At 39.5% G+C, this 144,179-nt stretch overlaps 2 long non-coding RNA genes across 3 annotated transcripts; both read left to right on the forward strand.

The window, feature by feature from the left end:
* Positions 1–36,344: 36,344 nt before the first annotated feature.
* On the forward strand, positions 36,345–104,022 carry LOC121142467. 2 transcript variants are annotated; one of them, XR_005879519.1, is made up of 8 exons: positions 36,345–38,673; positions 38,856–39,014; positions 87,582–87,822; positions 89,057–89,174; positions 92,208–92,395; positions 95,204–95,254; positions 97,244–97,356; positions 101,448–104,022. It is a non-coding gene; the product is annotated as an uncharacterized LOC121142467 (long non-coding RNA). The 2 variants fall into 2 exon arrangements; XR_005879518.1 differs by having other exon boundaries at positions 38,886–39,014.
* LOC121142468 lies at positions 61,066–62,631 on the forward strand. The gene is made up of 2 exons (XR_005879520.1): positions 61,066–61,339; positions 61,816–62,631. It is a non-coding gene; the product is annotated as an uncharacterized LOC121142468 (long non-coding RNA).
* Positions 104,023–144,179: the final 40,157 nt, after the last annotated feature.

Raw genomic sequence — 144,179 nt, forward strand, 5'->3', positions numbered from 1 at the left:
GGTGTTAAAGGCCAAGTGAGGGTTTTCTTCTTTCTACCTGTTTGCTCTTAATCATTCTGAGCCTAAGTGTAAAGGTGCAAATCTGTGGAAGGAGGTTGTGACCCAAAGGAACAAGCACGCTGTGCAGTCTTTAAAGGTAGCCTACGGCCGAGTTTCATGACACAAGCTTATGAGGCGCGCTAACAAACACTAGAGAGTTGCCTACGCCTGTATTTAAGCAATAAGACTATTTGTAAAGCATTTTTACGAGAGTGTAATCAAAGTTCCAGAGTGGTGAGCACGAGTTCCCTGTTATAGCTGTATCCTCAGGTGAACAAGCAAGATGGGGAATCTTTTCTTCCTCAGAGATAAACTCATGCGTAGAGGCACATTGAGAACTCTTACCTGAAATGTTGTTAATCACACCAACAGTTTAACCTTCAAAATTCTTGTTCTGCTATTCTACCTGTAGTGATACTTACATTCTGTCTCTGGACCAGTTTCTTTCTTTCCTTCTTTTCCAACATAACATTTTTTTATTGGTTGTTTGGGAATTTCACATAATGCACCCAACCACATTCATTTCCCAGTCTTCCCAGATCCCCTCCCACTTATGAATTCCCCACAAAAAAAAAGAGAAGGAAAAAAAAATACCAAGCCCAATTTGTGTTGCTCACATACTCACTGGAGCATTCCATGTAGGTATTTGTGGTCCTGCTGCAGCAGAGGGCTATGCTGATGTGTGTGGTCCATGCTGCCACCAGAGGATGCCTGTGTTACTGCTAGAGGCCATGTTGATGTTCCTGGGCTGCATTATCACCAAAGTCCCTGTGCATGGTCTGTGCTCCTGCAGGAGGTCATGTTGATGTCTGTGGTTTGTACTGCTGTCAGAGACCATGCTGAGGTAGTGGTCCATGTTGACACCTAAGTCAAAGTAACTGTTCATGGTCTGTGCCGTGACCAGAAACTGTGTGGAAGTCCATGATCCCTGCTGCCACTGGCGCGAAGGACAAGGAAGCTTCTTTCGCAGTGGTACTGATGACTGCAGACCCACAGTCAAGAATGAGAGACATAGAAGGTTTCTTTGACAACCCTATCCCCACCCCCAAAGAAACAGTCTAGATAGGAAGCTATCGAAGAGAACTCTTAAAATTTGAGACAAGGGGCTAGGTGGTGGTGGCACACACCTTTAATCCTAGCACTTGGGAGGCAGAGGCAGGTGGATCTTAGTGAGTTTGGGGCCAACCTGATCTACAAAGTTAGTTCCAGGATGGCCAGGACTGTTAAGCAGAGAAAACAAAAACAAACACAAACAAACAAATTTGTGATGGGGAACCTGAAGTATAGCACTTCTGCCCTGGTTTCTTGAGAGAGAGAGAGAGAGAGAGAGAGAGAGAGAGACAGAGACAGAGACAGAGACAGAGACAGAGACAGAGAGACAGAGAGAGACAGAGAGAGACGCAGAGAGAGAGACAGAGCAGTTTTTTCTTAATACCTGTTTCTACATGCTGAAAATCAAATTGTATCTATGTCTTATCATTCCAGATTCAAGGTTCTGTTGTTTTCTTGTAGTGGGTCAGGACTCAAGTGGCTTATGCCTCCTCAAAATCAGAGACAGGTTCTGGGTTTGTCCTTCTCTGGTCTTAGTGTCGCTTTTTGTTGGTCTCTACCTCTGCAGTGTGTGGGTCACTGTCTGGATGTAGTTTGGTACTGGGTTCTGTGATGGTTCATAAAAGTCCACATTGCTGGGGACTTCACCACCCGTTGTGGACTGTGTCTAATGATGGCTTCTCTTATCTCTCTCCAGCAGAAGGTACAGACTGATCCCTCCACCCCCAGCTCAGAAAAGGTATATCCCTTGTATGGTGTCCAGGCTGCCTGGGGTGTCAAGGCAGTAGACTAAACTCAGATCCAGACACTTGATTGATTGTTCCATTTTCTCTCAAGGGACAAACAGCATTTTCTCCTTTACAGCTCCCTTTTCTGTGAGGACTCCCCAGTTTGTCAAACCCCGTTCTACACATCCATAATCTGCATTTAATTCTCACCATCTGCCCTCTTCCACTTGGCCTGTCTAAATGAGGGTTACTTCACACTCTGGCTCAGCCACTCCCCCAAATAATGTGATATTTAAATGTGTTCTGCAGAATTGTGCAAAGGAGCTCTAGGGACCTTTGTTTTCTTCTAAATTCAGAGGCTGCCTGGTCTCTGGTATTGTCAAGATAACCTGATACATCAATGTAAATACATTTACTTAAGAATTAAATTCACATGCTGCCAATCAACGTGGCTCAAAATACACAGGTAATCCTTTCAAGCAATTAGATTACCACTGTGCATGGAATAAAGGTTGGAATTCCACTCCCACCTCAAGTCATATACCTAAGTCCTAGTGGTTAATGTGATGGTATTTGGAAGTAGAATTTTCTGTAGGCTCATTTAGCTTAGGTGAGGTTATAAGGTTGTGTCTCCTGGACATTGGCTCATTTTTTTTTTAAAGAAGAGGCAAGGTGTCCTAGTTAGGTTTCTGTTGCCTTGAAAAAACACCATGACTAAAATTAATTTCATAGAGGAAAGTGTTTATTCTAGCTTATAGTTTATGGTCCATTATGAAGAGAAGTCAGGGCATTAGCTTCAGCCAGAAACTGGGATGAAGGCCCTGAGGCAGAGACCATGGAGGAGTGCTGCTTACTGGCTTGCTCTCTGTAGCTTGCATAGCCTGCTTTCTTACACAACTGAGAACCACTTGCCCAGGGAGGCACCACCAGCATCAATTATTTGTCAAGACAATGCCCCATAGATTGACCCAAAGGCTCTAAGGTCAATCTGATGGAGGCATTTTCATAATTTACATTCCTCTTACAGGATGACTTAGCTTATATCAAGCTGATAAACAAAACAAAATAAAACAACAATCCCCCCCCCAAAACCCTAACTACCGCAGAAGGAGACCAGTTCTTGATGTTTTCCTGGTGTGTGTGTGTGTGTGTGTGTGTGTGTGTGTGTGTGTGTGTGTAGGGGTAATCTCTGAAAGCCTGGAAGAACCCCCTCTCTAGGAAAAGAATTTTCTCCACCTTAATCTAGAGCTTTATGACCTCCAGACTAACAAGAATCTAATTTTCATTTAAGCCTATATTCAAGCCTATGAGTTTCAATACGGCAACCCATGTTGACTGATGCATGCTGGGTAATTAGATCACTGAATAGTCTTTTATTCTTCAGAAATTTCTAGTCATGGAGGTATAAAGGCTTATCCAAATAGTCACAGAGCTTTAGAACTGAGAAAGGAGCATGCAGAAATTAATGGGATGCAGGCGATGAAGGAAAAGTATAGCAATTATGCACCTGAAACTTTTGGCTCAGGGCCATATCCAAAATGAGCTCTCAGTGATTGTGGATGATGATGATACCAGGGATGCCCAGGATGGTCCTAGGCTTTACTTCTCCCAACATGACTAGACTTCAAACAGGCTTCTTTCTCAGCTTGGTTTCCCTAGCTTCCTTTTCTATTCTTTAGAAAGTAAATTATTTCTTTGCCCATTTGAAATGTCAATATTTACAAAAACCTCCTGCCAGGTACACAACTCACTCACATTTTCTCCAGTGTTCTTTGGAATGTGATTATCATCAGAAGTAACGCCCTCCCTCCTACTCTCTGTGGGAAGACAGTTCCTTGTCCAGCTCTTATAATGGCATCCTGCCACAGATACAGGGTTTACTTTTTCTTCTGCTAGCTTATATCACAAGCACAGATGGCCTATTATTTTACCCATCATCCTACACTACTTTTCTAATTGTTTCCACCAGTGTATAAAGCCTTGCCCAACTGTTGTTTCAGATGACTTGCATTCACACTTATCCTGCCTCCTCTTTCCTAGTGTTGTAGTCTTTACTTAAAGTCTTGCTTTCCTGTTTAATTTTGTCTAATATAATTCTTCTTTGAAGAGGGCATTTTCACAGTATGGTGGTTTGAGTAAAATGACCCTCAGTGACACTGTTAGCATGTATGGTCTTGTCGGAGTAGGCGTGTCACTGGGGGTGGGCTTTGAGGTCTCAGAAGCTCAAGCCAGGCTTAGTGTCAGTCTCTTCCTGCTGCCTGCAGAGCTAGATGTAGAACTCCCAGCTACCCCTCTAGCATCATGTCTGTCTGCATGCTGCCATGCTTCCCACAATGATGATAATGGACTGAACCTCTGAACTGTAAGCCAGCCCCTATTATATGTTTTCCTTTGTAAGCATTGCCATGTCCATGATGTCTCTTTAATCAATAGAAACCCTAAGACATACAGGTTTCAAGACTTGGAGGTCAAATGTAAATGAGAACAATGAAGATATATTCTTATAACAGTAGAACCTGTTGAGGTAGTGATTGACATTTAAGCAGAGAAGTGGCCCTGGGACTTTGATAGGGTGAGGACCTAAACATTCACCAGCACTATACAATATTTAAAGCTCTGGATTCGATGTTATTCTTATGAAAAAGATGACAAAGATGACCAGAGTGTGGGATGGCAGGTATGCTAAGTATTGAGGAAGGAAAACTGTCAAGCGGGAAGGTGGAGGGACACTAGTAAGTGTGGAATCAGAACAAGGAATAGAACCTACTTTTTATTATGTTTTAGCTAAAATCCAATTGGCAAACTCCAAAGAGAGCATTAAAGCAAGAAAGTGTTGACAGGGAAATCTAAAAGGGAGAATTCAAAGTTACTTGGGAGCTCATTCCACATGGAGGGATGCTCTCTCAGCCTGGACACATGGGGAAAGGCCTAGGTTCTATCCTGGATGAAGTGACAGACTCTGGAGATCCCCCCAAGGAGGACCTCACCCTCCCTGGGGAAGGGTGGGGGGCTGGGGTGGCTGGTGGAGGGACAAGGGAGGAGGGGTAGGAGAGGGAGCTGGGATTGACATGTGAAGCATGCATGTTTATAATTTAAATAAAAACATATATTGAGGAAAAAAACTAAAAAAAAGATCAGAAATTTATTGCAGGTCATTTGAGACTTTGGACAGGAAGAGGAGGAGGAGGAGCAGTAAGGGAGTTCATCTGCAGCATAGAGTTAGACTAAATAGACATATACAGAATGTCCTAACGGCTAGGGAATTCACATTCTCAGCAGCTCACACATGCAGTTTCCTCTAAAATAGATCATATTTTAGGCTAGAAAATAAATCTTTAACTGGTTCAAAGGAGTCAACATAATTTCTTGTAGCTTATAAAATCAGAGTAATAAAATTAGAAATGAATAGCAAGAGTAGCTACAGAAGCTATAACATACATGGAAACTAAACAATATACTGTTGTATAATTGGATTTTGAGGCAATATTGGCGTGAACTTAAAAATTCCTTTAATCAAAAGAAATTGAAAGAACAACTGTTCAGAGCCACAGGGATATAGCAAAAGCTGTGTGAAGTTGAGTTTTTCAGCTATGAGTGAATACATTAAAATTTTAGATCTCAAGTAAGTGATTTAATGAAACAACCAAAGTCTTAACAAAAGAACAGGCCAGACTCAAAAGGAGTAGACAGAAAGAACTAATAATATCAGAGTAGTTTTTTTAAACATCATAATGAAAGTTATATTCTTCAGGCTGTAAGTATCTATAGACAGGAGTCTAAATGGTCTTCTTATTATATTATCTCATTTTCTTAATTCAACAGCTTTGTGAAGGTGACTTATAATTCTGCTTTTTTGTGCAATAAGCAGTTGAACAACTCTCTTTAAAATTTTTTACTGATTATTTGGGAATTTCACACCATGACCCCCAATCACACTCACCTGCCCGTCTTTCCAGATTTACCCCCACCCTTGTGACCTCCTCATCTGCAAAGAAAGAAGCAGAAGCAGGAGAAGGATCAGGAGAAGGAGGAGGGGAAGAGGAAGAAGAAGCCAAGTTAAATTTGTGTTACCGTATGTTCACTGGAGCGTAGTCAAAACCCCATGGACATTCCCTTAAAGAAAACTGAGTCCTCCCTCTACCTATACCTCTGCCGGAACCATACACCGTGGAAAGCTACACTTCAGCATCCTTACCACAGTGGTAAAGAATTCTCTACAGTCAATGTTTTTTTTTTCAAGACTGTTACTTTTATTTTTGGGGTGGGGTGGGGACAGGGGTTGTCGCAGCAGCTGTCTGTGACCCTCTTCTCGGTGTGAGCCTGCAGTCGTCAGTGCCACTGCAAAAGTGGCTTCCTTGCCCTTTACAGTTAGTGTGAACACGATTTATGCACTTACACATGATTTTTGGCCACAGCCCAACCTGCTGCTGCTGGGGGCCATGCTGATGTGAGTTACCTGTGCTGCCACCTGAGGTCCTGTTGATATCCATGGTCCTACTGCAGCTGGTAGCGGTGTTGGTGTCTGTGGCCCGTGTTACCACCAAAGGCCATGTGGATATCTGTGGTCTGTGCCGCCACCTACATCCATGTTGATGTTCCCTGTATTTGCAGACACTGGAGACTATGTGGAAAACACTTATTTTTTTTTTTTTAATCAACACTTCAGTTTTCTAGCAGGACACCACTTGTCTTGCACACACAGTAGATGAATCCAACATATTAACATACAAGTATGAAGATTTCTACAGATGTGTGATTCTTTTTTTTCTCCTGTTTTTATTTTTAATGAACATAGCTATGGTTTCCCCTTCTCCAACTCTGCCTGGATATTTTCCACTTCTTTTCCCATCTGAATCCCCATTCTTTATCTCTCTCCTTAGAAAACAATCAGACATCTAAAGAATAATAGTAATGTTTTCTAGGTCTGGAAGACTCTGGAAGAAAAGTTTCACCCTATGTCTCTAGACCCAGGGCAGGAAGAATTTCACCCATGAGTCCACCCGGTGCCTCTGGTGCCAGGTAGTTGGACACCATTATGATGAGTGATTACAGGGTGGTGAGATGGGAGAGAGAGAGAGAGAGAGAGAGAGAGAGAGAGAGAGAGAGAGAGAGAGAGAGAGAGAGAGAGAGGAGAATGATTTATAGAGACAGATCTAAAGAGGCAAGGGTGGTGAGGAATGGAATGTCTGGGCCTGGGCTGCTACATGCTCATCTAGGATATGTGTGCTAATGCGGCTGTGGGGTGCTGATGTTCATGGCTCCTGTTACTACTGAAGGCTCTGTGCATACCTGGAGTCTGGCTAGTACCTGTGACCAAGTTGATGCCCAGTAGGTGTGTCCCACAGGGACCACACCAGTTTAGGATTCCTTTGTCACTACCCAGGACCATGGTGATATCTTGCCCAGACTACTACTGAGGCCCATGTGCTGGTCTGTGGCATTTCTGTGACTGGGCTCTGAGTTCATGTCCATGACACTTTTTGTCACTTAGAACCAGGTAGAGGCTTGTGGTCTGGGCCAACTCCTGAGGCTATGTGGGTCATAAAGGGTCAAACTGCCACCAGGGCCATACAGGCCAGGTTCATGCTGCCACCTGGGGCCATGGTGTTGTCTTGTCCCAAACTGTGGCTGTAGGCCACTGGGTCTGTGCCAATGTCCATGTCTCCTGTTACCATCAAAGGCTGACTGGATACCCAGAGTCTGGGCTGCCACATGGGGACATGCTGGCATTTGGGAGCCATGCAACCACTTGAGCCATGCCTATCTGGAAAATCTGCAATGCCACCTAGCTGGGATGAGTCACTTCAAGGAAAGCCAGGACAGGAGAAGAGCAACATGTAGCATCTGTAGTACCACAAAGAGGAAAAACTGAAGCTCAAGGAGTGGGGTGGGTCTGGAGGGGGAAGATGGACCAACCGTAGCTTTGCTGTGTCTGCTGCCTAGACTTACCATTGCTTTGGGATCTCCACTATGCTGATTAAACAATACTTGCTAATATAAGTGACACCTCCATGCATTTATATACAAAAATGAACTTAATGCTGGCAGCCAAACTTTGTAATGTAAAATCACCTAGATAGTACTGTTTTTTGGTGTACATTTTATTTTAATTAGAAACAATCTTATTTTACATATCAATCCAAGTTCCCTCTCCCTTCCATCCTCCCATGCCCCCATCCAATACCCATCCATTCCCCAGTGGGAGTGAGGCCTTCCATGAAGGATCATCAAAATCTGTCAAGTCATTTGAAGCAGGGCCTAGGCCCTTCCCTGTGTATCTAGGCGAAGAGAGTATTCCCTCTATGTGGAATGGGCTCACTAAGTCTGTTTGTGCACTAGGGATATATCCTGGTTTCACTGCTAGAGGCCCCATACACTTCCCAGTGATCCTATCTGACACCCACATTCACGGGGCCTGGTTTGGTCCTAAGTTGGTTCCTCAGCTGTCAGACTGGGTGCAGTTCTTGAGTTCCCACTTGCTCAGGTCAGCTGTTTCTGTGGGTTTGCCCAGCGTTATCTTGACCCCTTTGTTGGTCACTCCACCCTCTCTGAAACTGGATTACAGGAGTTTGACTCAGTGTTTAGCTGTGGATCTCTGCTTCTGCTTCTATTAGCTACTAGATGAAGGCTCTATGATGGCATTTAAGGTAGTCATCATTCTCATTATAGGGGTAGGGCATTTAAGGCAGCCTCTCCAATACTGCTTAGGTTCCTAGCTGGGATCATCATTGTGGATCTCCGTACAATTCCCTAGTTTAGTGTCTCTTTTCTTTCTCTCCTGTATTCCTCTGCCGACTCAATCTTCCTGGCCCCTTGTGTTCTCCTCACCATCCTCTTCTCCCCTCCTCTTTCTCCAACCTCTCTTCCCCCTCCTCGCATGATCCCAATTTGTTCAGGAGTTCTTGTCCCTTTCTGCCTCACTAGGGGACCCTGTGTGTCTCTCTTACGGTCCTCCTTGTTTCCTAGCTTCTCTTGAGGTGTGGAATGTAGATTGATCCTTTTCTCTATGCCTAATATTCATATATGAGTGTGTACCATGCTTGTTTTTCTGTGACTTGGTTACCTCACTTAGGATGGTTTGTTCTAGTTCCAGCCATTTGCCTGCAAATTTCAAGATTGCATTGCTTTTTTTTCCACTGAGTAGTGCTCGATTGTATGAATGTACCACATTTTCTCTATCCACTATTCAGTTTAGGGGCATCTAGGTTACTTCCAGGTTCTGGCTATTACGAATAATGCTGCTATGAACATAGTGGAACAGACGACCTTGTTGTATGAATGTGCATCCTTTGGGTATGAGCTTAAGAGTGGAATTGCTGGATCTTGAGGTAGACTGGTTCCCATTTTCCAAAGAAACCGCCATATTGATTTCCATAGTGACTGTACATGTTTGCTCTCCCACCAGCAATGGACAATTATTCCTCTTTCTCCATATCATCTCCAGTGTAAACTGTTGTTGGTGTTTTTGATTTTAGCCATTCTAAGGGGTGTAAGATGATATCTCAGAATTGTTTTGATTTGCATTTCCCTGATAACTAAGGATGTTGAGAAATTTTCTGAAGTGTTTTTCAGCCATTTTTGATTCTGCTACTGAGCATTCTCTGTTTAGTTCTGTACCTCACTTTTTAATTGAATTGTTTGGTGTTTTGATGACTAGTTTCTTGAGTTCTTTGTATATTTTGGAGATCAGCCCTCTGTCTGATGTGGGGTTGGGGAAGACCTTTTCACATTGTGTGGGCTGCCATTTTGTCTTGTTGACTGTACCTTTTGCCTTACAGAAGCTTCTCAGTTTCAGGAGGTCCCATTTGTTAATTGTTGATCTCAGTATCTCTGCTACCGGTGTTATGTACAGGGATAGGTCTCCTATGACAATTTGTTCAAGGGTACCTACCACTTTATCTTCTAAGCAATTCAATGTGGTTGGATTTATGTTGAGATCTTTGATTGATTTGGACTTAAGTTTTGTGCATGGTGATAGATATGGATCTATCTGCAGTCTTCTACATGTCATCATTCAGTTATGCCAACACCTTTTGTTGAAGATGCTTTCTTTTTTCCATTGTATAGTTTTAGTTTCTTTGTCAAAGATTAAGTGTTCATAAGTGTCCTGGTTAATATCAGGGTTTTCAATTCTATTCCATTGGTCTAACTGTCTGCTTTTGTGCCAGTACCAAGCTGTTTTCATTAATATAGCTCAATAGTAGAGCTTGAAGTCAGGCATGGTGATTCCTCCTGAAGTTTCTTTATTGTACAAGGTCGTTTTGGCTATCCTGGGTGTTTTGTTTTTCCATATAAAGTTTATTATTGTCCTTTCAAGATCTTAAGAATTGTGCCAGTATTTGGATGGGGATTGCATTGAATCTGTAAATTGCTTTTGGTAAGATTGTCATTTTTACTATGTTGATCCTACCTATCCAAGAGCATGGGAGATCTTTCTATTTTCTGGTATCTTCTTTAATGACTCAACATTCTTGTCATACAGGTCTTTCACTTGTTTGGTTAGAGTTACCCCAAACTATTTCACGTTGTTTATGGCTATTGTAAAGGGTAGTATTTCTCCAATTTCTTTCTCAGCCCCTTTATTGTCTTTATATAATAGGGCTACTGATTTTCTTGAGTTGATCTTATATCCTGCCACTTTGTTGAAGGAGTTTATCAGCTGTAGGAGTTCCCTGATAGAATTCTTCAGGTCACTTATGTAAACTATCATATTATCTGCAAATAGTGAAAATTTTACTTCATATTTTTCAATTTGTATCCCCTTGTTCTCCTTTTGTTGTCTTATTCTTTAGCAAGAACTTCAAGTACAATATTGAAGAGATATGGAGAGAGTTATAACCTTGTCTTGTGCTTGATTTTAGAGGAATCACATTGAGTTTCTCTCCATTTAGTTTGATGTTAGTTGTTGGTTTGCTGTATATTATCTTTATTATGTTTAGTTGTGTTCCTGTTATCTGATCTCTCCAAGACCTTTGTCAGGAAGGGGTGTTGAATTTTGTCAAAGGCTTTTTCAGCATCTAGTGAGATGATCATGTGGTTTTCCTTTTTTAGATTGTTTATATGTTGGATTACATTGATGGATTTTCGTATGTTGAACCATCCCTGCATCCCTGGGATGTAGCCTACTTGATCATGGTATATGATTTTTTGACGTGTTCTTGGATTTGAATTGCCAGTATTTTATTGAGTATTTTTGCATCAATGTTCATGAGGGATATTGGTCTGTAGTTCTCTATCTTAGCTGTGTTCTTGTTTGGTTTGGGCACCAAGGTAATTGTAGTATTGAAAAAGAGTTTGTTAATGATCCTTCTGCTTCTATTGTGTGGAACAATTTGAGGAGTATTAGTATTAGCTCTTTTTTGAATTTCTGGTAGAATTCTGCACTGACACCATCTGGTCTTGGGCTTTTTTTGGTTGGGAGACTTTTGATGATTGTTTCTATTTCTTTAGGGGTTATAGGTCTATTTAAATTGCTTATCTGTTCTTAATTTAATTTTGGTAAGTGATATCAATCCAGAAAATTGTCCATTTCCTTTATATTTTTTAATTTTGTGGAGTACAGCTTTTCAAAATATGACCTGAATATTCTCTAGATTTCCTCAGTGTCTGTTGTTATATCCCCCTTTTCATTTCTAATTTTATTAATTTGCATGTTCTCTCTCTGCCTTTTGGTTGGGTTGGATAAAGATTTGTCTTGTTGATTTTCTAGAAGAACCAACTCTTTGTTTTATTAAATCTTTGTATTGTTTTCTTTGTTTTGACTTTATTGATTTCAACTCTCATTTTGATAATTTCCTGTGTCTGCTCCTTCTGGGTGAGTTTGCCTCTTTTTGTTTTATAGCTTTCAGATGTTCTGTTAATTCTCTAGTGTGATTATTCTCCAGTTTCTTCATGTGGGCATTTAGTGCCTTGAACCTTCCTCTTAGCACTGTTTTCAGAGTGTCCCATAGGTTGGGTATGTTGTACTTTCATTTTCATAGAATTTTAGGAAGTCTTTCTTTATTTCTTCCTTTACTCAGGAGAACGCTGCTCAATTTCCATGAGTTTGTAGGATTTCTGCAATTTGTATTGTTGGTGAATTCTAATTTTAAGCCATGATGATCTGATAAAAGATATAGGAGGTTATTCTAGTTTTTCTGTCTGTTGAGGTTTGCTTTATTGCCAAGTATGTGGTTTATTTTAGAGAAGATTCCATGTGGTGCTGAGAATAAGGTATATTCTTTTGTGTTTGGATGGAAGTTTCTATAGATGTCTGTTAATCTCATTTGGTTCATAACTTCTGTTAGTTCCATTGTTTCTTTGTTAAGTTTCTGTCTCACAGTCCTGTCTAGTGGTGAGAGTGGGGTGTTGAAGTCTCCCACTATAAGTGTGTGGGGTTTAATGTGTGACTTGAATTTTAGTAGTATTTCTTTTATGACTGTGGTTGCCTTTTTTAAAATTTAAATTAGAAACAAGCTTGCTTCACATGTCAATCCCAGCTCCGTTTCCCTCGACTCCTCCCCTCCTCCCCTGCCTGCAAACCCCTCTAACCTCCCACTGAATCCCTACTCCACTCTCCAGGGAGGGTGAGGCCCTTCATGAGGGATATCCAAAGTCTGTCATATCATCTGGGGTAGAGCCTAGGCCCTCCTCCATATGTCCAGGCTGAGAGATTATCCCTCCATGTGGAATATGCTGCCAAAGTTCATTTGGATGCCAGGGATAAATATTGATGTGGTACCTGAGGCTCCAAAGATTGCTGAGGTCTCCTCACTGACACCCAAATGTGGGTGCCTTTGTGTTTGGTGCATAGATGTTCAGAATTGAGACTTCATCTTGATGGAATTTTACCTGTTATGGGTATGAAATGACCTTCTTCATCTCTTTTGATTAATTTTGGTTTGAAATCTAATTTGTTAGATATTAGGATGGCTACACCGGCTTGTTTCTTAGGACTGTTTGATTGGAAGACCTTTCCCTAACCCTTGACTCTGAGGTAACGTGTCTTTGAAGCTGAGGTGTGTTTCCGGCAGCTTCAGGTGTACTGTCCTGTGCAGCAGCTGAGGATCCTCACCTGTCTGCAGAGGGTGGAACGGCAAGACCACAAGAGCAGCTGATGATGCTGAGACTTGTTGATTTCTTGCATTTTTTGGTTTGTTTCTTCTTCCATTTCTTTCAGGGAGTTTCTTGTATCCTCTTTGAGGGCCTCTATCATTTTCATGAAGTTTCTTTTTTTTTTTTTTTTTTTTTTGGTTTTTCAAGACAGGGTTTCTCTGTATTGTTTTGGAGGCTATCCTGGAACTCGCTCTGTAGACCAGGCTGGCCTCAAACTCACAGAGATCTATCTGCCTGCCTCTGCCTCCCGATTTCTGGGATTAAAGGCGTGCGCCACCAATGCCCGGCTATAAATATTTTTTAAGGCCAGTCTCTTCTGCTTCATCTGCATTGGGATGTTCAGGTCTTGCTGGTGTAGAATCCCTAGACTCTGGTGGTGTCATATAAGTCTTTCCATTGTTGGATGTGCTCTTATACTGTCGTCTTCCCATATCCTCTTCCAGTTGTTACAGGTGGGTTCTCTCCATCTCCTCATTACTGGGGGGAGGTAGAGGGACAAGACAGGAATGGGGGTCAATGATGCTTTCTGCTTAGTTCTGCCTCCAAGTCCCTCTGAGGGATTTGGTGGTAGGAATGGTCTGGCAGCCACAGGTCAGGGGTCTCAAAAGAGGGAATGGTAGGCTGAAGAGCCCCTGGCACTCACCTCTCTACTAGGGGGTAGAGGGGCGAGACAGCAACAGTGGCCCATGATACTGACTGCTTTGTTCTGCCTCCAGGTCCCTCTGGGGATTTGGTCAATAGTACTGGTTTTAAAAGCGCGAAATTGTCATGGAGAACAGCTAACCCTTGGCAGTACTGGACTGGAATTCCTGAAGGGAGCCCTGGAAAAGCTATTGCTGAAAATGCAGCCTAATTGTAATAAGGGATCCCAGCGATTTCAGACATACTGGTGCCATATGACAGCTGGCCGAGAATAGCAGCCATAATGAAATGGAGCTGATGGATTCCTAGGGGACAGGTTTTGTATATACTGAAAGGCCAGAGAAATGACACAGTCCCATTAGAGGAACCCAGAGAATCATGAATGAGATCCAAATACTGAGCACTGAGTTGTATACATTGTTGGAGTTTGCACCAAGTACAAAACACCAGTAACTAGAATATTCCTGTCTTATGATGCAACAAGACAATAACCTGAGCAGTCTTGGAAGGAACTTACAGAATGTCTTCCCTTATCTAAAGTCTATTCAGGATAACAGAAACTGACTTAGAAATACTTGTCTAGCCTCTTTGTCTTTACTTACTTCATTAAACTTTAGCTATTCTGATAAACAAAGTCATGCAAGAAACCATGATATTCTATAAAAATCCTTGCTATGAAATGGCAAGGAAAATAAATTTGCCAGTCTCCATATGGAATGCATTTATGATTTAAAATTTATTTTGATACTAAAATCTTCAATTAAAATTATGTTTTTAAACAGGAAAAATTCTGAAATACTAATATTATACAAACTACCAACTTGTTATAAACTGTTAAAGATAATTAAGACATGCGAGTTAATAGTCACTCACCTTATAAATGATTAAATTCTTTAATATATTCAGAACTATACTTTTAGTTACATGCTTGTAGTTAAGTATAAACATAACATTTTTATAGGAATAAATCTTATTTAGCCTACTGTATATGTTTTCAAGGTTAAGCCTAAAGAAAATTATTAAAAGCAAGTAAAGTTTATTTAAAATTATGTATACTTAATAGATGACCCTAAAACTTTACAGAGATCTGCTGACTTATGGAATTTAAAATGTTTAATGAAAATAGCTTCCTATGATAGAAATGTTAGATCCTAGTGGTGAACCTATGGTCTCCAAAGAAGATAGATGGGCCTGGACCTGGATTGTGGTGGTACTAACCACTGTACAAAACTGCCCTATGGCTTGTCTGATGCCGGGGCTCTACACACACCGTGGACACTGTTGAGTTTACTGACCTATACTGCCTAAGTCAAGGTATGCCAGTTTTCCCAAGTTCCTCATCCACAGAAAAATCTCAAACGTTTTGGGTCTGGCAGCCAAAGACCTGTGCTGTCCTGTGCAGCAGCTGAAGATCATTGCTGTCCTGGTGACAGCCAAGGACTGATCTTTGCCTCCAGTGAAACTACCACTGGAGCATGGGGGAAATTGTCTGATGGTGTTGATGACTAGCTATAGCTTTATCAGTTTAACAACAGCAGCCTGGTTAGTGTATTTCACATATGAGAATCGGGCCTTGCATTTCTAGAGATGTTATGTCTCCTAATGGGAAAGGAAAACTCAACACAACCAAATTTGTTTTACTAATAGGCTTCATATTAAAGGATAAATAGGTCTCAGATGTAACTTTTACTATTCATTTATTTAAAAAAAACTTTGCTTTACAATGACTGCTTTCAATAATCAGCCACTTATGTCTAATGGTAAATAATTGTGTAAAATTAAGGTTCATATGTTATAAAATTTTAAAAATAATTTAAAATACATAAATGCAAATTATAAACTCCTGAGGATATAAAAACTTAAATTATAAGGGCCTAAAATGATTTAAAATAAAAATATTTCAGAATTCTTTCTCTTTCTATGCTATTGTTATATTAAGACTTCAAAGGTTCTGAGTTTTAGCATTAATCAATGGAGTTCTGATAAACTGATAAAGCAATGACTACTATTATCAATCACAAGCTCAAGTTTTTTATTTTTATTTTAGAAACAATCTTATTTTACTTATCAACCCCCCCCATTCCCTCGTCCTCCCATTCTTCCATGCCCTCCACTAATCCCCCCAACCCATACCCCACCCATCACCCAAGAATAGTGGGGCCTTCTTCAGGGGAGTCATCAAAGTCTGTTGCATCATTTGGGGAAGGACCAAGGCTCTCTTCCGTGTATCTGGGCTGCAATAGTATCCCTATATAGGGAATGGGCTACCAAAGTCCATTTGTGCACTAGGGATAAACACTGGCTCCACTGTTAGAGGTCCCACAGACTGCCCAGGCCTCCTAGCTGGCACCCACATTCAGAGGGCTTGGTTAGGTCCCGTGCTGGTTCCCCAGCTTTACGACTAGGATCTCTGTGCTCTCAGTAGGTCAGGTCAACGTTTCTGTAGATTTCTCCAGCATTGTCTTGGCTCCTTTGCTCATCCCTTCTCCCTCTCTACAACTGGATTCCGGGAGTATGGCTGTGGGTGCTTCTTTGATCAGCTACTGGATGACGCCTCTAGGATGGCAACCAAGGTAGTCATCAATCTCATTATAAGGGAAGAGCATCAAAGGCAGCCTACCTACTAGTGCCCAGATTCTTAGCAGGGGTCATCCTTGTGGATCTGTGAACATTTCCTTAGTGCCAGATATCTCTTTAAACCTATGCTAGCTCCCTCTACTAAGGGATCTATTTTCTTGCTCTCCTCTATTTCTCCCCTATCTCAGTCTTCCTGATACCTCCTGTTCTCCTTCCCCCTCCTCTTCTCCCCCTCTTTTTTCCTATCTCCCTCCTCTCTTCCCTGGTGCTCCCAATTTGCTCAGAGGTTCTTTTCCCTTTCCCCTTCTTTGGGGGACCATGTATTTCTCTCATAGGGTCCTCCTTGTTTCCTAGTTTCTTTTGTGGCGTGGATTGTAGGCTGATAGTCCTTTGCTCTATATGTAAAATCCATATATGAATGAGTACATACCATGCTTGTCTTCCTGTGACTGGGTTACCTCACTTAGGATGGTTTCTCTAGTTCTATCCATTTGCCTGCAAATTTCAAGATTTCTTTGTTTTTTTTTTTTTTCACTGAGTAATACTCCATTGTGTAAATGTACCACATTTTCTCCATCCATTCTTTGGTTGAGGGGCATCTAGGTTGCTTCCAGGTTCTGGCTATTACAAACAATGCTGCTATGAACATAGTTGAACATATGTATGAATGTGTATATTTTGGGTATATGCCTAAGAGTGGAATTGCTGGATCTTGAGGTAGACTGATTCCCATTTTCCTGAGCAATGTCCATACTGATTTCTAAAGTGACTGTACAAGTTTGCACTCCCACCAGCAGCGGAGGAGTGTTCCCCTTTCTCCACATCCTGTCCAGCATAGATTTTCATTGGTGTTTTTGATTTTAGCCATTCTGGCTGGTATAAGATGATACCTCAGAGTTGTTTTGATTTGCATTCCCTGATGGTTAAGGATGTTGGGCCCTTTCTTAAGTGTCTCTCAGCCATTTTAGATTCTTCTATTGAGAATTCTCTATTTATTTCTGTACCCCAGTTTTTAATTTGATTGATGTTTCTGTGGGTAGCTTCTTGAGTTCTTTGTACATTTTGGAAATCAGCCCTCTGTCAGATGTGGAGTTGGTGAAGATCTTTTCCCATTCTGTGGGCTGCCGTTTTGTCTTGCTGACTGTGTCCTTTGCCTTACAGAAGCATTTATTAATTGTTGATCTCAGAGTCTGTGCTACTGGCATTATTTTCAGGAAACATCTCCTGTACCAATTTGTTCAAGGGTACCTCCGACTTTCTCTTCTAAGACATTTGGTGTGACTGGATTTATGTTGAGGTCTTTGATCCATTTGGAGTTAAATTTCGTGCATGGCGATAGATATGGATCTATCTGCAGTCTTCTACATGTCGGCATCAAATTTTGCTAGCACCTTTTGTTGAAGATGTTTTCTTTTTTGCATTGTATAACTTTAGCTTTTTGTCAAAATTCAGGTGTTCATAGGTGTGTGGGTTAATATCAGAGTTTTCAATTTGATTCCTTTGGTCTACCTGTCTGTTTTTGTGCCAAAACCAAGCTGTTTTCAGGACTATGACTCTATAATAGAGCTTGAAGTCAAGGATGGTGATGCCTCCTGAAGGTCCTTTATTGTACAGTGTTGTTTTAGCTATCCTGTTTTTTTCATTTAAAGTTGCTTATTTTTTTCAAGCTCTGTGAAGAATTGTGTTGGGATTTTGATGGAGATTGCATTGAATCTGTAGACTGCTTTTGGCAAGATTTCCATTTTTCCTATGTTGATCCTACCTATCCAAGAGCATGGGAGATCTTCCTATTTTCAGGTTTCTTCTTTAATTTCTTTCTTCAAGGTAATTGAAGCCTTGTAAAAAGAGTTTGACAATGACTCTTCTTTTCTATTGTATGAAATACTTTGTGGAAAATTGGTATTAGCTGTTCTTTGAATTACTGGTATAATTCTGCTCTGAAACCGTCTGGTTCTGGGCTTTTTTTTTTGGTTGGGAGAATTTGATGACTGCTTCTATTTCATTAGGTGTTATAGGTCTATTTAAATTACTTACCTGTTCTTGATTTAATTTTGGTAAGTGATATCTATCCATAAAATTGTCCATTTCTTTTAAATTTCCCGATTTTGTGGAGTACAACTTTTCAAAGTATGACCTGAATATTCTCTGGATTTCTTCAGTGTCCATTGTTATGTTCTCCTCTTCATTTCTGATATTGTAATTAGCAAGCTCTCTCTCTGCCTTTGGTTGTGTTGGATAAAAGTTTGTCTATCTTGTTGATTTTATCAAAGAACCAATTCGTTGTTTCATTGATTCTTTGTATTGTTTTCTTTGTTTCTACTTTATTGATTTGAGCCCTCAATTGGATTATTTCCTTGTGTCTACTCCTCTGGGCTGAGTTTGCTTCTTTTTGTTGTAGAGCTTTCAGTTTTGCTGTTCTCTAATTTGACTATCCTCCAGTTTCTTCATGTGGGCCCTTAGTGCTATGAACTTTACTCTTAGCACTGCTTTCAAAGTGTCCCATAAGTTTGGGTATGTTGTGTCTTCATTTTCATTGAATTCTAGGGAATCTTTAATTACTTTTTTATTTCTCCTTTATTTCTCCAGGAATGGTGCAATTGCTCATTGTTCAATTTCTTTGAATTTGTAGGTTTTCTGCAATCTGTGTTGTTGTTCAATTCTAACTTTAAATATGGTGATCTGATAGGATACAGTGGGTTAGTCCAATTTTTTTAGGTTTTCTCTGTTGCCGAGTATGTGTTCAATTTCAGAGAGGATTCCATGTGGTACTGAGAAGAAGGTATATTCTTTTGTGTTTGGATAGAATGTTCTACAGATGTCTGTTAATTCTAATTAGGTAATAACTTCTATTAGTTCATTTGTTTCTTTGTTAAGTTTCTCTCTCGTGGTCCTGTCTAGTTGTGAGAATGGGGTGTTGAAGTCTTCCAATGTGGGTGAGGTTTTATGTGTGATTAGAGTTGTATTAACGTTTCTTTTATGAGTGTGAGTATCTTGTATTTGGGGTATAAATGTTCAGAATTGAGACTTCATCTTGATGGACTTTTCCTGTGATGAATATGAAATGACCTTCTTCATCTCTTTTGACTGATTTTAGTTTAATGTCTAATTTGTTAGATATTAGGATTGCTACACCAGCTTGTTTCTTGGGTCCATTTTGTTAGAAAACCTTTTCCCAACCTTTAACTCTGAGGTAACATCTGTCTTTGAAGTTGAGGTGTGTTTCTTTTATGCAGAGAAGGATGCATTCTGTCTTTGTATCCATTCTGTTAGCCTATGTTTTTTAAGATCATTGACATTGAGGGATATTAATGGCCATTGGTTGTTAATTCTTGTTTGTTTTGGATTTGTTTTTGGTGGTGTGTGGGGATTTACCCTCTTCCATTTTTCTTTTGGTGTTTGGTAAAGTGGGATTATCTGCTGCCATGGTTTTGTGATTGTAGTTCTCTTCCTTGTTTTAGATTTTTCCTTCCAGTGCTTTATGCAGGACTGGATTAGTGGATATGTATTGCTTAAAACTGGTTTCCTCAAGGAATATCTTTTTTTATCCTTTGATAGTGACTGAAAGCTTTACTGGGTATAGTAGTCTGGGCTGCCATCCATGTTCACTTAGCATTTGTAGAACATCTATCCAGGACCTTCTGATTTTCAGAGTTTCCATTGAGAAGCTGACTGTAATTTTTATAGTTCTGCCTTTATATGTTAGTTGGCCTTTTTCATTTGCTGTTCTTAATATTTTTCTTCATTGGGTAAGCTTAGTGTTTTAATTATTATGTGGAAAGGGGACTTCTTTTGTGGCTCAGTCTATTTGGTGCTCTGTAAGTTTCTTGTACTTTCATAGGCATATCTTTCTTTAGGTTGGTGAAGTTTTCTTCTATGATTTTGTTGAGAATGTTTTTTTTTCACCCTTGAACTGTATTTCCTTGTTTTTTTATTTTTAAATTTAAATTAGAAACAAGGTTGCTTCACATGTCAATTCCAGGTCCCTCTCCGTTTCCCTCCCCTCCTCCTGTGCCCTCCCACCAACCCCCTAATACCCCCTCATTTCTCCAGGGAGGGTGAGGCCTTCCATGGGGGTGTCCATAGTCTGTCATTTCATTCAGGGCAGGGCCTAGATCCTCCCCCAAGAGTTCAGGGTGAGAGTGCATATCTCATTGTTGGATGGGAGTTCAAAGTCCATTTGTATACCCAAGGATCAATAGATTACCTAGGCCTCCTCATCTTCTTCTATACCTATTATTCTTAGGTTTGGCATTTTCACAGTGTCCCATGTTTCCTGGATATTTTGTACTAGGGATTTTTTTGAACTTGCGATTTTCTTTGGTCAATGACTGTATTTCCTCTAGTTTATCTTCGTCACTTGAGTTTTCTCTTCCATTTTTTTGTATTCTATTGATTATACTTACATCTGCACTTCCTGATTGTTTACCCAGCTTTTCTATTTCCAGCATTCCCTCATTCTAAGTTTTGTTTATTGTTTCTATTGCAGCTGTCAAGCCTTGAACTGTTTGAATTGGTTTCTTCACCTGTTTGATTGTGTTTTCTTAACTTTCTTTGCATTCTATAAGAGATTTGTTTATTTCTTGAATTTTTTGGTTTTTCTTTTTCTCCATTTCTTGAATGATTTTCTCATTTCCTCTGTGAGGGTCTCTATCATCTCCATAAAGTTGTTTTTAAGGTCATTCTCTTGTTCTTCATCTATTTACAGATGTTAAGGTCTTGTTGGTGTAGAGTCCCTATATTCTGGTTGTGTCATATTGGTCTTTCTGTTGTTGAGGGTGTTCTTACACTATCATCTTCTCATTCCTTCTTTGAGTGGGTGCAGGTGGGGTCTCTCCTTCTCCTCTCATCTCTCAGTGGTCCATGACTTCAATGTCAGCAACTCTGGATGGTCTGGCCTCTCCTGGTTTTCTCCTCACTCAAGCTGAGGGAGTAGGGAGTGCCAAGACTCAAGTGGAGGGTCTAGGGTGTAGGGCGGCCAAGTCTGAGATGAGGCCAGACTCAGGGTGGTCCATCCAGCTGGTGAAGGTCCACTGTGCTTGGATTGGACCCAGGAAGTTCCAAGGGGGAGATGCAGGGAGTTGGCCCCGAGCAGAACCCACCTCACCTGAAGCAAGGGGTGGAACAAGATCAAGTTTTTAAATTTCCTTTCAGTGTCTTCTAAATATAGACTTGAAGATGCTTCTCATCGTACTAAAAACATCTGTGGCTTATCTGTATCCAGTCCTCTGGACAGAAAAACAAATAATATTGGTGCTTTTGAACTCACAGCCATAGCTTTCTATAGGAATCAAAGGCATGTACCTGTTTCACAGACACCTGTTAGCTGCTTTTTCTACATTGTGGATTTTAATACAGTCTACAAACAGTGGCAATGGTAATATATCTACATTTTTTATCTTTCATATAAACTTCAGGGAATCACTACTTAATTTCACCTGTCACAAGTCAAATGGACTTTTGTCATGTCATGTCAATCAACAAACTGTGTTTCCCTGACTCCTGCCTATTCGTGAAGGGGGAGATCCAAAAACAAGATTTTCCATTGTTCTGAATTGACGGTTTATAAGGGAATGGGGAAGGAGAATATGGAAATGTAATGGAGGGGTGAATAACAACAATTGAAAGTGAATTATGAGAACTAAAACTTCATACCTGGCAGCGTTATCCTATCCAGGTTGCAGGGATCTTTGGGGAAGAAAGTAGGGCATCTTGCATCTGAGGAAAACACATAAAGTTACATCAGCTATTTTTCTTGAGAACTAACATTTCACATTTAACAAACCCTTTCACATGGCAATCAGTTTAAATGTGAACAGTCTGACTTGCTGTAACTGATATTTAATTTTCCCTAGCAGTGTTCCTCAGGCGTGATCATTGACTGCTGGTGACCTTATGTCAGGATTTGACTTAGACAAACTGTTATCCTAGATCAGTGTTAGTGTCAATCTCCTTCTATCATTGGAGTGTCCTAGTTCTGAAAATAATTTCTATGATCATGGGGTCAGTAGTTAAACATATCTGTCATCCTTGCTTCTTATTAAAACCAACAGAGCTTCCTGGATCCTACTTTGAAGCTAAGAAATAAGAAACTTAGAGTTCCAGTCCCAGGAACACACTTTTTTCTTTCTAATATGAGCTTTCTCCCGTGCTACATGATATTTTATTAATTATTTTGTAATTTCATATAATGCACCCTGATTACACTCACTTCTCAATTTCTTCCAGGCTTACCCCCTACCCTTGCACCCCCCCAACAAAAAACAAAAGAGAAAAAAATCCCTAAGAAAATGACAATTCCAATTTGTGTTGTCCATGTGTGTCAAAAAAATCCTACAAGTGTCAAAAGAAAGCTAAGTAGTAGTGTGTGCAGGAGAGAGAAAATTCTGCTCCTCTATTATTTTCCTAAACTCCAATAAGCCACAAATGGGCTTTTCTGACAAAGCCTTCAAACTCAAGGACATGAGTAAAGCATGCATGGATTCAAGTAGACATTCAATAAATTTGTGCCAAGCTTAACAACTATGAACATGTTGTTTGTGGTTTTGATATCAGCAATAAATTTCATTCTCGGAGTGCTTTATCTTGGGAATAGTTTCAAAAGTATTTTGTTTTAGGATTCAAAAGTAAAATTCACATGTACGTTGTTCCAACAGGGATTCTCAGTGTGATTAACATTCTAGATTGCTCTAATAATGACTGACCATTGTGATCAGGGTTACTTGTGCCCCTCATAGACTGATATGAAAGCAGTGTGATCACATATGCTTCCATATTCTCAGATGTTGTCCCCTGACTATATAATCTTAAGCTTTTGAGAACAGTAACAAACAAACCAATCAACAAACAAAAGACAGCTCCCCCAAACCAACAAAGGGACCAGCCAAACAGCAACAAACAAAAACAAAGTTCCCAAACCGAAAATTACCTGTGACTTTTGACCTTTCTCTAGGCTACACATGTAAACCTCTATGTCATGTATGACATAATATAAAACATTCTGTACTTTCCAAATATGCAGAATGAGTTCTTATTTAATTAATAAATTAAAAATAGATCAACTGCTTACATTCTTCTAACATGAATCTTAGTTTTCACTTTTTAAAAGTATTTTAAAATTATTCAACTATAACATGTAAGGTACTTACATTTGGAAGGGAAATTAAAACTAATTCCCCAGGTGGAACAGAGGTCCAAGTGACCACATTACTGGAACATTCTAAAATAGTAACATGCTAATGTCTTCTAAACATCATTGTATGAACTGTAAGGACTAACTACCATATTAATCAAGTCAAATCCATGATAACAGGGAGCCTGGAAGCTTCATTCATTTTTGGGGGATGGCTATGGAGGAGGGATGCTGCTTCTGGTTGCTAGCATGCCTGCAAATCAGAAAGTCATGCTTCATGGACTTATGTAGATTCTCATCCCTTAACTGATGGGGCCATATTTCTGAGACCCATACACTGTTGCTATTTCTGTGTGTTTGGCTACTTTCTGAGTGTCCTTCATGGCTGTGTTGACAAGTACTAATTCTCCGTATATCACCACACAGAACATAGTGACACCAACCACATGGGAAACTAAAAGAAATATAGACACCAGCAAGGACCCAAAGGCAGGCCTACTCTCCAGGCTGCTCCTGTGTTTATAAATTTGTCACTGGGCATGTCATAGCCACACTGAAAGACTTTCTACAGGACTCCCAGTTTGCCATGGGGCTCTGGTGAGAGAAAGCTCCACAGAATCTGAGAGGAGCTGGCACTGCGTGAATCACACCAGAGTGGAGCATCCAAGCAAGATGCTTTGCATCTGGGCTTGATCAGCACTCCAGTGCCAGTCACCAGTAGAGAATTCTGTCACACAAGAATTATCTCCTTAGGAAAGTCACAGAAGTTGTCTGGTTCCTTCCAGACAGCAGACAAAGCTGTTATCAGACTTCCGTCTAGTAACATTTAGTTAGAATGTGTCCTGTCCCTGTACACTGAGCACGACTTGCAGTGTCCCGCGCTACCGTCTCGCCAGCAAGAACGACGCGGCACACTTAGGATCCTTCTGCAGAACAGCTTTAATGCGTCTTGAGAGGGAGAGCATAAGCTTACAGAGTGGAGACCCCGGGGGAGCGAAAAGCCCAACCCTTATATAGCTCAGCAGTCCCCGCCTCGGACGTGTCATCTCCTGACTGGCTCCTGCTCGTCAGCCCATTTGACGCCACGGGAGAGGCAGAGAGTAAGGGATAGAAAAGTAGCAGGCACATGCGCACCAAGGTTGTTTACTCCAACCGACAACAGATGTCAGCGCCATCTTGTAACGGAGAATGTGGGGGCGGCTCCCTACATCTCCCCCCTTTTTGTTTTAATAGCAAACAGGCTCTCCCAGGACATTAGAGGGTAGAGACAGTGGTTGAACTTCCCAAAGAACAAAATTAGTGAGACGTGTACGAAACCTATCCCTAGATTCATCAAAATCCGGGATGCTTCCGACCTGTCCTCTGCCTTTTTTTGGGAAAAGGGAAAAAATACAGCAGGTAACCCTTATGCAGGACAACATGTCTCTCAGAGGAAAATATCTCTCTGTGCGATGCCTTTGCTCAACACCCCTCTTGGGAGGCCAGACTAAACACTCTACCCTGTGCAATGAACCTAAGTTCCGGGTGTGCAGGAGCTGTTCAGTCGGCAGCCTATTGCTTAAGCATAGTCAACCAGATATCGGTTGACGCCCCTTGCTCGAGCGCAGCCAGTGCTTGTGCTATGACCACCTTATCTCTTTTGTTTTGGGTTCTGAGCTTGCAGACCAGCCAGAGAATAAACACTATTCCGCAGCATAGGACTGCTCCAAACAATCCCACCCTCACCCATTCTTTGAAATATGAAACAGCTGAAGAAATCCACGAAGACAATCCCTCCATGAAGGACAGGTTAAGGCGGGTAGAATTAATCTGAACAATGGCGACCCTCAATTATAGGTCCAATTCATTGCAACTAGTGCCATCAATGTCAAGTTGTTCCTCTTTGTCACGGGAATATGTCTCGCCATCCTTTTGCTCCATAACGGTTCTGGTGAGTCGTTCTGGGACCCAAAAGGGATTTTCTTCATTCTGTGGAAAAACACAAACAGCTCCCCTGGATCTTATTAGAATAGGATCCGGGCCTTTCCATTCATTAGTTAGCACATCTTTCCATTTTACAAATTCTTTGGGTCTTTGCGGATCCGAGCAATGCCTTGTTGCTGCATTTTGACCCTTATCATCCAGATTTAAAAAATTCATAATAAACAATGCCATGGCAATAGCCACTCTTGGTGTTGGGGGCAACTCCTTCATAATTCCCCCTTTTTGTTTTATTAGGTAAGACTTAAGTGTGCGATGTGCTCGCTCCAATACCACGTTTCTTTGTTTGCCTTTTATTATTTTGTGGTAGGTAATCATCAGGATGATATCTCTCTTCCTCATACCTGGCCACTTCTTCTTCCAAATCATATTCCTCCTCTGGATCTAGATCGTCCACTTCTGTGTTCTCTCCACTACTAAGATTTAAAGCTTCCAGTTCCTGTAAAGGGTATAAGCCTTCTCCCCTTTTTTGTTTATCTTCTAATGTCCCTCTTGGGGACTGTAAGGGCTCCCCCTTATCCTTAGATTAACCGGGGGGGTTATCTTTCTTAGTTACAACCGGTTTCTTTTTACGTGCACCTAACCTCTCACTACGCTCGGTTTCTGACATGCTAGACAGATTGAGAGGAGCCATGATAAAAATAAACACCTGCGGCTCAAATGAAACAAAAGTAACGACCGCGCGCAGCTCTTTTATCTACAAGAGACTAAAGCACACAGTCAGGCACTGCCGCTTATATACGTCGGACTTAAGGCACCTAACAATTGTAAGGATGTAACAATTGTAACAGAGGCTCCAATCCAAAGTCCCAGAATAGCATACCTCTCCGAGCGTAGTTATCTGCAGTTCTGAATCCTCCTTGAGTCCAAGGGGTCTCCGATGGTGCTGACGATGATGAGGTCTGAGTTCCCGGGTTTCGGCACCAGATGTCCCGCGCTACCGTCTCGCCAGCAAGAACGACGTGGCACACTTAGGATCCTTCTGCAGAACAGCTTTAATGCGTCTTGAGAGGGAGAGCATAAGCTTACAGAGTGGAGACCCCGGGGAGCGAAAAGCCCAACCCTTATATAGCTCAGCAGTCCCCGCCTCGGACGTGTCATCTCCTGACTGGCTCCTGCTCGTCAGCCCATATGACGCCACTGGAGAGGCAGAGAGTAAGGGATAGAAAAGTAGCAGGCACATGCGCACCAAGGTTGTTTACTCCAAGGGTGTCAGCGCCATCTTGTAATGGAGAATGTGGGGGCGGCTCCCTACATTGCAGCCCTTCTGTCAGCAATGATCTCAGACAGCAAAGGCTTCAAAGAACCAAAACAGCTTCTCCAGCAACATTCTGGCCCACAATTTTAAATACTGTTGCCATTGATGATTCCTGTGTTTCTTCTTGCTCTTGGCTAGTTTTCTCATTTTTGCTTCGGAGATTTATATTTTTTTGGCCTGGTGTTAAGTGCCATGGAGTCTACATAATGGGGCACCTCACAATGGGGAGGGATTGTGAAAACCATGTTGAGGGCTCTGGAAGGCAGTGTCTGGAGATACACAAGCCTGTCTAGGATGGATTGGGTCTCCTAAGCAGAGAAGAAAAAGGTTCAGTTCCCTGTCAGCTGAATCAAGCAGCCACTATCTGTGGGAGAAATTAGGAGAGCATCAGGTCTGCCGCTCCCTTCCCAGTCATCTTACCATCTACCAGGCTGCTGCCTCTGCCCATATAAGTGCCCAGTGCCCTAGCTCTGCTTGCCCCCGCCAGATGATTTCTCATTTTAAAATGCTTTCAATGTGCTATTTCATGAAATATTCTCAACTACAAGGAATCTTGGTGACATCACCTTCATTTGAGTTATTTAACCAGTGAGGAGAGAGCCTTGAAAAGATAATAGAATTGATGCTACCTTTTGTTTCCTTCTCCTCTTTCACTCACTTTCAAGTTGGAAGCTTCTAAGATAGTGTCGGCTTTGCCTTGCTAAATGTCAAAGACAAGTTGCAGCAAACAGAGTTAAATAGGCAAAGGAAACATTCAAGACTATGGAAAATGAGGTGGAGAATGACCATGTAGGAGAAAGACTGAACTAGACTTGATATTGTAAGAACTGTGGTGCATTTGCAGAGTGGACAGACTCTCTAGTCATTGTTTAGAAACTGTTAATAGAATATTGACTGGATATACATGGTGGGGAATGGGACTCTACATTTGTTCTTTAAGTTTGGTGAGCTTTTTACTAAAGTGCCCTAGATGGACCCTTGGTAGAAACTAGGATCGATATGATTCTTTGCTAAGCCACTATCAGCAGACCAGGCACAGTCTTGAGCAGGAAAAAGGCTGAGAAGAACCAGACTACAATGTGGTCTGTGGAGAGTTCTGTGAGAATAATAAAAGGATTGCTCAGGGCACAGCTCAAAACTGCTGGAGAGAGAGACAATGCAGTCTCTGGTCACAAAGCCTCGGTATATGAAGCCCTCCCATTCTTTAAAAGAAGTGGCCACAGTAACAGCATGTCTGTAGTTCCAGGAGTGTCCTGGAATCCTCTCACATGCCAGCACAGTCCCCTCACAGACTCTTGAGAGCTTGGTATTGCTATTGTTTCCTTATTACATGGAAGGAAACCAGAGCTCACACGGGTGGGGTTGGTTAGTAACTCAGCACGTTCCTATCCTGAGAGGGAGGGTTGGTAGGCCAGCGTCATGGCTCACCTCATGTGACTCGTTATGCGAGGAGGCGCACTTTTGGTTAAGGTCACTCCAGTTCTCTTGTCTTCTCATTCATTTTAGTGCCGGCCACTCTCAGATCCTGTTCTACTCTCTCAACTGCTTTCTGGTTTCCGGCCTAAACTCCCCTTGGCAGTATTTTGACTTCCCCGCACATCACATGACCCCTTTATCTCATCTCCAGACCATGTGAGAACCTACAGCAAAGCAGGACGGTGTGAGTGGCCCAAAAGCAGAGAAGCATTGCAACACACAAGAGACGTTTGATCAATTATTTATTAATGTATGTGCCAATGTTTATTCATCTCACGTTTTATGTAGCAAAGAAAAAATAGGTCAGTGGTAAAACATTCATAACACCAAATAGCTATAACTTAAAATTATTACAGTGTAGGAAAGCCCAATGAATAATTCCAAATTTCAAATCTTTGTAGAGTGTGCCCCAAATCTGGTTTGAAAAAAATTAAGGGTGTGTATGTGTATGTGTGATTTTTAAAATTATCACCAAATTAGAAAAATAATTTCATCTTTTCTTTTAATGGCAACATACTTCATTTTTAAAGTTTTAATTAAGTAATTAATTCATTATTTGGTGTCCTCTTACATTGCCCAAACTACCAGCAAACTCAGGACCCTCTTGCCTTTGTTTCCTGACTGTTAGGAGTACAAGCACATGTCACCACACTGGCATGACAGACTTTAATTTCCCTTTGATTTAATATAAATTTCTTAATGTGATAAATATACCAGATTAACCAAGAAGTAGAATCATGTTTACACAGCGTCAGCTTTATTTGCTACAATCTTTCAAAGTCACGTCAAATCCCATTTGGGTCATTTTGAAAGTGCTTCTCTCTCCTTTCATTCCTAAGGAACAGTAACAAAATGGCTAAACCTTGCCTGTCTGAAAAGCTGGGTTGCAGCCCAGGGCTGAATCATTTTGCTAAAATCGCTGTTTGCAGAAATGCATATCTCCTTTGCTGGCTGGAGCTGTTCCTGTGATGGAAAGCAGGTGTGACACAGTTGGAAGGCGAGGGTTGCCATGGCCGCGGCAACAACCTTCAAGTAGCTCAGATGCTTTCCAACCCGACTCCAGCACTCAAGGGATACCATTCTCCAGGGATGCTGAGTGTGTATGGGGTGAGGGACATTCACCGTTCCTGGACTCAGACCTGATGTGACAAAGCACTCTGGGAACATTCCTTTACATCTTTGTGTTTTGGTGTCAAAACAACTGGCGCAGTGAAGAAGAACACTTGCCGTGTGTGGAGCTTTTCAATGCATTGCTTGCTTTCACTGGTTGCTCCAGAAAGAGTATTATCTAGTTATTAGACTTGGATTGCGGCAGGGTTTCAACACAGGCAGGTAGTATTGTTTGGCTTGTCTATTTCCAAGGAGGCACTTTTATTTCTGTGAGCTTTGTTTTCACCTCTGCAAAGTGGAGGTAGCTAATTGATGATAATTGAACCTCCTCAGTAGAGGGGTTTCATGAGGCTTAGATGAGGTAGTTCATGGAAGGCGTTTGGAAATACGCCAATTTGGCACATGTAGATACCCGGGATGGGTTAGTATTTTATGAAATGAGCAACAAATTGAGCTATTTTCATTAAATGGAGGAGTTCATTTGAAGTAATGTGTAATTGCTAAGTGACAAAGGTTTTAGAATATGTGAGCCAAGTTCGTGTGTGTGTGTGTGTGTGTGTGTGTGTGTGTGTGTGTGTGTGTGTTATGAATGCAGTGCAGGATGAACAATGTAAACCCAGGCATTGGTGGCTTTCTTTGTGACACTTACCTTTGCTGACTTCTAATTCTAGACTTGGTGTTATATTACTTTCCACTGCGGCAAGGGGAGGGAGGGAGGCTACTCCTTTGAAGACATTACGTGGGTCACGTTTATATCCTGATAGGATCATCTAAGGAAGGCTTAGTTTGTCTGACCTGTGTAATCCTCAGAATGTTGCAGAGACAGAAGCAAAGGACGGGCAGGACTGATGAGGCTTTATGAGCTACTCGAGAATGTCAAATATTTTGCACTACAGATACGGTTATTAATTATCATCCCTTTTTACCTGTCTCAGGAGAGATTCAATCCATCTACCTTGCTTTTGTGGTTTGAATGTGAATGGCTTTCACAGGCTTGAGTGGTTGGATACTTGGTCCCCAGGTGGTAGAACTGTTTGGGAAGGATTAGAAAGTGTGGTCTATGGCCGTGCTATTCTCATGTTGTCCTCTGTCTTGTACTTAGGACTCAAGATGAAGAGTCCTCAGTTACTGCTCCAGCACTGTACCTGTCTGCCTGCTGCCACGGTCCTCAACATGATGGTCATGGACTCTAACACCTCGAAACTGTAAGCTCACAGTAAATTCTTTCTTTCATATGTTGCCTTTGTCATAGTGTCCTATCATAGCATAAGAAAGGAAACTGATACTCTTGCCAAAGACCAGCTGCTTCCTTTCCAAAGCTAACAATGGCTGGAGCACAGGCATCAATCAATATACATAAGAGTGAACTATTTAATAATTTCCCATCAATCAGCAGTGAAGCTAGAATAGTAGACTTATTACTTTTCTTTCAGATTAGCACACAATTGCTCCTGCTAAACAATGTCTTCTTGTCTTATAACCTACCTGCTGTCACCAAGCCATCTCCTTGCTCTTGCTATTATCACTATTGGATAATACTGTAAGGACTGGGCAGTCTCACCTTGGCCCATGCAAGGTGCCAACGATTATTTCTAAGCTTGATCTTACAGCTTTAAATTGGAAAACTTTACATGAAATTGGCAGCTGGGTGGCTGGAAGCCACTAAAGCAAGCACTGTCCAGGGTCCTGCAACTACATGTTGACCAGAAGCCACCTGAGCAAGCCAAGCTGATGTGAGGGGCATATGAAACCATCAGAGACTCCAGAGACTATGTTGAGGCTTGTGATCCACATACCCTCTGAGGGCCATGAGCAGGTCAGTGGTTCTAATAAGGCCCAAGGCCATGCTGATGTCTGTGAGTGTGTTACCACTGAAGTCCATGTGATGCCTGTGGTCTGGGCTGCTGCCAGAAGCCCTGTTAATGTCTTTGGGTGTTGGAGAGCTGGTTCTGCCCCTCTCAGGAGAGCTGACCCTGCCTTTCACTGGCCATAACACTACTGTGCCAGCAGTGTAGGACAGAACACTGAAACTTATTCCTCTGGCGTAACTATATTTGGGTACCCATGAGCCAAAATTCCTCTACCCCATTGGTGTTTCTCCTTTCTAGACTTTAGTGATCATTATTCTGTTCTCTATTATAAGTCCAATGGTCTTTTTCGAGGTTCCACATGTAAATGTGATCATGCTGTGTTTGTCTTTGTGTGTCTGACTTATTCTACTTATTATCCTCTGGTTCCATCTATGTTTGCTGTGGACGACAGGATTTCTGTTCCCTTTCTGGTTGAGTAATGTCATAGAGTGCATACATACTACATTTGATTTACCATCTGCAGATAGACTCTTCACTTTTCCCACATCTTGTCTACCCGAATAGTATCATAATAAGCATGTCCATACAAGTATCTCTTTGATGATGATTCCTTTCCTTTCCACATATCCCTCAAAGTGGGCTTCCTGGGTCCTGATCCTGCAACTTAATGAATATCTGAATTGTTTTTCATAAGTCTTTAAAGTTCTGTTCCCAGTAGCAGCGTGCAAGAGTCTCTCTTAGCCACACCTTTTTTCTCTGTGTCTTATTTTATTTTTAAATTTAAATTAGAAACAAGGTTGCTTCACAGTCAATCCCAGCTCCCTTTCCCTCTCTCGCCTCTCCTGCCACTCCCTCCCACCAACTCCCTATCCCCCCCCCAATCGGCACTCCTTTCCACTCCTTTACCAGGCATCTTGTTTTATGGTTTTATTATTGCCATTAGAACAGACATGGCAGGATATCTTAATGTGGTTTTGATTTGTATTTCCCTGATGATTAATGACATTGATTTTTGTTATGTCCTTGTTGGCCATTTTTCTGTCTTACTTTGAGAAACATCTGCTCAGAAAGTTTAACTATCTTAAAATCAGATTATTTGTGTGTGTGTGTGTGTGTGTGTGTGTGTGTGTGTGTAATTTTTGAGTCCCATGTATATTTTTGACATTTTTTAAAAATCAGATGAGAAGCACAGACTCTGTAAGGAATCCATGGTTTAGGATTACCTCCTGTAGTCTACCAGTTAGGCTTATGTAGACATTGCCACTGTGAGCCAGCCATTGGTGAAGTGGCTTTCCTGGGGTGTAGTATTGCAGTACTGGCTGGTTTTGTGCCTGGTAGAGGAGTAGAAGTCATGCCCAGTAGCTGGCCGTTAGGTGGCGTCACTATGAAAGTTTTCCTGAGGTGCCAGAGGGTTCAGAAGCTACAATCTGGATCTTTCTGCGGAGTCAAGGTTCTGAGCAGGCAGCATCTTCATGCCAGTTCCCTTGAGCATGATGGAGTGATGGCAATCACTTTGTTGGGGTACAATCTGCTAGAGGGTCTGTTTTCAATGTGTTAATTAGTCATGGCTGCTTTGCTGTCAGGGAGTGTGCTAGGTGTGCACATGGGCTGCTGCTTGAGGCAGTATATTTACACTTTATCCCAGAGACTTCAAGACACTCAGAATCTGAGAGATGAGACTCCTTGTGTGGTTATGCAAAGCAGCAATGGGAGACCTCGTGGGGTTTCCAGCCTGTCTTCCCTGTAAGAAATCCATCTTCCCTCTGGACTCAACTGGAAGATCACAGTTTGCCCTTCTCTGATGCTTCTGACTGGTCTGTTATGTTTCACAGTGGTCTTCCTTTGTAATACTCTCTAGTGTACTTTCTCAGCCACAGTAGTAGACACAGCAGTTCCTTTTTCTCTCTGGTCTCTTTCTATCATGAGCTGAGTGACTGACAACTCTGTTAGGCCATTTTGCTGATATCACCTTATTTAAAAACATCTGTTGTCTTATTCTCATTGGGAGAACTTCTGTATTCTACACACAGCTCCTTTTTGAGACACACAGTTTTAAGATATTGTGTGCTAACCTCTGACATGCCTTTTCATTTTCTTAGTATTATCACATGAAGAGCAAATGTTTTTGTATTAATTAATTCTACCTTATTATTTTCTTTAACATCTTTTGGACTAAAACTACACATATACACACACACACTTTTCAAGACAGGGTTTCACATGTAGCTCTGGCTGTCTTGGAAATTACTCTGAAGATCAGAAACAAAATATCCAAAATACTATTGAGTTTTCTTTATGTTAACTGTCTACTGTTGAGCATGATGTTGGGCTATAAATGTTTTGTATACCTAGTGAGACATAAGATCATTTTCTTCTTTTAAAAATAAAGTCATTCAATGCCACGGTCCCATTTGTTGAAAAGATGATCACTTTTCCATTGATTGCCTTGGCATTGTTGTTGAAATCAATTGGCTATATACATATGGAATTATTCTGGACTTTATTAAGTTGCACTAAATTATGTGCCCATCGTTATGCCAATATCACACTTTCTTGATTGATGTAGCTTTATGATATATTATGACATCAAGTAGTGTAAGTCCTCCAACTTTGTTCTTTTATAAAGAGTAGTTTTGGCCTTTCTAGGTCTTATGAATTTGCAGATAAATTTTGTAGTCAGATGGTCAATTTTCTATCAAAAACATGAAGGGATAATAACTGAAATTGATATGAAGTTACACATCAATTTAGAAAGAGCAGTATCTTTCTGATAATTGATTTGACCTATGAAGATCTGTCTCTTCATTTTATACTTTCAAAGTTTCCTTTGGTAATGTTTCAGTGGATGGGTTTTATAGATACTTCATCAAATATATCTAATATTATTTCAGAAGTTCTGATGCTACTATACATAGCATAGCTCTAAAATTTTAATTTATGGTTACTTATTGCAGGCTCACAGAAATTTCATTAAAATAAAATTTATTGATTAATTTTTATAGAAATATTAATTTTTACATATTGGCTGTGTAAGTCTTGCTAAGCTCTATATTTCTAGTATTGAGTTTTTTCTACATCTATGATCATGTCAATGGTGAATAAAGAAAATTTTGTATATATTCTTCTAAGCTGGTCTTATAAACATACATATTTAGGAAGCAGAGAGTGATGAGTACTCAGCTAGTTTTCTTCTTGTGGAATGCTGCTGCCCGCAGCAGGTGTGGTTTTCCTACCTTAGTTCAGCCTAATGTCTACATGTAATCTTTCACAGGTTGCCCAGAGGGTCATTCATCTGAGTGATTCTAAGCCCCATCAAACTGACAATGTCATCCATCTCAGTGCTTAACTGAGGATGTTGCTGGAGAATTGTATTAGCTATCCTTTGCTTTTCTATAACAAATTACTACAAATCACAGTAGTTTAAAACAACAAATATTTATCATCTCAGAATTTCTGTGAGTCACGTATTCCAAAGAACCCTAGTTGGATGGTTCCACCTGAGTCTTGAGTTTCCAGTCAATTAAAGTAGGTCGTTTATCCATATCTAAAATTCGTATTTGTGTGGTTTCATAAAGTCAGAGTGGTATTCAATCTGCCAAATTCTGCTTTATTCAAGAATGGATAAAAGTCCATACAGATTGCAAGTAGAGAGGACACTTTATTTTAAGTAAAGCAGTAGAGCAGATTAGAAAGCAATGTCCTCTCAAGATTGACATTGGGACACATGAGTGGAAATACTCAAGGCCCTGATTTTTTTTGGTTCTTTTATGAGGTTCAGGAGGAGAAGTTAGTTGCTAGGGACCTAATTTGGTGACTCTCTATTTTGATTGACAGGTATAGGTTACATAAGTCTTTGCTCACTGTGACTGTTCCTTCCCATAATGTATCAGATCATAATCACATGTATATCTAGATATACATTTGTATATCATGGATTTTTTTCATATGGAGACACAGTTTTGCCATATTATGCATATATTCAGAACCAGTTCAGGCAGGATCAATCCTCCAACTCTCGGAACAGAATGTACTGGCAATATTTTGAATAGAAACTGTCCAAGTTTGATGGTCATTAATATCATAAAGGAAGAAAAACTTATTTTATTGTTGCAGTGCGTTGTGCAGACAGCTCCACAATGGTGGAGGTCCTATGATGCTAGTGGGTCCTAGGTTCATTGGTTAGAGAGGGATGTATGTGCATAATACCTGTACACAAGGCTTTCAAGGTGCCAAGGGCTTTACTGAAAGACCTTCATATGCATAGCCTAAACCAAGAAGAGTCCCTGTGTAATGAGCACTTTTTCCCGCCAGCCTGGTTCCACAGTCACGTCAGCCCCAAATGAACACACAGACACTGTATTAATCATGAAACTGTTGGCCAGTGACTGGGCTTCTTACTGGCCAGCCCTGTCTTAATTATCAACCCACATCCATTCATCTAAGTATTTCCACATGATCTTATCTTACTGGAGAAGGGTCTGGACCTCAGACCCCTTTGTGGTCTCACATGGCATCTGACTGACTACATGTACCAGAATTCTCCTTATCTCCTAAATCCAGTTATCTTGCTGCCCTATTGGCAACAGTGTTTTATTCAATAAGAGAAACATATATACAGAAGACATCTCCATCATCCGTGAATTACCAAATTATCTCTTATGCTTTCTCACCTCGGTCTGATTTCTGCTTCCAAGAAAAATTGCTTAGTAAAGGCAGAAAGACATCACATTTGTCAGTGTAGACATAAACTGAGCTGGGTTTTAGTCATGCATAAGGGTTTTGGCACATTCACTCTGCAGAGCAGGGAAGCCTGCTGTACTGCCCACAGCTGGCCTGCACTCCATGCTCACAAGGAAGGTAAGGATCCAACTCCATGCTCACTCACTTGGCTGCTGTCAGGCTTCATTTCTTTGCCAAATACTTGCTAAAAAAATCTCAGTTTTCTTACAACACGGATCTCTCTACAGGTTCCCAGGTGTCTTCACAAAGTTCTAGCTGAATGATCCAGACTGAATGATTTGAGAGAGATTTATTATTGTCCACAAAAACAGAAGGTATAGTCGTTTTGTAAGGCACTGTCAGAAATATAAGTGGATAGCTTCCAAGATGCTCTGTTCATTGGATGTTAATTGCTGGACCTCTTAAGAAGGGAGAAATATTAAGCTTGTTGTTGGTACATTTTAGAAATCACAATAAGACTTTTCCCATCAATATATGTTTTATTTAAATTAGAAACATGAATGCTTCACATGTCAATCCCAGCTCCCTCTCCCACCCCTCCTCCCTTGTCCCTCCACCAGCCACCCCAGCCCCCCACCCAATCCCCATATCATTCCCCAAGGAGGGCGAGGCCCTCCTTGGGGGGGATCTCCAAAGCCTGTCATTTCACCCAGGGCAGGACCTAGGCCCTTCCTCATGTGTCCAGGCTGAGAGAGCATCCCTCTATTTGGAATGGGCTCCCAAAGATCATTCATACACCATGGCAACACTGATCTACTACCCAAGGCCCCAGTGATAGAAATCACAATAAGACTTTTATAAGTAGCCCATAAGATCACAAAGATCGAAATATTTAAAGTTTTTTCTTCATACAAAATTTACCTGGTTTGGTCTAAAAACTGAAGCATATTTTTGTTATCCTGTCCAAAGAAAAGCCATACTGTCATAGAGGCTAACTTTAATATATTTTTGTAATGTGGTAATAATTGGTTTATGTTCTGGGGTGCTTTACAAATGGGAAGATCTAAAGAGATAACTATAGACTGTATTTCAAGCATTTAAAAAGGATTTCCTACAAATTAAAAAACTCATATGGAATGAGCAAATAACCGTCCTTTGCCTTCAGCGGTCCTTCTAATGTCAACACACCCCACAACCACAACCAGGGCTGTTAAAACCCAGATTTTAGCCCCTCTCTCTTTAGAGAGACTCAGAATAGTAGCATTGAGAGCTGAGAATCTGCTTGTCCACCCAGTGCCTCATGATGCTTTGCCGAGGCTGCTGGTCAATGCCTCACACTGGTGTGCCTATGGCTGTATCCTGTGCTAAAATGAAAGCAAAACAACCTACTAATTACATGAATATGCTTATTTGTTTTACTAGAGGAACTAAATATAGGTCAAATATTTGCTCCTGTAGGACATAGATCATCTTCAGCATTTTTTCAGAATTGAGTGATATATTATGTTTTACTTCTTGAAAATTTCATTCATGTTTGCAATGTATTTTGTTTATATATAACCTCCACTATGTCCCTCCAGCTACCCCTGCCCCTAAACATATCTCCCATCTCCTCCCAACTTCATGCATTTAAAAAATAACCCACTAATGCCAATTAGTGCTACCCATATGTGAATGTCTATGGGGTTGTCCCTTGGGGCATGGGTACCCTACCAGTGAGGAAAGTCACCCTCCCTCCATATGCATCTGCTTCTCAGCCAGAGTGGGCATCAGGAACTTACATCTTTACCCTGTTGCAGTGTTTAACTCTTGATCTTGTAGGTGTGATGTTGATTACTTACAGAAGGGGGTTACTTGATGATGTTTTGACTTTATCATTATTGATTATGAGAATACTGAATCACATAAATGTGCACTAAAATGGATGAAATATATATATATATATCAAACGTTTATGGAAATTCTGTTCCAATCCAAAGTTGAAATTTACTGAAAGATTAAAAAAATGAAACTCAAGTCAGCAATGCAGAGAGCAATTAAAAAATCAAATGCTTAAACACAGTACAATGTAAGACATACTAGTTTGATACTTACTGTAGAGGAATGACAGTAAAACATATTACAAGTCTGTTTTCCATAATTAAACCATTGTCCCTCTAAGAGCAGGATACTGTATGCACAGCTTAAAAAATGCTGCAATTCATTCTATGTGTTTGTCTCGAAACTGAGCTGAGATATTTTAGGCAGCCATTGACTGGCATTGCATGCCGTGAAGTCACAGCTGGTGAAAAGTATCCATGCCATGTGCTCAGAACCGACTACAGTAAAATTCTGCTATGTATCATGAGCAAGTGCTGCCAGAAACTCCTGAGTCATGCATTTGATGTTTTAAGAGTTCTTATTTTTTCCATACAATATATTTTAATCATATTCTTTTTCCTCCCCCACATCCTTATCTGCTAAACTCCATGCTCTCTCTCTCTCTCTCTCTCTCTCTCAAAAATCCCTTCAAATAAAAACAAAAACAACCCCCCAAAACCATGAATCACAATTGTAAAAGCAAACTACAATAGTACTACTAATAATAATGAAATAACAATAATAAAAGAAAATTAATAAGATGGAAAACCCCAAAACAATATTAAAAAACCCTCCAAAAACATAAAGTCTGTTTTGCATTGACCTGTCCCAGAGTATGGTTGATAGGCACAGACTCTCCATTGGAGAAAATTACCTCCCCATTTCCCAGAAGATATCAATTGCATATAGGTTTTTGATTAGGAGTGGACTTTTGTGTCTGCTTCCCATTCCAAATGGTGAATCATGTCTGGTTTGAGCCTGTGCAGACATTGTGAGTGCTGTCACAGGTTTACCAGCCCTGTTTTGTGTGGAAGACAGTTTCTGTAGAGTCATCCATCACCTCTGACTCTTAATATCTTTCTACCTTCCTACTTTTCTGCATATATCCCTGAACCTTGAGGGGATGGGTGTGACAAAGACATCCATTTATGATGAGTGCTCAGAAGTCTCTCAGTCTCTGGACATTGTCCAGTTGTGGATCTCTGTGTGACTTACCATCTGCTACAAGAAGAAACTTGAGTGAGTACATCTGACTTTGTAAATAAGTACTTTTATTTATTTGTTTGTGGTGTGTGTGTGTGTGTGTGTGTGTGTGCGTGTGTGTGTGTGTGTGTGTGTGTGTACCCACAGCTTAATACAAGTTTCCAGGGCCAAGGACAATCCTGTGAGTTTGGTTTTCTCTCTCCACCTTGTTGAAGCAGGGTCTCTTGTTTCTGGTCCTGTCTGTGTAGTTCCATCAGCTTCTCCTGGCTCTTCCTTCCACACCATAAGAAAGAGTGCTGGGATTGCAAATGTGTGCCACCATGTACAGCTTTTCCTGTGAGTTCAGGCCTCTGAATGAAAGTTCCCAGGCTCACAAGGTAAGTGCTTTTATCTGCTGAGATGGTTCTGCAGTGCCTGTGCATTTGACTTCTAACTACATTTTGATCACACATCAGAAACCATTTTTTTTCTGTTTTTGTTACCAAAGTTTTCATGAGTTTCACATTAGGTCTCATGACCTCATATAGTGTAGGTGTGTGTGTTCAGAAAAGTTCTGCTTGCAAGGCATCATCCCAGCTTTTCCCATTAACAGATTTTGATTTCTCCTTTATTACTGAAAAAATTTTTGCTAGGCATCTGACTTTTCTTTCAGAACTTTTGGAGCGGGTGGTTTTTGGTATTTTCCTTTTTGAAGTATTTTGAGGATAGTTACTTTTAAATATTTGTCAGATTACTTTAACAACTTTACCAACCTTATTCTGGCATTTACATATTTATGTTTTCATTTAGTTTCAAATCTCAGCATTTGGTCTGACAAGTGAATTTTACCTGATGCTTTGAAATTTTGTTCCTTGTGGGAGATACTATCTTTTATTTAAACCCGCATTTTCTGGATGTATGTGATTCTACTCTATCAGTAAAAGCTTCCTATTACTGCCAGATGGGAAGAGAGCCATAGTCCTCACCTTCCTGTACTCATTGTTTCTTGGGGCAGGTAGTTGGAGAACTCTGAGTTGTCTATGGTCCCCATTAACACTGCATGGAGGATTTTTCATTGCTGGAATTGAAATGGTGGGGTTCCCACTTTCCCACCTCTTAAATAATCTGGTGCTAGGAACTTGGGATCCCTTGCTAGACTCTATTCAAGAATGCTATTCAAGGGTTTTGTGATGCGACTTTTCCTGGGAAGACGGAACAACACCAACCACAAACCAGACAAATGTTTCCATTCAACTGTAGGTTTGTCAGCTGATGAGACTTTTTAAAGTTAATATACAAGGGCAATTGAATTGAAAAGCCCATGCCAGCATAGGTGATGCATCATGAATAGCTGCATCCCTGAGCTCCATGCATAACTTGTAAGCATCACCATCAGAAAGCATCTCTGCTACCTGCAATTCTTATTACCCATGGAACCTTGGGGAGAATCCTTGTCAGTCTTGCAATGTCCTGAGCTTCTTGAGCCTTGTATTGCTTGTGACCTTGCAAAGTATTAGGACCCTGCAAGATACAATACGTTCGTTTGGAGGAAATAGCTAACATAGAGCTTCTCACCCACTTCACTAGCACAGCCGTGGTGGGTCAGATTGTTTATAATCCCTCAGAGAAAGAACAGAGTACTTTCCAAAAGTTGTTAGCCTTGCTAGTCTGTCCTTTCACTCGCTCTTTGCTTGGAGGCACTTCTGTTGAGGCTTCATTTTGTGTGGCATTCACAACTGGTGAGGTTTATCAACTCCGCGTTTGGAGTATTTGGGGCAGGAGGAAAACTTAAGGGACTCACCACTGTATCCTTTCTTGGTGCCTATGATCCCTAGACTTTCCACATCTTTCAGACTCTCCTAAAGTGCCATCTGTGCACAAAAGCAAAACCTTAGTTCTTGCTGGATACAATAAGGAAAAGTATCTGTACTTCAAATGCAAGTAGAAGCTTCCTTATCTCTTAAATGTCTTTCACTAACACGTTTGTGCTGACTTTTTTAAACTTAGTAAATTAGTATAGTATTTTTTTTACTGAAAGGTTACTTTCAAATATGAATAGACTCCACTAGGACCAAATTATGTGAAAGAAGCTTAATAGAAGTATGGACTCAAGGAGGGTAAGGACAGATATTAAATATCTGATTACTATAAGAAAAATCAAGTATACATTAAAAAGATGGTTAATAAAAGTTTTGATCATTTACAGATTTCTCAGACACTGAAAATGTGACTTAATAGTAGTTTTTAGAGTAAAAATTTTATTAAAAATAATTTTCTTATATTTTCCTGTGAACTATTTGACTTTTTCCCCAACACTATTATCTTACATCAAATTCTGGTAGCATATTTGAAATTTAAGAGTAGTGAAGTTAGTTAAAAGGTAGCAAATGTTATAGGGATTAAGGTATAATAGGTGTCTACACAAGTTTAGTCAATTGCCTTTAGATTGATGCAGATTTGTGTGTGCAGGTTGACATTTCCTGCAATGGGTCCAGGTGAACGTGGTCCAAAGACCTAGAGTGTTGGACGGATGTTCAAGGCCCCCAAAGATTGACCTGAGACAGAAGCTGCTGAGTTCGTGCTTTCAGGCCAGTGAAGGCCAAAGACACAGGCAAGTCTGAGAGTAAGTGTAGCAGAAGCATGCTGTGTCATGATGATTTCTGAAGAGTGAGAAACTGAGAAAAAAGAGGGAAAATTAGAGGTAAGTGAAATAAACCCCTGAAAGTGAGAGAGGTTCTCAAGAGAGAAAAAGCCATTGAATGCCTCTGTTTTCATTAGACTATGGCAGAAACTGGACAAAGACTAAGGCCGCTGCTGTATGTTGGTTAGTTCTCTGGAATATCATGGGCTGAGTCAATGCAAGTGACTAGGAAATTCTTATTTCTTTCTAAGAAGAAGCAGTAGTTTTTCTTTGTTAATTTGTTCTGTATGATGGGCTGGGGTACCTTTACGGAAATAGGTGGAGAATTAGGAGCAAGTATAGATAAAATGACAGCAGTGTCTTGCACATTACCCAGAGGTTTCAGATAAGCCAGTAGACCTGCCCAGAGCTATGTCTTTCATCTTCTCAGTTTAGGTTGGTAACCTCATCTTTCCCTACAAGTTTGTTTGTTTCTCATTCTTAGTGTTCCTGTGTTGTCTACTTTAACCCTGACCATCCTTTTAAACCTGGAGTCCATTGGTTAGTGAAATATTTATCTGAGCAACTCGCAGGTTTCTCCATGGACCCCCCCTTTCTTGCCTACTGACAGAGAGTTAGCTCCTCCATCCAAAGTTAAAAGTATGCTGGCTGGTGAATACTTTTCAATTAAGAGAAAAAAACTGAACTAGAATGTTCCAGAAATTAGAATTCAGGCTATTGATTTTCTGTTTTATAGTACATATAAACTACTCAAAATCTTAAAACACAGAACAGAAAGTCACGTAGGTATTTACATTTGGATCAGTAAAAGGGTTTTAAAGTTTCTGTTTTTACGGGGCTGGTCCTCAGTCCAGGACTAGCATCACTCCCTTTTAAAGCCTAGGTTACTCAAAGGTACTTGTTATATTCAACACTCTAAGCTGAAGGAAGAAGGGGATATGGTGAGTTTGAAACTATCCTGGGCTACACAATGCAACACCTCCCCAACAAACCATACCAAACCAACAAAAGAAGAAAACAGAGCTACTTTTTAAAGAATTTCCTCTTGTATCCTATTCTCAAATCATGCCCACAGTCAACCATGTTCTTTAGACTGTATTTTAAAATAGATTCTGTTAAAGCAGTTTAATCTTAAAATGTTATATTTACAGTGAACTGGAAATGACATTTTTGGGGAACTCCTAAACCACCAGATTATCAAGAGTAAGAGTTGTCAGTTTAAAAATTGGTAAGGGAAACTAAACTCGAGAACAAATTAGGAAGATCATACATCATCAACAAATAGTTTTTTCTTTCGGGACACCAGGATAGCTCAACATACGCAAATCAATAAGTGTGATACAGTGTGAAAACAGACTTAAGAACAAAAAGCATCTCATCTCAAGAGGTACAGGAAAGATCTTTAATAATGTTCAGCACCACTTTATGATAAAAGAAAGAAATGAGGACTGGAAGGAACATGTTTTAACACTAAACAGTGTGTGTACAGCAAACATACAGCTCGTATTAAGTGAGAAAAGACTGGAAGTGTCATTTTTAAATTCAGGAATAAAATCAGGGCATCTTTTTATGTCTTTTTCCCTATTATCCAACACAATTCTTGAATACTTAGAGTAATACAAAAGAGAAGAAAGGAGGCATACATAGAAAAGGAAGATATCGAGTTATTCTTAGGAAGACAACATGGCCTCTGCATAGAAGATCTCTATTGGGAAAGGTCATCTACCTATTCAGCACAGCTTCAAATTTCCAAAGAAATTCTTCACAGAGATAGGAAAGGAATCCAGAGTTCAGACTGAAGCCTTGAGTTCCAGCCTAAAGACCTGGAACAGTCACATTCTAACCAGAGCATTGCTCGAGGACCTCAATACCTGATCTCAAATTGTATTGCAGAACTCTGTTGACAAAGTTAGCATGGTAATGTCATCAAAAAAGACATGTAGGCCAGCAAAGGTGCTAAAAGCAATAAAGAAAAGACCAAGTATGTGTGTGTGTGTGTGTGTATCTCTATGTATGTATGTATGTATGTATGTATGTATGTATGTATGTATCTATCTATCTATCTATCTATCTATATCCTTGAGGAATCCTTCTTTTACAGTATCATTCAGGACAGAATTTCCATGTATATATTTTTTCTTACTTTCAGTTTGTTTCAGAAGGAAAATGCTGGCTAGGGTTTTTTGACATGCCAGCTTTGCATCTAAGCTTGATGCTTGCAGTCACTAAAATACTTTCCGTGTCAGGTTTATCCTTATCAATTTCAAATGTTGGAAATTGCAGAGAAAAAACTCCAAGGTGATGAAAAAGTTTAATAGCATATGTAATATAATCACAAGTGTAGCATAAAGAAGTGCATTTTCAGATCTTGCCTGCCTATCAAGTATTCTTTGCAAGGATAAGTAAAGTATAATATTGTAATTTTGAAATTCACAAATACCTCCTGCTGTCATATATTAGTCTTGTTCTATTTCCTGGAACATACCTCACAAACCTCTTGGAGTCTCAGGATTGATAAATGTTCTTCATATGCTAATGGGGTTGTGAGTGGCTTGGACATCATGAAGCTTGCAGCTAGGGGCTGATAGCCAGAATGATCAAGGCATGATTCGAAGATTGGAACTCTAGCCCCACTTTCTTGAACTCTAGAGAGTGGTGGAAGACTGGCTGAAGGCTGAATCTCTCATTATTGGGAAATTTTATAACCAATGACTCTTTTGTAGTGAACTTCCTATAAAAGTCCTTAGACAGTGGCATTTGGAGAACTTATAGGTGATGGGAGAGTGGTGCTCTCGGACACAGCTAGGAGTTTCCTCACACTTTGTCTTATCACATCTCCTGTTTGACTGCTATTCGGCTATATGACATTAGGTATAATTGTATCTTGAAACTAATGGGCGACAACTTGGGATCTTCAGATATCATGAGAGACAGAAGTAGTCTTATGGTATAGAATGCTTAGCCACTAGGATTGGAAGCTAACTTAGTGACAAAATTGAGAAAAGAAGGTATATAAAATAAGATACTCTGATTTTGGGCCTAAGATATTATGAGTAAATATTTCTCTCTAGTACATTTATTGAAGAAAATCTGATTGATTGTTTTCCACTGTGAAAACCATGAGCATAAAGTATTCATTATTCTTGTATGATAGGTTTATGACTCTTGAGAAATGTGACTAACTTTCTAGTTCTAAGACAGAGAATTACTAACTGTGACCAGCACTTATTAGAAATGTCAAAACACACACTCACTTGAGATTATGCTGTTTGTATTTCCAAATGTCTCACTTCCAAGTATGAACAATTGTGAATTCATTATTGGAAGTAGAACAGTTTTGGATCTGATCACACTGAAAACAGCTGATTCAAAATGCTACTCATGTTAAGGTTCTGCAACTCCAGATAAGAAGGTAATTTGAAGTAATTTTAAAAAGTTGCTTAACTCTTTTGGGGGGTTGTTGTGTTCTAAATTAAAAAGTGTACCACAATCTCTAAGTCACACTGACTTGGAAAAGCACAGGTTCTTACAATAACACCCTTTCAAGGGTATAAATGGGGCAGGATGATAGACTGTAGACCATCTGTCCACCTCTCTTTGATTCAGACTTCTCTATCCTGGCTTAGCCGTTCTTTTTTCCTTTTATTTATTTAATGTCTTACTTTTTCTATTTTGTTCTTATTTTTAATTTGTCTTCCAGGGGTGTTAGGCTAATTTGAATATCTTCTTTACCAATACTGACTATAAATATCTTGTTAGAGCTTGGAAGCTTTAGAATTTTATTGGCTATCTCCCCAAAACAAAACTATAGGGGACTTTCCCTCATGAACATAGATAGAAAAATTCTCAATAAAATGCTGCAAATCATGTTCACAGCATATTAAAATGATCCCACCATGATTTTAGTCTCAGAATGTGAGAGAGTTCAATATGTACACACCAGTAAATGTAAGTGTACTGATAATTAGACTCAGGGACAGAAATTGGACAACTATCTCAAAAAGTTCAGAAAAAGCCTGTGACAAGTTTTAGTAACTCATTATGATAAAATTGCTGAAAAACTGTAAATAAAAGGAACATCTTGATATAATAAATATATACACAGTAAATCTAAAGCCAACATTGTATTAAATGGAGAAAAACTGAAAGCATTTGCAATAAAATCGACAATATGACTAGGGTGTCCAAAATCTCTTCTCCTATTGGATATGAAGTTTGAAGTTTCATCAAGAGCAATAAGGCAAGGAAATAAATGCATAAAAATATGAAAGGAGAGAGGAAAGTATTGCTTTGTGCAGATGACATGGTTCTCTAACTAAAGGGCCACAAGAACTCTTTCAGGAAATTATTAGATCTGACAAACATGCCACTAAAGCAACAGGAAACAAAAATACCAGCAGCTTTTCATGCACTAAGAATGACGAGAAAGAAGTCAAGAAAACAATCTTATCCACAATAAGCTAAAGCAAATATTAGGAATAAATCTACAAAGACAGGAGTGATTTATATAATGAAAAAATTTTAAAAATCAACAAAGTGTAGACTCTAGAAAATGCAAAGACTTCCCATTGCCATAGATTAGAAGAACCAATAATCTGAAAATTGCTGTTTTACCAAAAGTGATCTACCGATTCAATCCCAATGGTATTCTCCACGGAAATATAAGAAAATAACTCTAAAGTTCATGTACAAATGTAAAAGAACCAAAGTAGCCAAATCAACCATGAACAAAAAGAGCAATTCTGAACGTATCACCATACCCAACTTTAAATTACGGTGCTTAGAAATTGTGAAATAGCACCACATTCATACACAGATGAATGTTTAGACCAAGAGCCAAGAATAGAAGACCCAGAAGTCAACCCAGGCAACTACTGCCATCTCACTTTTGACAAAAGATACATACTGAAGAAAAGACAGCCTCTTCAACAATGGTGCTGGGAACACTGGATATATACAGGTAGAAGAAAGTAACTAGATACTTAGCTTTCATGATGCACAAAACCATCTCCACATGTAAAGTAAGACCTGAATGTAATACCTGAAACTCTGACACTCTTAGAGTAAAAAGTGGGGAAACACTTCAAGATATCTCTATAGGCCAGGACTTTCTGAAACAGGACACAGTGTATCAATAAATATTAGCAGGCATCCACAAATGGTGCTTCATGAAACTAAAACGATTCCGCAGAGCAAAGTAAATAACTGACAGAGACAAACCACAGCATGGAGGAAATCATTCCCAGACATACACTTAAAAGGGGATTAATATCTAGAATGTACAAAAAACTAAGAAAAGCATCAATTCAATTAATAAGTTCGTTGAGTAGATAGTGCTAAAGAGCAACAAATGATGAAAAATCATTCCTTATCCTGAGGCACAAATCAAAACCGAGTTGAAACTCCATCGCACTCCAGTCACCGTTACTGCTATAAGGACATCGAACGACAACAAAGGCTGTTAAGGATATAAAGAAAGAAGGCATCTCCAGTGGGAATGTAAATTAGTGCAGCCGCTGTGGAGATTAACATGCAGGTTCCTCAGAATTCCTCGCACCCCCAAGAAAACCCGAGAAATAAAGCAAAAGGAAACAAAAACCCAGCGATCCCTCTCCTGGACATATAGGTGAGGGACACTAAGGACACTTGCATATCTGTGGCTACAGTGACACCTTTCACAGCAGGTTATCGCAGTAGGAGTCAACCTAGACATCCACCAACAGATGAATGCATACATGGAAATGTGATACACATCCACAGAGGAGTTTTATTTCCTATAAAAAAGAATGATTAAGTCAAAAATTAGAGATTGTTATAGTAAGCGAGACAAGCTGGACTTAGAAAGACAAATATTACAAGTTTTCTATCAAATTCAGAATCCAGACATGAAAGGATGAGACTACTTGGGGCAGAGAAATGGACTAAAGACTTGGGGGAGAGGGGACAAGAGAGAATAATGGGAGAGGAAAGGCAGGTGTTCCTTGTTTTCGTTGATACAGAGAATATAAATCAAAGTATGTACATGCCTTTAATATATGTGTTCAAGTTAGGCTTAGTCGATGTCCTGGCTTGTGGATAGTGAGGCAGTGAACTTTGGTGAAAAGTTATCTCTGTTGACCTAGGGTCCTTTGGGCGTACACCCAAGAGTGTTAGAGATGGGCTGCGTAGTAGGTCAGTTTTTAACCTCCACACTCGTTTTCACAGTGGAGACCTCAGTTTACATCCCTACCAGTATGGGAAATGTTCTTTTTTCAGATTCTTGCCTGCCTTCTTATTTTCTCTTGTTGATAGCTATTCTGACTGGGTGCGATACAATCCCAAAGCATTTTAGCTTGCATTTACATGCAAAATTTACATAAAGATGTTTGAATTTTTCAACTCACTGGCCATTTGTGTTTCACACCAGCATTGTTCATTTCTACTCATGGAATATTAGAATGGTGCTGTATTTCATTTATATACCTGGCTGTTATATTTGTATTTTCTATATGTGATGATTACCAATTGAGCCTTTTAGATAAACTGTGGATTATTGCAAATGACTTTGCCTTTCTTGGGATCTGTATACTAAGTCCCTTTGCAATTAGCTTATTTCTCATAACCAGGTCTTCTGCAGATTCTTGAACTACTTTTAGTCATTAATAATTTCTTCTGAAATAAGTTGTGCATTTTAAAATGATATAGAATCATATCTTTAAAGTTATAGGTAGCTTTAAGGTAAGGAATAGTGTTGAAATTTTTGATTGATCAGGTATCTATTTTTTTGAGTGTTTATTACCAAAACATGTTACTGAAAATAAGAGATTTAGCAGTAAATGAAACAATCTTTAGCATCTTTGATAAGGTGTCACCTGAAAGTCTGACTATTTCCAATCCTTACTAACTTTCACCAAACTTAATTAGCTTGTATAATGTCTCTGGAAATTACCATGTAGCAAATGATGCTAACAGAGTAACATCTGCCCATTTCCCCACCTCTACCCAAATGACAAATTCCAGAAAACCAAGGGTGAGAGTGTGTTTTCCTTCTTTTCTTTTACCTCTTTCTCTGGGGCTTTCTATTAAGGTACTGGGTAAAGTTGCTTCTTTCTTTGTCAAGTAAAAGCATTAAAGGCATCTAGTTAGAAATTCAATGATAAGCCTGTTACGCTGCAGGATATGATGATTGTGGCCATGAGGTCAAATTTCTCTTGTTCAGGAAAAGAGTAATAATAGCTCTTGGCTGTTTAAAGCTGGGAGGATGTGTTTCTGTGACATTTAATCTAATAATGAAAGGCTTGTGGGAGGCAGGTAAATGAAATATACTGGGAAACGCTCTGTCCTAATCACTGTGGCTCTAGGTCAAGTGACACCATAATTTAGAAGGAGCTAGGTTTTAGTCACAGTCAGCCAAAAGAATATTGGAATGAAGACAGAATTTGCTATAATTAGTGATTTTGTACTCATGTGTATAGTACATGATGCAAGCAGATTGGTATCTGTCTTAGTCAGGGTTGCTTTTGTTGTGATGGAACACCATGACCAAAAGCAACTTGGGGTGGGCATTTTGCTTATATTTCTGGGTCACAGTCCATCATTGAAAGAAGGCAGGGTAGTGACCTAAGCAAGGCAGGAACTTGGAGGTGAGAGCTGATGTGAGGGCATGAAGGATTGCTACTTACTGGCGTGCTTCTTATGGCTTGCTCAACAAAACCCGGGACCACCAGCCCGGAGATAGCACCACCCACAATGAACTGGACTCTCCCACATCTATCAATACGTAAGAAAATGGTCTACAGACTTGCCTACATCCTGATCTTACGCTGGCAGTCATTTTCTCAATTGAGGTTCCCACCCCTAATATGACTTTAGCTTATAGGAGGTTGACATAAAACTAACCAGCACAATATTATATAATATATTTGGGGAAACTAAGCTTGAACAAGTTGGTATCATTCTTTATCCTGGCTATCATGTTGCTTTATCAAATTTCAAGAAAGATTATTGACCCAAATTTGTTGCAGAAAATTATTTCCACACTGTGAAAACTTTGCAGACTATTATTCAAATGAACTCCAACGTGGCAAATTCTTTTCCAAATAATTGAACAGTGGAGTAAAGAAGAGCTTATTTTTAGACTCTGTGTGAAAATAGATCCATGTAGTTACTACTTTAAAGATAATTTGATCACATTTACTAATGGCCACATTTGAATTTAGCAGTTTATTTAATGAGATTTGCATGAGAAATTAAAATGCATTAAACATATTTTCAAAAGTGTTAGAACTGAAAACTAGCATGAAATCCTTGCTGTCTTCTTCCACTTTTGAATGATTCTGTTGGAGCCACTGCTCATAACTGTAGACAAGCTGTTGCAGAAATTCCTGCTGACACGTGCTCTCATATTGAAAGCAAGGAAACCCTGTATAGATCATGTATTTTAGAACTGGATCATCATGAGTTTGAAATTAGGTTACATCATTTACTAGTTGTGTGACCTGAAGAGTTTTCCTTTACATCTATTCAAGAACCTAGTAATTCTACCACAAATTTTGGAGGATAAATGACTTGTATGAGGACCTAGTACAACTACCCTAGGTTGGGACAGGGTATCGTATGTATGTTCCTCAGCCAGAATACAACACGTAAATGCATGCACACACATACATTTGCGTGTGCACTCAGACATATGCATGCACACATCATATTAGTTTTAGAAATGTACTGTTTTTTCCTATTCATTTTTGCTGTATATTTATATATACAGAAAAAAACAAAACAAAACCTCAGCATATCCAGGAGTATTTTCAGTACTGTGAAGAGGAAAATTTGCAAAACATAACTCAAGTTACTTATAGATCACAGGAAACTTACTGAAAATCCACAGTTATGCAAACAAGGGGATACTGGTAAAGAAAAGACAAATAAATCAGTGGAACAGCGTAAACTCATGCAAATATAATTATCTGGTCATTAGCAAAACAGCTTCTTCAATAAGTGGCGCTGAGAAAACTGGGTCTCCATGTATTCAAGACAGAAACTGGACTCCTATTTCTCACTTAAAAAATTACTTTAAATGGAACAAGGACCTTAATGTAAGATCTGAAACTCTGATACTCTTAGAAGAAAAAGTCGGGCAAACACTTCAAGGTACAATTACAAGTTCCTGAGTTAGACTCCAGTTGCTAAGGAAATGATTCTAACATTTGACAAATTAGATCATAGGAGCTGCTGCCTCCCAGCTCTGGCTACATGCCCAGCAGCTTCTCTACACTGCACCTGTTGCAAAGAGCTGATGTGATTCCCAAGTTTTCTTCTTCACTGCTTTTATGAGCACCAAATCCTTCCCACTTCCTCTGCTGCCTGGGAATCCAGTGCATTCTGACTGATGTTAGTGGCTTAGGTCACTTATTAACTAAGCATGTTGCCCTCTCAAAAAACTCAGTCCCTCACCAGACACATTTGAGGATGGACACCTTGCCTTGTCCAGTGTGGCTGGGGCATCTTTTGCTTTGGAAACCGACTGTGCTATGTTCACTTCTGTCCTTGGGGCACTGATAGCTCTTTTCATAGAGTTCTCATTTGAAGGACAATCCATCTGTCTTTCCCCCTTCCCCCCCATCTCTCCCCCAAATACCTAATCTTGATGAGATTTAAAAGCTTTTCTACAGCAAAGAAACTATTAGTCAAGTGAAGAAACAGCCTGCAAGATGGGAGACTATTTTTGTTGCTGTACATCTGAAATACATGTTTAGAATATTCAAAGAAACTAAAGAAACAAAAAAGACCCCCCCAAAATAAAAAAGCAAACAAAACAAATCAAAACCAAAAAATGGTCAGGAAGCCCAATCAATAAACACGTTGATGAGATAAATAGATCTCAGAAGATGAAATTCGATTGGCCAATATACAGATGAACAGTGAATCAAAACTGTATTGCGATTCCATCGTGCTCCAATCAGAGTGCCGTGTGTAATAACTATTCTTGTCAACTTGACTACTTCTGGAATAATAAAAGCCAAATGGCTGGACATGCCATGAAGCATTTCTTTTCTTAACTAAATCATTTGGAGTAGGAGCCCTCCATCCCCCTATCCAGTCCTCATTCCGGTCCCCAAGGAGGGTGAGACCCTCTATGGAGGATCTCCAGAGTCTGTCATTTCATCCAGGACAGGGCCTAGGCCCTCTCCCAAGAGTCCAGGCTGAGAGAGCATCCTTCGTTGTGGGATGGTCAGCCAAAGTCCATTTGTATGCCAGGGATAAATAATACCCAAGGCCCCATAGATTGCCTGGGCCTCCTCACTGACACCCATATTCAGGGGGTCTGGATCAGTCCCATGTTGTCCTCCCAGGCATCAGTTGGGGGTCCAAGAACTCCCCCTTGTTCAGGTCAACTATTTCTGTGGGTTAAACCAGCCCAGTCTTGCCTCCTTTGCTCATCAGTTCTCTCTTTCTGTCACTGGATTCCAGGAGTTCAGTTCAGTGTTTAGCTGTGGGTGTCTGCCTTTGCTTCCATCAGTCACTGGATGAAGGTTCTGTTTCCCAGAATCTCTGGCAGTGGGACTGTATGCTGGCACTCCCCTGATTCATGTCTAAAATCCATATATGAGTGAGTACATACCATTCTTCTCTTTTTGTGACTGGGTTACCTCACTCAGGATGGTTTCTTCTAGCTATCTATTTGCTTGCAAATTTCAAGATTCCATTGCTTTTTTTCTGCTGAATAGTACTCCATTGTGTAAATATATCACATTTTCCCTATCCGCTCTTCAGTTGAGGGGCATATTAGTATGGGGATTCCTCAGGAAAATGGGAATCAGTCTACCACAAGACCCAGCAATTCCACTCTTAGGCATATACCCAAAAGATACACATTCGTACAACAAGGATGTCTGTTACATTATATTCATAGCAGCCTTATTTGTAATAGCTAAAACCTGGAAGCAACCTAGATTCCTGTATATATTCTTAGTGAGAATGTAATATATTCTATCCACTATGGCAATAAGAATGGAGATTTTTGAAAAACCAAAAATGGATCTTCAGTGTGACCCAAATAGACCACTCATGGAATTACCCAAGAAATTCCAAGTTGACACACTACAGAGACAATTGCATATTAATGTTTTTAGAAGTATTATCAACAATAGGTAAATCATGAAACCAACCTAGGTGTTTATCAAGGGAGAAATGGACACAGAATGAAGTTGTACAGTTTGCAAGGAAATGGATGCAACAGGCAATAATACTAATAAGCCAATTAAGTCAAATTTTTTTAAATCTTAACATTTCAACCCAAATTATCATATCAAAAAGAAAGGACAAATGGAGCAAACAGAAAACTCCCCACTGAACAAGTTCGGATGACTGATGGACAGGTTGCAAAATCCTCAGCATCATATGTTACCCAGAACTGCAGTGAGATTAACAGTGAGGCATCTGGTCTCTGTGCACCTATCTGGTAATGGCTGTATCACAAAGCACTGGCCACAGAAACGGTGGTGAGTATGTGACATCGACATGCATCCATTGTTGGTGGAAATGCCAGGCGAAGCAGCTACTTCAGAAGGAAGTTTGACAATATCTCACAGACTGACTTAGTCTTATCATTTTGTCCAGTATTGTTCTGCGTGTTGTCACAAAGAGTTGTTGATGTCTGTCTTCTCAGACACCTGCATGCAAATATCATTTTCTGCATTATATTGTGCAGCTGTTTTCGTGGAGACTGACTCATTCTATCCTGCATTGAAGGGCTTGAACCCAGAAAGTAAACAACTCAAAATGGCTTCAGGAAATTCTTGAACCTGAGTAGAGTTAGTTGACCTCTCTTTTGCAGAGTAAATATCGAAGGATGCTGAGGCTCACTCTCATACAAGACAAGCTGATAAGAAGACTCCAAGGCTAGACCAGCTGCCTACAAGAGGCGAAAACCAGCCAAGCTACCTGGGAGAGGTTTAGATCAGCTGAGTCACTTAGAAGGGACACTCTTCAGCCTGTGGAGCTGCCTGCAGGCTGTCCAGTGTGATACAACTTCCCATTTTTGTGAGCTGTAACCCATGCTGGGGTAGGCTTTGGTGATACAGCTGTCTTTGACTCATTTCTGCCCCTGTCAGTAGTACTTCATCCTTACTCCTGTAAGTAATCCCAGTAAAACTCATGGTTCACCTAGAAGGACTTTGGTGGTTTCTATACTTTGATAGAACTTTAGAAAAGTATTGTCACACAAGGCATAACTGCCACAATTCTAAATAATTAACATAGCATTAATTAGATGAATGAGTGGGCAAACTACTACATTCACAAAAGAAACTAATGTTCAATGATGAAAAGAAGCATGCTATCAAGTCACAAGAGAACTTGGAGGAATCTTAGGAACGATTAAATGAAAGAAAATAGCCTGAAAAGATAGCATTTAACACAATTCCAAATGCATACTGTTATAGAAAAGGCAAGAATATAAAAGAAAAGTCAGTGGCACAAGATGTTTGGAGAGATGGTACAGATGACTGGGCAGAGTGGTGGCGAGTTCAATGCAACGAAAACACCCAATGCGACGTTCTGATGGAGGAGACATGACATTATCTACAGTGAGTCCACTGTAAAATGGGAAGTTTGGGTGGTAATAAGGCATTCATATTCTTTCACCAGTTGTCACAAATGTACTATTCAGTATAGGATGCCACAGGAAGGGAGCATGTGTGTGGGACAGACAGGAGGGATTTATCTTTTGCTCATGTGTGTCTTGTAAACATAATAGCACTCTATAACATGAACCCTACCAATTAAAAGTGCACTTGAAATACCATAAATGAGTATGTAGTGAACAGGAAGGACAACAAAAAGGTGAAAAATGAAAAGAAACCAATCCCACAATCTTACAAAAATTATCAATGCATTTGCCTTTAGTTTCATATTCAGACTTAAAGTATGTATAAATCTATATAAATGACACACCTAAGCACATATTAGCTGAGATATGGTATATGAGTATGTGCCACAAAGTATCCCTTACCCTACTTGATAGTTTATTATTGGAATAAATTTTTAGGGAATACCACTTTGAGGGGGCTGGAGAGAAAGCTAAGAGGTTAAGAGCCCTTGCCGGTCCTCAGAAGGACTCATGTTCAGTAACACCCATGTTGTGTGGCTTACAATTCCAATTCCAATAAAATTCATAAAAACACAACTTGGATCCTTCTATGCATTGTAAGAAAAACACCAATCTCTGAAGTCCCTACATTATACACTGATGCAAACAAATCAGGTAAGGCTGGATATAAACCAGGAAATACAAGTAAAGTAGTTCAAAGCCCTTATAACTCTGTACAAAAGGCAGAATTGTATGCCATTCTCATAGTAGTTATGGATTTTACAGAATGTCTCAATATAGTTACTGACTCTTAATGTGTAGAGAGAGTTATCTTGCACATTGAGATCACTGAATTTATTCCTGATGATACAGAATTAACTTCATTGTTTATACAATTACAAGAAACAATCAGGGATAGGACTCATATATTACATATCAGATCCCATATGGGTCTGCCAGGTCCTCTAGCACAAGGCAACAATGAAATTGATTGTTTATTAATAGGAAGTGTGTTGGAGGCCTCAAAATTTCATAAAAACACCATACGAATAGCAAAGGTTTAAAAAAGGATTTTCCATCACTTGGAAACAAGCCAAGGGAATAATAAAGAAATGTTCTACTCGTTCCTTCTGTAACCAAACTCCTTTACCAGCAGGTATTAACCATAAAGGTATACACAGAAATGAAATTTGACAAATGGATGTGTTTCACTTTACAGAATTTGGAAAATTAAAATATGTGCACCATACAGTGACACATTTTCAGCATTTCAATGGGACACTGCTCTGAGCTCTCAAAAGGCTGATTTTGTAATTATACACCTATTAGAGGTAATGGTTATTATGGGTATACCTGTGTAAATTAAAACCTGACAATACTTCATCATATGTCTCCACCAAATTAAAAGTTTTTTAAATATTATAACATTGTTGGGAGATGTCATTCTGTAAATATGTCTCTCTTATTGGTTGTTGAATAAAGCACCATTGGCCAATAGGGAAGCAAGATAGGTGGGACTGGGAGTCTAGGAGGATTCTGGGAAATGTAGTAAAGGGTGTTGTTGAGATGTGATCCCTGGAGGAGAGGACGAAAGTCTGGAGTTCTCAGAAAGATAAGTCCTTATAAAAATATATATTGGTTCCTTTGGTGTTTTGGAGACTTGCTTCTTGAGTTCTTTGTAAATTTTGGAGATAAGCCCTCTGTCAGATGTGGGGTTAGTGAATATCTTTTCCCATTTTGTGGACTGCCTTTTTGTCTTGTTGACTGTGTCCTTTGCCTTACAGAAGCTTCTTAGGTTCAGGAGGTCTCATTTATTAATTGTTGATCTCAGTGTCTGTACTACTGGTGTTATGTTCAGGAAGTGGTCTCATGTACCAACTCGTTGAAGAGTATTGCTCACGTTCTCTTCTAAGAGTTTCAGTATTGAGATCTTTGGTACATTTGGACTTTAGTTTTGTACAAGGCGATAGACATGGATCTATCTGCCGTCTTCTGCATGCCAATACCCAGTTATGCCAGCACCAATTGTTGAAGATGCTTTCTTTTTTCCATTGTATAGTTTTAGCTTCTTTGTCAAAAATCAAGTGTTCATAGGTGTGTGGGTTTTCAATTTGATTTCATTGGTCTACCTGTCTATTTTTGTGCCAATACCAAGCTGTTTTCAGGACTATAGCTCTATAATAGAGCTTGAAGTCAGGTATGGTGATGCCTCCTGAAGTTCCTTTATTGTATAGGGTTGTTTTGGCTATCCTGGGCCTTTTGTTTTTCCATATAAAGTTGATTATTGTTCTTTCACCATCTGTGAAGAATTGTGCTGGAATTTTGATAGGGATTGCAGTGAGTCTGTAGACTGCTTTTGGCAAGATTGCCATTGTTACTATGTTAATCCTACCTATCCAAGAGCATGGGAGATCTTTCCATTTTTTGGTATCCTCTTCGATTTCTTTCTTTAAAGACTTAAAGTTCTTGATATACAGGTCTTTCACTTCTTTGGTTAACATTATCCCCAGATATTTGATGCTGTTTATGGCTATTGTAAAGGGTGATGTTTCTCTGATTTCTTTCTCAGTAACTTCATCGTCTGTATATAATAGGGCCACTGATTTTTTTGAGTTAACCTTGTATTCTGTCACTTTGCTGAAGATGTTTATTAGCTCTAGGAATTCCCTTGCAGAGTTTTTCGGGTCACTTATGTAAACTATCATATCCTCTGCAAATAGTGAAAGCTTGACTTCTTCTTTTCCTATTTGTATCCTCTTGATCTCCTTTTGTTGTCTTATTGCTCTAGCTAGAACTTCAAGTACAATATTGAAGAGATATGGAGAGAATGGACAGCCTTGTCTTGTTCTTGATTTTAGAGGAATTGCATTAAGTTTCTCTCCATTTAGTTTGATGTTAGCTGTTGGTTTACTGTATATTGCTTTTATTATGTTCAGGTATGTTCCTGTTATCCCTGATCTCTCTAGGACCTTTATCATGAAAGGCTGCTGGATTTTGTCAAAGGCTTTTTCAGCATCTAGTGAGATGATCATGTGGTTTTTCTTTCGTAGTTTGTTTATATGGTGGATTACATTGATAGATTTTCTAATGTTGAACCATCCCTGCATTCCTGGGATGAAGCCAATTAAAAGGTGGTGTACAGAACTAAATAAGAATTCTCAATAGAGGAGGCTAAAATGGCCAAGAGACACTTAAGAAAGTGCTCAACATCCTTAGCCATCAGGGAAATGCAAATCAAAACAACTCTGAGATACCATCTCACTCCTGTCAGAATGGCTAAAATCAAAAACACCATTGACAATTTATGCTGGAGATGGTGTGGAGAGAGGGGAACACTCCTCCACTGCTGGTGGGAGTGCCAAATTGTACAACCACTTTGGAAATCAGTATGGAGATTCTTCAGGAAAATGGGAATCAATCTACCACAAGACCCAGCAATTCCACTCTTAGGCATATATCCAAAAGATGCAAATTTATACAACAAGTACATCTGCTCCACTATGTTCATAGCAGCATTATTTGTAATAGCCAGAACCTGGAAGCAACCTAGATGCTCCTCAACTGAAGAGTGGATAGAGAAAATGTGGTACATTTACACAATGGAGTATTACTCAGTAGAAAAATCAATGGAATCTTGAAATTCACAGGTAAATGGATGGCACTAGAAGAAACTATCCTGAGTGAGGTAACCCAGTCATCAAAAGACAATCATGGTATGTACTCACTCATATATGGATTTTGGACATGGATCAGGATAGTGCCAGTCTGCACTTCCTCTGACAGAGAGTCTGGGAAACAGGAAAGAACCTAAGAGAGATATGCATGGTATCCCATAGAAGAGGAATGAGGCAAGATCTTCTGAACAGATGGGGAATACAGCGAGGTTTGTGGAGGGAGTGGGAGCTGGGAAGAAGAGAGGGGGAGAAGAGGAGGAGAGAGTAGGTCATGGGGGAACAGGAAGGTTGAGTGGGGAATAGAATAGAGGTAGAACAGGATAAGAAATACCATAAAAGAGGGAGTCATAGGTTAGAAGACAGATCTGGCACCAGTGAGACCCTTGTGATCTAAAGGGATGACACCAATTGGCAAGCTAAGCAGTAGTGGAGAGACCACCTTAAATGCCCATTCCTGATAATGAACTTGACATCTACACTATTTGCCATCCTGGAGCCTTCATCCAGTGACTGATGGAAGCAGAGGAAAACACCCAAAGTTAAACACTGAACTGAACCCATGGAACCCAGTGACAGAGAGAGAGGAGCAATGAGCAAATTGGCAAAGAATGGGCTGGCAAAACCAGCATAGACAGCTGATCTGAATAGGGGAGAGCTCTTGGACCTCAGACTGACAGCTGGGAGGCCAGCATGGGACTAATCCAGACCCTGTGAGTTTGAGAGTCAGTGAGGAGGCCTGGGCAACCTTTGGGGCCCTGGGCAGTGGATCAGTGTTTAACCCTGGCATACAAACAGACATCGTGTGTCCATAGCACAAAGAGGGATGGTCTCTCAGCCTGGACTCTTAGTGAAGTGCCTAGACCCTGCCCTGAGTGAAATGACAGACTCTAGATATCCCCTATGTGGAAAGAAGTGGTGATAGGGTGGGAGGTTGGGGGAGGATGGTGGGGGAGGAGAGGGAACTGTGACTGACATGTGAAGCAAGCTATTTAAAATTAAAATAATAAAATAAAAAATATATATTGGTGATTATGTGTCAATAGTTAAGTCAAAGCTAGCCAATGAGAAACAATAGCAAATGGCCAACAGCTTAAAAGTTGATATAGTTTCCTGTGTGTTCATTTGTGTTGGCATGGCTCTGGAACCTAGGCAGGATCCTGCAATATGGCTCTGACAATGTGGGTATTAATAACTTCCACTTAAACCTTAACAAAGGGGGTTTTACAATGGAAAGAACAGAGGCAAGCACAGCTTCTTGGTATCAGCAATTTTCTCAGGTGATCTCGGTTTTGCTGAAGACAAGCAGAGACTCACGCTGCTCCTTGAAGGTAGGTTTCCTGACTCAGCATAAAAGGAAGAACCACACTACTTTAACTTTAGCAATGTTGTTTAGCAGATAACAGACACGTGGCCGGAAAAACATAAAGATTTACAGTAAAGTCAGATTCAGAGACAGTGAAACCTCTAAAGGTTTACAGTATGTTTAGAAACATAGGTAGGCTTGAGAGAGGAAAATAAACAGGATAGTGGTAAAAGAAACAGAGAAGCCGGTTGTCGTGGCACACACTGGTAGGATTTGCTCCAGAGGCAGAGTCAGGTTTCACAAAGAAACCCTGTCTCAGAGAAAAAATAAAAGTAAAAAAACTAGAGTAATAATAGTAAAGAAAGAAAGAAAAATCCATATAAAGATGAGAAATACACAATGAGTCTGGATACTGTATTTTATTGTGTTTTTCAGTTTTTCAATTACTAAAAAAGAAACAACTGATAAAGTACACTTGATTATCAATGCTGCCAAATTAATCCAACTTATGTATTTTAAAAATGCTTCGACTTCTAAATCTAAACATAAGGACAAGCTACTTGGAAAAAAATTATTTATGTTTCCAGAAAAAAGGGAAAACTGTGGATTCCTTCCAGGCTTCTGTGGTTTGATGAGCCAAAACACCTAAAAGCTGTGGTCCAAGTGATCCAATATCCAAAACAGCCGAGATGATACAGCCTTAAGGACTACACAAACAAGGACTTGGCCAGGTTTCTGAGTTTCGTCACTATAGGTGCGGGCGGGGTTTATATCTCACTGTATTTCCCCTTTAAGTCTAAAGAAAAAGATTTCGGCTTGATACAAAACTGTATACATAGACAGCAAATATCAAGTTTGCTCTAGGAAGAGAAGAAAGAACAAACACACTTGAGACCTATCGCCAGTGAAGCAATAGGAACAAAAGGCAAGAACTACACATTCAGTCCTAGGATAAAGGCATCACAGAGATTACTATAGAGCTGTCCTAAGTTGGAAAGTTTAAGTCTTGTACCTAATACTTCTATTCAGGAAGAGAGAACAATAACTGTAACAGTCTAACCTTCAAGCTCATCAAAGACCTGAGAAGGAGGATAACAATAATAGGGTAGGCAGGAAGTGTAGGTGAGCAACTTCCAAATGTGCAGTGAAGACAGAAACAGCAGGCTACCTGGGCAGTCACCCAAAGTGTCACAACAGCATAGGGGCAATCAGCTTTGGCTAAGGCCTGGAGTTTCTGACAGACCAACAGAGGCAGGGAGGCAGAAAGGCTCTCTTACACTAACTTGGCAAGGTCCAGCAGTCTTCTAAGTTTATTGCCTGCAAACTCAGTAGGACAGCATGTCCAAAGTCAGCGGAGGAGATGGGTGCTTCTTTTCCAAGAGGCCATTAACCAAGTGCTGGGATTAAAGGCGTGTGCCACCACCACCCAGCCAAAACTAGTATTTTGAGCATTTAGTCACTCAATGTTCTCTGAAGTTTGTCGCTTATGTTTGAATGTTCTCATGTGTGGTGAGTTCTCTGCAAAATATGCTTAAGTTATTTGCCACTAAGAACCTCAACATTTCAATTTCAATGAGACCAGAAGTCAGTGAGCTCACGTGTGATGTGGACATCTGCATTTCCACCTGTGCTCGCCTAGGATATTGGTGCTATCAGTTTTCATTTCCTGGGCTCTCGGATAAGATTATATTGAATTTATTGGTTTCATCACTCATGTATGGTGGTGTACTTTTGTTTAAGATTTATGCCCCCAATTAGATTATAAACTCTTTTATGGCAAAGCTTATATTATATGACTCTTTGCATTTCCATTTCTTAGCACAGCTCCTTGCAATAAATATGGGTTTAAAAGGGTCTGTTGACACTGATTTTGAGTCAGATTTTTGAATTTATTGGATGGATGCCTTTCTGGAGCTTACATTATCTCAACTGTGTATTTGCTGAACGGGTAGTGTCAGGAAACTTTGTATGCTCCCTAAGCACATTAGAAGTAAATATTTACATTGCAGATGACTGGTTTGCTTTAGGAAGCCATAGTGACTGCACAAAGCCTGGAGTTTCATTAGACAATCTTCCTACCAGCTTTGGTCTAGCCACACAGTTACTTGAAACTGAAAAGCAGGCATGTCTTTGGACACCATCTTTCAATTATGAGAGAATTAACTTGTGCATCACATGCATAGGTGTGCTGCTGGAAGCCGACTAGAAAGCTTTGTAGGTCATCGCCGTGCCTTAGAGATTTTGCAACTCAAATTTAAAGATGAGATGCGTTGACACAGTTATAACGAATGAACCAACACAAGTGAATTCTGACTTGTCGTATTTCAGAAAAATATTTATGCCCATTGGAATCTCAATTACAATGCTGCTTTCCCCTTGGAGTATTTCAGAAAATGACTACAAAAGAGAGAAAAGGAAAACTGAATATGCCGATTGGAAGACTTCATGGAGCAGGAGAAACCAAAGCATGTAGGAAGGGACGTGGATGTAGTTGTGGCATTCCCTTCTTTCCTGGTGGGATATCCTTGTCTCTTCAGGTACACTAGGCTATGGCATGCAGATGGCATTCTGTTTGCAGAGTCTATCTGCACCGATGGAAGAAATTTAGAAATGATGGCCCAGTTTCAGTGTGGCCAACAGAGAGTTTATTTAAAAAAAAACCAAGGAAGGAAAGCAGGGATGTTGAGGTGTCATGCATGGTTGGGACTTGACAATGACCATTGTTCTCTTGAGGGTTGTGTAAGTGGTCCAGATACCAGGAGCGTTTTGAGACTTGGACTCAGTCCACTTCCCTGTGGACCGGAAAAGCAGCTGCTTGCTTTCTGTTCTGTCGTGGAAGCCGCCTATGAAATTGGAGTTGTTAAGCCTTTCAGTTTAGTTAATGCTTCCTTTTGAGCCTGGGGAAGTAACCAGAAAGCTACTTCTGTGCAGAGTTAAAGACAGGGGCTGGTATCCTTCGCAGACGGTGGTTTGACTTATGGAAAAGTCAATTTCTTCCTCTCACTTCCCTCAGGCCTTGAGAAGAGCTGACTGAACTGGCAGAGTGGAAAGATGAAACTGAATGTGGAGAAAGGGAAGGAGCTTCCGAGCCAAGTCAGATCAAAGAATGTTCGAGGATGATTTAGCATTTGGAACACTTCAAAAAGTGTGACATGAGCTGTTCTTTTCACCCCCAGCCTCAAATATGCATCCAATAGTCTCGGAATAGCTTTCATATGCAAAGCAATAAAGAGAAGCGACTTTTCCATGAAAGGCATTGTCATTCCTTGCCTTTCACAGAGCTGGGGCCCGAAAGCACTGAAGGGAGAAGCGTAAAATGTCAAAGATTCCTCTTTTTATTTTTTAAAAACCTTTTATAGAACTGAGGGTCTTGTTAACCCCCTGACACTCAAACATAGGTTGTGAATGTTTAAAACTACCATTTCAAATGCTTGTATCTCTCTACTGAGTTAATTTGATGATTATTTGACTGTGGTTTGCAATTCTTTAAAAGAATGAATGAGCCTGGTAAACACTGAATGAGGGTACCCGAATAAGGCACCCTTCCCAGAGTGCTGATATTGTGAATTTTTTATGGTTTGCTGAACAGGCATGTAGCAGAAGTTTGTTTAGTTGTCCTTTGAAGTTCACTGGTAGGTCTCCATCATATTGAAGGTACCTGACAGCTGAGATGTGACATACAATTATTTCCTTTCTTCCTTTTCTTAAAAAAATAAACCCTGCAGTTGAGATATATCATTCTGCTCTGTGCCTTGACCTTGTAGAGAATCCATTAAATATATAAACCTTGTACAGAAGATAGAACTCCAAGTAAAACTAAGAAAATACATTTAGTATTGTGACTAAATTTTATTTATACTAAGGTGGTTCTAAGGATTGAATGTGTTACCTGTCCCCATGTTCATGTATTGGAAACTTAATCCTCGGGGGAACATTTCTGCAATGAGGAGCCTTTCAGAAGTAATCAGGTCACAGAACTCTTCCCTCAAAAATGGATCAGTAGTGTTATCATGAGAGTGTGCTGTTATTATGGCTCGGGAAATAAGATCGAGTTCTGCTCATCCTGCTTGTTACCATATGGGAACTCTCCTTCCCTTCTACCTGTGCAATAAGATGAACAGTAACAAGGGCTTTCTAGCTTCAGGCTCCTTTCGACTTCCCAGGCTTCAAAACTGCTTTAAGAAATACATGCCTGGTCTTTCTAAATGATCTACTCCTATGTATCCTGTGATACATTCAGAAAACGGACTAACATAACTGTGAGGAGACATCTGTGTGCATGAGTACAAAACACCTGCCTTAAATTGCAGCTAACTGAATGCAATAGCAGCTATAATAATGCAGTCTACTTCCTTTTTTGTGAGCATTAATTGAGGATAAGAGAAATTCAGAATCATTTGCATTAGGCTTAGAGATTTATGTTTTACTCCGAGCCATCGACAAACTCATTTGTAATGTAGTTTCACTGAACAGCAGGCCACTCAGCATTTTTGATGATCTCACCCATACTTTTGATGATAAAGGTGAACAGGTGAAGCAAAGTCATTAGACCTCATGTATCTTGTTCTCCTTGAAGTGCCAAAGTCAGAGTCTATGCTCTGTGTCATGAAGCAGCCCACTGAGATCCTCTAATGTGATGAGTAAGGGGAGGGGTTTTAAAAGTGTGAACATGTAGTATTAAATTTATTCACAGTTATCTCTCGAGGTAAACTTAGTTTTTAGAACGGCAGGCAACTCCTGATTAAGTTTCATACCGGGAAAATCTAGCTAGAATATGTTTTATCTAATCAAGAGCTTTCCCAGATCATAATTAAGATCCATATGTTGAAAATGATCCCCTTAGTTTTAGTGTTTTATAAAAATATCTAAACACGGGGAGAGGAGTATCCACTGAAATCCAGGGCTACATAAACATGAGCTGAACAATGACAAGAACAATAGACATGCCAAACAGGATGGGAGAAAAAGACTAAGAGCCTTAACCCTACCTAAAGAACTACAGGCAACTAAGGAATGATACAAATAGGAGATGCAGTCTTCTCCAGGGAAGAACATACTAATTGGTTATCCAACACTAAATGATCAGCCCTGAACACATACATACATGTAACATTATACAGACTGAGCAAGTTATACTTGGGAATATATATGCATATATATATGTATATATGTATATATATATATGTTACAACAAATTATGAAAAAGGCTGTAATTTTGAAATAGGTCAAGGAGAGGTAGATATATCAAATGTTTTGGAGAGAGGAAAAATAATGGGGAAATAATATAATTATATTATAATTTCTAAAATAAAAGTAATAAAAATAGAAAAAATATTAGAGATCTTTGACTATTTAAAAAACAAAAGTCTCTTTTAGAGAGTTTGTCTTAACTCATGATAGAAGGCTTTTGGATTCTGAAATGTACTATTTGTTTGCTTTTTAGAAGCAAGAATGTCATGTTTTGGATTATAAGAACACTAAAACTTGAACTTGAATACTGAGAGAACAGGTTTTCAGTAGCACTCTGAATGGCCAAACTAGGGACTTTTGTCTAAGAATACCAAAGTAATTGGTAATTTTTCCTTTGCGTTAAGTGCAATATAGATGGCTTTTTCTTAGGGAAAGGACTAGGAGCCTCACATATCTGGATTGATGATGAGGACTACCTCTAAATCTCTTCATCTTTATATTTCAAAAGTGAGGTTAGTAATGTAAAAACCCCAAGAAATGGGTACATTGCTACATTAGTTAATTTCCTCACTGTTGTAATGAAATAACTTAAATCCAAAGCTAAAGAAGATTTATTTATGCTAAAGTTTCAGAGGAATAAGTCCATGATAATGTGGCCCCCAGTTCATTGGGCAGACTATCTTCTATAGTTCTGTCTCCTATAATCTACTCAAATTTTGACCTCCATTAATGAGGTAAGTGGTCCATTAGATGGAATCCTCTAAAACACTCTTGCAGAAACACCCATTAGTTATATTCTAGGTGTCTGTTCCTTCAGTTGTTACCAAAGTTAAGCATCATACAGACAAAGCACCAAGAACCTGTCTCCAACCTAGGCAGCAATTGAAACTGTAGGGTCTACTCAAGCCTGTTGACTTGATGTATTGTTTGGAGAAGGATGTGTAAATCTCCCAAGACAAGTGGAATCTCAGGTTGCTCAGCTACTCCTATGCTCACTAGCCTCAGTTTCCCTACCTCAGTTATTTTGACCGTGTACTGCTGTTCTCTCTTACGCTTCTGAGACACCTGCATTTAACCATGTTGTGTTCTTAAATATGACATTCTAAAGTATTTTGTTTTTAATATTCTTCCTTCATATTTATGCTTCTTAAAACAAGTGTCTTTTCTCCCAGTAATCTAGGAGGATGATCCTAGCTAAGACTCTTAGCAATGGGAGATACGGAAGCGGCTGCCTCCTGTTACCAGGCAAGACTTCCAGTAAAGGGATTGGGACTCCTACAATTTGATCTGCCTACAAGATATGCTGGGACAAAGATGGCCCAGAGATTATGGGAGTGACCAACCAATGACTGGTATAGCTTGAGACCCATACTACGAGGGGGAGCCTATCCCTGTCAAATGTCTGGAAGGCCAGGACCCATAAGTTGGACAGCTCAGAGACCTAAGATATAACCAAACATGATTGACAAAAAGAAAAAGAAAAAAAGTCAATGAAATGATTCCTAATGATAGTCTGCTATACTTATGGATCTTTGCCAAGCCAATTGTGATGAGAGAGGCTTTATCCAGAAACTGATAGAGTTCGATGCAGATACCCACAACCAAGCATTAGGAGGGCCTTGGGAAATCCCATGGAAGAGGGGAAGGAAGGATTAGGGAAGCCAGAGGAGCCAGGGACACCTTGGGAAAATCAACAGTTAACTCACCTGGGCTCATGTGGTCTCATAGAGACTGAACCACCAAGCAGAGAACAGAATTGACCTGGGACCTCTGGATATGTGTTGCAGTCGTGAGGACTGTTTATGTGGGAGTCATGGCAGAGGAAACAGGGGCTGTCTCTGACTCTATTGCCTGTTCTTGGGAGCCCTTCCACCTGCTGGGTTATCTTGTGCAGTCTTAATGGCAGAGGAGGTGCCTAGTCTTACTGCAAATTGATATCCCATGGATGGCTGCCCTTTCCTGAAGGGAGGGTAGAAGGAGTAGGAAGAAGATAGGGGAAGGGACTGGGAGGAAAGGAAGGAGGTAGGGAAAACTATGATTGTGCTGGGAAAAGTTAATTAATAAAAATGTTGAATTTACAATGACATAATGAAATTTGCAGGCAAATGAATGGAACTAGAAAAAAACATCCTGAGTGAGGTAAACCCAGACCCAGAAAGACAAACATGGTATGTACTCACTTATTAGTGGATATTAGACGCAAAGTAAAGGATAACTAGCCTACAGCCCACAACTCCAGAGAAGTTAGGTAACAAGGAGAACTCTAAGAGAGACATAGCTGAATCCCACTAGGAAGGGGGAAAAGATCTGAGAAAATTGGGAATGTAGGGGGAGGGAAGGCAGAGGGGAGTGGGAAGGGATTGGAGGGGGCAAGGAGAACATGAGGGAACAGGATGGTAAAGATGGGGGAAAGACAGAAATGGAGAGCAAGGAAAGAGATACTTTGATTGAGGGAGTCATTATGGGGCTATCCAGAAACATGGCACTAAGGAAATTCCCAGGAATCCACAAGAATGATCCCAGCTAAGACCCTAAGCATTAATGGAGAGGATACCTGAACTGGCCTTCCCCTGTAGTCAAATTGATGGTTACCTTAATTATCATCATAGAACCTTCATCCAGCAGCCGATGGAAGCAGATGCAGAGATACACAGATAAGCACTGGGCCAAGCTCCCAGAGTCCAGTTGAAGACAGCGTTAATATGAGCAAAGGGGTCAAGAACATTTTGGGTATATGCGTAGAAACAGCTGACCTGAGCTAGTAGGAGCTCACTGACTCTGGGCAGACTGGGGCGGGGGAGACTGGCATAGGACCAAACTAGGCCCCTGAATGTGGGTGACAGTTGTGTGGGGTCACTGGCAGTGGGACCAGGATTTATTCCTAGTTCTTGAACTGGCTTTTTGGAGCCCATTCTCTTTGGAGGGACACATTGCTCAGACTAAAGATAGGGACCTTGGTCCTGCCTCAAAGAGATGTGCCAGACTTCCTTGACTCCCCATGGGAAGCCTTATCCTCTCTGAGGAGTGGATGGGGGTGGGGTGAGATTCGGGGAATGTGGGGAAAGCAGGAGGAGAGGAGGTAATAGGAACTGGGAATGGTATGTAAAATGAGAAAAGATTATTTGAATATTGTTGGGGAAGTCCTGTGTATATGTCAATAAAGCACTGTTGGGCCAATAGGGAACCAAGATAGGTGGGACTAGCAGTCCAGGAGGACTCTGGGAAGGAGAAACACGGAGAGTCAAGATGTAACGCCATGGGGTAGGAAGCCCGGAAAGTTCTCCGGTACGAGAAATACTTAGATTAACAATTATGGGGTAATTACTTAAGTCAGAGCTAGCCAGTAAGAAACAAACAAGGCCAACAGCTTCATAATTAATATAGCCTCCTGTGTGTTCATTTGGGACTGATGTGGTTCTAGAACCAGGCTGGCGGGAAGGCTTCCCTTTACAGAATATGGAAAAGATAAAAACGTGGTTTTTAGTATTTCACTTTCATAGTTAGTTAAGTTCACTCCTGTGCTGTTTATTATTGGAGCTTCATTTGTTTCTTTTGGTAGTTTCATATTATATATTTGATGTAAAAAGAAATACAGCTGTCACCTTTTTTTCAAAAAATTTCTTCTTTGTATTTTATGTATGCCAGTGTTTTATCCTCATGTATGTCTGTGTGAAGGTATCAGATCCCCTGGAACAAGAGTCACAGACAGTTGTAAGCTGTCGTATGGGTGCTGGGAATCGAACCCAGGACCTCTGAAAAAGCAGCCAGTGCTCTTAACCCCTGAGTCATCTCTCTAGTCCCTTACTGCTATCATCTTAAAGGGACTAAGAGATAGTTTATTCTGGAGCCATTTGGAGTGACCATGGCATGGGAACAGAGATTTTGGTCACCCCAAAGTCCATGCTCCAACGAGGAAGCAGTTTAATGGAGATTTTATAGTTTCACAGAACAAAGAAACTCATAAACCAAGGCAACATTAAAATATATCTGTGGGTATACCACAGAGGTGAGTGGGTGCCAATTTATCAGGCAGGAGCTTATTTTCTAGGCCCAAGATGCTGTCTGATGATGTTCTTAGCTTTCGGAATGATGGAAGTTAATGTTTTACTAAGTTAATAGCTTTTAAGAGGTTTTTATTTGCCATGAAATGTTAGTTCAGATACAGAGTGGGGTAAAGGATGGGTGTTCTGGAAGACTAAAATTAGCCCAAGAGAAAGTAGTTAGCCTCTTTTTCAGGAATTTTTCATTTACACTTCTCTCCACTTCAATTTTTTAATATCAATTATATGACCTATGGATGGTCGCAGTACATTGGAGAAAACACGTCTTCCAGTTTCATCTTGCACAGGTGTGTGTGATTGATATTGACAGGTCAGCCCTTCACTATTTACTGCATCCAGCTCATAACATATGGCAGGCAGACCTTTGGGGTACGGCTCTGTCATTGTCTGAGCTCAGAGGTCAAAAGAGGACCCTGGCTGTGCTCTGAGGTTTGATTAGACCTTGGCTACAGAACTCACCACTAGGTTTTGTGATTGCCCCTGGCAAGGTAAGGTTAGATTGTATTTCCTCACTGGAAAACAGTGTTGTTTGGTACATGCAAGTGAGGAAGGTTTTGTGTTGCTCTCTGAGGCTAGGTTCATTGTATATATTCTAGAACAACCTGAGACAAGGAGGATCAGAGGCTATACTCTAGAGATATGTGCCATTTGGGGTTTGCCTCTGAGCACAAAGCTTTAGGCAGAGCCATCCCTGGGTCTGATTAGGTTGCTACGGGGTTTGAGTAGCTCTCTTCAGTATTTGCTGACTTGCCTTGTCCTCCTGCCTTTAGAATTATTCAAGAGAGCTCTGCTAGTTGGGTTGCTGCTCAGCTCAGGCCTTGGGCAAGGCCAGAACATCCCTCTTCTTATTACTGCTTATCTGCACTTTCTTCTGCTTTGGGAAGGCATAAAGTTGGCTATTCTGGCATGGATTGGCACAGGCTAGGGCCCTGATCCAGATAGGCCATTTATATCATACTTAACCTTCTCATATTTAAATACAATGCCTATCAGTCTTCACAGCAACCTTCCTGGAAACACTTCCTCGTTTCCCATTTCTCATTGCATTAGCTCCACTCTACTAAAGTTCAGGCTCGAAGAGGTGGGCGATGTGAGCTTTGTATACCTCAGAAACCAGAACAGCACCCAATAACTTGCATGTTTTAGAACCCAAAGTTACAACAAATAAACGAATATGTCTTTAGGTTAAAAGGATAATGTGTAGATGAGCTGAAATTCAAACCTCGATTGATGCTGGGCTCTGCACTTCAGTTATATAAAGCTAATTTTTATCCAAATCTAAAGAGGCAGAAATACAGTTTAACTCAGCTTACATTTGGCAGTTTAAGGAACACATTTCTTAGCAGGGTTCATAGATAAGCAATGAGAAACCCATTTCTCTATGAATTGATGTGGACGGCACACAGGTCCCTCTCTGCCATGAATGTAGTGCTGTGACTCCTGCCTTCATCTTTTCTATTGATAACTCTTTAATGGCCTGTCATTTTTTGGTTTCAAATGAGCTTACATGAACTGTGAACAATTTTTCTATTCAAGAATCAAGACAATATACATTTGGATCTGAAAATATTTGGATTTAGTCATCATGAATAAACTATCACGGGCTCAGTACTAATTTGTCATTTGATATATTGTGAACTGTCAAGGCTGTTTCACAGGAAGGTGAGATTAGTATAGTACTTGACTAAGGTGTAATGACCTAGAAGACACGATTTCCTTGCTCTCCAAATGGTAGCCTACACTAACGATGTTTGTACTAATTACTCTATCAGTTCTGTTTAACTTGAGTTAAGAGATGAAGATACATTTTCACCTTCAGACTTCATGATGAACTCTCAACTACAGAGTAACCTAAACTAGGAACCACAACCAAAACCCCAAATGCCTTGAGAATACTCATGTGAACCTCCACAGAATGAAAACAAATGCTTCTTTTAGAAGCTTTACAGTATATGGTTAAAGTTCATGTATACAAAATAATTACTGATACTGAAACATAAATGATGTGAAATATTTTCAAGAAAAAATTGTGACCAATTTGAGGTAAGTGAGTCTTCATATTTATGAAGAATAGATTACAATGGTTATTATATGTATAGGAAATTAGCTGCATTTAAGATATGAATAACAGCAAATTTTATTACTACCAATTTGTATTTTTATATTGACTTGTTAATTTGTCAAATTTAACTTGCTACAATTTTTATTCTAATAATTTAAAGACTTGAGGTTTGATCATTATATATTATGATACACTGAAATTAAATACATCTGTATGTGCTTATAAAGTCACCTTTTTTTGTAAAGGCTATTACAACTTGTAGAAGTGATAAATTTCGTATTAGCATTTGTTAAAGCATTTAACATTAACATTACCTCTGACCTTGGAATGTTTTATATTACATGCTTTGGCTCATTTCTTCTCCCAGAAGTCAATATCCCTAAGTAATAACGTTTCATGTAAGGTAGGAAGTTTTAGTTGAACTTCCTTGGAGTTTGATTTTCTTTTGGATGCTGCCAGGTTGAGCTAACACTTTTCCTATCAGAAGTGTAGCCACTTGACAGGTCAACAGGAATATTCTGGTGACACCACTGCCTGGTGTGTAAACGTTTTCAATGCTTGGCAGGAGACAAGTGTTTGCATTATCTCCCACACAAAGTCCAGTTCTTCCTCCGTGACAAGCTTGGAGGACAGACGCAGTGCTTCTCAGCGAGGTGAACTGAGTTCACAAGCAGCACTTCTCGGCGAGGTGAACTCTTCTCAGTGAGGTGAACTGAGTTCACAGGCAGCACTTCTGAGCAAGGTGTACTGAGTTCACAGGCAGCACTTCTCAGCGAGGTGTACTTCTCAGCGAGGTGTACTGAGTTCACACGCAGCGCTTCTCAGCGAGGTGTACTGAGTTCACAGTATCCAGGACAGAATCACTCTGCTGCCTTTCACTTCCTGTCACCACAGTTCCACTGTAATAACGGATCGTGAACATCCTAAAGAGCATAGAAAAGAGCCTGAGATAAGATTTAATTGAATTTACATGAAGGCAGTATTTGTTGATGTCATTTTATTATTAACAGCACATCAGATGCTACCAGCCAGAGTCTTACTTGTGCTAACATCAAAGCATTGATGCAAGACTCTTTTACGAATAAAATCCATAACCTTCATTGAAATATATGTTAAATTTATGTAAATTGACTTTGTGGTAGCTAAATATAAGGCACAGGGTTTTTTGTGATTGTGTAGATATTCCGTAGATTTTCCTGAGTATAAAGTAAGCATTATTTGGGGGTGAGATCTTGAGACGTCTAGTTAGATTTAGGAACATGTTTTAATGCAGAGAGTAAATTTAAACGAGGAGATAAGTTTAAGCTCTGCATTGATAAATACTTTCTCTTTAGTTAAATTATAAATGAAAAGCTGTAAGAGGGCATCTATTCCAGGTGTAGGAGCACTTAGGGGAATAGTTATTTGTGTTCCCCACATCCTTTACTGAGAAACCCATTTTGAAAATGGCTAAGGGAAATTGTCTAACTAGTGTAAGAATTATAACTAGAAATCTAAATTACTAACATACTTTTATTCTTGATGAGAAACTTCTTAAGGGCCTACAGCTTTAGGAAACAAGTTAATAGAGAGGGGAGATCTGTTGTAGTCTTGTTCCAAAAGTGATAGTTGAGTTCCTTAGCTTAATATTGCAACATTTTGAAAAAATTAGACTTTTTTGTTTTAATTTTTTGTATTAAAATTTTTAAATATATTTTGCTGTGTTCCTAACCAACAGAATAATTGTGCCTTTTAAACTTTTTCTGCATTTTGCTTTTACTTTCTGAATAACTCCCCACTGTTTCTAACTATTAAAGCAGTATTTTTCAAGATAGTACACCTGGGAAAAATCATGTTTTCCCCGTGGAGAGTTTGACTCCAGAGAACAACACTTGATTTTACAAGTTGTTATATTTTGTAAACTTTTATTTTCCAGCATGTTTGAAGTCACACTATTGATAAGTGTTTATAACATCATGGGTTTTCTTTATAGACTGCACCAAGATATTTCTCATGGTATTTTTATAATACTGAACTCTATATACCTATCTATTTATATTTATGTCTGTATATATTCTAAGGTGTAAGTATTCTTTTCTTTATGACACTAAGCTTGCTGTATAAATTTTGGTATTATTAATTTTCTTAATGCAGTCATTAGGATGTTATTATTCTGTGTGATTTTTTAAAAGTTATTTTCAATAAAGAAATGTTTAAAGTCAAACTTTAGCAGTGGACTATCATCTTTCTTGTGGTTCCATTTTTGAAAACTTCTTAAATTGAGGATACATTACATGACTCACTGAGGCAGTCAAAAATTTGTTGTCTCTCTTTAATGGGAAAATTATCTATGTTGCAGACTTCTGAGGTATAATTCCTGACACTATGACATCTGGAGTAGCTGTGGAGCCTGTGCGCTGCTCAGATCAAAGGTAAAGGTCTAGCTGCAGGGCTGACACGTTGACCTGCTGCTGCTGGACAGGGGCAGTGCAGCCTTTGCTCACAGCAACTCATAGCACTGCTAGTTCAGCAGTGTAGGCTAAATTACCCTGCTTCCTATCGCTAGTGTCACCATGGGAACTGTCCTTATGGACCCATTGAAGATCTGAGGGACTCTTCCTCTAGGAACCCCTCTGCTGTTTTGCTAGATGAAATTTGAAGTGGGGAACACAAGTTAAGCGAGTCTACTTTAGTTTCTTTTCCTGTTGCTGTGATAAAATGCTGTGGAGGGGGAAAAAAGAGCTTAAGAGAGAAAGGGCTTACAGTTCCAGCATACAGTCTATCACTGCAGTGAAATTTCAGGCCGGAGCTTGCAGCCGTTGTTCCCAGAGAGAACAAGAGAGCAATGGATGGATACACAAATCCCAGGGTTCAGCTGTTTCTCCACAGTACAGGACTCCCTGACCATGGAATGATCCCGCCCACAATTAAGATGGGGCTTCCTATTTCAACTAATATAATCGTGATGATCCCTCACAGACATCCTCAGAGGCTAACTTTAATCTACAGAAGCCCTCACAAGTGTGCATGTAGGCTTGCTTTTTAGGTGACAAGTTGACAGTTAATACTAACTGACTAACTTTTTCTCTATTGGTTAAGGAATTAAAAGACAGGGCAGAAGAAAGCCAATGTTTATTTGCGAGCATTAACAAATGTACAAAGTTGAATATTTGAGTGCAAGTGCTATTATCTCTATAGGTGTTTGGGAGTAGCTCAGTTTTAGGGTTCTATACCTGGTTATTTCTCTCACTTTCCTCCTGTTTACTAGTCTACACATATCCACATACCCTGCCTATAGTGAGGATTTTGTCTCTGCTTCTGTCCACAAGCCAAAAGACAATTCCAAATGACTCCCCTGCTTTCGTGTTTGAGCATGGATGCAGCTGTAACAGGGTCCCTTGCTTTAATGCCTGAGTAATTGGTGATTAGCTGGGGTAAGAGTAGGTGCCCCAACCTTCTCTGAGTTTTGTGGTGTAACAGGTGCAGGGAGACATATCACATGAGAGGGAAACAGCTTATGCCTCAGAGACATGAAAGCTTACTGCTGAAGACAAAACTTCACAGAAGATAAAAGCCACTAGCAACTCAACTGAGGTTACCGTATTCCAATTTCTTCACATCTAATCACCTAGTATACATTTAATACATAATGCCCACGCGTTATGCGTAGTGTCCAAGGTCTAGACTACACTGTATTCCTTAAACACAGAACCAATTTTGAATTCACAAAGTTATTTCAGAATTTTAAGAAGATATGGACATTAGAAAATGCATTTCTTTTCTGTTGACTATACATGAAACTTTATACTTCAAATATATTATTAAAAACTTAAGCTTGAGTTAGGGTATTTTGCCATGTTAATCATTGTTAATGTTAGGGAGATAGGTTTTGAACATTTGTCTATGTACACTATGTAAATACTATATATGCATATACTATATATATTTGTGTTGCTCTATTGTGAGGTAGATGTTGTTTGCTGTGAAAGTTATATATTTCTTTCAGAGAAACACACACTACATGGAGCTGTGCTGTTCATAGAGCACAGACTGTCCATAAATGACTTGTTCCCAGTTTGTTACAATGTGGGTAGGAAAATAGAGCCTTTGAACAGAAATAGTCTACAGACATTTGACATCAAAACACTCTACTGCGTTGGCATACTCATCACTCTGAACATGATATGAATGAATGTTTGAATTTAACCATCTAAGACTGAATAGAAAACAAAAATGAAGCAACATCAAGAAGGCTTGAGAAGCAGTAGCCATGAGCAGATTGACATCCATGAGACAGACAGGCTCCCACCTTCTCTACTGCATGGTTCTTGTTTCTTATACTTTGAGTAATTATTTCTGGAAATCTGAATGGAAGACTTGGTAATGACACCATCTGTACTCTTCTCTGCACCTGTCCTTTAAATAATGATGTATAACTTCAAGGAGGAAGCATCTGATAGTGATTACAATCCTTTTAAGTGAAGGATCACTTGGCTAGTTCATGGGGAAGGTTGTACAGAACTTTGATGCTGATGGACTTTTCCTACAAGGATGCTTTCTTTTTTTCTTCCTTTTCATTTTTGTATGAATGCATATATGTGAATGTTTATGTGTATTGTAGTGGATGTGGCCTTGGAAGATTCTGTTAACAGAAAAGATACCTTTCACAAAAAGCTATCCGCCAAATTATGAATTGGATTTACTCAAAATAACAAAAACCACGGGGACAAGACAAAGCACCATCTTTTCTTGATTACACAAAGTGCATATTTATAATCTGCCGATAGGTTGGCGGTGGGGAGTGGGATCCTGGAGTACAACCTGTACTCAAGGAGAACTATGCTTATGTTTAGTTGTGTTGTACAGGTAAAGGGAGTTTTTGGAGGGCCATCTTCCTTAGAACTGGTTACTGATCAGATCCCACATGCCTAGTAAAGCTGAGTCTTCATTGTGGCTTCGAGGAAAAGCTTTGTCTATCATGCTTGAAAGTTGGGTCTCAATAAGAGTGCAAGGGTAATAGCATGGATGTCATGTAGTGTTCACATTACACGAATCTACCAGCAATGAAGGCAGGGAAACGTGATCACATCTGCCTTTCCAGATAAGTGAGGTTGGTGCATCCGAGCAGTTTTCTTGTTTAGTTCATGTTCTGTTAAACACCATTTGCTAATCTTGAACCCTGGGGAAAATTTATCAAGAGCTAAAAACTCCATACTTCATGACAGCTTAAATAGACACCATTTCTTAGAGAGTATCTAAATGTGTGAACTTCACACAAATAGCCCATAAGGGACTCGAATTTTTGACCTGTGATAAACTATTTATGCAAAGTACTATTGTTCAAAGGAAATGCAAACACTTGATTCCAGTTTTGTAACCTTAAGGGAATACCATTTTCTGCGAACTTGTAAATAATATAGCAGACTAATCAGATTTTCTTCTATTTATTTTTCCAATATAATCATAAGCTACTTCAGAAGAATCACAGGCTGGGTCCCTTAGGAACTAATCATTTAGAGATGGAGATTAGTGTTTGGGAAATTCAGTAGGGACTGTTTTTGGACTTTAAATGATGGAAGGGTAAAGCAAGACTGGGGAGAGGATTTGATATGTGATGTACTTGCAATAGAAGCATCAGTCTCCTAATGGGACAAATTTCAGTTTTGTCACACACAGAAGCTAGGAGTGGCCTATGGAGTATCACATTGAACTATTTGTGGATATGAACTACTCTGAGAAATGGGCATGGCATTGGGGAAGAGGACCTTTCAGGAAAGACAGTTCTGCAGAGGTCTGACTGCTAAAGGATACATCTTGTTAACACTTTCAGCATCCTGGGGGTTACTCCTTTTACTCTTACTAGGGACCACATACTTCAGTGGATAGACTAAATACTCTCCCCAATTCATGTGTTGAAGCTCTAACCTTCAGTTTCTTATAATGTAGTCATAAGTGGGAGTCAGGTCTTTTTGTTTTTTGATTTAACTTCTTTATTGATTCTTTGGGAATTTCACATCATGCACTCCAATTCTGTTCACCTCCCGGTCCCCCCATATCTTTCCCTCACCCCTGAAGTGCCCCCAATAAAAAATAAAATAAGGCAAGCAAGCAAACAAACAAAACCAAGTCAAACTAAAAGACAACAACCACCCCCCTTCCCAAACCCTCTTTGCTCTTTTTTCCGGCCTCCCCAATACCTCTTCAATTGTCCTGGTGGCACTGGAGGGTCTCGGTGTATCATATAATATATGCTTTTGTCCTATCAGCTTTAGTAGTCAATGTTCATTGCAATGAGTCACTGGTTTCTGGTATACCATCGTCACTGGATCCTCACCAGAACTCCTCTTAGATATCTTGTGACTGCCCTGAGTCTTGGAGAACCTGTCGCTATTGTTCCACAGGACCAGTCCCTTCACAAGCTCCTTCAAATCATAGATGGGGTACATGGTAGAGTGGGCCAAACCAAGGTCTGGCTGTCAGCTTGGGTGGTAGCTAAACTGGTCAGTCTAGGCCACTGGGACCACCTGCCTCTGGTGAGGGGGCAGAGACAGCTACCCTGTGCCCCTTTTCTCAGCATCAGTTTGCCCTCACCTATGGTGAGAGGTGGGACAGTATCTCTCAAGAGGCTTGGGGACAGCTTTCTCCAGTATCCAGTGAGAGGCAGGGCAGCCTAGCATGTCTCTTTGATTTCATCTCACATGGCATCTAAGGCCCTCTAGGTGACATGGGGCACAGGTGTCAAAACAGATCCCAGCTGCAGCTGGATCATCGACCCAGAAATGGCTCCATGCAGCAGCTTGCCTGGTCAGCATCCTAACTCAGGTGGTATCCCAGACACTCAAATCAGGATGGATCTGGGAGGATAATGGTCCCAGAAATCAACAAGGACACATGTGAACATAAACACAGACCTTGACTACTGCAGCACCACAGGTCTACCTCCTTTGCCCAGGTCTGGTTGTAACCATGGCACCAGGTGGCAGCAAAGGCCACCCAGATGGGCATGGCACCAGTGGTAGCCTGGCTTCTGAACACAAATATGGTCCCAGGAAGTGGCCCAGACCACCGGAATCAGCACGGCCCTCAATGGCAATAAGAGTTACAGGCATCAGCACAGATCCTGGCTTCTGTAGGACCAGGTACCCAGACATGACCCTCAGTTGCAGTCCTGGCCTAGATGTCATCATGGCCCTTAGTGGTAAGTAGATGCCGCCATCATGCTACTCCTCATAGCCTTCAGCATGGCTCCAGGTGGCAAGCAGGCCTCCTACACCAGCCTGCTCCTCACTGTCTTCATTTCTTCCTTTCTACCTCTTTCCATAGCTCGTGGACATTCTGCTTCTTTTTCTCTCCCATTTCTCCATCACATATTTACTTATCCCAGTAGGGTGTACCACGGGGGGGCCCATGGATGTCTTCCTACCAGTCAGGACCTTGAGGATCCTGGCTGGCTAGTCCCCATCTGAGCAGAACTCCAGAGTCAGGTATTAATCCATTGTCTGAAGTCCTTACAGGAAGAAGCAATTGGGACATATATAATGACTGAAGTCATGCTTCTCTTCAGTGTATTATTTGGTGAAGACACAGGGACAAGGCAGTTCCTACTAGCTGAGGAGAGGCACCTCAGAAGGGACCAGACATAGTGACACTTTGATGTCTTATTCCAGTCTCTAGATAAGAAAATATATTTCTGTTGAATAATCTACCTAGCTTGTGGTATTTTGCTGTAGCAACTCTATCAACAATAATTATAAGGTGACATTGATTAAAGCCAACAAGGAAGCCATCTCTCTCTCTCCCTCCCTCCCTCCCTCCTTCCCTCCCTCCCTCCCTCCCTCCCTCCCTCCCTCCCTCCCTCCCTCCCTCCTTTTCTTCCTTTCTTTTTATTTATTGGCGTTTTGCCTGTATGTATATGTGAGGGTGTTGTATCTTGAAGTTACAGACAATTGTGAGCTGCTATGTGGGTGCTGGGAATTGAACCCAGGTCCTCTGAAAAAGCAGTCAGTACTCTTTAACTGCTGAGCCCCATGAAACCATCTTATAGTTTTTACATTATTTCTTATTAAGCTTTTAAATAATGGCTTTCTAAATTCTATGACAGAATAAGCTTATTTTAAAAGCTAGTAACTTAAATTACACACACACATACACACACACACACACACACACTCACACACACGTACACAGATTCCCCAGGACACTTTCCTTTCCTTCTAAAGAATTTGCCATGTTCTATTATTATTAACTAATCTTTCTGTTTTCTTGTGAAATTTCAATAGTCAATGGAGGCAAACAGTTCTGAGTCCTTGCTCCTGGTTAAGGCTGGGATAGTATGCTCCTTGCCTTCTGAGTTTTTTCAAAGGGCAGACTTGGTGACCTTGCCAACTCAAGCAGTCTTCTTGTCTATGGCTTCAATGACACCCATGAAACTATCTGTCTTGGCCCAAACAGGAAAACAACCCAGAGAGCAGCCAGAGAAACTTTCCCCTTATGAAACGTGCTGGGAACTATATCAGTGATGCCAGCATCCCCAGATTTCTAGAATTTAGACCTTTCAGCTTCTTACTTTAAGGGTGGTCAGTTGTTGCTTTCAGCTCATCCAACTTGCAACCTGTGTCAGAGGACGGCAACGAATCACAGCACACAGGCATTGCCAGAACTGGCCTGGATGGTTTAAGACAACCATCTGAATGATGAACCAGCTGCTTCTGTCATAGGCCGTCACCAGTAATTTTGCTCTGGCAAACCTCTTTGATAGGCTACTCTTGGTGTTTAAGCTCACCCGGTTCCTAGGAAGAACTTCACTCAAAGTCTCATGGTACATTTCAACGACCTTTACTATACTTGTGACACTGACTGGAGCAAAGGTGACCACCAGGAAAGGTTTGAGAATGCCAATCTCCACTCACCTTACAGGAACAGTAACAAGGTAACTGTTTTTATAAGTGGAGAGGCAGAAACGAAAGCATGCCAGTTGTAAAAACTGGTGGGAGAATACAATCCAAAGCTCCAAGTAGTATGTTTCCAGCAGCCTTGCCACCCTCACAAGTGGCTGTCCATTACCATATAAAGGAATTATAAGACTTGGCCCCAGAAAGGCACAAATGACTGCAGAAATCAGCACAGATGCTGTGATGTCAGAGGAGTAGCCAATTTTCTTTCTTTTAAAGGGGTATGTGTGTGTTGAGAGAGGGTCTCACAGTACCCCAGACTGGCCTGGAACTCATTATATAGCCTAGGTTGGCCTTGAATTCTCAGCAGTCCTTCTTTACCTCCCAAAGTTTGGAACTACAGGCTTGAGCCACCATGCCCAGCTATATTCCAGTTTGTAGATTCTGCTTTAGTAATTTCTCTTGCCTCTTCTGGTTGTAAGGTAACTCACTGATGTCCATAGCACCAACAACTACTTGTTTTATAGCCTGTGCGTACGTTAGAAAGCATACTCATAGGTGTACTCACTCTTGGAGATACCAGCTTTAAATTCGCCAATACCAGCAGCAGCATTCAAGACATGGGTCATCCTGAGATGTGCCTATGCTTGTTTTTTTTTTTTAATAATGTCTCTGTGTGCTATGGCAAGGATGATATCAAGTAACACATGCTCAGGTTTTGTTAGGGAATGACATACCATATATACACTCAACTCTCAGTTATCTGGGGCTCAGGCACACACTTGAAGGCATCCTACTCGTGACAAGCAGCCCAGCTCTTTTGTTGATTCCACAGTATCTACAGATTAGATGGCCAGCAGTGGTGTGCTTGCCTGAATCTGTGTGTTCACTGATTGGCTTTCAGAAGCATGTTCATCGAAGTGAGTTATCATTGATTGAGCAAACAAATTTAATTCCAGTCTGGCTGTTACTTTTTACCACTGCTATCAAACAATCAATCTTTTTCTAGGACTGTGGACATCATGACTGGCAAATAATAAGTGTCAATAAATATTTGCTGAACTAATTGAAAAACGAGAGCTGCCAACTGGGCTATGAAATATGAGCCTGGATTTCCAGAAAGAGTCTCCAGGGAACTGGTCTGCTAAGCCTCACTCTGGACATGATAATCTTGGGTGTCTGAAAGGAAGTAGGAGCAGGCTGGGCTCTGATCCCTGGGAGTTTGCAGTAAGCTTCTTTCTGACAGTGTGGCCTACAGTGTTGAGCCATCTTAGAAAACTCAGGAAGGTTATTAAGGTATAAGAAGGTTAACTCATAACTCTTTCTTTTGTATATTTGAGTTCTTTATGAATACCTTCTGTCCTAGTTTTCTGAACACACAAAAAATTAGGAAAGTGACAACCATATCAGACAAACCTGAATAAATAAGATCAGCCGGTTGAGCCCCATCTTCTTATCTCTATACTGAAGGACCAGGTGACTGTTGGTTGGATGAAGGTGTCCTTTCCAGAGAGGAGAGGCTGTGGAAGAGTGTGCCTGTGCCCTTCCCTCCACTGGATGGAGAGTTTAAGCTTTTATTGATTCCAGTTCAGGCAAAAAAAATCACTTCTCATCTACATAGGCCTCCTATGCAGTAATTTTGACAGACTTGCAGCATAGTGTAGGTGTAAGCTAGCATCTAACAAATAGAGTTCATGAACAAGGTTCCTTGAGCCTCCAGAGTAAGGATTGGCATAAGGTTCACCCAGCAGACTGAGAAAATGATAGAAAAAGACCCCTTGATATTAACAGCTAGACTGAAAGTGAGGAGGTGGTATGCCTTCTGCTGTACTAGCCATTCCAGAAAGCCCTGTTATCTGATTAAGCCACACTAGAGATTGGTACAGGCACTAATTACCTGTACCATGACAGTAAAATTATCAGTAGTCACAGCCAACAGAAGAGTGATCACAAAGAAGACACATAGGATCTGAGGTCCCAGAGAAGACTGCTTCTGGTCCTGCCAGGAAAGTAATGAGGGCAAGCAGTGCCACCATGGTGTAGAGCTGGGTAGGAGGAGGAAGGAGGAACTCAAGGTATAGAAGATGAAGTGCTTGTCAGTCCCTGGGATGGGAACAAAGGCAAGAGAAAGGGATCTTGACAGATGTGACAGGGCCCCAAGTGAAGAATGTTGTAGGACAATGCTTAGAATTATTAGGCTCTGCTTGTCTGGACATCAGAACAGCCTTGATGGAGTAAGAGCTCAATAAATACTTGGGACCTTTGTTATTTTTATCCCCTTAATATCCTTCACTTGTCTCATTTCTCTAGCTAAGACTTCAAGTACTTTATTGGATAGGTGGGGAAGGTTGAATTCTTATCTTGTTCCTGATTTTAGTGGAAATACTTTGAGTTTCTCTCTATTTAGGATGATGTTGGCTGTGGGCTTGCTGCAAGTTGTCTTTTATTATGTTGAGGTATGTCTCTTGTATATATAATTTCTCTAGGACTTTTATCATGAAGGGATGTTAGATTTTTGTTAAAGGTGACATCAATATCTGCCTTCTAGTAGGTTTATGTGGTAGACTATTTTTGTTGGGTTATGTATGCATCTCTGGGATGAAATCAACTTGATCTTGGTGGATAATCTTTTTGATGTGTTTTTAATTGATAATTTTTGTATCTATGTACATAAAAGCACATTGATCTATAATTTTTTTTGGTTGGGCCTTTGTGTGGTTTTGGTATCAGGGTAATACTGGCTTTGTAGAAAGAATTTTGAAATGTTCCTTCAGTTTCTGTTCTGCAAAATAATTTGAGGAATGTTGGAACTAATTTTTCTTTGAAGCTCTGGTAGAATTGTGAGCCAAATCCATATGACCCTGAGCTTTTCCAATAGGGAGATTTTTAATTATTGTTTCTATTTAACTAGAAATTTTAGTGCTGTTTAAATTATTTATCTTTATCTTGATTTAACTTGGTAGGCTGCATATATCAAGAAATTAATCCATTTCTTTCAGGTTTCAGATTGGTGAAATATAGAACTATGTTTTTATGATTATCAGAGTTTTCTGATATCTGTTATAATGTCCCCCTTTTAACTTTTAATTTTATTAAATTGGGTTATTTCTCTCTTTCTTTTGGTTAATTTTTAAGGTTTATGAATTGTGTTGATTTTTTCAAAGACACTCTTTATGTAATCAATTCTTTTATTATTTCCTATTTCATTAATTTCAGCCTAAGTTGATTATCTAATATTGTGAGATATTGGTCCTTATTGCTTCCACAGCTTTCAAGTGTATCATTAAGTCATTGATATGAGATCTCTCCATTTTGTATGTGTTACTTAATGCTATAAACTCAGAACTGAATTCATCATGTCCCATAGAATTTCAAATGTTGTGTTTTCATTTCTATTCAATTCTAAACAGTTTTAATTTTTTTCTTGATTTTTGCCTTGACCCAATTTTCACTCAGTACTGAGATACTTAGGTTCTATAAGTTTGTGTATTTGCTGGCATTTCCATTGTTGTTGATACTCAGCTTTAACATGGTGGTCAGATAATACTCATTCCTTCAAGGCTCAGTGATCTGTGTGTAAGAGGGGCTAAGAAGACTGTCAGAGCCATAGAAGGTAGATGATTTTAAGGGCACAGGATTTTACAGGCGCCAAGAGGCAGATGCAATTGTGAACTCACAGAGACTGTGACAGCATGCACACAATCTGTACAAGCTCAAGCCATACAAGATCCCATCATGGAAGAGGGAAAGTAGGTAGAAAGTCCTACCCCTAACCAAGAAGCTATTTGCAATTGATAGCTGCTGAGAGAGGGAAACATAAGTTTTCATCAATGGAGTGACAATAGGTATAATAACCACACCCCATGGCAGGCCTGGTGTTGAAAAAAGCTGGCCAACACAAATGGGACTGTATAATTTTTAATTGCCTTTTTCTATTGTTTTATTTTTAAGGAAGAAAGAACATGAAATTGGGTGGTTAAGGAGGAGAGAGGATCTGGGACAAGTTGGAAGATGGAAAAAAGTATGATCAAAATATATTGCATGAATTTCTCAAAGAAAAAAATAAACAAAACAGAAAAAAATCAAATACAGGTTTTAATTTAACACATAGCAAGACTTTCCACAGATCTTCTTTTCAATCAATTGTTATGTACATGCAGATTTCAATGATTTGAAGTGAGTTTATTGAGATTATCAAATGCTGTTACAAGCAGCAAAACTCCATTGAAGTTAATGTAGAAGTTTGCGAAATAGGATTGTGATTTCTGTATACTTTTCAGATGATGTCAAATATTTCTACAAAAAAACGAGTCAGATGTTTAAATCAGAGACAAAATTAGTCTTGTGCCCTTGCAATGAACCTTACTGTTCTTCATCTTTCTCATCATCATGTCTGTGAAGAAGAATTAATAATATCTTGTAATAAATGCTGTGCTGAGGTACGGATTCCTTTATAAGAATGTAAGTGTTAGTGAGCGTAAGAGAAAAATACTCTATTGGTTCAGGACATTTGCTCTGATGGTTGAATTTAATTTTATAATATTCATTAAGTGATTGGTGACTCATTAGTAGAGTTTCAATTTGTAATATAACTTTGAGTGAAAAATGACACATATTTTCCAAATCTGCATAGTAAACCTGAATATTACACATACTTTGTGTGTGTGTTGGATAAACAATACTTATTTCAAGATGGCATAAAAAGTTTTCTGATAGCTAAAGGAATTAGTAGGAACATTATATTATGTATTGCTTTTTTACTTCTAGTACAACAATTTATAGTGTCTAATCATTGTACAATATTCAGCAAAGGAAAAATAGTCCCATCATAAATATAAAAAAATGAACTAGGATTTCTTCCCACCAGTGATTTTGGTCCCCTATAACTCTTACATTTCATTCTAGTGACAGCTGTGCACTAAAATCAAGAAAAAATAACAAAGCTTAATGAGATTTGTAAATTATTATAATAAAAATGTCCTTCAAGCATCCAATCTCATTTCTGTGGTCATTTAAAACTCTATTGCAAAAGGCACTTGATTTATAATAAGTAGCATTTTTCATTCCTTCAAACAGAGTTTTTCCTCTATGTAGACTGTCAAAAATGTTCTGCAGAGTACAATAGGCTGCTATGGTCCTTAGCAACGTCTCCATCTTTGCTTCTGGAACCTGCAGGTGTGCATAGATGGCAAAGAGAATGTGGTAGGTGTGGCTGAGGCAAGAAACTTGAGGTATGGATACTCCCTTGGATTATCTCATGACCCCATGCAGTGATAGGGAGTTTTTAAAGATTGATGCAGGAAGATCAGAGCCAATCATAAGATATGTGACAGAGGAAGTAGGAGTTTGGGATTAAGTAAGCAAAGGTCCACAGTCAAGGGATTCAGGTACACTCAGAATCTAGGGAAGTCAAGGACACCAAGTATCTATGGAAACTCTCAGAAGACACTGTAATTTTAGCCTTGCAAGACTTAGTGTGGATTTCTCTCCTTCATAACTATAACAGGGTGATTGTTGTTGCTTTCAAGTCACTGAGTTTGTCATAATAGCAATAGCTACAACAGCAGTAGGAACTTAAATACTGAATCAATGCTGTGGCCTTCACAAGAGGATTTCTGTATCCTTTGTTTTTGTACCTGAGTGTGAACCTAAGACCAGGATAATGACCATTTAACTAATTGTTGTGTTAGTCATATTAAGAGTAGGGATTCCATTCTAAAAGTGGCGTAAATAGTAGTTTATTTATTCAATTAACTCATGGATTGAGGCAGGATATTTTGAATGCTTTTATGTAGTTGGCTAAAGAGAAAACCAGCTGACCTCTCCTTTCTTTTTAACAATATGTAATAAGTATGCATATATCTGGGGGTAGAGTGTGATAGTTAATTACATGTACCCAAGACATAGGGAAGAAGCAGGTAGGGAGACTAGTAATGGCACAAGTCTTTAAACTAGTGACATTCTTCCTGCAACAAGGCCATACTTCCTGAATCACTCTAAACAGTGCTACCAACTGGAGACAAAGTACTTAAATATATGAACCCATTGTGGAACATGCTTGTTCTAATCACCATACAAACACAAGTTTGGTTCCTAACACCACCCTCCTTCCAAGAACCATTGAGCGTATTAGGCTTAATTACTGAGAAAGGGTGAGCGGTCATGGGCAGGAAAGTGGGGGATCCTAAATCAGTTGCATTGGAAGGCTGTGCAGATGGAACCTCATTTCCCTAGCCTGCCTCAGCCTATAGAAATACCCTCTTCCAAGAATGCAAGGCCACCTGTTGCAATTTAGGTAAATTTATATGCAACATCTGGAATATCAGAATAAAGGCTTAAATTACTGTCCCCACCCTCTCAACAGTCAACAAGCCCAGCGATGGTGATGATCTTTTTGCAAGGAGACACAGTTGAGTTTGTAAAACAGCAGCTGCTCTGCTTGAAGGATAATGCTGCATATAGTGTGCCTTATCGCTGTAATAAAACAACAACGTAAGGAAGAATGAGTTGTTTCGACTCACTGTTTAACAGGTTTTAGTCCATCATAGTTGGCAAGGGTGGGGTTCTGTAAGCATAGGGTCTCTGGTTGCATCACATTCACTGTTGGAAAGCTAAGGAAGTTCTCTGGTTTAGAACTGGAACTGGGCTGCAATTCTTAAGGCCTGGCTTCAGCTCTTCATCTCTTCCAATGAGGCTCCCCTTCCTGAAGTTTGCGCAGCCTCTCCCAAACAGCACCTCTGTCTGGGGACCAAGAACTCAAATCCATGACCTTATGGGGGACTGTAATGACTTGCATTTTATTTAGTATTTTAATATGGAAGTTAAAAGGAGCTTCATTAAAGGATAATTTAATATGTCCATAAGTATATCAATTGAAAACATATTTATCATTGAATTATCCTGTAGAACATTTTTATGCAAAATATATGAGCTACCAAATTTTTTTATATCCATACTAACATGGGATATTAGAAAATGTTAAAAAATTTCCATTTCATGCATAAAGAAGAACCTTCCTTTTATTTCTCCATTCTATTACTAGCCATATTAGTCAAGAATTTATTTCTTGGATTTTATCTTTAATAATTTTAAAATACTTTGTTTAGGTTTTTTGTTATTTGGATACAGGGTCCCATGTGGCCTAGCCTGGCCTCCTGCCTATACCTTCTGAGTGTCGGGATTACAAGCATGTACTACTATGTCTGGCTTATTCAATTATTTTTCAATCAGCATACAGTACAATGGGTTTCATTGTTATACTTTTATACATCTATATCATTGTACTTTGATCATATTCACCCCCTATTCATTGTATCCATTTTAAATGTTATATTTATTTTTTGTTTTGTTTTTAAAAGGTCTTACCAGGTTTTGTCTACCAGTCACTGTATCAGTACTGCAATTTATCATTTAATTATCAGATATGCTTTTACCGCATCATTTTTTAATGAGAAGAGGTTTTAAACATGAATTAAGAGCTAGCAAATGGTCTGATTCTACCGTCACGACTGCTACTTTTCTCCTCCTACACGTAGGAAAGTATTCAATAGTGTTTGCCTTGACAACATGGTATTCATTTTCTTTGTGGTTCTCATTAAGTACCACAAATTTAAGCAGTAGCCACATATTCTCTCACAGTACCCAAAGTTAGAAGTCTGTGCAGGTGGCGTGTGGCTCACCAGGGTCTTCTACATGGCATCTCCAAGGCTGAAGCCAGGGTGAGCCATGCTCATGGAACTTTCCAGGACTTTAGGGATAAACTTCTTTCCATTCTTATGGACACTGCTGCCTGAACTCAGACCCTAGTGCCTGGAGCATGGCGGTGTTTTTTTTTCAGGCCAGCAATGGTACCTGGTCATATTTTTGGAGATCTGGCAAGGGTACATGGTTCTCCTTATAGGGTTTGCACAGCCTGTAGGCAGGCTTGTAGATATGGTTCTGCAGGGTGCATACACTGAGGCAGGCTGTAGTTGGTGCCTGGCTCTATTTCCACAGGGTGTTCACAGTCTTCCAGGCTAGCATGTATAGCTAGTTTTGTAGTGTGTATACAATCTTGCAGGCTGACACATGTGCCTGGATTTTCAGGACTCACACAGTCATCCACTGTTTTGTATTTGGTGTCCTGCAGCACAGCACACAGTTCCTCTTATCTTTTATTTTTGTTCAAGTTGCCTTTCTGTGTGATGTCTTCATCCAAAGAAAGCATTCTGCTTCTAAGGGCTTATGTGATTAGACTGAGTGTACCTGGATTATCTAGGCTAATCTCTCCTGTTAAGGTCCTTAGCCTTAATTGCATCTGCAAGGTCCCTTTTACCATGCCATGTAGTATATTCACAAGAGTCAGAGATTAGTGTATGAGTATCTCTAGGGGGCCATTCTGCCTTCAATAGACAATCTGCATGTAAGCATTTCCTTTGTTCCACAAAAGTTATATTTATCTTTGGTGATGAGACCTAATGTTTCCTCTTGTTTAACCATTTGCTCTGCTATTTCCATCTGAAATATGACTTTTACTGCATGATTTAAGTGGAACATAAATCTGCTGGTTTTAACAGTTTCTCTCCCTTTGTCTCTATCTCATTCCTGTCAACTATAGTTTCTATGTAGCATGTTTTTTAAGGCCCATGTGGATCAATGTCCAAAGGCTGGTGTTACTGGGAAACAGAGAGAACTTTAAGACACATAACCTCATGGGAGGCCATCTGGGTCTTTGCTGTGAAGTGAGTAAGTTTGTTCTACTACATTTGCTCATGAAGATATGTTGCCTCAAAATGCAAAAGGCAACGAGACCAAGTGGCTATGGACTGACATACTCCAAACAACCTTTTGTTCTCTTTGTAAGTTACATACAGCAATGAAAAACTAGCACACTAATACTAATAATTCATAAGCATATTCTCTTAAAATATATTAACCATATAGATAATATTGATTTGCTTTGAATGCCTTCAAACTGTTATTCTGTTCCTTGTCCATAAAAATTGCTGTAAAAATATATGAGCTCAAAGTAATGAAATGCAAAAGATTCCAAATAATTCAGTCAATATGCTATTAAATGAATAAACAGGCAAGTCTCAAAAGATAAATATAAATGGCCAATAAGTACATGAAAATGACTGGCATCTTTTGCTACCAGGGAAACACAAATTGAAACCACTCTGAAGGCCTATCAACAAGAAGGCAAACAATAATGAATGCTGGTAAGACTGAGAGGGAAAGAGAAGTCTTACATCGTATTAGTGGGTATGAAAATTACCATAGCCACTATGAAAATCTCCCCATTAAAAAGAATCCTAAAATGAAACTGTCATATGATACAGTTGCAGCAGCCCTTGCTATCCAAACAAGCAATACAAGCCATCATGCTGCCCAGATAATCTGCTCATTCATGTACATTATTGCATTGTTCACCATTTTGGAATGAACCTCGTGCCCAATGGCATGTCAATATAAATATAAACAATGAAGTTTTACACAGCTGTAAAGACAAATAAAATTATACCATTTACAGGAAAGTGGGTGGAACTGGAAATTGTCATGTTACGTGAAATAAGTCTGACTGGGAAAGGCAAATGCATTTCTCTCAAATGCTAGGTTACAAAACAAAGCATTCATATAGAAAGGGGACAAGATGGGCAATGGAGTAGAGGGAGTAGGAAATGGTGACAGAGGAGAGTTGAATATCACCAATGACACAACATGAATATATGAGAATATCATAAGGAAACCCATTATTTTCTTCAACTAATACATGCTAAAATCAAAATGATGAGCAAATTAAATTGCTATGAAATATCCAAAGCCTTTTCATGATTTTAGCTATACATGTGAAATGTATTTAGAAAAGGCTGTGCATTATTATATTTTGCTTCTGAGCTTATATACAAGTGGTATCATATTTCATATTTTTATACTTCGCTTTTCTACAGGACAATGAATATTGATGTGAAATACAGATTTACCTCATTGCTAGTTTCTAATTTAGAAATGCTTCATTTTACTTACCATTCTTATCTATACAAAACTTGTTTTGGTTATAAATAAAAATTGTTATACTTTTTTGTTGAACAGATTGCCAGACTGCATGTATCACATAGACCTCTGAAATAAATCTTTGTACTTAAGACACATTCCATTTCAATACTCCATACCACTAATATGTCTACTGCAGGAGGCCTACTGCCACCAGGTTGGTAGAGTACTAAGTTGCCATTTACAGACTAAAGTCTTTTTCGATGTGAAGCTAGGCATGGTAAATTATGTTGTTATTATCTCAGTTACTAGTAGTGTAATGTCCCTTCTTACATGTTCATTGGCTATTTGCATTTTCTTTTACACAACTTAGCTATTCATGTTTTACTGAAAATACTAGCTATATCTGGGTGGTGGGGGTGGTGCATGCCTTTTATCCCAGCACTCAGGAGGCAGAGGCATGTGGATCTCTTTAAGTTCGAGGCCAGCCTGATCTACAGCCAGGGCTGTTATATAAAAAAACCCTGTATTGAAAAAGCAAAACAGTAAAAAAAATACTACAGTTGTGTATTAATTGATAGTATTTAATTCAGGGCAAGTCTTTCATGTATGACTGCCATGTCTTCTCACTCTATCATTTTCTTTTAATTCTGTTCATAAATGTTTGTATAGAACTTAAAAGGGTCAATGCAATGGGTGTTTGGGTAAAATGTGATGGCTACTTTTGATAACTTTGAAACACAAATTTAGTCTTTAGTTTTCCAAATATTGTTCATTTCTTAGCGTTTGATCTTAGATAAATTAGAATTTATTTTGTGAGTGCGGTGAGTTAAGATTAGTTCCTCCGTGATCATTTGTACTTGAATTAGTCCCTTCTTACTTCTCTGACAGAAATGACCAGGGAGGAAAGTTTCAATCTGGTTCCTGTTCCAGAGTCACTGTCTTGCATGGGGCGTTGGGGATGCAGTACAGTTGGGGTGGTGGTTAACTCTGTACCAATGACATGATCTTCAACAGCAGCTTTCAAAATCTTGGGCTGGAACCATGCTGACATAGCTTGCAAGGTCATCTTTTGGAACCCATTTATTGTATCTAGACATCCTGTCAAAAGTTCCACAACTCTCATCAGCTTCAACAGGCATGGAACGCTCTATGAGCCTGGGGGAGGAGGGTAATGTTTCTGGTCCAAACCATAGCACGTCTCATTTAGAGCTACTCATTTACTCAGGTTTTGTCTCTGCCTTGAGGCAGTTTCTTGGATTTCAGTTGTTCCCAAGTTGAATGTTTATTTTCAAGCTCAAATTTAATGTTAAATATGTAAAACTATGAAGTGTCTTATTAGCAATTTTGCATTTTTATCATCATTGATTGACACGCTTAATGGTTAATAGCTAGGCAATGCACCATCTCAATTGTGACATCTTATTACTGTCAACGTGTTGTTTGTATCACATAACTGACAGTTGGCAGTCAGGATGGAATCTAGACTAGCAGAATTTTCCACTCAGTATCGCTTACAGTACAACTTCTTCCTCTGTGTTCTGGCACTTGTTGCCTGCCTGTTTTCAGACACACCTCATTAAGTTTCTCGGCAACACCATGGATGGAAGTGGAGGCCTTGAGAGTGTGGGCAAGTGTGTCACCTGCCTGTCCTGAAGACTCCATTCTTTATCTTGAGAGTGTGGGCAAGTGTGTCACCTGCCTGTCCTGAAGACTCCATTCTTTATCTTGAGAGTGTGGGCAAGTGTGTCACCTGCCTGTCCTGAAGACTCCATTCTTTATCTTGAGAGTGTGGGCAAGTGTGTCACCTGCCTGTCCTGAAGACTCCATTCTTTATCTTGAGAGTGTGGGCAAGTGTGTCACCTGCCTGTCCTGAAGACTCCATTCTTTATCTTGAGAGTGTGGGCAAGTGTGTCACCTGCCTGTCCTGAAGACTCCATTCTTTATCTTGAGAGTGTGGGCAAGTGTGTCACCTGCCTGTCCTGAAGACTCCATTCTTTATCTTGAGAGTGTGGGCAAGTGTGTCACCTGCCTGTCCTGAAGACTCCATTCTTTATCAGATCTGGGCATTTTCTTGTTTCTAGACAACAAAACAGATGGAGCAAAAGTTTTCCCTATCCATGACATATAAGTCCTCCCATTGAGGTTGGAACACTTGTGTACACATGACCACTCCTGGAGTCAAAGCATGCACTGGGAGCCAGGACGAATTTTTGGTGTTTCTAGAGGAATCAGAATCCATCCTGAATCTGGGAATGGAGTCAAATGCACAATAAGTTTGGACAACAGAAGAAAAAGACGCTGCTTAGGATCTGACCTTGGTGTTTTGATTCGACTTATATTTTCCATATAATTTCATGAAGATTTAAATTGTATTATTAGTTGATATAAATTGCTTTTATATTGAGAATATTTATTGAGCTATCATATATTCTTAACTGCCTTGTTGTATTTTATTACAATCATTTTTACTATGTTTTTCACTTAGGAAACTTGAGAATTATATATAAATTGGATTTATCAATTAAAGTTTCTATTTTATTAGTTTATAAGAGTCATTTTTATTTAAATACTTGTTTCCTATAAAATTGTTTTAATTTTGGGTGTTTGATGAAACTCCAATCCATTTTATTTTACAGACTGTTAGTCAGTTAACTAGCTTCATGTATTAAGTATAACTTTTATCTGCTAAATTTTAAGGGATCAGTTGGGATATTTCAATTGATTTCTATTCAATGGGAATGACAATATTTTATGCTCTTTGGTAACAGCTCCAAATACTGGAGCACAAAATTAACTTTTTAGGTTTTTAAATAATCCTTAGGACTTTCTTTACTATGCCAAATTTCTGACAACAAGCAATGTAGGATTTATTTAGGCTCACAGGTTGAGAGGATACAGTCCACACTGACTGGCAGTGAACCCCAAGTGGCTGGAGCATTGAGTGTCTGTTGCCAGAGTGTGGCTGGTTGTTTACAGAGAGAGAGAGACCAAGATTGGGCTGGAAGGAGAGCTAGATATTGCCCCTTAAAATTTGCCTTCCAGTGACTCATTTCCTCTGGCCTGTAAAACAACATCACCAACTGTGTGTTTGTGTGTGTGTGGCACATTACACATTCACATCAAAATGGGTAAAAAAGGCAAGAAAATTAAAATATACAGAGTACCTATTATGGTCTATGTAGTTTATATGTATTATTGAGTTTTTCATAAAAGATTTATAGGCTAATAATCTTCTGTCACCTTCTAGATGAGGAAACTGAGATGAAATAATGAGTCAAGGATCTGGACTCTGTAGTTGAAGAAGTGAGACTTGCTCAACAGCCTATTTCTTTTCTCCATATGTTCTGTAAGATGTGAGCAAAAGATACCCGGGTTGCCAGCTAATGACATAAACAAGAGTACCGAGACACCGTTTGGTGAGAGTCATACAAGATTGTGAGTATTCTTAATTTACAGCTATGTTGGAAATTCCTGTGAAATTTGTCTTTTCCAATTTGCATCTCACTTGTGGTGGCTTGAATGATCTCACTGAGTGAATAATTATTCCAGTGCTATCTCCCTCACCGTACTCATTTTATAAGGTGAGATGACTTTGGTGACAAACGTAGATGGATGGTTTTCTAACATATTGAGACGAATGGAGAGTTCTAAAATTCATTGTTTTGGGGATGATTTTGTTCTATCTTGTTTTAAGTGAGAGGGCTCAAAGATAGTGATTCTGAAAGAAAAGAATGACTAGAGTGAACCTCAGGTATCATTCTACCTCTTCTAGAGTAAGTGAAGATATTGGTGACATAATTCATTTCCCTAGGGTGGGTAAGTGCAAAAATATGTGACATGCTCTTTTAAGAAAAGAGATTCTCAGTTGATAGATTTTCAGTCTGCTCAGTGCAGATCCTTGACACAAACACAAAATGCAAGTCCTATTCATTTATTTTTACAAGGCTCTTCCCTGGAACCCAGGCTAGTTTCAAATTCTGTATCTGGATGCAGTCCCAGGAGTGATGTGACTGTGAGCATGTGTCATGAGCTCAGCTTGATGTAAGAGTCTTATGTCTCTTCCTAAATTAGAAGCCTATTGCTCCAGTCTTGAGCCCCACCACCATGATGCCAGTCCTGGAGTCACAGTGTCAGGAGTGATTTGACAACAGTTTTGGAAGTTAATGTAAAGATGGTGTCTTTCTCCCCAGATTGCTTTTTGACTACATTGGTTCATCTGCCCGATAAGCAAAACACATAGTTGTTTTCAATGTGACAGAGATAAATTCACAGCTAGGTCATAGTTTCTTAGGGGGACCTTTATGTGAGACTGTCCATGCTTAATAGCTTGGGGTTTCACATATATGCTTTTGATCATCTTTTCTTATATACAGACAGAGGTCAGAAGGAAAAAAAGTTAAATTGAAAGGTACACTCTCTGTCTAAACATTGGGTTTTCTTAGACTACCAAAGGCCAATGCGACTTGTTCATTTGTTTGCTTTAGAAAGATGAAAGGCTCTTAGGCTGGTTTCCACGGAGTGCAATCAGCTAATGTGAAGTTTCAGCATGATTTGGAGGCAGCATAAACTCTGGCTTTCTAAGTGGAAAGACTTCATCTGTTTAGAACAGAATCTGTAACGAGGGTTGAGGGTTTAAATTACTAGATTTTAATTGTGTGTGTGTGTGTGTGTGTGTGTGTGTGTGTGTTGTGGACATGTGTGGAGAGGTCACAGGCAACATGTGAAAGCTGCTTCTCTTCCTCCACCATGTGTATCTTGGGCATCAAACTTAAGTTGTCAGGCTTGGTGACGAGTGTCTTCTCCTGATGAGGCATTTCACCAGACTCAGTAATGGTGTTTTTAAACTTTCCTTAACTGACCTCATTCTTATCAAACAAAACAAAATCTAACAGAGGTCTAAATAGAAGCAACTTTTGAAGGCAAACTACAATAATACGATTGAACAACGTGCTCTATGCAGAGATGGTCCTTTCCCCCAGAGACTCTGTGTAGTCATTAGCAGTGTTAGGCAGGCTTCTTCCAGACCATCTGTCTCAGTACATGTTCATGGCTTGAATTCCTATCTGCATGCTTAACACCTGGTCACAGACAGTCCTCTGCCTCAAAATTCTTCAAACTTAGCATCATGGAACCACCTCTTCTGCTAGACACCGGGGTCTTCCCTAGTAGAGCAGGGGTAAACCATCAGTTGTGTGTGTCCAACTGGTGGCATAAACTTCCTTAAAATACTAGAGATTATGTCTTGCAATCCCCTATACTCTTAATTTGATTTTGTGATCCTCAAGTGTGAAATTTGGAGATGATTTCATTGCATCACAAGGTCACCATTTGGAAATGTCTGAAGGATCACTTAGCATTTATACTACAAGTGATTTTAACATATATGGGATTTACAGAATTGAGAGTTTTGGAATGCATGTAGCCAAATGGTTTGGCACACAAGCAAAAAAACCTAATCTTTTGATGGATTGACGATGACAAATGGACAGTTTTTACAAATGTTCCCTCAGATTTAGATCTGCCTTGCCTCTGAGTTGGCTTCTTACCCAGGAGCAAATAATGACATTTGTTCATGGGCTGAGGATTGTCATAAAGACACTGTTTCCCTTAGGACTTAAAGACATGCTATGAATTCAGAAGCCTCTCTTTTTCATGACTGAGACTCTCAGTTGTTCTGTCTTTTCTCGAGGCATTAGGAGAGGAGTGCTCACTTGCTGGAGTTGGTACAGTCCGTCACCCACTTCTGTAGGCAAGAGATCTATATTTGGAAAGGAGTCAGAAAACTTCAAATTGTAATTGTTTCCTCTGCCAAGAAAAGCAGGGTTGTGCTGAAGCCCCAGCAGCTGCGCCTTGTCATGGAGGACCATCTTCTACAAGGAGACAATGGGAGCGTTTGCTCCTATCTATCATGCAGCATGCTCCACTGGTGTTCACGATCACTCAAAACAGCACACAGAATTTTAAATAACTTCCCCAAGAAACAACAATAGGAAAGGTTGTTTTTTTCTTCTCTTCCTATTTCAGCTTCTAAAAATCATGAAACCATTTTGCTCAGGGGAAGAGATAATTATGGATGGATCGATTTCAAGTGTGTTGGGGGCAAAGTGACAAGCACATTTTTTGCTTTTCAGTTGTTTGCAGAGCTTATTGGATGCGATGACACAGCTGGAATTTTAGCATTTTCATCCTTTTGGTAGTCAGTTACAATAAAGAGTCTATTCCATTATGCTGCTTCATTTTCAGACTGGAGTCTGGAGTGCGTTGTGCAGCTGTCCATGACCCTCAGCTTCAAAAGTAAGTTTTACACTTTGACAAAATGGCTTCCTGAAAAGATGAACCACAACTCAAACTCACACTCTCGTTTATCTCGGAGTTTGAGGGAGCATAATGTAAGCATTCTGGAAAACCGCAGCAGGGATGCACTCTTTTCTGAAAGCATACCTCTTGTGATGGTGTTTCGATTCATAATTTTTCAAAATTAATTTAAGTCTTGCCTTGATTGACAAGAACAGCAAACACTTACCGTGAAGTCCCCTTTATGTCTTCCATCACGTTACTATTTTGTTTCAGAAATGTTTGAAGATGTCTAGGTCACAATTTCAGGGCTCAGGATCATTGGGTGGGTCATAGTTAGCTATCCTCTTATAAGGGCTTCCTGACTGAGTCAATCATGGCAGATGACATCACATGATCATGGGGTAGGAAGGGCAGATGGGGACATGGTGGCACTAGGCCCACTCCTTTATCAACTTATACTTAAAGCCTTACCCCACAGCTGATCTGGCCCTCTCTGTAGTATTTATCCTTTCATGGAGCAGCTGGACTCTCCCCCCACCCTTCCACACACCTTCTATTTTCATTTGTTTGTTTAGTTTTTTAGAAAGAGTTTCTCTGTGTAGTCTTGATATTCACTGGGACTTACTCTGTAGACAAGGCTGGCCTTAAACTCAGAAATCTGCCTGCCTTTGCCTCCCAAGTGCTAAGATTAAAGGTATGCATTACCACATCCCTCCGTTCAACTCTCCCTGAATGTATCTAGGGGGAAAGCCACAGCTTTTTCCATTTTAACTCAGTTAAAATGTCACTGACAGTTGACAGTGTTCATAGTGGCATCTTTTTGGGTGATTGTCCATACTGGCTGTCTTTGCCATAGTTCCCTAACAGTAAAAGGCAATGTACTGAGAATTTGTGGGCATCTGGGCATCTCAGTAGCCCTCATGGTAGTCTTTGGGAGAACCACATAGGGATTTATTTGCCTCCAGGGACTTGTGACCTGAGGACCTGTAGTGCAAGTGAATGTGAAGGTTTTTCTTCTGGGGACTGGTACTTCTCTGTCATTTTTCCAGTTGTCAAAAACATTGGTATTGTCAGGTTCTGGCCTTTTCTTCCTAACTACTTGAAAGTACATAGTGTGACCCAGTTGGGGTTGTGTTCTGAAAGAGCCAATAAGTTGGACAATCATCCTACCCCCCTGCTCTATGGCGTTCTGCTTTTCTACAAGGCAGCGTGTCAGGACACATTAAGGATAGACTGCTTTGGTTGCTTTCCTAAGAGAAAACTGAGGGAAAAGCATAAGGGACAGTGGAGGAAAGAAACACAAGACTGCAGGCTGATACCTCAGTCTTGCCTCTGTGATGTGGGTCAACTCACACTGTCTATGCTTTGCTCTCCTGCTCTGCTCACTAAGAAGACCAACGCCTGTAGCATGCTCAGACGTACTACCCGGTGAGGATTAAGGGTCTTGCTTTCTGATACAGCAGAGCCTGTGTGCAGGGAGGCATAGTCTCTTGCACCAGACAGCCAGAGCTTGCACCCCTGAGCCAGAAATCAGAAAGGATAGATTTGAAGGACATTATTTATGGCAAGAACTTATGGGGTGGATACACACAATTCTCTGGCATGACAATTGAGGGTATTACTTATTTCGGAGAAAGTACGTGTTAGAGTGTCAGTTCCCTTGTCTGCACAGTGGCAATGATAAAGCAATACCACATGAAGGTTGTGGGTGGGGTATATTTTGGGGATAGTGCCCTGTGGGTCAGAATGTTTTGATAAGTAATAGCCGCTTTCAGAGTCTTAGGTGCCTAGGGATTTTAGGCTATGTGGACACTTCTCAACCTACGATTATTTGGAATCTATCAAGTCAACTCTTGGGCATTTTGTGATAATTGAGAGTCTTTTTAAATTTTAAAATGAATTTCTCATGAAAACTATCTTTATAGGGGTACAAGATGCATGCGTGTATCTTTAAAGTCTAAATGAAAAAGTATTCTACACATGCAGGTCGCTGACTTCTGAAAACACTAATGACTGATGTGGGAAGCAGAAGTGAAGAACCGCCATAGCAACAAAGATACCGCAGAAAGAAAAGATGCAGGAATCCAAGTTTTGTAAAGGTTAGAAATACTTGTAACAGCAAGAGATTATGAGAATCTGCAGTAATGACCACTGCACTGAAGTTACTTTGTTCTGGTCTACTGGGCCTCTTATTATCAAGTCCAGAAAGCACATAATCCAAGTAGAAAAATCACTATTTAGTATGTGTACTATTTAAATAAGCATGTATCTATATCCTTGGCACTAGATTAATTTGAATATTCTAAAAGTCTCTTGATAAAACAACCCATTGTCTATTTCTGTCTGTCTCAGTATATGTCCATTAATATTTTCATATCTCAGAAAAGTACAGTTTAATATTATGCATAAATGAACAAAGGAAATGAATCAATTTCTGTCAGCTGTCTTCTGAATTGAGACTATATTGGAGGTCACATAGATTAAAAAAATTAAACCTGTTCTCATTCTTTGCCTTCTCTTTTGATATAATCATATTTCATTATATATGTACAAAAATTTTCAAGAATAGAGAAAATTACACACACACACACACACACACACACACACACACACTCCACCACCACCACCAGCAACAGCAGCACCTCCAAAAGTAAAAACAGCATAATAGATAAGTCAGGGCCATAGGTGCAGCTGACTGCCTCCCAGAGATTATATATTAAAGGCTAATGAAAGATACCGAGTACTTTTAGAATTGTTTACAGCATAGAAAGATGAAGGCTTTCAAATTCAGTTTTTACTCTCTTTTAATTTGTTACCAAAAACAATTCAAAATCTGAAAACTACCAAATACAAAGAATGATTTTACAGTGTCCAGAATTTACATGTATATCTTTCATTCATTTATTTATTTATTATTTATTTTTATTTAGATTAGAGAAATCTTATTTTACATATCAATCCCAGTTCCCTCTATCTCCCATCCTCCCATGCTCCCCACTAACCTCCCATGCCATCCCCTTTCTGCTTCTCTGGGTGATGACCAAAGTCTGTCACATCATTTGGGGCAGGGACTAGACCCTCCCCCATGTGTCTAAAGCTGTGAGAGTATCCCTTTATGGGGATGGGCTCCCAAAGTCAATTTGTACACTTGGGATAGACACTGATCCACTGCTAGAGGCCCCATAGACTGTCCAGGCTTCCTAACTGACACCCACATTCAGGGGGCCTGGTTCAGTCCTATGCTGGTTTCCCAGCTGTCAGTCTGAGTAACATGAACTCCCCCTTGTTCAGGACAGCTGTTTCTGTGGGTTTCCCCAGCCTGGTATTGGCCCCTTTACTCATCAGTCCTTCCTCTCGGCAACTGGATTCCAGGAGTTAGACTCAGTGCTTAGTTATGGCTGTCTGCTTCTGCTTCCATCAGCTACTGGATGAAGGCTCTAGGACAGCATATAAAGTAGTCATCAGTCTCATTAGAGGGGAAGGACATTTAAGGTAGCCTCTCCACTATTGCTTAGATTCTTAGTTGGTGTCATCCTTGTAGATCTCTGGACATTTCCTTAGTGCCACATTTCTCTTTAAATCTATAATGTCTTCTTCTATTAAGGTATCTCTTTTCTTACTCTCCTATATTCTCTCCCCAACTCAATCTTCCTGCCCCTGATTTCTGAAATATACAAGGAACTCAGGAAGCAAGTCTCCAAAACACCAAATAATCCAATTAAAAAGTAGGGTAAAGAACTAAATAGAGAATTCTCAATAGATGAATCTAAAATGGTTGAAAGACACTTAAGAAAGTGCTTAACATCCTTAGCCATCAGAGAAGTGCAAATAAAAACAACTCTGAGATACCATTTTGCTCCTGTCAGATTGGTTAAAATCAAGAACACCAAGACAGTTTATACTAGAGAGGATGTGGAGAAAGGGGAACACTCCTCCACTGATGCTGGGAGTGCAAATTTGTACAGCCACTTTGGAAATCAGTAGGATGGTTTGGAAAATGGGAATCAGTATACCTCAAGATGCAGCAATTCTACTTTTAGGTGTATACCCAAAAGATGCACATTCATACAACAAGGACATCTATTCAACTATGTTCATAGCAGCATTATTTGTAATAGCCAGAAACTGGAAGCAACCTGGATGCCCCTCAACTGAAGAATGGATAAAGAAAATGTGGTACATTTATACAATGGAGTACTACTCAGCAGAAAAAAAAGATCTTGAAATTCTCAGGCAAATGGATGTCACTAGAAGAATCCATTCTGAGTGAGGTAACCCAGTCACAAAAAGACAAATATGATATGTTCTCACTCATATATGGATTTTAGACATAGAGCAAAGGATTACCAGCCCACAATCCACACCACCAGAGAAGCTAGGGAAAAGGAGGACCCTAAGAGATACACACATGGTTCCCCAGAGAAGGGGAAAGGGACAAGATCTCTTGAGTAAATTGAAAACACGGGGGGGGGGTGAGGGGGTGAGAGGGGAGGGAATTAGGAGAAAGAGAAGGGGAGAGGAGGAGGGAAGAGGAGGACCTGTATATCTTTATAATACAATCAAGCTCTCACTAAATGGGCCATGCTACTAAATACCTGAGGAACACTGAAAATATAGAAGAATGTAAAATCTGAAATGGCTCTTGTTACTGTAGTTGTTTTTGATATCTCATGTGTTTAAATCAAGTGTCTTCAACAAAATATCTAAACCGTTGAAGTCAATTTGGCTTGTGTACTAGGGAGATAAATTCAATTACCTTTTTAGTGACTAGAGTGGACACCAGAGAGGAAGAAAGAGCAGTGTGGGGCCAGTCAATGAATAGAAAGTTTCCCGAGCCACTTGAGCATACTTGATCTAAACACAGGCTATCTATACATGACAAAGATTAACATGCAGTGTCAAAAAGGCATTGCACACATGAGAGAACAGTGGGGTTTCATCTAGCAGCAACTATTGTAATAGTGTGTATATCTGTCTATGTGTCAAGGAATTTAACCCTGACTCATCACACTGGTGGAAGATCGTTAGTGTTGGAAGTGCTTAATCAGAACAGGATGAAAGGTGAGGACAACTTAAATTATTATAATCTCAGAGGAGACAACACAGTCTTAATACAAAGTACAGCTGAAATGAATACTTTCATTTCTTTGGTTCATTTACACATGCTATTGAAAATGTGTTTCCTGAATTATGTAAATATCAGTGTGTACTGATATAGATAGCATTAGACAGAGTGGCTCATCACTAAGCTTTTAGACGGCACTAGCTAGTCTTATACTGGGACACAAACACAGCATTGCATTTCATATTATACATGGTAGTTAAAGGAGAATTCATCTCTTTTAGGTATTTTCCAAACTTGATAATATGAGCTATGGTAACCAAGATTAAAGACATTTGAAATGACCTAAAAGTTATTGTGGATTTTAAGAGTCTACTGACATCCTAAGATTTTTTTTTTGGTTTTTCTAGACAGGGTGTCTCTATATTGTTTTGGAGGCTGTCCTGGAACTCACTCTGTAGACCAGGCTGGCCTCGAACTCACAGTGATCCACCTGCCTCTGCCTCCTGAGTGTTGGGATTAAAGGCGTGTGCCATCAACGCCCGGCTCTAAGAATTTTTAATTGTAAATAAACACGAACTTCTGCTTTTGACTCCACAACACGTGCAGTTCTTTGATTTCCCTGGTGTCTTGATTTGCTATAGCAAGAAAGAAATGTACCGGGTCAAGGTATTTGTTTTATGTTTTAAATCGTACCCATCACTGCGAAATCCAACTATTTCCATACCTTGAATGATGCTATATAATAGGAAACAACATATAATAGCTCATAATAGGAAACAACAAAGGTATTTGAAATAAACCATTGCAATTTAAAAAACAGTAAAACCAGGCAAGATTAAAGCATTATAGCAACGATTGCTTTATAGCAGCTAGAAGGACTGAGCTGCTGTTTATCAATACACATCTATTTCTGCTTCATGAGCCTCAGCCAGAGTTTAAAGATCTTTCATTTGAATATTTGATTAGTGAACTCTTTATAGTGTACAACATTCTAAAAGCTCATTGGTTATGGAATAAGCCTTTCTTCTCACAAGACTGTATGCATGCTTTCCTCTGCATCAGGGACTCTTTTCCTGACTGCAAGCTGACTGTCTTTCCTGTGTTTCTATCTTTCTTGGGTCAAAGGTTAATGAGTCATTTTGCCCTTGGGAGGAAGACAGACTTGTCAGAAGGAAGCATGGTCCAGAGAAGGGTGCCACTGCCTACTGGGATCATTTGTGTTGAATTCTCAGTGATAGCAAGCTACATAGTCATGACCCAAGTCAAGGGTCAAGAGTGGATTTTTAACCTACACCCAAGCAATGAAGCCAAGTCAAGAGGATTGCAGCAATAAATCAGTGTCCCAACACACAGGATTTCCTCCTTTCTGCTGCATGGGAATCAGAAAAAAATAGTTTGGAAGGACGTCATCAACAGCAGGAACTGGATGAGGTTGGTTGCTGTGACCCCTTGGGAGAATGCATTCAGTTCTCTGCTAATTGACAATGAGGCTATCACTCCAAATGTTTCAATGGAGGTGGTAACAATAAGAAATTGCTTCTGACCCTCATGTGAATACGTTGACTCCAGAAATTATGCCAGCATGGTGTAAGAAGCATTTTGGTGTTATTTTAAAATACGTTCAGTAATATGCTACTGGTGGCCTTTTCCAATGAGTGTCTTTTTTTCCAGTCGGCTGACCCCTTTTCACTGACATCCATTTTGAGCATTAACAAGGTGCTGAAAAGCTGTTTGGTCTCCTAATTCCCCAACCTACATGCACACCTTTTCTTTCAAAGGCCAGCTGACTAGCAGGGGAAAGGCTGTTTCTAGTGTGGCTGCCTATTGTTATGGGTACTGCTATGGTTTAGACAAATGCCATGTGTTAGGGGATTGACACTGGTGTAGTGGCTAGGAGACAAAAATTCTATACACAGTGGGCTTCTGTGCGATGTCCTTAGGGTACTGAAATTACCCTATAGCACAAGGTTTACACGAATGGGCAGGTATCTCTATAGTAAGTAAACTGTTTTTTTGATATATATACCCAATAATGACCTAGCTGGAGTGTATGGCACTTCTATTTTTAAATGAATTACATTTTTGCCACTAATATATATGGATTCTCCACCCCTGCATCCTTGTCAATGTTTGTTGCTTTCTTTCCTTGATGATCACCATTCTGAATGGGATAATGTGAATTCCCAGTGCAGTTTTGGTTAATATTTTTCTGGTGGCCATGGATGCTGTGAAATTCCTCGTGTATTTACTGGGCATTTGCAGTCTTCACTTGGAAAGTTTTTGTTCACTTATATGTTGTTCATTGATCAGATTACATGTTCTTTGAGTATATATTTTCTCCTTTTCTTACATGTTTTGACTATTAATATCTGACAAGGAATTTTCCCTCTCCTGTTGGATGTGTCCTTAGTGGGCTAATTATTTCACTTCACAATTTTAGGCAATTCTGACTAATTCTTACTTTAGATTTAATTTTTCACCATTATTGTGTGCACGCCCATGCAGTGAGTGTGCGGGCATCTATGCCATGGCACGTGGGTGGGAGCAAGAGAAAAACTTGGTGGAAACACTTCTCTCCTCCCACAGCAGGCTTGCATGGCAAACACCTTTACTTGCTGAGCAATCTCACCGGCCACATTCTTGCCATAAAAACTTTTAAATTAAAATAAAATCACATCATTTTCAGCTTCTCTTTTACTGTTCCAATGTCTGTTCCCTCCCCTTTCAAAAATTCATGGCCTCCCCTTCTTTAACCATTTCGTTCTGTGGATAGTAGAGGCCTATTCAGAATATCACTGCCTATGCAGTCTTATTAAGAGACATGGGAAGATCCAGCCGAATGTGGGTGGTACCATTTCTAAGCAAGAGAATTCTGTATATGAGCACCAGCAAAAAAGCTAGCATGAAAATACTCATTTCCCTCTGCCCTTGATTGAGGATGTCATACAACTAGGTGTTTGGGGTCCATGCCACCTTGACTTTCTTGCTCTGGTGGTCTTTGACCTGAAACTGAGAGCTATGATAGATCTTCTCCCCTAAGCTGCTTTTTGTCAGGATATTTTGGCACAGCAGCAGAGACGAAACTAGAACACGAATGTGCAGGTGTGATGGTGGTCCCTCATGCCCTCGTGCTACCAGATGTCATGTTTTACTTCTCGCCGACCATTTTTCAGAAAGACGTACACTCTATACTGTTGACTGTTATCATCGTCATCGTTGTTTTTGAAACAGGGTTTCACTTTGTGTTCCATGCTGACTAGAAAAATCTTCACATTTCTTCTGGTGCATCTTGAGAGCTGGAATTATAGTGTGTTATCACACCCTGCTGATTTACTTTTTTGTCTCTGTTGTTTTGTTTCTGCTTTAATTTCTTCCACTAAGCATGGAATTGTTTTGTTTTCTCTTTCCTAGGACCTTGAAGTAGACCCTTAAATTGTTAATTTGAAATCTTCCTAGTTTTGTATATTTTTCTGTATTTTGTATACACTGTCTTCTCATGGTTTATTCTGTTATATTTCACGTGTTTTGGTATGCTGTACTTCCATTTATTTTGAGGACATATCTAGGTCTTCATTTCATTTTCTCCAGTGATCCCTTGGTTATTGATTTAGTTTTCATGTGCCTTTATAATGTTTATATTATGTTTATTGATTTCTAGTTCTATTTCATTGTGCTAAGAAAAACGCCTGATATGGTTTTGATCGTGTTTTTTTTTAATTTATTGAGACTTGCTTTGTAGTCCAATACTGGTATATTTTTAGGGACTGAATCATTTATTTAATAAAAGATTATGTGTTCTACAAATGTGCAGTGGAATATTTGAAACTTTCTCTGAATGTCTGTTAGGTTCATTTGTTCTATGACATACTTTAATTCTGACAATTTTGTTAACATTTTTGTCTGCATTATGTCTCTGTTGATGAAAGTAGGGTGTTGACATTCTCAAATATTTTTGTACTGGAGCTCGTTACTCCCTTTAGATTTGATAATGCTTTATGAAATTCATTGCTATAGCACTATCTATACGTTTATAATTATTGTCTTCTTATTGAATTAACCCATTGGTTATTATATAATAACTTTCATCTCTTCTTAACATGTTATCCCAAATCCTATTTTATTATACATAGATGCAGCTACTTCTGCTCACACATTCGCCCAATACTTTCCTGTATTATCTTTTTTGATAATTTTTATTTGTCTGCATATGTCAATGAGTAATATAGGATTGCGTCGGTCATCCTGTAGGTATGTCTGTGTATGTCTCTTTCTCTCTTCTAGTATTTGTGTGCATACATGCCTGTGTGTGTGTGTGTGTGTGTGTGTTTGGAACACATCATTTTTGTTTTTCTAAATCCATGTTGACAATCTGTATTCTTTAATAGTATGGTGTAATTACTTGGATAAGAAACGTACCACGTATCCTAATATTTTTTGGTGCTTGATGCCACCATTTCAGGAGGCTTAGGAGACTTAGCATTGCTAGATGGGAGGAAGTATATCATTGGAGTCAGGAAATAGTGAGAGTTAAAATATTCTCACTATTTCTAGCTCACTTCCTTTGCTTTATGTATGCAGTTCAAGATATGAACCTTCAGGTTTCTGTTCCTGCCACCATGCCTCTGCTCTACCATCAAGGACACTAACACTCTCAGACAATGACATGAAATAAACCATTTTATAAATTTCTGTGGTCTTGTGTTTTATCATAGCAATAGAAAAGTAAGTGTATGGAATGTACTCTTAATATGCCAGGAATTTAAAAAAGTCTATGCAATTTGAATATTATTTGTTCTTTTTCTTTTGTTCTTCAGCACTGCGATTTGGCCATTTTCTTTTAGATCAATTTCTTTATATCCTTCATGTTCTATTTCTCTAGTGTGTCTTATACATTTATGCAATTTTATGTTGGTATGTGTCTTTCTTTCACTTCTCATTTAATGATTCCCCTAAACATCTTTCTTGAGTCTAGTCAAGTGTTTATTGCCCTCATTTTAAAAAATGTCTTGGAAGTTATTTATTTTTCTATTTCTAAAGGGCAGCTTTGTGCTATATCTTTTCATTGTTGTTGTTTTAGACTTTTTGTACAAGTAATTCTGTGTCCAGGTTTCTACTGTAAAATATGATGTTAGTCTAATATGTCTGCCTTTAAATGTGATTTAAAACTATACATTCTATGTTCTAAAATTTTCTCTTTATTTTGTAAATTTGAGCATTTGATGGTAACATGCCATGCAAGGTTCTGTACTGGTTTTGTCTGTTTGGAATCATGTGGACTCCTTTACCTGAATTTCAGTCTTTTCAAAGAGGAATGATGCGTTCATGAAATGCATTTCTATTCCATTCACATTGTTTTTACCTACAGATATCCCTGAACACACACACACACACACACACACACACACACACACACACACACACACACACACACAAATTCGTTAGTGTCCCAAGGGTCTTGGAGGCTGTTTTTTCTCATTTGTTTGATTGGGATATTTCAAAAGACTTTTCAATGCAAATGTGTTAAATTCTTTCCTAACATATTTGCTTCTTTAATCGTACAAGGCTTTCAATGGTATTCTTTGACTTATTGATTGCTTCTTAACTCAAGAAAGGAAGAATTTATCTGGCATGTGACTTTAGAGTCATCCCGTGGTTCCTTGGTTTCATGTGTTTGAACAGGATATCATAGCAGCATGGATGTGTGATGGAGAAAAGTTTTCCATGCCATGGCCAACTAGTACACAGAGAGAAGAGGTCAGGGGTAACATGTCCCCAGAGGCACACTATTCCCAGCTAAGCCCTGCTTCTAAATTTTCCAGAACTGGGAATAAAGTTTTCACCATACGAATATATTTAGGCTATGTTTTATGCTGAATCCTTCATCACTTTGGTTTCATTATCTCAAGTTCCTGAATTTCTCATGATCATCATAAATTGCTTTTCTAATTGGAATGAATTGCCTGTCCATATTCTCTTGGCTCTCATTCACTTTCCTTGTAACTATGATTTTAAATTTTGTAACTGGCATTTCATAAATGTCCCTTTCTTTGATATCCACTGCTACAGAGCTATCATGAGCACTTGGAACCAACATTACCCTGTTTCTCATATTTGTAAATGGGTTTTATGCATTTGTAGGTCACTCATCTCTACTCCTTGTATAATGTACGGTTTATAGTAAGTGATTTCTTCTGAAGATATCACTCAGACTCTCTGGTAATAAACTGTGGCTATGTTTTCATTTGAGGGACATAACATTGGTTTCCTGTGCCTCTTTAGTTGTAAACAACACCTTTCTACATGGTTTCTGTAGCAAAAGGCTGAGACAACCTTTCTGTTTCTGGAGTCCATGTGAAGGAGATAGTACTTTGTTGGTCTAGGATGCTGTGGTATACAGTCTGCTGGCCAAGAATGGTGTGGTGAATGCAGTGTTGGGCTTGAGTGTCTGCTGGGTGGTTACTATGGTGATGGAAGTGGTGGTACTAATGATGAAACACAGTGGATGCTTACAGTAGTGAATGGCTCTTCGGCAGTATTAGCGTGCCTTTCAGCATGTTGCTGGCTTGGCTCAAATGTGTGTCAATCAATTTGGCAATGTCAGGGGCATGTAGTGCAGAAGAAGCATGTCGTCACATGGGTAGGTCGTCGGTGTTGACTGAGTTGGGAGACTTGGGAGAGCTACAGGCTGATAATGGCATTGGAAGTTGGGGTTCATGCAATGCAGTTTGCATCTTCAGACCCTGCAGTGGCTCAGACAGCAGCTGTTTAAGTAGCTTGGATGAACTATGAGGAGGCAGCTTGGGATGGCTGTGGGCTGGGTTCAGTGGTGGCAGTGGGAGGAATGCACATAGAAAATATGCCAGGTGTACAAAGACTCGATGAAAGTTCCCGGTTGGTGGTAGATGGCAGTTCTCTGCACCTAAGTTTTTGTCCATGCGCCACCATCTGTGTTTTAGGGGATATGGGGAAGAAAATGTAATTTTTTCAGAATGAGACTTGGTGCTGAATACATATGAAACACTGTGGCTCTTTCCTTTTCAGAGGATCATCAATGTGTACAGAGATGAGATGGGGCCTGTGACTCTCCTGGTCACTGAATCTCCTCCAGTAAGGGAGTCTGCTTGCCAGGAAACTAGGTCATGGCTGTCAGGGAGTCCTATTTAACTCTTCACTGTCATCAGTTTTTGTGTCTTAAGAGTATGTTAGTCTCTCTCTTGTTGGGTTCCAGTACCTCTTACTCTAGAGTGCAATTTATTTGTTTTCTTGATACTTGTGGTGTTATAAGGAGAGGAAGAGAAGAATACGGATATAAGGGCTGGGTGTCTCCATCCAATCACCTTGTTATGAAATTTTCTCATCATCCTGAAATCAGTTACCCATTTCACCCTAACATGCTCAGAAAAAAAACAGGCATAATTATAATCTTGTTAAATTTTAAAACTTGTTTTAATTAGCTCATGATCTATTTTAGAGACCATTGGGATCGAATAGTTGCTGAGTGGTTTATGATATACTCAAGGTTTTGTGTTCTCATTAGTTTCAATTTGTCTGATCTATTCATTATTATAATGAGATGTAGGTGGTTCTTACTTTTAATCTATTGTGGTCCATGTCCTCCTTTAGCTCTGTCAAGGTTTGTGTTGAGTATTTCAGTGCTCTGATGTTAGGTCCATTCATATTTGTCAGTTTCTAAAAAGGTGATGCTTTTATCAGATGACAATTTCTGTCTTAAAGTGTATGTTACCTGATGGAAGCACAGCGCCCTGTGAGCTCCCCATTCTCCTGTATGTGATCATGTTTTCTACCCCTTTGCTTCTAGCTCACATGTACCCTTAAGTCTAAAGTGAACCACTTTTGCTCCTTATACAGTTTGATATTTTTTGGTATATACTCAACTATTCTTTATATTTTAATTGGTAATTTTAACCCTTTTATATTTAACATAATAACTGATTGTTAAATACTGGTCACTGATGTTCTCAGTTCAACTTTTATTTCATTGTTTTCACTTGGCAATTTTTTTAGTGACCCATTCTGACTTTTTCCTTTGATTTTTTATCAGGTGTTTTTATTTTTGTTTATAAGTGCCCATTCGATAGAGAAGCAAGCTATGGATGCCAGATTTATATCAACTTCATTTCATTCCAAAGTTTGGATTTCTTTTCCTGGGGCCAAATGTAGCTTTTAAGTTCCAGCACTTAAATTCTGAACATGATACAATTTTTTTATTGTACTGAATTTCCTTTTAAATGACATGAGCAAGGACAACTTTCCTCTGGTATTGTATAAACCACAGTAGCTGCACCAATCCTTGCCTGCATGTTGTTTCCATCTAACATGGAATAAACATTATTTTTGTCTGCACAGAGTGATCAGGAAAAAAGTAATGGCCCATTTGATCTGATATATACTGAATTGCAAAATTCTGTAATTTTACTCCTATCCAATGTGTTATTAATGACCATATTTATGTGTTTTATATCATGTGATACTATCTAATTTTGTGGCTATAGGTATTCTTTGTCTTTTGTCTACATGTTTATCATCTTTGGGGAAATACATGCTTTATTACCACAGCTTCTTATCCTCAGGTTTCCCATGAAGAACTCCTGCATGTATTGTCTATGAGGAATTTCTCTTGGTGGTGGTGGTCTGCTCAGCTGCTATATGTCTGTGAAGTTTCTTTCTGGTTTTACTTAAGTTTGGAAGATAGCTCAAAAGTCCACTTTGAGAATGGGAGTTTATATACTGATGGTGTATTCAGTTATTTACTTATGAAACATCTACTGTGTACAGGAACTCTTAGCCTTAAGGGATATGGTGAATGACTGGACGAATGAAAAATTGAAGGATTATATCTTATCAGAGTCTTTCAGTTTTTAAAAATGTATTATTAGTCCAATTCCTTTAAATTATTTTATTTCAGCAAAAGAGTTAACTTCTGGGCTTTATCCTATTACCCTGAATTATTATTTCTTCTAATGAAATACACTGATGACTAGATATTATAACAAACACAAAGGCCTAAGTGATTTTTTCAATCCTGATTCCCCTCATAGATGATGCTTTGATAAGCTATATATTAACAAAAAATAAATAATTTGTTTAAAATATAGACTTCTGTAGTTACACACTGAAACAGAATAAACTTAATAGAAACAAGTGTGGGAGTGTCTCATGGGTTTGAAACTTGTCAACAAGCTTTTCATGAGGATTGTTTTCCAACATTAATAAACAAGAAAGATATATTGTAAGAAAAAGATCAGGAAAACCTCTACTGAATGAGTATAAAATACCTTCTAACACCACTTCAATTCTGTAAACATGTCTGCAGAATATTCAATAGAGACACTTGATAGAATCTAGTAATCCCTGTGATAGAGAAATTGCATTTTGGGCTCATCAGATTTGCCTATGTGGTCAAAGCAGGAGATATAGTGATCATTGAAGATAACAAGGAACCCAGCACTTCAATCAATAGGGAGATATAAAGATATGGAGCTAAGTTTCAGAAGATACGTTTAAATGTTAAAATGATGCCATTATTTAAGCATAATGGCAATTGTCAGGAAGGGCAATGCCTTTTTCCCTTCTGCTCTTTGTGTAGAGCTGTGCAGGGAACTGGTAGGTAAAGCAGAAATATCAGAGTGCCATCAACTATACCATCAGCAATTGTGTTAATGCTAACTTCACATAGTGTATAAGTGTATGAGTGTGTGCAGTTTCTCCATGGGTTGCTTGAGAGAAGACAAGATGCTACTATTCAAGACCAGATAGTGAGGCATGAACATGTCCAGAAATGTAGACTGCTCCTTATAGGGAGGTGTCTTATCTCCAATCGCTAAATTGAGGAGCTAAACAAAGAACCACAAAGTCAAAGCTGGCAGACAAAGTAAAAACCATAAACATACATACAAACAAACAAACAAAAAACAATGAAAGACATTCCTTATTTGAGAAGGTCATGTAGGTATGACACTCATTAGAACACAGCAGCACAGAACCTGTAAGCTGTACTTATCTGGAAGCTACCAGAACTAATGTTGTACTGCAAGCATCTTACAAATTTTATTTTATTTTTTACCACTTAAGCCCATATCTAGTCTGAACATGTTCTTCAAGAAAATACACTGGAGTGGATTAGACACATATCTGTAGTCCCATGGCATTTTCCAGTACTTCAAAGCCTGCCGTGTGGGAAGGCACCAGAAACTTTGTTGACTGACTTGAAGGGGAATGTGAAAAGAAAGAATGGCTTTTCTTAAGAGTTGTGGTTCCTTGAGATTTTATTATGTGTAAAGCTATTTTCATTGTAATTGTATGAAAGATAAAGCTGAAATCACACCCACAGTGTTTACTATTCTTTGTGACTAAAGTAGTCCTATAGATCATTCTTGTGATCCTAGAGATCAACCTTGAGTACTCCCATGTGCAAGGAAACAAGTAGTTCACCACTGAGCAATTGTTGCCTGCCCCTGGTGTTTTGAGATGGTCTTTCTAGGTAGTGTTTGTATAAACTACTTAGGTATTGTATAGCACTCCTATTTGTAAAGTAATGGTGAGAATATTCTTGAAATTCTACTCTTGCAGTTCCAGGCCAGGACTGAGCAACCTCTCAAATAGACTTTCCAAGCAGAGATTGTGTCTCAGTCCACCTGTCTTATGATAGCAGAATACCACAGGCTAGGTAATTTATAAAGGAAGTAAACTGATTGACTTGTGGCTTTGTGTGCTGGAAGGGGCAGGTGCTGTCACTTGCTCAGCCTCTAGTAGGCTGTTTTTGGTAGTATCATGCCTTGGTAAAAGCCACAATGGCAACAGAGCTCACATTTATCTGAGGGATCATAGGAACAAATCCAAAACCTCACTCCCTTCATGCTTAGCACTAACTCACTTGGGCAGAGCCCTTATCACTTACCAAGTTTTCACAGAGGATGTTGATTTTCCTACACTGACTTTTTGCAGAACACATACAAGCCAGAGTTGATAGTCACCTCATTTGAGACCTGTTAGTTAAATTTTATTGGGTACCAATTCTTCAGCTGGGTAGAATATTAATATTTTGCCCCCTCTAGTATTTTTCCAGAAATTGAAAAATAAGTATAAGAAATCAGTTCATTTTCATTTCATGAACAAAATGTTTAATGATATGATAATGCTGAGAATACATAAACTTGTAATAATATATTTACTATATATTGCAATTAATCTTTCCCATTTCTTTCCTGATCAACACTTGTACATTTCATTGATAATTAAGAATTTACTTTATAGTCTATATTACTTTTTATGAAATTATGTAATATTCCTTCTTATTAATCCAACCTTTTTATTTTGAAGTCACTGCAGGTGTGCGGATAGTTGAAATAAAGTGGAACTTTTATGCACCCTTCATTCAAGTTACACAATACATACCTACTCATATGTCAGCAGTCTTTTAATACATGTGTGTGCATGTATGTGTGTGCAAAGCATGCCTATGTGTATCTTTGGTAAAATGCAAGTTTTTTTTCTCCTGAAGATCCCAGTATGCATCACTACAATTAAGGTAGAGAGTGGTTTTCTAAATGCAGGATTCCCTGTGCTGCATTTTATAATACAACATTCCCCATTATATTCCCACTCCTCTGTCCCAAATCCTTGAGATTTTGCAAGTTCCAGGAATCAGTGTTGTATCCTCCCTTATTGGTGAGCAGTGTTGATGATATACCATTATTCTAACCTCTACTCCTGGATAGATATTTAACTAATATAAATAGAGCTGCTATAAACATTTGTGTTTTCTCCTGAAAAACATTACTTTTAATAAATATCAAAGAATTCCATTGCTGGGTCACGTGGTAATTTCACGTTTATCTTTATAAGAAACTATTAAATCATTGATTTCCAATAAAATCATGAGAGAACAGTGTTTCCTCATGGTCACCAGCCCCTGTCTCATTAGACATCTAAGCAGGTATAGCATTACATTGTTTCAGTTTGCATTTTTCCTACAATATGATAGGTTGGTAACATGGCACATCACTTTGTAGTTTGCTTTTCTAAAATAGAACCTCACAGGCAAAGTGTCTATTGCCTATTTCCTGTTTAAATTTTTTTTCATATTTTTTTTTATTTTAAATAGCTTGTTTTAGCCGGGTGTTGGTGGCGCACGCCTTTAATCCCAGCACTCGGGAGGCAGAGACAGGCGGATCTCTGTGAGTTTGAGACCAGCCTGGTCTACAGAGTGAGTTCCAAGACAGGCTCCAAAACAATACAGAGAAACCCTGTCTCGAAAAAACCAAAAAAAAATAGCTTGTTTTACATGTCAATCCCAGTTCCCTCTCCCTCCCCTCCTCCTGCACCCCCCCCATCCTCTCACCCTATTGCCAATTCCTTCCGCATGCATAGGGGATATCTAGAGTCTATCATTTTATGCAAGGTAGGGGCCAGGCACTTCCCTAAGAGTCCAGGCAGAGAGCAACCCTCTTTGTGTTATGGACACACGATGCCTGTTAGCAATCGAGGGATAAACACTGATCCACTGCTCAGGACCCCATAGGTAGCCCAGGCCTCCACATTGACTCTCACATTCAGGGGGTCTGGATCCGTCCCATGCTGGCCTCCCAGCAGTATTCTGGGGTCCAAGAGCTCTCCTCTATTCGGATCAGCTGTCTCTGCTGGTTTTGCCAGCCCGTTCTTTGCCAATTTGCTCTTCGCTCCTCTCTCTCTGTCGCTGGGTTCCTTGGGTTCTGTTCAGTATTTAACTGTGGGTGTTTGCCTCTGCTTCCATCAGTCACTGGATGAAGGCTCCAAGATGGTTATAGACATCAAGTTCACTATCAGGAATAGGCATTCAAGGTAGTCTCTACACTATTGCTTAGCTTGCCAATTGGGTACAGCCACTTTGGAAAGCAGTATGGAGATTCCTCAGGAAAATGGGAATCAATCTACCACAAGACCCAGCAATTTCACTCTTAGGCATATATCCAAAGGAGTCAAATTCATACAACAAGGGCATCTGCTCCACTATATTCATAGCAGCATTACTTGTAATAGCCAGAACCTGGAAGCAACCTAGATGCCCCTCAACTGAAGAGTGGATAGAGAAAATGTGGTACATTTACACAATGGAGTATTACTCTGCAGAAAAAAAAACAATGGAATCTTGAAATTCGAAGGTAAATGGATAGCACTGGAGGAAACCATCCTGAGTGAGGTAACCCAGTCACAAAAAGACAAACATGGTATGTACTCACTCATACATGGATTTTAAACATGGATTTTACACATGGATCAGGAGAGTGCCAGTCTGCACTTCCACTGACAGAGAGTCTGGGAAACAGGAAAGAACGTAAAAGATATACATAGTACCCAAGAGAAGAGAAATGAGGCAAGATCTTCTGAACAGATGGGGAACACGGCGAGGGGTGAGGGGGAGGGGGACCTGGGAAATAGAGAGTGGGAGAAGTGGAAGAGAGAGTAGGACGTGGAAGAACAGGAAGGTCGACTGGGGGGGGGGGTAGGATAGGGGGAAGAGGGAATCATAGGTTAGAAGACAGATGAGGCACCATTGTGACCTCTAGTGATCTAAACGGATGATTCCTGTTTAAATTTTTATTGTTGATTTTTGAAAGGTATTTACATAGCCTATAAACTTATTCTTGGTCAGATATTTTCCCCAGTCTATACTTTGTAATTTCATCTTCTTACAGGCTATTTCATGGGTAAAAAAAGTTTTGATTTTAACATTTCACATGTTTCAATTTTTTGATCTTGCTTTGTGAACTCTTTTCTTAGACCTATGTCTTGGTGATTTTAGCCTACCTTTTTACAAAGCAAGTTTTAATGCTTCGTGTGTTAGACACTAAAACTGACTGCCTAAAGCAACGTGGTTCAATAGAATACATCACCTCAGAATTAACTGTGAATGGTGCCACATCAGACGTGTTTTTCCACTGTAAAATTGTCAGATTCGTGTGCTGACATCTGATGTACTTTGTGCCGGGATGCTGAACACTTCTGGCTGGCGCCGAAATAAGACTAAGTATTTGTGAAGTGATCTTCCTGGAATTAAATTTTACCATGTTTTTCTACACAGTCTTTTGTTTATTTGACTTGAATAATTTAGTGAGTGAGAACCACAGCAGAGAGACATTGTAGCAATGATACTGTACTTCCTTATTGTCTTTCTAAAAATTTGAAATAAAAAAACAATACTTCAAGTGGAGGGTAAGATTCTGAGGTGTGTGCCCAAACTTACCAAACAGCAGAGAGTGAACATGCAAATTAACAAAATCAGAAATGAAAAGGAGGACATAAGAATGGACTCTGAGGAAATTCAGAGAATCATCAGGTCATACTTTGAAAACCTGTACTCCACAAAATTCAACAATTTAAAGGAAATGGACGACTTCCTGGATAGCTATCACTTGCCAAAAATAAATCAAGAACAGATAAGCAATTTCAATAGACCTATAACACCTAAGGAAATAGAAGCAGTCATCAAAAGTCTCCCAACCAAAAAAAAGCCCAGGTTCAGATGGCCTCAGTGCAGAATTCTATCAGAAATTCAAAGAACAGCTTATTCTCCTCAAAGTATTCCATGCAATAGAAGCAGAAGGGTCTTTGCCAAACTCTTTCTATGAGGCTTCAATAACCTTGATCCCCAAGCCACACAAATACACAACTAAGAAAGAGAACTTCAGACCAATATCCCTCATGAACATTGATGCAAAAATACTCAATAAAATACTGGCAAATCAGATCCAAGAACACATCAAAACAATCATTCACCACGATCAAGTAGGTTTCATCCCAGGGATGCAGGGATGGTTCAACATACAAAAATCCATCAACGTAATCCACCATATAAACAAGCTTCAAAACAAAAATCACATGATCATCTCACTAGATGCTGGCAAAGCATTTGACAAAATCCAATACCCCTTCATGATAAAGGTCTTGGAGAGATCTGGGATAACAGGAACATAATTAAACATAATAAAAGCTATATACAGTAAACCAACAGCTAACATCAAACTAAATGGACAGAAACTCAATGCAATTCCTCTAAAATCAGGAACAAAACAAGGCTGTCCACTCTCTCCATACCTTTTCAACATGGTACTTGAAGTTCTAGCTATTGCCATATGACAACAAAAGGGGATCAAGGGGATACAATTTGGGAAGGAAGAGGTCAAACTTTCACTGTTTGCAGATGATATGATAGTTTACATAAATGACCCAAAGAACTCTACCAGGGCACTCTTACAGCTGATTAACACCTTCAGCAAAGTGGCAGGCTACAAGATCAACTCAAGAAAATCAGTAGCCCTTCTATATACAGATGATAAAAGGGCTGAGAAAGAAATCAGAGAAACATCACCCTTTACAATTGCCACAAACAACATAAAATACCTTGGGGTAACGCTAACCAAACAAGTGAAAGGTCTGTATCACAAGAACATTGAATCTTTAAAGAAAGAAATTAAAGAAGCCCCCAGAAAATGGAAAGATCTTTCATGCTCTTGGATAGGTAGGATCAATGTAGTAAAAACGGCAATTCTGCCAAGAGCAATCTACAGATTCAATGCAATCCCCATTAAAATCCCAGCACAATTCTTCACAGACCTTGAAAGAACAATAATCAATTTTGTATGGAAAAACAAAAGACCCAGGATAGCCAAAACAACCCTGTTCAACAAGGCAACACTCTGGAGGCATCACCATCCCTGACTTCAAGCTCTATTATAGAGCTATAGTCCTGAAAACAGCTTGGTGTTGGCACAAAAATAGACACGTAGACCAATGGAATCGAATTGAAAACCCTGATATTAACCCACACACGTATGAACATCTGATCTTTGACAAAGAAGTTAAAAATATACAATGGAATAAAGAAAGCATTTTCAACAAATGGTGCTGGCATAACTGGAGACTGGCATGTAGAAGACTGTGGATCGATCCATGTTTATCGCCATGCACAAAACTTAAATATAAATTGATCAAAACCTCAACATAAATCCAGCCACACTGAACCTCTTAGAAGAGAAAGTGGGTGGTACCCTTGAATGAATTGGTACAGGAGACAGCTTCTTGAACATAACACCAGTAGCACAGACAGTGAGATCAACAATTAATAAATGGGACCTCCTGAAACTGAGAAGCTTCTGTAAGGCAAAGGACACAGTCAGCAAGACAAAAAGGCATCCCACAGAATGGGAAAAAATATTCACTAACCCCACATCTGACAGAGGGTTGATCTCCAAAATTTACAAAGAACTCAAGAAGCAAGTCTCCAAAACACCAAAGAATCCAATTAAAAAGTGGGCTGCAGAACTAAATAGAGAATTTTCAATAGAGGAGTCTAAAATGGCTGAGAGGCACTTGAGAAAGTGCTCAACATCCTTAGCCATCCGGGAAATGCAAACCAAAACAACTCTGAGATACCATTTCACTCCTGTCAGAATGGCTAAAATCAAAAACACCAATGACAATTTATGCTGGAGAGGATGTGGTGAAAGGGGAATACTCCTCCATTGCTGGTGGGAGTGCCAACTTGTTCAGCCACTTTGGAAATCAGTATGGAGATTCCTCAGAAAAATGGGAATAAACCTACCACAAGATCCAGCAACCCCACTCTTAGGCATGTATCCAAAAGATGCCCATTCATACAACAAGGATGTCTGTTCCACTATGTTCATAGCAGCATTATTTGTAATAGCCAGAACTTGGAAGCAACCCAGATGCCCCTCAACCGAAGAGTGGATAGAGAAAATGTGGTACATTTACACAATTTATTCAGCAGAAAAAAACAATGGAATCCTGAGATTTGCAGGCAAATGGATGGCACTAGAAGAAACCATCCTGAGTGAGGTAACACAGTCACAAAAAGAGAAACATGGCATGTACTCGCTCATATATGGATTTTAGACATAGATCTGGGGAGTGCCAGCCTACAATCCCATGGCCAGAGAGTCTGGGAAACATTCAGTGGCTGATGGAAGAAGAGGCAGACTCCCTCAGCTAAGTACTGAGCTGAACTCAAGAAAGCCAGTAACCGAGAGGGAGGACTGATAACCAAAGGAGTTAAGACTGGGATGGTTCAACCCCAGAAACAGCTGACCTAACAAGGGTTAACTCTTGAATCCCAGGCTGATGCCTGGGAATCCAGCATGGGACTGATCAAGACCCCCTGAATGGGGGTGTCAGTGAGGAGGCCTAGGTAATCTATTGAGCCTTGGGCAGTAGATCAGTATACATCCCGAGTATACACATGGACTTTGGACTCCCATCCAACCATGTGAGATGCACTCTCACCCTGAACTCTTGAGGGGAGGGCCTAGGCCCTGCCCTGGAAGAAATGACAGACTATGGACACCCCATGGGGGCCTCACCCTCCCTGGGGAAATGAGGGGTAATGGGGGAGTTGGGAGGAGAGTACGGGAGGAGGGCAGGGAAAGGGAGAGGCACCTGGAACTGACTTGTGAACCAACCATGTTTCTAATCTAAGTTTAAACTTAAAAATTAATAATAATAATAAAAAAGATTCTGAGGTGTGCTATCAAGGGATTCCGGGGAAATACTTCCCTTTCAGATCCGCAGTGCAAATGTATCAGGGTGCTTTCTTGTCACCATTTCCCCATCTGCTTTCCTCATGGGATCATCTACACCTTCCAATCTGTTACACAAGAGCATCCGATTATGAATGTCCTTATTTTTGCCAATTTTTTTCACAAAGACAGACCATGAGGTATGACTTTTAGCATACTCAATCATGCCTGCTCTCAGTCTCAGCATCATCTAATTTTCAAACTCTTCTGCATTTGTTTTGGCCTCTTCTGAATTTGTCTTGGACTTTTGTTAGTTTATTAGTCTTCTGTTTATTTGATGGGGCACTGCAGCTCACAAATTATGCCATTCTTAAACTAAATGATTTCATATAAGCAAAATGTTAGCTTTGTTTCTGTGTAAACTGCCTTTTATGTGACACATAGGTAAATTTGCTGCAGCTGACTGTTTACATGAAAAAGTCATTAATTTTAATATTGAAAAGAGGGATGGAAGAACAAAAGCAGTAGTAACTGGAGGTGAAAACAAGCACAAGGGACTCAGCAAAAATTAAATGAAAGGTCTTTCATTCATAGACTAGGCATTTAATGCTTGTCTTCCCATCCTCTTTAAAGCTTTGCTTCCTAGTGAATTCTGAAGATGCTAATTTTTAATTATACTTACACCCTTTTATAGGATTTTACAGTGAGAATACAGTTTATGAGTCTGACACTATGGAATTTTATATAAAATGTTAACACATCAAACCTTCAAGTCTGGCTCATAGCTAAGGAACACAGAAAAAATTAATATATGTTAAATTTTGATAATCTTTTAGCATACCATAAGAAAACTTTGGAAACATTACTTTCTCTAACTTTAGAATATTCCATGAATTCAGAACTAATGTAGTAACCATTATATCTAACAAACAATGAGAAGGATTCACTTCCTGGGTTTCTAGGCGTATCATTCACAAACACTACATTTCTATCACTGCTTGGAGCATTTTGTCACTAGGACACAAAGAAGTTACCTTCAGAATGCTGACAGAGTTAAAAAAAACTCCCACAGCCAGGTGTTAGTGGCACATGCCTTTAATCCCAGCACTCCAGAGGCAGAGGCAGATGAATCTCCGTGTGTTGGAGACTAGCCTGGTCTACAGAGCGAGTTCCAGGAAGGACTCCAAAGCCAAAGTGAGACCCTGTCTCAAAAAACAAAAACAAACACAAAAATCTCCCACTTTCCATATCCTTTTACTGTTGCTCCCTACCTGAAACTTTGAAACGACCAGAGGAAACGGTAGCATGTGTCGTGACATATATGCACAGGTGACGAATTTCTAAATAAGACACTAACCTCTCACAAAACGTGACCAACAACTGGCAAACGGGACCCCATGACAGGAAAAAGTTTCAGTACAGTCAAGGAAACTGTCTGTCAGTGGAAGAGGCAGCCTGAGGAATGGGAGGAAAGTCTTTGCTGGCTATACATTCTGCAGAGGATTAATATCCTTCTGTTTGTTTAAAAAAGAGAAGGGGAAAAAGACAGGGAGACATTCAGAGACAGAGAAATCGAGAGAGGATACACAGAATATTAGGTTGGGTTGGCAAGGGGGCAGGGAGGGTCTGGGAGGAATTAAGGGCGGGGAAAACATAAAAATATATGAATTTTTATTTAATAAAAATAATTTTAATGTGTTTCAGGAAGGACTGGAGTGACATTTCAGTGGGCAAAGAGCTTGCTGTGAAAGCCCAAGGCCTCAGTTTGATCCATAGAAGTCATACAAAAGTCGGGCATGATGGCACATGTCTGAGCCCTGGTACAAAGCTAGCCAGCATTGGGAGAAAAATAGCCCCTGGGTTCACCTGTATTCTATCTTACCACATGGAATACATTTGAAGTAACATTGAGAGAAACTAGAGAAAATATAGGAACTCATGGATATTAAACCTCACACTACTGAAGAAAGGGTCAGTATGAAATCAAGAGGCAATAAATGTCAAATGTCCAGAATTGAATAAAAATTAAAACAAAGTGTGCTCAAATCTTTGGGGGGTACAATGAAGACAGTCTTAAGCAGGAAATATGCACCTTGAATATCCTACATTAAAAAAATTAGAGAGAACCCAAATATCTTTTATGTATTTATTTATTATTTTCATTTTAAATAGCTTGTTTTATATGTCAATCCCAGTTCCCTCTCCCTTCCCTCCTCCCGCATCCCCCACCCTATCGCCATTTCCTTCCACATAGGGGTTATCTAGAGTCTATCATTTCACTCAGGGCAGAGTCCAGGCACTTCCCTAAGAGTCCAGGCTGAGAGAGCATCCCTCCTTGTGTTATGTGTCTGTTTGTATGCAAGGGATAAACACTGATCCACTGCTCAGGACCCTATAGGTAGCCCAGGCCTCCTCATTGACTCTCACATTCAGGGAGTCTGGATCAGTCCCATGCTGGCCTCCCAGCAGTCCGTCTGGGGTCTAAGAGCTCTCCCCTGTTCAGATCAGCTGTCTCTGCTGTTTTTGATCTTAATGATGCACCTTTAAGTTTTGGAAAAACAAGAGCAAACCAAACCCCAAGCAGTAAATGATGAGAAATAATTATGAGCAGGGCAAAAATGAAAGTGAAAATAAAATAGAATAAATAAATGAAACACATGGTTGATTCTTTAAAAAGATAAACAAAAACGACAACCTCCCATTAACCAAATTAAGTGAGGGAGAGAGAGAAAATCCAAATCAACCGAATTACTGAATACAGGGGAAGCATTACAAGATACACCTATGAAATTCTGAAAATCAGAAGGACTTAGCTTTAAAATTTGCATATTCTACTACTAGTAAACACTAAAAGCAAAGACATATTTCTTAATACATTTTAAACCAAGATGAAATAGACAATTTAAACAGATCTATAGCAAGAAAAATATTGAGGCAGTAATAAAGACAAATCTTCCATATAGATAGAAGTCACTGCTGAATAGTACCAGACATTCAAACATGAACCAACACTAATAGTTCTCAAAGAATTTCATAGAATAGAAAAAACTGCTTCCAAATTCATTTTAAGAAGTCAGTATTATTCTGATACCAAAATGAGATAAAGATGCAATAAAAACTTAAACACAAGAATTATCGAAAAAAAACACTTTTAAACTGGATTCAGGAATGATCATTTGCCATGATCAAATTGGCATTATTCCAGAAATGTGAAGTTGATTAAATATGCATTAAGTCAATGTTAAATTCATCATATAATAGGCTCAAAGACAAATCACATGGTCATTTCAATAGACTCAGAAAAAGGCTGTTGACAAAATCTAAGATTTTCATGATAAAAGTCTGTGGAGAGGCTAGGGATGGAAAGAGCATGCCTTTATCTAATAAAGGGTGTATAAGACAGACTTACAGCCAATATCCTGCTAAATGGAGAAAAACTCAACACATTCCTACTAAGATCAAGAATAAGACAAGGCTGTCCACTCTCCCAACTACAATTTAATATAGTACCCGAAGTCTTAATTGGAGCAGTAAGAAAAGAAAAAGAATAAAAAGGAATATAAACAGGGAAAGAAGAAGTCAAAGTGTCCTGTTTGCAGAGAATATGGTTCTTCTGTACATAGGACACCCTAAAGTCCCCACCAAAAACTTCTCAGGGCTGATATACAAATTTGGTAAAGGGGTAGGATACAAAATTAACATACAAAATTAGTAGACTTCCTATATACCAATGGCAAACATACTGAAAAAGAAATCAGGGAAACAATCCCATTCTCAAAAATTTTGAAACAATCCCATTCAATAACTTAAGATAAAAACTTGGACTAAACATAATCAGAGAGTTTATGAATACTTGAGGAGGTGGCACCGAGATGGAAGACACTGTCACCCAGTATGGGCCTTTGAAAGTTATACCTGGCACCAGATTTCTGCATCTTCCTGTGTGCTTCCCAGTATGCCAGAAAGTAAATAATTCCTCTGTGCTGTCCAATGCTCTGCCTAAACATTTGAGGCCAAGGAACCACGAACACATGAACTGCTGAAACCATGAACTGAATCAAATCCTTTCGGCAGTGGCCACTCACAGATAGCTATCACACAGCAAGTTGCACAAAAAGCATTTATAGGCATAAAGGGGGTGGCTATGTAGCTTGATTGATCAGAGCTGGGCATTTGTCTTGTATAGACATCTGAGTAGTTGGTGGGTTCTGGTTGTTTGGACCTGAAGTGCTCTGATAGGTCGAGACTCAAGTTAGATTTCAGTTTACATATGTGATAAGTTAGACTGGTCTTTTCTATGTATGTAGATGGGTTTAGAACGAGTTTAAATGAATCCATGCAGTTGTCAGCTGAAGCTTTAGACTTACGAGCTGTATGTTGTCGTGGACATTCATTCTACAACAATGAAAACCTATAAATAGGCATTTACATTAGTTTAGCTTGTGCTCTCCAGATGTCTGTCAATGGGTAAATGATTAAATTGGGTTCCGTTTGTGCAGCAAGTTAAAGGAACATTATGTTATGTATGGAACATAACAGATGCAACACCAGAGAATTCTGTTGACTTAGATAATAAAATATTAAAAGCAACATGTGTTTACTTACTTAAATTACAATTTTATGTGCGTGTGTATGTATGTGTACAATATTTATGAATACATATGAATGTATGAGTGTGTCAGTGTTCGACATCTTTCTTAATTGTTGTCTACCACGTGTTTTGAGAGAGGGTTTCCCACTGAATCTGGAGCTCACTGATTCAGCTACACTTGGTGGCAGCAAGTTCTGGTGGTCTACCTGTCTCTGCCTCCCAGGTCCTGGGACTGCATGCATGCATCATCATACCTGGCTGTTTGTGTGAGTGTTGGAGATCTAAACTCAGGTTCTCAGGCACCTTAATGATTGAGCAGTTACCCCAGAGGATCACAATTGTACTACCTTTCTGAATAACGGAATCAGAGACAAGAGGTCACTGGCATAGCAAGATATGGATGGCTGTGTGGGTATGGATATGGGGATACTCATCTCTTTGGAGGCAATGGTGGGCCTCTTCTGTGTCATGATTGGGATAGTCATTAGACGAATATACACATAGATGGCATGGATATACAGGAGTCATTAGACTATCTCAATATACACATAGATGGCATGGATATATAGGAGGAAGTACAGTTGCAGAGGCTCAAATGCCAAGCCGCATGTAGAGCTGGTGAGGTCTGTGTGGACTCTGTGGACTGCATCAGACATAGCTTCCTTGTGGGTGCTGTATCTTTCTGTAGTGATAAGGTAAAGTGGAAGGCTTCTCAGTCAGGGGACATGGGGCCTCCCTGATTCTCTATTGCTATGACAGCATCCTGTTCATAGACAATTCTTTCACAATAAAACTACATATACATACAATAACCTTATGTATCTATTTCTGCCACAGAGTATGTTTTACTGAAATGCCTAAGATTCAATAATTACTATTTTGAAGGTGTGATTGTAACAACCAGTTGTTTGATTTCAAAGAGACATAATCATTAGGCATAAAAGTGTTAAATGCTAAAATGTCCTGTTTATTTTTGTATTCATCTACTTATCTACTTATTTGAGACAAGTTCTCACCATGTAGGCTGGAGTTCATGATTCTCCCACCTTAACGAGGGCTGGAATTGCAGATGTCTGTCACCACAACCTTTTAGAAAATGTTCAGTTTATGTAAGTTTTCAGGACTTTAAATATGTCACAGAGGCCTTGGGACTTTTTCACTGTAGTTTATTAGGACTTTGTCACACATGAAGAACAGCATACAGTTATTTCCCTTCAATTTTTCTAGAAATTCAAGCTCCCAATACACCACAAATACCATAAATGAAAAACAAAGAGGTGTATGTAACAATTCACATATAGACGTAGGATTCCAGTGGAATTTTTAATGTATCCTTTTTGAAGACATTAACTTGGTAGTTTATATTAAAATAAACATTCATTATAACAGCATTGCTATTAGCTCAAAATATTTAATTCTTTAAAATGGACTTAAATCATAGTGTCAAAACAACAGCGAGACTGTCACCTTGAATGCTATCATTTATTTTGAAGAGGGATTATTCCTCAATGTCTCTGTCTTATGTGGGGTCGGATGTACTTCAGTGATGAATCTATCAGTTTGGAAGCAGTAAAAACCTTTGACTAGTTTATAGAAATCTCCGGGTTTCTCAGTTCCCAGTTTAGCCTTTATTTATTTATTTTTTAAATTTAGTACAAGATATTAGATAATATTATGGATTTTTTGAAAAAAGTGAGCATTTTCAGATTTATCATTTTGCCCACTTTCTGCTACACATTTCTTTCCTTCTAAGTCCTTACACAAACTCTTTTCTTTTTTCTTGTTCCATATCACCTTTTCCCATGCTCTGTCCATTCCCACCACCTACTTTTCTCTCTCGGCCTTCTTTCCAGTTGTGTGTATGATGGGTGTGTATATATACATATATATATATGTATGCATGTACGTATGTATGTATGCATATTTCTATGTTAATGCAGAAAAAGAAAAAGTGCACATCAAAAATTTGACAGATAGGAGGCACTTCAAATATACTGAATAAATGAAAGAAAGAATTAGAGGAAGAAGATTAGCTAAAGCTAGAGAATTACTCTATTTTAATTTAATTGGCATTGGGTTAAAAGAGTTAGAGCAGGATTAAATAAAATCATTCCAGAAAATTATGGCCAATATTTTTATGGTTTCATTTTACTGAACTTGGCACAGCTGTGAGCAGCCATCACGACCTTCTGTTCACAAACCATGAGTAACTCTCATTGCCCTCATTTCTTAGACAATCAAATCTCATTCTTCTACCTGGCATTAGGCATTAAAATTCAGCATCCCATGTTACTTTTCTTTTCCCTTGGAGTTTTTCCATATGTTCCCACTGCTCTCCATGGTCACTCTTTTACTTCCTCTCTTGGGTCCAAGCTTTGTTTCCATGATGAAATGCACTTTAATTCACATTCACAGAAGTCGGTCTTATTTGCTCATCAGTTCTATTCCCTAGACTTTTGCCTTAATGGAGCCTATCCAGGTGTCCCCACAAAGAGGTTGGTTTCTTCTTCCGAAGAATTCACCTTGTTTTATGTTTGCCTTTTAAAAAACCTTTGCCATTTTCCATCTAGCATAAACACATTTTGTTAGGAGATCCAGATCTCATTTACCTTTGTGTTTTTCAAGACACCTACTTGGTAAATATACAACTGCTTGTTTAGTCAGTGCACTGAATATATATGCATTTACATGCTCTGTGTATGAAGGAAATGAATTTATTGTTTTGTACAATTAGGAATATGCAGGTGTTCACGATTTTGACATGCCCATCATCATTCTGATTTGCTGATTTTGGCAAAAGTAACTCTGGAATTCTTTTGAGAAATTATAATTTCCTCAGCATATGATGCTGCAACTCTGTCCATCATGAAAAACAAAAAGTAAGAAATAAGGAAGAAGGGAATTCTGACCTGACCAATAACAGAAATAGCACACAATGGATCATATTTTTAAGTAGAAGTCCCAAAGTAGAAAACTTCCAGAAGGGAAGACAGGAGGCGACCTTTGTGCTCTTCAGCTATTGAAGGAGCTCTCAGACTTCACATAAAAATTATAAGTTGCAAGAGAAAATACAATGACAAATCCAACCTGTTTAAATTAAAATTAAACTTTTGTTCTCAGAAGACAGTAATAAGAATAAGAAAAGGATCAGTTGGAGAAAGTTTTTATGAATCATAATCTAATATCGGACTTTTATTCAGTATCTATAAAACAGAAAATGGATACAAGATTTGAACAGTTTTAGTCACAGGGAAGAACAAATTAGAGGTACTAAGAAACATCACTCTGTGTAGAATGAGCACTATGTAGTAGGGAGCATAGGCCAGGTAAGGCCATGCTGGCCTTTAACTCCAGTTCTTGGGATGTGGAAGTAGGAGGAGGAGAGGCATAAGCTCATCTTCTGCTGGATATCGAGTTTTAAGCCAGCTGGGACTGCACGGGACTCTGTCTCCAACAAAAACAACAACAACCCCCCCCAAACAAACCAAAAACAAAGGAAAAGAAAAAAGGAATACATCAGGTGTTGTCAAGGATAGGAAAATGTAATATAACACAGCCCATTGAAAGAAGGTTTATCATGTCTTGACAGCTAAATGTACACTTGGCATATGACCTAGCAATTTAACTTGCAGGTGTCTGGGCAATGTAAGTGAAAACAAGAGCCCATGTAGGGACTTCCATATGAATGCTGATGATAGCTTTGTTTATAATAGCTACAAGCTGAAAACAATCTAAATGCACACATTCAACTGAAGAATTGGTAAGCAAAGTGAAGCATACCTTCCCAATGAAATATTATTTCTCAATTGAAAGGAGCAAAGAACCGCTGCATGCAACAGCATTTATGAATCTCAAAAACAACCTGCATGCAAGAATACTTACAAAACTGCTCAATCCATAGAATTTTGGTGTGGGACTAGATGACAGAGAGACATCACTTCCTGCTGGGAGTGGAGATTGTCTACACATAATAAATGGGCATGCTGTAACTTTGGGAGGGACAATAGCAATTTTTAAAAGCAAAGTTAGAGTGTTGTTTTTAAAAGCTATACAATTTCATTGAAACTCATTGGCTAGTACATTGACAATTACTGAATTGTATAATATAAAAATGGTGCTTCTAGGGACAGAGGGAAGAAACCACAAAGGTGGAGAGATCATTCGTTTTCATTTAGGCTTGGTTCACATGAAAATTCTCTAAGGAAATAAAATTCAAGTCTAGATCTAATTGCATGCTAAGGCATTAGGGCAATGGGTCCTTAAACAGAGATGGATAACAAGGTACATGCAAAAAGTACTAAAAACAGTTTTGAATAAGCAGATGATGTAATAATTACAAACATATAAGAAAATAACTCACTACTTATGAAAAATATGCTTCAAATGCTTTTCTCCTTTACAACTATTGTTCTGTTGATTCTAAGCCTGTTTCCCATAAATTATTTCATTGTGGATTTTGCTTATGTACATTTAGTGCAATGGCTGTTATTTAGCTGTTCCAATGTAAACCTGAAATGCATTTGGTGATCCTATTCAAGACTCAGTCCATAGTTAAGTCTTTCTTACCTGATTTGTTCTACAAACTCTTCACCAGTCTGAATGTGGGTGACCTTTTGATTGCCTGAGACAGGGACACGCTGTGTATTACAAGCTGCCCTCAGGTTCATGTGTATCACAGGCTGCCCTCAGATTCATGGTCCTCTTGCTTCCGCCCCTTGATGGTAGTTATTTTGATTTAAATTTCTCCTTATTGAAATGTGATAGTGATAACAGGGGTATTTGTGTGAACAGTTAGACGGTGACTGCACTGCTGAGTCCATCGCATCGGAAAACTGTTTTAGAGCTTAGTTCTTATCCAGGCCTCTTCTTGGATTCGCTAAAAGTCAAACGGATTCAGAGCATTTTGAGTGGAATTGGTGTGTTGAATGTAGAGTGGAGACAGCGCTAACATGTCATACAGGAAACAACTTCAGGGGAAGTCAAACAGACTTCTAGGGTTGGGTAGGATGACTCACAGCATGGCTTTTCACAAACCCAACACAGGGAAGCATTAGGTGCTGTAGTGTCGATGTTTCCTTACAAGGCCTGTCTCTAACTTGAGAGCTGGAGTTCTTTTTCCTTAAGAGAGACAACCCCAAATTTGCAAACTGACTTCCACAAGACCGAGCTCTTCCCTGGGCATCATTCTTTGCTTATTTCTTCTTTTAGCTTTCTGGAAGTTTCTTGGCTTCTGCTTCCTTCCAAATCTTTCCATTCAGTCTTCATCTCGATTCGATCTCTTCTTGCTACTCTCTTCTTTTGGACTGTCAAACCAAGCCTGTGTACCTCACCTGAATGAATTCTCTCTCTCTCTCTCTCTCTCTCTCTCTCTCTCTCTCTCTCCCTCTCTTGATGTAGACATAAGTAGTTTACTTGTCTTTCATTTCTGATGCTCCAGTTGGGATTGGCTTCAACTAGACTGTTCTTTTCTCAAGGATAGTTCACACAAGAAGAGGATTCTCACACTAATTCCTCCGAGGAGAACATTCTGTGCACTTCCGCCATGATTTCAGCAACGTTCTTTTGAGCCAGTGACCACAAACACTCCAACTTATTAAGAAATATGATATGACTTTGATTTGTATAGGGCCCTCCTGAAAAATGTATAAATGCCTGCTCCTGTATTCTAATTGTTAGCCATAATTCATTTCTTTAGTGAAACTTTCAATGGTATCAGTTTTCTTCTTCATAGTTTCTAATTTCTATCTGTGCTCATGATATGGAAGTTTAAAGATATGCATACAATTTCCATTTCCTCTTAAATTCTATTTGCATATGGACTACTTTATATAGTGTTAGCCTCAGCCCGCATTACTTTTTTGTGAGAATATAGGCAAACTAATGATGAAGACTTTCTATTCATGCTCTCTTTGGGTAATGCAGACAGTTTCAGATTGAACGAAAGCTATGGGGTATTTCTTTATGTTTACAACTATATAGTATTCTAAGCTATTAGGGGATTTACATGCCCTCTGGAGCTTAGAGCCCCTAGACCCATGGGTATCAGATGAACTTTGTAACACAGTCACTGTAGTACAGAATGTAAAACAATATGTGCTGAATCACAAATCTGATATTTATTTTTATTCTCCATTGCTTCAGAGTTCCCATTACATTCTTTGGGATCCTTTGAGGAAGATGAAGTACATATATGCAGTTTGCTGGACCACTCCATTCTTGAATTATTACCATTAGTGAAAGGACGCTAACAGAATTGGCTGGTCTCCTATGGAGGGTTTTTAGAAAAAAAAAGAGCAGCGTGACTTTTCTCTTTTAAAACCCATTAATGGTTGGAGAAGCCATCAGGATGTGAAACAGATATCTCAAGAATTGATTGCTACAACTGGAGTGGTTATGTTAATGAAAGCAAGATTATCATAGAAATTAATCATATAACCATAAACTTGTAACACACAGTGGGATCCATTAGTGTGCTGGAGGGGATGGTGGGATATTATTGAAGAAAATTAATAGACAGAAAGTGTGTGTCAAACACGCAGTTGGATTTCAAAAGAATTCAGAGGGTTTAAAACATAATCGATCTTTGTATCTTTAAATTCCTCATCTATTGTTGAAGATGATAATTCGTTTGCTAAAATTAGCTAACACAAGTTGAAATTAATTACCATAGATCACTAATTTTCATCTATCATTTAATATGTGTGGAATTTTTTCTGGAATATGGGTGTATATTTCTTGCCTGCATCTACCTTGGTATCTTAAGAATCATCATATTCCTTCCACTGAAAGTAAATTAAGCACCTCAAAAATTAGTTTGTTATAGAAATTGGGCATGAGATAAGGGTGTTAAAAAGTTCAGTGTTTACATTCCTGGTCACAAAATGAAGCTTTCAGTGACAGAAATGGGTTACATCTAATCAAGTTGTTGGATAAAGGGGTCCCTTGGGAACCCCAAAACAATCCAACACTAAGAAAAGCAGACACAGGCCCCTATCTCTAATGCAGAAGTTATGTCCACTGATAACCACTTACAACGGAAAAATCAGTTTTCTCCAGTTTGTAGGAGCCTCACGGGGCCTACAAACCACTCCGAAGGGAGGCCCCATGCCTAGCAATAGTTGGTGCATAGAAAATGAACTCAAGGACATCTTTTGAAGTTCTTTGTCTCATACTGTTTTGTTTGAGGACCAGTGACAGGTATACAGTAAATTCTAGGCTAAGTAGGTTTACAAAGCAAGACCCTAACTCAAAAAACAAAAACAAACAGCAACACAAAGTTCAATTGCCATTCCAGTGATTGTAATTAGAATGGAACCACAATTTCCTTTCTGTATTAAAGAGGAGCTATTCATATATATGTGAAGGTCTCACTCTCATAGTGCGCTTAGCATTTCACACATATTTATTTATTTAATGTACATATTTGTGCTGGATTGTGTGTGTGGGAACCATGTTCATGGGAGAGCCCATGAAAGTCGGAAGAGGATGTAAGATCCTGGGTAACTGGAGTTGGGGAGAGACTTTTAGCTGTCTTATAGGTGTTGGAAACCTCTGCAAGAGCAATGAGTACTTTTCACCTCCGAGTTACTTCTCCTGACCCTCACTGAATTTTCTGATATAAAGATCTCTGGAAAATCTTAGGTAGGTATTACTTATTTCACTCTAATTTCAACCTACTGTTTCCAGGTAATTTATTTTGGTCTTAAATTAAGGAATTCTCATATCTCAGTTGAGAAGCAATATGTTATGTGACTTCAGCTTTTTCCTTGGATTCTAAAAAGCCAGAAAATTATATAAAAGGATCACCAATTGCATAGCTAAGCCATTGAAATTAATGATGAAAGCAATAATAGTTAATTAGTAAAAAATTTGAGAATCCATAAGTGGAGGCTAATAAATACATGGGAAGTTTTGCTTCCAATAGATACAAGTGTGATTTATAGAAATATAAACCATACACCTAATGCATGATCAATAAAGTTTTGCTAAATTTCCATATTATGAAAGGCAAGGAAGACTTTTTGTAGCTCTATATAATAAACAAGTAATGGATAATTAATTGATATTAAAGTGCAGTTACATGTTATACAGCAACTGGCGCAGGGTCCTATTAACTTGTGCAGATGGGTTAGCCTGGAAAAGCTAGCACCGCAGCAACAGCTTGTCCTCTGTCTAGCTCATGGATCCAAACTGCAGTACCTTGCACAATGCAGATGCTCAACAAATACTGTTAAGTAAATGCATGGTAGTATCATGCTTGCCCTCAGTGGTCCATCTGGGGAGCTATGTAAAGGAGCTTGATTGTATGCTAAGAATAATGACAACCATAGTGATGATGATTATGACAACAAAGACTATATGCTGAGCATTTTCTTCATGGTAGAAATTATGGTGTTCCATATTATTTACTTTGAAACTTCTGACCAATTCTGATGGATAATAAATCAACAGATTATATTTATGTAATGTATACTGTACATATTATATTAATACTATGTAAACTCCTTTCTCTTTGGTTGAAGGGCAGTGAACTGGGGACAAAAAGGAGTTATGAAATTTGTTCAGTCATGGCCAGACCTAGAATCATAGAGATAGAAAATTAAGTGGCTTGTAAAATAATCAAAGTATTCAATGGTCAGTTGTAACAGATGCCCCCGCCCCCCAAATTATGTTCTATGGACTCACTTCCCCTGAGCTTCCCGTGCTGTAGGACATTAATTTCCATGGGATGGCAATGTTTTTCATGTTGTATTAAGCTTTACTTTTTTTGAGCGTATCATATGCAATGATCGTGGCTTGATTCTGGCTGTAGGGAGTGAGGTTCAGATTTCTTCCCCATCATCCAAGAGAACACAGGAGCCACACTCGTGAGGAGAAGAAATTTCAATGCACCGGCGCTAAAAATTTGACAGGATGGTCTTTTCCTGTCAGAAGCCTGTCTTTCGAACATGAGTGAATGGGATCTGAGTCGCTGAAGTCACTGTCTCTGCCTTATTCCCAGCTACTGCTTTTATGTTACAAAAAATGGTAGGAAGAAAAGCCTAGGAGCGAGCTCAGCTGCCCTAAGAAAGTCGCATTTGGTTTCTCTGTTTTTGAAATATGGTGAAAGTGAGGTAAGCAACTTACAGTCTCATCCTGTGAGGCTGTGACAAATTAGAACTGAGAGCGAGCAACCCCTCCAGGAGAGGTCTGCACTAAAATTGTCAACACTCTTTAAGAGACCCAGCTGGAGGCTGCGCAGTCCCTGTAGTCTCTGGCCTCAGATTGTCTTTCTTTCCCCCTTCTTCTTATTGAAGCACTGACATCAACTGCAGGTGGTAAGTGGAAGCCAATTATGTTCTCACTTTCAAAATTAATGGCATTATGCAGCCTGACTGTCTCACAGCCCTGGTCCATGTCTTTGAACTATCAGGTCACTGCTACTTTCTCCCCTTCCTGCCAGGAACACATTGAATTCTAGACAGGACCTGCCGGGGAGCCCACACATCTCCGCTGTGTTGGGGTGGGGTCCCTTGATGGTTAGCGCCCGCTGTGCGAGGAGTTCTTTTGCTGGGATCACCTCACCAGCATGGTCTTTTCCCAGGTCTGCTGGGGCCATCTGGGCATGGGAACAGGCCCATGTGACTAGTGATCCACAGTAGTGTTAACTTCATCTGTTTCTGCCATGGGGTTCCTGAAACAGAAAGTGTAAATATTTCATGTAATTGGCTACGCAAATCCCTGACGCCCAAAGCTATTTTACTTAATAAAATTGAAATATGTGTCTACAGCTCCAAATTTATATTGTAGTCTATCACACCCTACTTAGCTCACACTGTGTGACCTGACTGTCCTGCCATTTCTTGCAGCTGTTGAGTGTGGGTCCACACATCATTTAAGGCAGGAATTTGTCAGCGTGTTAGGGCTGCTTCATCAAGTTTATGATAAGCAGTGGTCCCAAGGCACCCTCAGATGTGGGTCTGTCCATACTGAACATTAAAGGCAGAGGCAGTCATATTGCATTCATTTTTGGAACTCTACATAATTTCTGTTTTCTTATTACATAAAATCCACATAACTCAGGGTGTCTGCAGCAGCATGTAGAAGGGTCATCTGTTGCCTTCAATGACTTTTCATTATACATTTTTAATTTAAAAATATAGTTCCATAACAGTTAGAGTGAATACTACTTTTTTAGAAAAATCACCCTGAAGATGGAACCCAGAGCCCCATGCCTGGTGGGTAAGTACTCTATCACTGAACTACATAGCCAGGTCTTTAATAAAAACTATTTGTTTAAGATTTTTGAGATTATAATACAATTGCATCATTTGCCTGTTCCGTTTCCTCCCTCCAAACCCTCCTATATGTCCCTCTTTGCTCTCTTTCAATTTTGTGCTCACCTTTTTTTCACTAATTTTTATAAAATATGTACATATACATATTTACTACATATACATATATGTAAATTCCTATATACATAAATCCACCCTATACACTCTATGAAGTGTTACTTGTGCATATGGTTTTTAGGACTGACTATTTGGTATTGGGTGCCCAACTGACGTGTTCTTCCCTGAGGAAGACTATTTCTCCTTCTTTTATCATTCCTTAGTTGCCTGGGGTTCTTTGTGTTGAGGCACTGTGGTCTTTCTCTTTAGTCTGCCTCTTTTTCTTGTTCTTATTCAGGTCCTGCCCAGGCAGTCATGTTGGGGAGACTTTTTTGGGTGTAGCTTCTGACATTACTAGGAGACACAGTCTCACAGCAAACTCTCTGATCTGGCTTTTAATAATCTTCCTCCCTCCTCCTCAGCAATGTTCCCTCACCTTAGGTGTGAGAGTTGTTATATAGATGTATCCACTGGGGCTGGGTTCTACAATTCTGCATTTCAATTGGATTTGGTTTTCAGTAATGGTCTCTGTCTGTTTCTGAGAGACTTCTATTTTATTTTATTTTGATGAGGGGTGAGAAGTACATGTGTTTGTGGGTATAAAGGACATCTTTGGAAAATGGTTAGGGATTATGTAGGTTTAGTAAAGTAACACTTGCAAACTCTCTTCCAAGATGTATGACTCTTAGACAGATTTTATATATTACCTTTTTAGAGGAGGTAAATAAATAGTAATGTTTTCTGAAAAAGGACTCTTACTCTTTGTGGAAAATCATTTAATATTCTTAGATAATTTAAGGAACATAGTTTATCCTGTGGGGGAGGGGGAAATCCTATCTTTTATAATCTAGTTTGTCTTATGTTTGTATTCTTTGAAGACGATCTCTCAAGGCACTTGTTACTAATTAAGTTTGAAGTTGTAGAATAAGCATAGTATTTGTTCTGTAGACTTTTGGGAACCCACGTGCTCCTACATAGTGTTTCCTTATTTACTTTCGTGTTAAGAATTTGGCCTTTTTAGCCTGTTCTGATCAAAGCTAGCCACATTTCTTATTTCCTGTGTGAATCCCAACTGATCTCCTCGAGCTCCCCTTCCTCTACAGCATTCTCCTCTTTCTCCTCCTCTTGCTCCTCTTCTTTCTCCCTCTTCTTCTTCTGGTCGTAAACTACTAGACCCTGTGTCAGGAGTGCATTGGTCACTTGATTTGCAGAAAAGAGGGAACTTATTTCTTCTCTGCCTTGTAACACTCTATGTGTTTTAGTCATGCTCTGATTTAGACTATGATCTCCCCAAAGGCAGATACCCTGCCAGTCACCAAATGAATATCCACCCTCTAATAGTTATGCTTTCCTGGGCAGGAAGGAGCTGGATACATGTTTGCTCATGCAGGGCTGTTAACTTCCTAGCAAAAAGCTGAAGTGGTAAAGATTAGTGATATTTTTGTTTGATAGTTGGACTCTCTTCTTTTAAAATAAGTTACCGTGGTGATTTTGGACGATAACTCCTTAAATTGGATATTTAGTCAGAATAGTGTTTTCATTTATATTTCCTGATTAGTTTGGTCTAACTTGTTTTGATATGTCAAAGTCTCTTATGATGAAGGCCACTTGAATAAATCATTAGAACAAGGGGCAGATCTTAGTTAAAGGTAATCTCATTAGTGGTCCTTGAGACTCCTAATGACTATCACTTCTCTGAAACTTGATTACATTTGGGTTCTGAGAATATTATTTAGTCATTGTCTACGGACTGTTTTTTTTTTCTTGATAACTTTTTTTATAAAGTATAAATCACCTTCACAAGGTCAAAACCTATTCTCACAAAAATAAATTGTGCATGCCATTGTTCTGGGCACCATAAAAGTGATCTGACTAGCTGGTATTCAAACCAGTGCTGGGACCCATCTAATAAATGAGCAGAAGCTGGTGAGGAAAGCCTCTGCCAGCTCATCTCCTGTTTGATAATGTAATGACCTTGCAAGTGCAAGCAAACATTTACCTTTCAAATGCTTTCAAATTATAATTGGGTTCCTTCCTTTTTGTTTTTTTATCCTACTGGTTCCTAACCTTTTTATGATAACAGGACCTCTAGTTGCTTTTATAAACTACATGTGGCATTTGTAATTCAATTCTTATTATCCTTCAGGGCAAAGCAGTTATAAATAATCTTTTTATAGAAGATGTTTGCTTTTAGAAGGCACACACCATTTTCCTCAATTTTATAGCTTCCAAACCTATCAATAGACACCCCAAACATTCTTTATTTGTTAGGGTGTGATGGTGAGTTGTAACTGTCAGGTTTGTAATTTATGACCACTGAACATCATTCAACTTGTGCAAACATCACAGAGTGAGTTTCACCAGAGGAATTAATTAATTAGCCATGAGTCTTCCAGGGCCTAGAGGTAGAGTCCCTTTTGACTGTCGGGCCTCATTGATCTCATTTTCCCTGTTCTCGTTCATGCCTTAGTTTTGATACATATACCACTCTCTCCCCACACCAACTACTAATCCGATCTTTCTCTGTCACTGAAACACTTAGTTCCCAGATCATTACTGCCTTTCTCTGTTTCTATGACAGTCATTGTGATAAGCTAACCTTCATGTGGTAATATATCTAAGACCCTGGCCTCTTCCTACTTTGGTCATGTATGCCTGGAAGGTAACAAAATTTATTTCTGTTACTTATACATTTCTCATTATTAGCTTCCCAATCCTGAAGGTCCTTTTTCTAAATAAGCCAAACCCTTGTAGCTACTTCTACTGTATCTGCCTCTCCTTGTCTTCACTATGTCAACTCCACCTCAGATCACAGCTCAGGTAGGGACATTTGTAACAATTCTGGCTTACTTGCCTCTTTTACCCCTCTGTTTAGTGTCTGTCATAATTCTAAATATGATTCTTACCAAGTCATTTTCTGCTCTGTGGTTGCTCTGATAGACTGAATATTTTTAAAAATAGCAACACGTAACTCTGTTGATTCTTCTCAAAATTCGTATTCACAATAATAGCATTCAACTTCATCAATGAATTTATTACCTTTGGTAAGCTTAAATTTTCCATTTTGAAAGACTATCATGATAAACTTTCTCTGTCAAGGATAAACTCTTGCCTTCTTGTTTTAACAGCCCAGTACCTACACCTCACCTGAAGCCACAGCCTGAGATTTCCTACATTACAAAGGCAGATGTGACCTCTTTTGAACATAGCTGGGGTCATTTAGACTCATGCAGTCTCAACTTTTAACATTTCTCTGTGATGATTTTGTCCCTGTCTGTTCTTTGTACTGTTTTCCATCCATGAGGCATATATATGCTCTTTTATCAACTATGAACTAAACCCTCTCCTTTTCCAAACAACCCCACACTGCCCACTCCCTGGGGATTGTCTGTGCTCACTGTGTGGAACCTGGTCTCACTTTTCTATCTCCGATTCTCCACTTCACTCCAGTCGTACTTTTTGGAAACAATTTAGCAACTTGCTCTCTTTCTTAAGGCTAGATAATGCCAAAATTTCCTCACATATTACAAATTTGGCCTTTATATCTAGTTATGTATTGCTTACCTTTCCTATGTCTTCTCAGTCTGGGGTTCTGGCCGAATGAGCAGCAGCACAGAACCAGCTGGAAGCCAAAGTGTCAGAAGTCCTCCAGAGGAACTGATCTGACTAGCTGGGTTTTGCAATAAAAGTAACTCAAAATTCTATTGTTTGTGAACTATATTGTATCAAAATTCTCTTGTTGAGAAAAATGCTTGACAACATCTGCATACTTCTTTCTTGAGTTTAGCAAGTGTCATTAAGCCCTTGTCAGCACAGCACTGCTAATAGACACCTTGCATGCGCCAAGGTTAGGGAAGGAAGTCTTACTAAGCCCTTTCACATCCCCCACCCCTCCCTCCATCCCCCCGACCCCATCATCACACCTCTCCTCACTCTTCTCCATTCCTCTAAATGATACAATCACTCAATCTTTTTGGAACGCTTGATTACTTCTTTTCTCTTCTTCTGCGTCCAATCTAGCCCTGTCATCTTTACTTCAAATATAAATTACTCTCCATTTTCAATGCCATCATTTTCACCCAGGTCACCATTAGTCATTGCCTTTACTGTTGTAAATTCTCAAAACTGGACTCTATTGCTTACAGTTTTGTCACCCTGCATTTTCATCTCACACAGTACTGTCTAGTGATTTTTCAAAATTATAAATTAGATCATGTCACTTACTTGCTTGAAGCACATTGACAACCGATGCCTTATTTAGTTAGGTGCTACAGGACCACAAGATATTCTTTTGGGTAGAATTTATTTTTTTCAGAGCACTTTCCAGTGTATAGTGAAATTCTGCTGTAGGTACAGTGCCCCTACATGTTCCTTGTCCACATTCGTGCGCAGCCTCCTCACTGCCACATTCCATGCCTCGGTGACATAAACATTTTAGTCACAAACTGTACTGGTACTACATCACCTCAGAGTCCACAGTTCTATGAGTTTGGACGCTAGTCAAGGACATGCAACTCGCTGAGTTTGGTTTTGTTCACTCAGCAACACACGGCTCTCCCATCTCTTTTTATGGTGCTATTGTCAGCATTGAATAATAATATTTCATCATCTGTGTGTACCAGAGATTATCTTCCATTCACCTTACTGAAGAGCATCTAGGTTGCTACCAAGTTCGCACAAATATGAATCATAGCCATGACAGTATAGTGGCCATATCTAGTGCAGAGAATTCAAAGAGCAAGAGGGATACAATCACTCCAACCTCTGTGCTCTTTCTTAAAAGCCAATAAACTTCGAAGGGGAATGATGTTCTCTCAATATCAAGATAGTGTCTTTTTTTAAATGAGTAGGTGCAGAATATTGGCATTGAGGAAAACATGTGTAGATCACATACACAGAGAAACATACACACAGTCACAGACACACACACAACCACATACACACACTGTTTTATCTACTCAAATACTGCTCTAAACAATTATTTACGATTGCTCAAGCCATAGTTGCTTCACTCACTTCTATAATTTTCTACTTTGCTCTACAGTGAATATGGTTTGATGGGCTCTTCTGGCATCCTTGGGTTGGAAGCTTGGTCCCCTGTGAGGTAACGCTAAAGAAGTGATAGGGCTTGGTCTGGGGGGTGATTAAGTACTTGAAGGTATTCCTAGATGGTAATGGAAAATTTACTCTACACAGCTCTTGTCATCTTAATACATAAAAATTTGCTCTAATTTCAGCAATGGGTCTTCACTTCCTTCCAAGAATTTCAATATATAAAGCATAAATAAATGTGTATTAAATATGCATGCTTTTCTCATAATGATCTTTTTATGCCAATTTGGTTCCCAGGCACAGAAAAAAATCCACAGGAGATTTCTCTAGCTTGTTTTCTGGTGCTGTAATATAGCACTGGATGCTGGGTTGTTGGTAGGTTTATTTGGCTCATAGTTCTACAAATCTAGGCGTATAGCATGACTTTTGATTGGCATGGCAGATAACATCATGGCAGGAGCATGGGAAGAGAGGCACAGCAAGATAAGAATATAGAGCCTGGGAAGTGTTAAGTCCTCTCTCTAGGACAACTCACCCGTGAGAGTTAGTCACAGTCCCACAAGAAGTACATTAATATGTTTTGTGGGAAGTTTCCTGGGTGACTTATCCCATCTTAACCTTACTTCTTCATTTTTAAATAATTTATGTATCCTTTTAAGTTTCATTTTGCATTCCAACCATAGTTCTCCACCCATCCCTCCTCCGACCCCTCCTCATCTTCCCACTCCAGACCACCCCAGCCCACTCCTTCTCACAAGTAAGGGCTCCCATGAGGAGTCAACAAAGTTTGGCACAATAGGTTGAGGCAGGGACAAGGCCCTCTCCAATGCGTTAAGGTTGAACATGCTATTCCACCATAGGCAATGGGCACCAATAAGCTACTCATGGACTGGGATTATACTGTGTTTCTACTGCCACTGAGCATGGCATCCCACCATAGGAATTGGGCTCCAACAAGTTAGCTCATGTATTGGGTTCATATCATGGTCCTACTACCAGGGGCCCCTCAGGTAATTCAAACTTTACAATTGTCTCCCACAATTAGAGGGCCTAGTTCGGTCCCCTGGTATCATGACATCTGCTGGTCTAGAGTTCATGAGTTTCCATAAGCTTGGTTCAGCTGTCTCTGTAGATTTCTCCATCGTGGTCTTGACCTCCCTTGCTCATATATGCCTCCTCCCTCTCTTCAACTGGTTCCCCAGAGCACAGCCTAGTTCTTGTTTGTGGATCTCTGCATCTTTAACCTCACTTTTTAATTTCTAATACATTTAAGTATCGTCATATTGGAGTCAAGTTTCCAACACATGTGAGAGAAGAGATCTTTCTCTTTCTCTCTCTCTTCGTGTGTGCTTGATGTGTGTGTGTGCGTGTGTGTGTGTGTGTGTGTGTGTGTGTGTGTGTGTGTGTGTGCTTGTGTGGGAAACTGGACCGAACAGATGCAAGTTTCTGCTCTGTTTACATTTATGGATTGCTGCTAGAGAGGATGAGGTTTTATGTCTCCTCCATGATCTTCCATAATCTTGTGAGGCACAGATATGCTTAAATATCCGGGCCTTCCAGCTCTCTTCCTTTCACTCACTGAGTCCTTTCCTTTGAAGCACAATTCCAGCCAACCTGGTCAAGTTTTCCTCAGTTGATAATATTTATGACTTACTCCAAATAGACAAATGAAAGATTATTCTTCTATTCTTGAGTATCTGGCTCATTATTTTCCAACTATCAGCTTAAATATTGTCTTCTTAGAAATCCTTCTCGAGTGCCCTATCCTCTACATAATGTTCTCCCATGCCCACGATGTACTCAATCGATCTGTCATGTGGTTTTCTTCAGTTTATGACTTTTTAACATCTGAAATGGTTTTACTTGCTTTCCAGTGCTTTGCCTGCTGCTCACTCTGTGTCCCATACTGTGTCATGAGCTTTGTAAACACAGTGACTCCGTTGTCTTCATATTCATGCCTCCCTCCATTGTTTGTAAATGTGTGCATGAACCAAGGGATCAACTGACAGCCCCAAAGAATGTCCGATGAATGGGCATTCCAAATGGCATCAGGGTGGGGGTCCCTAAGGAAGAAGTTCTATTCATAAATGACGTTTGTGAATGAGTGTTTGGAGGCAGTTCCATGTCTGGGATAGATGGAGGTTTCTGTTGAGATAGAAGTTTTGGATGTAATTAGTCATGATAAATGCATACTTACCACTAATTACTGAGATTGCTTCTCAAACACAGCTGACTTCCCATTATTTTCTTTTCATCCTTGAACAGGCTGCTGGTTTCTCCTCTTCTCACCCCATACATTATTTCGTGTCTTTCCCAAAGCTGCTCTCAGAGGGGGAAAATAACATCTTCCCTTCCTATTTCATTTTTCTTTACAAAGACATACTTTAGAATTCTAACTGTGGATAGTTTACTTATTTGTTACTCAAAGAAGCTCACAGGAGGTTACTCATACAGAACAGAAACAGGGAAATTAAACATGTTGCAAATTAAGAATCTGCTGGTCACAATTACCTTGTACAACTTTTGTTTTTATCATGGCAAGATTCTTTATTTCCATGCAGGGGACCGAACCCAAGCCTCTTGTATATGCTGGGCAAATGTTCTTTAACTTTTCAGCAACAGAAGTTTGATAAAAGTATTGCATTGTGTGAGTGCAGTAGTCCTGTATCATTGATGATCTATTCACTTGGGTATTTCTAGCAAAGGGGATTTAAAATAGTGAATGAGAGCTTTGTAAACCTTTGAACACCAATGAAGATGCTTGAGATTTCAGAAGTGGCTCCAAACATCCAGATCTCTAACATCACCTGGTCACACTTCCTCAGCTGCAGAGAGATTGTTATCAATTTAGTAAAGCTACTGCTGAACCTCCAGCACTGGCTAAAGCTGCTTGCCCATTTTTTTTTGTAAGATGAAAAACTAGGTTTTGCATCTTTTCTTACAAAACACAGTTAGGTCACTGGCTGTGTGAGTGGTATCTAGGCTCTGGAAACAAGGAAGTCTGAGAAAGATTTGTCCTAAGTGTCTTGTCCCTCAAGTTAAGGGGAGTAGTTGGATGGGATAAAGAAAAAAGAAAACAGATGCTTGCCAAAAACTAAGGAAATAAAAGAGCAAGCAATGTCCAATATAAACTAAATAAATACCAGATCTTATCTCCAGATGAGTGGTAGCAAATGCAAGACAAACAGATGACTTGAGGTTACTTTCTTCTCTAGGGTCTTTTGATTCAAAGACTATTAAGCTATTGAAAGGTTGAAGTAGACACAAATCTTCATAGTCACTCTCTCTCCCCATCACTCTTGTCTCTCCTCCGCCTAGTTTCCTTCTCTCCTACACACAGCAAAAATGGTAAGAGGAGCTCAGGAGGAAAGGTAAACTGTTAATGGGTCAAATGGATTTTTCATTGATTCTGGACATTTGAAGATTTAAGAAAGGAGCAGAAATACTAGGTCTCATATGCTAAAGCTTGAAAATCTAGCTGATGGGACACAGAACAATGGAAACAAATTTGCTATATGATGATAAATGTGTTTGTTTTTATAACTTCCCTTACCAGGAAGAAAATAATGGTACATATGCAATAAGGGAATGTAGTATTCTAAGTTTTGATTATGGAGAACGTTTGGAGGCAGAAGGCTATATATGAGGTGTAGAAACTGAGGGGGGAATAAGAATAAAAGTGCTGGGACAAGCACAAATCTATGGGTGGAGGGTCAAGTGCTTTAACATAAATACTTTGTCACTGCAGTTGTCCCTGCTAACTCAATCTCTACACCAGTTTCTAAGTCATTTTTTTCTGCTCTGATATCACTCTTAAGGATTTGCTGAGTACCTCGCAAATTTCATGTTAGCAATGGTTTTACCCTTTCTTGGTCCTAGTGAAAAAAGATATCAAAAGGAGCTGTGTGGTAGAGTATAGAAATCCCTGTGTACCATGACTAATGCTGAACAATAGTTAAAACGCAAATGGGAGAAGATAATGAACTATATTGTACTGATGACTTCTGTTTGGTTTAGAAAAACAACAGAAAAAAAGCTTACTGATAAGTAATTGAATAGCTTATTATTTGTTTTAATATTTTGGAAAAATTTACCAACTTTGTTAATGTATTAGTAATGAATAATTCTCTACATGCCTTCTTGGAAATTGTTTTGGGACCAGGTCTCACTATGTAGTCTGGGCTGGCCTGGAGCTCACAGCATTTCTGTCTTCGTTTCCAAATACTAAGATTGCATCTGTTGCCACCAACCCCAGCTTGTAGTTGTGCATTTTGGTGAAATATTTGTGAGTTTTGATATTGGAACTAAGGATGGTGGCAGATACAAAATTTAGATCTGGCTCTGTTTTTCTTAGAAAAGATGTCTGTGTTTCCCCATTTTACTCAAGCTATTCGTATTTTAAAGCGTTGTCCCTGGCCACCTCATCATGGTACTCATTCTGCTTGACGCATTTTGTCTACTTGGGCACATACAGCAGACATGCTCTTAAACATTATGTCACCTTTGCTCTGTTCTTCTACTTAAAATGTCCACCCCAAATGTGTTTGAACTTAGTTAATTTTACTCCTTAGAAATTTGCCTCAGGCCCGTAGCTTCCCCGCCCCTCCTGCAACGCACGACCCCGGGATCCCCCAACTCCTCCCGGCTCGCCTGCCACCATGGCTGACAAGGAAGCTGCCTTTGACGACGCGGTGGAAGAACGTGTGATCAATGAAGAGTACCAAACATGGAAGAAGAATACCCCTTTTCTTTATGATTTGGTGATGACCCATGGCCTGGAGTGGCCCAGTTTAACTGCCCAGTGGCTTCCAGATGCAACCAAGTCTGCACTTGTGATTTAGACGCCCCTTATTTTCTTCTGAGGTGGATTTAACACTGGTTTGAGACACAGACTTTGTTCAGCTATATGACTACAATAGGTGCCACCAACAGTACTATTATCCCAAACCATGGATGTTTTCTAAATCTTAACTGGAGGACTTAATTCAACAAAGCCACAGACTTATATTTCAATTTTCTTCAGGAATTTTCTAGTAACAAACCCAGCCAAGTCTAAAGTAGCTTCAGAAATCGGGCATATTATGTGTTATTTTTCTTCTTATGCTATATCCCCAAGTTTTTCAGATTCTCAAGTAAGAGGACAGAATGGATAAGGAATTAGAGCCAAGTGAAGTAGGTGTCTGAGCCATGAGTATAAATATTGCAAGACGTCATTTTTATTCAGGAATTAGGGGAGATTCAAGTCATAGATTTTAAGGTCCTCTCATCTGGCTTTCCAGGATGCACATTTTCCTGTGTAAACCAGACTCTTGGTTTCTTTTTTTTTATTTTAACATTTTAATTTAAATAAGAAACAAGCTTGCTTCCCATATCAATCCCAGCTCACTCTCTCTCCTCTCCTCCCTCATCCCCCAGCAACATCAATCCCCCACCAAATCCATAGTAGACTCTTGGTTTCTTTAGTTAAGACCATGCGTTCCTCCTTCCCTTCATATTTTTGCTCATTAGTATATTTCTTGAGCTGTTTCCATATTATTCTTTTCCTTTCTGTGAAATGGTTTTGGTGTGCAGTTTTTTGTTTGTTTTGTTTTTTGAACTTGGAACCACCAAATTGTAAGATGTATATTTTTAACTGACAGTAATACCACTGGTGACTGTCAAGTTGAGAAAGATTGTATTGCTAGTTTGTATTTGTTTTTAAAATTAAATTAATCCTTGATAAGAGTTGCTTTTTTAGGAGTTAGTCCTTGACCACTATAATTTGGTGCCATCCCCAGTTTGGTTGACCTGTCTCACAATCAGGCCTGTTACTCTCCATGACTAACTGTGTAAATGCTTAAATGGAATAAATTGCTTTTCTATGAAAAAAAAGAAATTTGCCTCATATGTCAACTAACAGATGATGGGCCACTTGCTGAAGCTGTAGGGTATGATTAATGTCCCTGTACTATCAAATAAGTTTGTTTATACTTTTAATATCAAATTACTCATAAGATATTTTAAAAAGGATTAATATAGGAAGCATACTATGAACTCTTATAATTTGATAGCTAAAAGTCAAATAACCTTATTGAAAATGGACAATGAAATTGAATGCAGAGAGTTCCAAGTAAGACATCACAGAGGTATATGAAAAAATGACCAGCATCTACCAATCATTAGATAGATGCAAAGAAACCCAGTGAAGAAATATTGACTCATTCTTGGTAGCATGTTATGTTCACAAAATCAAAAGGTTAATGTTGGTAAAAATGGGCCAATAAAAGAACATGGATGAGGCCGGGCGGTGGTGGCACATGCCTTTAATCCC

This window comes from Mesocricetus auratus, unplaced genomic scaffold (genome assembly GCF_017639785.1).
Source record: "Mesocricetus auratus isolate SY011 unplaced genomic scaffold, BCM_Maur_2.0 Super-Scaffold_100009, whole genome shotgun sequence".
Lineage (NCBI taxonomy): Eukaryota > Metazoa > Chordata > Mammalia > Rodentia > Cricetidae > Mesocricetus > Mesocricetus auratus.